Source organism: Metopolophium dirhodum, chromosome 5 (assembly GCF_019925205.1).
Source record: "Metopolophium dirhodum isolate CAU chromosome 5, ASM1992520v1, whole genome shotgun sequence".
Classification (NCBI taxonomy): domain Eukaryota; kingdom Metazoa; phylum Arthropoda; class Insecta; order Hemiptera; family Aphididae; genus Metopolophium; species Metopolophium dirhodum.
The window spans coordinates 17,626,567-17,748,462 of NC_083564.1; the positions used below are offsets into that span (position 1 = coordinate 17,626,567).

Here is a 121,896-nt window from a genome sequence, read left to right on the forward strand (position 1 = left end):
TACGGCATTAGTCCGGTAATCTTGAATTACCCACCAAAGTGTTTATCTTAAAGTTTTCTATTTTCAAATAATTACCAGTCACCAAAACGACTATAATATACCTACATAATATTAAATATAACTACCTATCCGATATTTAATTTCTTAATTTACTTAGCACTGAAATTGGTTGCATTAACTCTTGCAGGCACAGTAGCTGACAACAAAGGACAAATCACGAAAAAGCCGACCGACACCCAAAAGAAACTCCCAAGAGTCTCAAGATCAGGTAAATGAACACTATCTGTATGAACACTAAATAAATATATTTGTATGAGTGCCTTACCAGTTTTGTACGTATTCAATGAAATTATCTAATCATCTATAAATATTTAAAGGTCCTTGAAATTATAAAAGCCAATATTAAAAAGATGTTAAGACAAAATCAAATTCACTTTGAATTAGAAAAACGCGCAGGTACTTAAAGTATAAATTATAATTATTCTTTATTTATTACCTAATAAATACTATAACTAAATATTTTATAATACGGAAATTTAAAAAAACATTGATTTTCAGCAAAAAAATTAAAAAACTTATTTCTTTATTGACTAGTCTGTAATAACTAGGTAGTTTTTATTTTTATCTTAGTAACAAAAACTATAAACTATTTAATTTTACTAGATAGTTTAAAAATGAAGAAATTCAATAAATTTTTTTAGGATAAAGAGAAATTATAATCCAAGAATATCCAATTTTTTTAAATTAAATTTAATGAATTTAGCTGTGAAAAATATTTTATATTTTACTACAGTAGAAATTATTTAATATTAATTGGACGTGATACCGTTAGTATAACAATTAAAGCGAATTGACATCTTATAAAATCTAAAGGTAAGCTAATTATTTGGGCAACCTCATGGGCTTTTTAGTATATTTTAATTTTAAAGCGAGTTATGAGTATTTTAAAATTGTAAATTTTTTATACATCTTAAAATACTCATAACTCGCGTTAAAATTAAAATATAATAAAAAGCCCATGAGGTTGCTAGATAATAATCTTACCTTTAGATTTTATAAGAGGTAAATTTGCTCTAATTGTTATACTAACGGAGCTACACGTGTTCTGCTGAGCGTAAAATTTGCTGTGTTACGCACTTGTAAGACGGAGACAACACATGCGGGTATTACGTCCTCTATTATATTTATACAAGTTTATTCTTTTCTCGCTTTTATTTCATAAAGTAATGATTTTTTCAAAATTGTGTATACATGGTCTTTTTTAATTATACATTTTTAATTTGAAGAAATTCACAGTTGAAGAAATCCATGTGAGTTATAATGTTTAATGATTGACAGTGAATATTTAGTTTTTACTACTTTTTCCTTTTCATTCTAATTATAATATTAATTTTTTCTTCTATCCGATTAGTTAGTTTTATGTGAACTTAATTGTTTTGCATACTGCATAGTCTTAACTCAATGAAAATATTTGAATATTATTATATAAGATAAGGATTAAGCTATTGGTGTGTTAGTGACATGGCCGTTGGGACTTCCTTGCATTACTATTTTTATTATTATTAAAGTGCTCTAATAGACATTTAATTATATGATTGTAGTCAGTACTCACTACTGAATGTTCTGTTAACCAGTATTCGGGCAATACGTTTGTGCCAGCAGTGTGCGCCACATACTGTGCTAATTGTCTATTTTGTTAGTTGAAAAATTTGCTTCAAGTTCTCATAAGTTATAGTGTCTACATTAAGTCTTTACTCTCGTGTTACCTACAGGTTGAACACAACGTTATTCTATTGTCGCTGTAATGTATTTCGATCAAGTGAATTTGTCTGCAATATTACATCTTTAATAATTTATTTTACCCATCATCCCCTTACAATATTATTAACAGGTTTATAATTAGATTATTATAATAGTACCTATACTGCAAGGTAGCTCTAAAACTTTAGTTAATGTAAGGCATCAATAAATCATTGAAATAAAAAAATTCTTGGGACGGTCATGTTTTTGTTTTATTATAATTTATAGTGTCGTTATAACTTTTCTATTAAAATCTACCGATTCAATATTTATTTTATTGACTCTTAAAAATTATATTTTTAGGAAGTGTAACATAAATATTTTTGTTACAGATGAATTGCAACGTACAAATCAATTTGAGGAACGTTTTATGTGGTGGGAAAATTTAAAGGTTTGTTCTTTGTAGTGTTAAAAAAAAATACTTTTACCTAGTTGACATTATAATATTATACCTGCATTATTTTATTTTTATATAACTAGATAATGATTGGTTTGGGAACTAGTCTAGCAGATAATTTTTTTGGTAAGTTGTTTTGAAAATTTGACTCAAATATTATATTATAATTTATAATAAGAGAATGTTAATTCACTATTTTTTTTCTATATTTGGCTCATGTACATCAACAATTTTTTATTCAGTAAAACCATTATTGTATTTTAGATTCTGAGTGGAACGATAAATGTATTGATTTTACAATGATGTATTTTTTATTTTTTTTTATTTTTGTGTCTGTGTACACGATAAGTAGTCAAAATAATGATTGGATTTTCAACTTCAGTATCTTGTTCGATGGGAAAGTGAATATCGTTGGTGCATTGAAGTCAAAATTTAAATTTCTAATAGTTTTCAAAAACGCCGGGAAAAACAACATAAAGATTAAGGGAAAACGGGAATTTTTACGCAAAATCGGTTTTCCACCAAATCGATTTTGGTTTTTGGTGTAACTCTAAAACAAATGAACGTATACACCTAACATTTTCACTGGTCATTTATATTAGCATTTTCTATACACGATAACATTTTCAAAATATTTTGATTTGTTTTGAACTAATTAGGAACATTTTCAGTTTCCAATTTTGTTAGTCTTTTTTTATAAAGATGTCAATAAAAATTTATTTGTTGGATAAAAACGCTTGAAAATTTAATACAAGGCTCCTACTTTATTGTTACAATGATATTGGAAAACTATTAAAAATCCTTAGTCACAGTTTTTTTTTATAAGCATTTAAAGTTCAAAAATTGACAAAATATGGAAAAATCATGAAAATTAGCAAATAATTTTGAGTTGAGAATTCATAAAAATTGTTCTTTTCAAATCTAAGATTCGAAAATTCATACGTTTGTCTACCTTTATAAAAAACAAAAAAATGTCTATAAGCACTTCAAATCAAATTTTTATGAACGTTGAAGTTCATATTTTTACAATATTGGATATTCACTCGATTTCTCATGTAGCGGTTTTGTTATTTTATTGTTATTCAAAAACGAATAATTGTAGATACATAAACATTTTACTGAATGTTTATATTTTCATTTTCTATACACCACAACATTTTGATAATATTTTGACTCTTTTTGAGCTGACATTGTCAGTTTTCAATTTTTTTAGTTTTTTTTAATGCAAGGCTCCTGATTTAACACATTGACGGACAGTGTGGATTATAAGTAATTATAAAAAGCATGCCTAAATAAATCGATTTTATTAATCGATTTTATAAAAAAAAATAATCAATATTTTTTTAAAATTATATTTGCTTTATTTTGTCAGTGACCAATGTCACTTTATGATGTATATGGACAGTAAACTTGGTCTCTCATATACCATTGGTAAAAAAAACCACTGCTGTAGCAGTAGTGTCCATTTTTGGTCGGTTTTTGAGAACTGCTATAGCAGTACTATTACATATGAATTCAAAAGTGTCCCCTGACATCACCAAACAAACATACTGCTACAGCAGTAATTTTTTATGATTGTCCGTCAATGTGATATTATTAATAAAATATTATAAATACATAGACACAATTCTTTTTTACAAGCATTTAAAGTTCGTATTTTGATAAAATGTATCAAGTTTAAAATTTAATAACCATTTTGAGTTAAGAATTCATAAAAATTTTTCTTTTTAAATCTGAGATTTTAAAATGTAATACAAGATTCCTTATAAGATTATCTACCTTTATCAACAAAAAAAGATGTCTATAAGAAAGTCAAAATAAATTTTTACGAGCATTTGAAGTTCATATTTTCACAATATTGGATATTCACTCGATTTCTCATGTAGCGGTTTTGTTATTTTATTGTTATTCAAAAACGAATAACTGTAGAGTGTAGATACATGAAAATTTTACTGAATGTTTATGTTTTCATTTGCTATACAGTATACACCATAAAATTTTGAAAATATTTTGACTTTTTATGAGCTGCTTATGCACATTGTCAGTTTTCAATTTTTTTTGTTTTTTTTCCTATAAATATCAATAACATTTAATTTGTTGGGTAAAAAAGCGTGAAAATTTAATGCAAGGCTCCTGATATATTGTTACAATATCAGTTGAAAATTATTAAAAATACATAGGCACATTTTTTTTATAAGGATTTAGAGTTCGAATTTTGACAAAATATATCAAATTTAAAATTTAATAATTATTTTGTAGTTAAAAATTTATAAAATGTTCAAATTTTATAGCTAAGGATTGAAAATTTAAAACAAGGTTCCACGTAAATAGGTTATAATATATAAATTACTTTATTCACAATAATATCATCAAATATATTAGTAATACCATAGGCTGACTGACCGTTTTCGCTCAGAATCGTTTTTCTTATACAATGATATTATATCATTGAATTCAGATTTAACACCATCCATTACAGTGACCCACATGTAACCTACTGTACAGCAGAGCGACATCCACTTACCCACCTTTTTTTTAGGCTTTAATATTAAAGATAATTAATCCATTATTTAACTTAAGAGAACACTACACCCCACACGCATTGTCTCTGTCCTACAAATACAAAACACATTAAATTATAAGTGAGTTATATAAGCATTTAACATTTATCTGGGTTCATTTAGGATATTTCTATTATTCTGTGATAAATGAGCATTTTTAAATTTTATTAATTTACATACTCGACTTGAAATATTGCAAAAAATCCAACGTACAAACACATAATGAACATAGATACTTCATTGTGATATTATTAATGGTAAAAAAGTGAGATTATTCTGCTGGACTGAAAGTACACGATGTGCATGGGTCAAAGAGAGAAAACAAATAGTGTGCTTACATCCTCTCAAAAGAAATAGAAAATGATTCATTTATAATGTAAACAATTATACCCAAGTTGTTGGGGGAAAAAGTTATATTAATATTATTATTTTAACAATTAATTAAATAATATTATTAATTTCAGAATTCACCACATTTCTAAATGGTTGTTATATGGTTAGATGGTTATATGGTTATTACAAGAACTAATGTAATTCATGCTGTTTATGTATAGAAAAAGCGGATTCGTCATTTTACATTCTGAAAACATTAACTTAACAATAATTATAATTATTAATATAAATTGTGATGCATAATAAAATAATTTGTCAAAGAATTGCATTTTTAGACTTTAGTAGATTGTAATATTGCATTGTCCAATGGATTTTTTAAGCATGATCGCCCTAATTTTTCTGTTTAATACTACATTTATTCAAAATCAAAACTTTAAGTATACCTAAGACAATATATTTTCAAATTACTAATATTTGTCGTACTACATAAGAAGTTTCCTTACTATTTTTAAAATGAGAACTCATCCATTTTTACTGTGACTTGTTTGGTGAATGATTTTCTTAAAAATGTTGATTTAGATAAATGTTGAGTTATTAAAATGTTTATTCTATAATATATAATATTTGATGTACTTTTTATTATAGTTGGACCTTTTTTACAAACTATTTATATTAACAAAACAATAGCAATTAGTAATTACTAACATTTTCAAATCACTTAAGCCTTTTAGATTAATAATAGAGTCAATAGAGACAGTATACTTCCTAGTGTTTCTGCTATAATGATAACTTATGCTTTCCCTAAAGACCACATGGTCAGATTTTTATTAGATATTATGATTAAAATGAATAACCTCAAATATCATTATTATACCTTATATTGTAAATTAACTTTATTATGAATTCAATCATGTCCCATATTTATTATTGCTTGGTAGGCAGGTCATTGTCAAAATTATATTTACAGTCAAAATATCAAGTAAAAAAAAAAAAAAAACGCATCAAAATTATTAACTCAATTTAATTCAATTCATTTCAATTCAAAAAAAAAAAAAAAAAAAACATAATTACAAAATAAATACTTACTTACAAGAGGCTCCCCATGTAGTAACTTCAAAATATAATATTTCCCTAAATTATAAGACAATATTACTGTAACAAAATTGTAGGCCTTATTATTATTGTTATGATTTGGTATTATTAAACATAGGAAGTAAGTAAGGATGTAGCAGTTAGTAAACAAATTAGAAATGTAGTATTTATAAAACATTTAGAATTATGAAATGAAATGATTATTGTAAATTAGTGTAAACAGGTACAATCCCGAAACTGCGAGTAAGCACTTTTTATATAGGAGGGATTGTCCTACAGAAGTTTAGATATAAGGAACGTTAAGATTGTAAGACAGGCAGTGGAGAATGGAGATAGTGCCATTGACTGTACATGTTCAGAACGCAATAAACTTTATTAATTGAATATTTGAACGTGTGTTTGTTACTTTATTTACTAAATCTATATACAAACTCCACAAGTACGAGGCTACGGTCAACCGACTTGTAACATTGGTGGCAGCGGATCAAAAGAACCATTAATTCAAACGAGGCGCGTTCATTCAATCGGGGTGAGTTAAATTGTTATTGAACCAGTCAAGGTGCATAATTCCAGTCAACTACGGATCATTCCACTCAAGTACAGAGCATTTCATTCAACTACAGAGCATTTTCATTCGACTACAAGGCATTCCAGTCAACTACAGAGCATTCCAGTCAACTACAGAGCATTCCAGTCAATTACAGAGCATTCCAAACAAATTCAGCATTCAACTTTTTCAAGGCAACAGAGAAACAACTCCGATAATGTTAAATTTATTGGTATTGTAAGTTTGTTATTTTTATATATTGTATTGTAAGCATATCTATATTTTTCTATTTATATTTAATTAATGAGCAACGATAGTAGTAGTACTAGTAGCATAACACAGAGCGATAGTGAAGACAAAACATTTGTCCCAGATAGGTCATTTGATTCAGATGATAGTAGGGCAAGTCAAACGACATTAGGCAGGGATAGCGTTAGTAACCAAGTAGAAAATACAGTGCAGAATCAGAGTACTTTATTAGGACTTCAAAATCCTGACACCGGTAGAAACACATTACATTTGCCAATACAGCGTAGACGGTTAGGAGTACCAGCAGAATTAAGTTCAAACATTGTTAAGGAAGATATTTCTTTTGATAGTAGTACTGAATCATACAGTTTTGTACCAAATTTGAGTCAATCGAGTACTGAATTAGTAAATATGAGTGTAATTACTTCTTTAGAGGCAGCATTTCGAATATTACCAAAGTTTGACAAACAAGACTCTGAAGGCTTACATAATTTCATAAAGTCATCAGAATTTGCTTTTTCATGCATTAGTGAGGAGTTAAAACCCATAATATTAGGGGCAATAGTTGCAAATTTAACAGCAAAAGCAGCTCAAGTTGTCCGATTTAAAAAAATTAATTCATGGGAAGAATTGAAAACACAGTTAAAAAATTGTTTTGAACCACAACATACTTCCACACATTTGATGTTAGAATTGACCACAACTCGTCAGAAATATGATGAAGAAATTAGTACATTTTATAGCCGGTTAGAAAAGCTATTTCATTTGACGTTGAATGTTCAAACCAAAGATAAAACTGCAGCAGTGGCAGAAGTCATAGAGGGAATTTTAAAAACTCAAACATTAAGTATTTTCATTGAAGGATTAAGACAACCTATAAAAATGTTAGTAAAGGCAAGTCGTCCGAGTACAATAGAGGAAGCATTTGCGGTGGCTCAACAGGAGGAAACGTCATACAAATCAGATAAGGAAACACAATCAAAAATGCCGAAGCAAAATACAGCGAAAATTACATGTTTCAACTGTGGCAAAGTAGGTCACATGGCCAAGGTATGTAGGTCAAGATCAAATCATCAATTTATAAAACAGCCACAAGAGAATCAAAAGAACGGGGTTACGAATACTGGGCAAAATTCAAAACCAAACAATTGGTCAGCAAATATTCATCGGCAAACTGCAGAAAGTAATAGTGCGATTAATAACAAGGCAATTGTTTGTAAATATTGTAAGAAACTAGGTCATGAAATTGGAGTATGCAGGAAATTAAAATACAACAATGAGAAAAGAGCTAGTCAGGCAAATTTAAGTTCAATGTCAGAACCATCAACTTCGGGAAACGAGACAGGGTCGATTCAGAGCGGCGAACGATCGGTCCAGGAAATCAAAGCAACAGCCGTAACATTTCAAGAGCATTTAAATTAAAGGCTCAACTTTTTAAAGATCACATTATATGTCAGGCTACGGAATTCGTTAATCAGGAATCAAGATTTTTACTTGACACAGGGAGTGAAGTAAATATAGTAAAATTATTGTCATTAAAAGATGACGTAAAAGTTAACGAAAGAATTTTATATCGATTAAAAGGGATTAATGAATATTTTGTGAACACAATTGGGTCAGTAAATATAATGATAAATTTTGGAGAAGAAAAAAGACAAGTAAGGTTTCAAGTTGTTAATAATAATTTTCCAATACCTCATGATGGGATTTTAGGTAAGGAGTTTTTAGAGGATAACAAGATAGCAATTGATTATTCAAAAAATGAGATAACATCAACACTTAATGAAGACAATTTTACAGTGGTAAATCAAGACATTCCGCATGTAGATAATTTAGACATTGCAGTAGTACCACCGAGATCGGAAATGATCATTCCAGTAAAAATTACAGATAATCAAATAAAGGAAAATGATACAGTGATTATATATTCACAAGTATTGCAAAATCGAGTTCAATTTGGTAATGTAATTACTAAAGTGAAAAATCGGCAGGTGTTAACAAAAATTGTCAATCAAAATGAAAATTCTATTAAGTTACAGCCAGTAGATTTGAGTAATTTATTATATGAAAAATTTGAAGAAGCGAACATACAAGTGTGTACTAAAACTATAGGAAGTCGGAATAATGAAAATCGGTTACAGTTATTGGAGCAGTCATTAAGATTGCAGCATCTCAATAAGGAGGAGTACCAATCATTAAAAGATATATTTAATCAGTTATTCACGATATGCGACAGCAAACGCGAATAGTACAGTCAACAGTACATGATGTAGACCGAGCAATGGTGAAGATACAACAAACTGAAACAGCGATAATAAGTAATATAAACAAGTTGGAAAGTAAAGCAAACCAAGTAGGTAAATTGATTAATGAAATGGAAGTTAGACAAATAATGAATGAACAAACTGAGGAATTAAATGTTTTGTTAACACAACATTCATTCCAAACTCACAATCTAGTAGCAATAGTAAATACAGCACAAGTAGGTCATATGCATTCTAGCATTATTTCGGCGACAGATTTTTTAGCAGAGTTACAACAAGTGAGAATACAATTAGATTCGAGAGAGAACTTCGCTGAACAAGTCACAATACAGAATGTACATAAGTTAATGAAAATGAGTAACTTACAAGTAATAAGAGTAGCAGATACATTGATATTCATAATAGCCATTCCGATAGTCGATACAAGGGAATACCGCCTATACAAATCAATACCATTGCCTATAAAACAGAAAAAGTCAGTATATGCGTTAATTCAACCAACGAATAAATACTTGGCCATGTCAGAGGATAATGTGTATTCAATATACATAGATGACATAGAGTTAAGCAAATGCATACATATGCAAGAATATTATATTTGTTCGAACACTCAGACGCACTATATTCAAGAAACGGACAATTGTGAAGCGAAAATGCGAAATTATTTAGTAGTCAGGATAAAGATGTAATTCCAAAAGCATGTGAAATAAAAATTACACGTATTCAAAAATTAGTGATACATAAGTTAGATAACGAAAATGTTTGGTTGTACACGGCAGAACAACCAACGACAATCAACATTGATTGTGCGAGTGGAGAGCCAGTGTTGCAAACCTTGCAAAACACAGGTACAATCTCTCTCACGTATCCGTGTCGTGCGATAACAAAAGAGTATGAGCTAACCCCCACCAGATCAATAGTAACGAAAACATCGTATGATTTCATTCCGAGAGTGAACATAACGGCTAATATGAAACAATATCAAACTAATAGGATACAGGATGATTTTCCAAAAATAAATAATTCATATTATCCCGATTTTCATTCATTAGCAAATAACGCAAAACAATTAGATTTATTATTACAGTCACAAATAGATGATAGTATAGAATATGTAACTGTATCTAATATAACATACGTAACAGTAGGAATAGGTATAGGTATATTAGTGTTAATAATTGTAATAAGTAAGATAAGTTTTAAACTGTATAAACAAAATAAAGTGTCAATGAGTTATATAAAAGCATTGGTCAATACAAAATCAGTAGACGACATACAATGCGTAGAAATTAAGTAGATTTAAGATATAATTATATAATGATTTATGAATGTATAAAATATTTATTTTTATGAGGAAAAAAAGAATGTAATAAGAAAATTGACTCATGAGGACATGAGCTTTCATTCAACAAGGGGAGTGTTATGATTTGGTATTATTAAACATAGGAAGTAAGTAAGGATGTAGCAGTTAGTAAACAAATTAGAAATGTAGTATTTATAAAACATTTAGAATTATGAAATGAAATGATTATTGTAAATTAGTGTAAACAGGTACAATCCCGAAACTGCGAGTAAGCACTTTTTATATAGGAGGGATTGTCCTACAGAAGTTTAGATATAAGGAACGTTAAGATTGTAAGACAGGCAGTGGAGAATGGAGATAGTGCCATTGACTGTACATGTTCAGAACGCAATAAACTTTATTAATTGAATATTTGAACGTGTGTTTGTTACTTTATTTACTAAATCTATATACAAACTCCACAAGTACGAGGCTACGGTCAACCGACTTGTAACATTATTTAAATACTATTTTCCCTTTTATTATATACTAAACGACGACTATGCTGATGCTGGTAGTGAAGTGGAGACCACTGATGGGGTAGGTTATCCACCTCGGGCACATGTTAACTATTATATTAAAAATCTAATTTACATTATTATTCTTTATTCGTTATAAATTAACTGAGGTTATTTAAAATCTGTCTGAGGACTTTCTCTCCATTAATTATTACATACTATAAAATTTACTTTATTCTCTAGTACATTTAAATTAATTTTAGGGTTTCAGAAAAATTCTAAATTATCTTATGTAGTACCACTAGGCATTTACTCTTATTTTAAATATCATCATTATTAAATTTTGTTTCTTACAACACTTTATTTTTCATTAATTGTACTTGAGGAAGTAAACGTTCTGTCCTGACTTAGGAGTGCCTTTATTGTATAAGGAACCTTGAGTTGCTGTGGACCAGTATCGTTGCCTTTCTTTGAGAAGGAATATTATTTCATTTTTAATTAATGATTAATTTGTTCTTATTGAACTTTTATATAATTTAATTTTTTTAGTAGATCAAACAATATTCCTTAACGTTTAGAAAACCACCATTTTATTAAACTAGTCTTACTAGGAGATTCACTATAGTTTCTGATCATGACCCCAATAGCTTAATTAATTCTCTAAAACATATCAAAATCGATATTTCACCCCTTCACTGAAAGTAATCCAAACTCTATCAATGACTCTCTCCCTTTCAAAAATGAAAAAAGTATAGCCCTCAACAATATCTCTCTAAATGAACAACAACAAATACAGATGAATTCTCTCATACAAAATTATAATCATATTTTCCAAAACCATCCTGGCCTACATAAATTCTTCACATATAAGTTTAACGTCAAACCACACAAACCATATAAGATTAAACCCTACCCAGTCCCCTTCTCCAGGCGTCCTGCTGTACAACATGAGATTGACAAAATGTTATATTGGCAAATCATTGAAAGATCAGATTCCCCTTATAATAACCCCCTGGTAACGGTGATCAAAGCCGATGGTACAATTCGATTGTGTCTTGATGCTCGCAAACTCAACGCCATTATTCAACCCACCAGAGACGCGTCTCCCCCCATAGACGATATACTAGCAAAATTTAACAACAAAAACATATTCTCCCCCCTTGATTTCTCCTCCGGATATTGGCAGATCCCTCTTGACCCCTCCGTACGGCAATATACTAGTTTTCTATATGACGGGAGGTCTTACCTGTTTTGTGTAGTTCCTTTCGGCCTCAACGTGTCCAATGCCGCCTTCGGCAAAGGACTCGAAGTCGCCTTTAATAATTATTCAACTCTCTGTCCCTATCCCAATGATATTCATACGTATGTCGACGATATTCTGGTATCTTCAACTTCTTTCCAAAATCATATTACTACTCTAGATTGGGTTTTCCAAAAGATTTCCCAGACTGGTCTCACATTAAAGTTAAAAAAAATGCTATTTTAACAAACAACATATAAAATTTTTAGGCCATTTCATCTCCCCTTCTGGTATGATAATGGACCCAGACAAAGTAACAACAATTCAAAATTTTCCCAGCCCTCGAAATAAAAAGGATCTCCAATCGTTCTTTGGTTTTTGTAATTTCTACCGAAAATTTTCTCAAAATCATTCTTCCCTTCTAAATTCTCTCTCTTCTCTCATACATAAAGACACTCCCTGGAACTTCACTGAACAACACAAACAAGACTTCATTAAAATTAAAAATGCTTTTTCAAAACAAATTTCATTAACCCATCCCGATTTCAACATTCCATTCTGTATACAGACCGACGCATCGTATATAGGTCTTGGGGCTGAACTTTTCCAAATTGATAAAGAAGGACAGCGAAATACTTTATCCTTTGCCAGCCGGTCATTGTGTGGTGCCGAAAGGAACTATACAGTGACCGAGCTCGAATTACTTGGCATCCTTTTCGCTTGTCAAAAGTTCAAAATATACATCTTAGGACACCCCATTAATTTATATACTGATCACAAGAGCCTCACTTTTCTATTAACTTGTAAGTTCAAGAGTATCCGTCTCACTCGATGGACCCTTGCCTTACAGGAATACAATTTAAATATCATTCACTGCCCTGGAAAAAACAATCCCATCGACACTCTGTCGTGACATCCCTTAGGACGAGATGACCAGCCCCCAAAGGATCTTCCTGCCATACTGCATTATACTCTACCTCCCCCCATCCCCCCGGACATAATACCCATTTTTAGTAATATTTCAATTGAACAAACCAACGATAAAAAAATTCAAAAAATTATATCGATATTAAATTCCAATAGTACTTCTCCCTGGACCCAGTACTACACTCTCAAAAACAATATTCTATTCAATCGTAGGTTTAAATATGACACTAACTAGTCCCTATATATCCCTGGTCACCTGACCAAACAAATTATCTTATTATTTCATGAGTATTACGCTCACGTCGGTCCGCTTAAAACTGCCCAAAACATTAAAAATATTTGCTATTTCCCCTCGTTAAACAAAGTTGTGCGTTGTGTGGTCCAGCAATGTGAGCTGTGTCAACGGTGCAAACCTAAGACTACTCGCATCGCTGGTCCCATGCAGCCCATACTCTCTCAAAAACCCTTAGATAAACTGTTGGTTGATTTTTATGGGCCGCTCCCCACTGGGATGTTCCAGTTTGCTTACATCTTTGTCATAGTAGATAACTTTACCCGCTTTATTAAATTGTACCCCCTTCGACAAGCCAATTCAAAAATTTTTATTAAAAATTAACAACAGACTATTTCCTTACTTATGGTATACCCCAAAATATTGTATCAGACCACGGCAGACAGTTCATAAGCAAATACTGGCAAACGTCCCCCAAAAAATATAACATCCAAGTAAACCACACAAGCATATACCATCCCCAATCTAACCCTGCTGAGAGAGTCATGCGAGAGTTAGGTAGGATGTTTCGAACGTATTGTCACACTAAACATTCTAATTGGCCCCAGTATGTCCCATACATTGAATGAACCCTAAACAATGTACGTCACGAATCAACTCACCACACTCCCTCAGAGCTTTTTCTCCAGCAAACTCCGCACAACCCCCTCACTCAATTTATACATATTCCCAATAATGAATATCCCCTCACTTATCAGGAAAAATTAACTCTCGCTCATGAAATACAACTAAGCAAGGTTGAAGCTTGAAAGAGGCGACATGATAAAACATTAAAATTGCCCCTTTTTAAAGTCAACGACCTTGTTCTAGTAAATACACACAAACTCAGCAACCAAATTGATAAGAAAATATCTAAATTTTTCCTTCTGTACGATGGTCCATTTAAAATTAAAAAAATTAAGACTGTAAATGCCTACGAGTTTAGTCCACCCGGAGGATGATACACCCCGAGGTACACATAACATCATTCATTTAAAACCATACATATCTCCCACTACATAAATTCCAAAAAAAAAAATTCTCTTTTAAAATACAAGTAACACTCATTTATTTTTAACACTGGTGACCCAAATATTGTCCCTGGACTCCATTCTAAATGGGGGTTGTACGTGGGTTATACTCTTTTATTTAATACTTAGATCATATTTTGTATATTGTAAAAGCCAAAAGGTCACGATTCACGACTATTATAAGAGTGGTTTATGTCTATATATACATTGCGAATATAATATAATGTAGTATAGAATGCATTCACAGAGCCATGGCTTTCAACAACAATATGTTATGATGTTGAGTTGGTTTATGAGTTTGTAACTTAAGAGTTAAAAGGCAATGTTTAAATTTGTTATATTATAGATTTGTTAAACAACTTATAAATGATATGTAAATATGTTACATATCTTCTTTGTTTCATACCACAGCCAAACTTTTAAAAATGTTTACTTGGAATTTGACGACTATAAACTTTTAGAAATAATAAACATTTTATTTTTATTTTTCATGGAAATGAAATATTTCATGACATTTTCATGACATTTTTCATGAAATATTTCAAGAAAATAAATTTCATGAAATTTTAAAACCCTAGTCCAGAGTAACATACACAGTGCAAGACCGCCGTTGTTTTGTCTGTACACAATAGTTTTATTTTTATTTTTTTTGTCTTCTCCCTTCCACATTAAGTTCCCATAATGTGGTCGTACTTGCTACAGTTGTGACCCCAGTAAAGGCATAGACTGTCTCAGAGTTCCTTCTCCCTTCCCCTGTTAGGTTTCTATATTATTCATAGTTGACTGTCGGTACAATGTATCATCGCCCTGGTCTGTGCCTGTCAATTATAACTGGTAGGTATTTGTTGGCGCTGAAAATTATCAGCAGTGGTCAGATATGGTAATGAGCACGACGGCACGACTGCAGTTCTTATCGGTCAGTCCCACCTTCCACTCATCTCTTCCTCCTATCTTATTATTATTTGTGTATTATTATTGATTATTAGAATCATATTTATTGTCTTTGTTATGTATATTATCTAAATATTTCTTGTGTTTCTTCTTATTATCAACTGTTCCGGCCAACGCCCTTGTTGTCATAACTTTTATATTCTCTAGGTCTCGTCGTTCGAAAATGTTTTTATTATATTTTTTGTTCCACTATTGTAGCGTGTTTTTCGTTCTTTTCATTCTTATTGTCGGGTGTTAGTACTCTTTTGGTAAACACCAATAATTATTATTATTCTTATTTTTTTTGTGATAAATTTGTACAACCGTACTGTGTGGTCACTGTGACCAAAAAACACATTATTACTGCGATACTTCCAACGAGCCCGGACGCCGTTAGTGCAACGGCAGAACCATTATTATTAAAAATAAACGTCCACGTACCATACTTTACACCGTGAGTTCTTATATAATTTTATTATACTGTTGTCATCTGTGGGTGATCTGATCCGGCGGCGTGTACGTCCACTGTGCACCTCAACTTATCAATTGTCACCCACTCCCGCGTACGTCCGCCAGCACTCGCCGTAGTGTGTAGGAGGCCGCCCAGGCCTTCCGGATCCAATTCCAACGGATGTCTCTCCTTTGGGCTGGCTGTCCGGATCGCCGTCTGCAGCCCTTCAGTAGTTTTTTAAGTTAATATTAAGGGTTAGCCAACTCATGTGACCTCTGTGGTCATTGCACCACACCGAATCGACCACAGAGACCCCCCCCCCCCCCCCAATAACTAAACTCTATCATCCTGCTTCCCATCAACACCTCACCTCCCGCTCCTATTCGTTGTCGTCGTGTACATTAGGTTGCCTACCCAACGTATTACAAGTTGACATGAAATTTGTTGGAAAGTGTGCAGGTCCGAGACAATCATAGTCTCACTTTTCGTCTCGATTAATATTATCGAGTGGTCTTTCGGCACTGTGCTCGTCAACTCTCTTGGCGTGCACAGTATTATTATTATTAATTTTTTTTTGATTATTATTATAACGTGTTCACACAAACGTGCTGGTTTCCCTACTATTATAATTATAACGTGCATATCTATTATTATTATCATTTTGAGTTTAACATAAGTCAACAGTTAAATTTTAAATATAATTCCCCTGTCTTAAAATATAAACATCATATAACATTTTCCCAAAGTCATAATCACATAACAATCACCAAAATTCAGTAACCTCTCTTTACAACAAGTGGTTCTCGGTTCTGACTAGCATAACACCTTCAACAACTTGTTGGGGGGGTTATGTAACGTCACGGAATTTTGGGCCCCTTATAAATCATTTATAAATTATTACCAGTTACCGCGCAAAAAGAATTATCAATAACAACAGTAATATTATATATGTTCTCCCCCCGACCCCGCACTCAGCAGTGTTTGCACACTCGACCCGCAGCCGCTGGCGGCTGTTGTTGCTGTCACCGCCGTCGTAGTCGAAACCGGTATCGCACACAGTGCTTTCTGACCCCCAAGACAATTGTAAAACAATTCCCTCTCAAGCACGACACTGACCTGCCCCAATACAAATCAACAACAACGCCGGGCCATAGCCGATCTCCGTCACCATCATACAAATCATTTTCTTCTCTCCACGGCCTTTTGCTCGACTGGTCAACGTTTTTTTTCACAGCTCTTCGCTCGTCACTTGGACGTCTCCGCAAATAATTGTCACCAACCACGTTTTCACCGTCGACAAGAAATCAACCAACATACATTATCGGTGTGTAGCCGTTATTGTTTTGTTTGACACCCACGTCACGCCGTCATGATGGCCTAAGTCCACTCACGAGGGCCCGGGCGACGGGCGAGGCTGCCCAACCAACTTCAGTCAACATCGGAACACCAGTACACCACACGTCGTAATATGTCTAATTTTTTCCCCCTGTCCCCCCTCTTTCGTGCACGTAGGCCACAGATTATATAAAACTAACTTTATATAATCTGTGTGTTATCCAGTGAGGCGTCGCAAGACGCGGGTCCTTTTTTATCCATATTCCCTTCGGATGAAACATCCCGGCTGTAACAAGCCTCCACACACACATTTTCCCGGTAACCCTGTGAGGACACACCATGAATAATATGGTGTGCCACCTCCAGTGGGCTGGACAAAAATGTGCCGAAAATCCTTATTATTTATTTTGTAATTGCCATGTGCCCATGCACACTGTTATTTTATTGTAAAACCGAAATTATTATTATTATTATTATTATTATTTAAATGATTATTTCAATGCTAATGCCAAATACTATTCCCAATTATTATTCTCATGTAAAAAAAAATAAAACCTCATGATTACCCTAAACACTACCAAATTCTTACAAATGATATTATTATATCATTGAATTCAAATTTAACACCATCCATTACAGCGGCAAAAAAAGTCAATAATGTCGTTTGTACTATAATAAAAATAAAATATTGTCCGGCGATAACGTTCACCATGAACGCACGGTCATTACGCTCGCTCCTTTATCTGTTTTTCATACGCTAATATTATATTATTATACTCTGCCGTTACGTTTACGTAGTATGGCGGCCCAATCGTCTAATAATCGTGTCACAACTAAAACTAATCCAACTTCAAGCAAAAGAAATTTATCTTCTTCATCGCTTTCCCCCAAGCCAGAGGATAAGAAATCAAAAATATTCATAACTCCAAACCGGTACTCAGTTCTCACCACACTAAATGACTCTAACGAAAACACACAGCCAAACATGACTCAAACTCATACTCAAAATATCCCACCAAAACCACCTGCAGTTTATATCAAAGGCGTGAGTAATTTTTCCAGTTTCACCTCAAACTTGATTAAAATTATCAACACAACAGAATTTATCTGTAAAACCACACCTTCGTACCTGATCATCCATACTCATTTCTATGAGCATTACAGACTACTCATTAAATATCTAATTGAGAACAGCATCAGTTTTCATTCATACCAGCCGTATGATAAGCGTCCATTACGGGTGGTGATCCGCAATCTCCACCATTCTACCTCTACTGCAGATATAATTACTTCTCTTTCGGAATTGGGACACCAGGTTACCCACATTCATAACATTAAGCGCTCTTCCGATAAATCACCTCTACCTCTCTTTTTCGTCGACCTCAAAAAAGCCACCAACAACATGGATGTATACAAAATCGAGTATCTACTGCACTCCAAAATTGTTGTCGAAAAGCCCCACCCACGTAAAAGCCCACCGCAATGCCATCGCTGTCTGTCTTACGGGCACACTCAGAGTTATTGCAACCACATTCCACGATGCATCAGATGTGGCGAAGAACACAGATCTGACGTATGCACTATGTCACCAGAATCTCCGGCCAGGTGTGCTTTATGCCAAGGTAGTCACCCAGCAAATTACAAAGGCTGTCTCGTTTATAAAAAACTAAATTACAGACCACCTCGTCGTGAACATTTTATATCTACTCCCAAATCTCATACAAGCTTTCCTAAATCCACCTCAAATCCCAATACCGATAAACCATCATATGCTGAAGCTACTTCCTCCAATCATAACCATTCCCACTTATCTCCTAATACAGAAACTTTATTTACATCCTTTATTACCGAGTTCACTGCAATCATAAAACCCCTCCTGTCTCTGCTAACGGCTTTATTAAATAAAGGTAAATTGTAATTCCATATACCGTTATACGTCCACCATAATATATTGTATCATTTCATTTTATATTATTATCTAATTATCTAATTATCTAAATTATGCTAGAATAAGATACTATATATTGTAAACCTTATCTATATTATATATTGTAATAATTGTCGAACTATAATAGTTATATACTGGAAGTTCTAATAAAAAAAAAAAAAAAAAAAAAAAAATAAAATAAAATATTTAGTTGAATAAAATATATTTATCATTTTAGTTTACGAATTTACGATGTCAATTGTCGGAATATCTAAAATCGTAATGAAATCTAATATTAGAACTATTAGGTACTTATAGCGAGAGAACGCTGTTTATGGACCTTGTTTTTGTAATACCTAGTACCCATGTATTAATGATACTATTTTTAATATTATCACTATTTACTACATAATATATTGAGACGTTAAAACCGCCGGGGCACCGAGCATACCTACGATGTTGCCATGTTCATGTACCATTGTACTACCTACTGGCTACTGCGACTCTTGTTGTTCGATTATAATAATATTCAATATCGTTTAAACTTTTATCGTTATAATAATATCATAGTCTTGACAGACGAGTAGAGTTAGCTAGCAATTTTATTATTTTTAAATCATTATGTAAGATGTGGATTAGGCTGCACCGGACGGGCTGTTGTCGTTCGTTCATCCGTTCTGTCCAGTGAACGCGAAATTATTATATTACGAGTGCGAATCACCGTACATAATATTGTAGTGAAAATCTGTAGGCGCGAATCGCCATCAATTAATTTTGTATGATCTATAATTATTTGCGGTCGTGAATCGCCAGGGTTCTTTATATTATTATTGTAAGGCGCGAATCGCCATCGTTTTGTTTTTATTAAATAATCGGGTGCGAGTCGCCACCAATATTAGGTATTGTAATTTGAACTGTTGTTCCGATACTTTGTGTATGACTTGGATTATTATTATATAGGAAAGGTAGCAGCTGGCCAGCCGAGCACCTGAGTTTTTTATACAATATTTATTATTATTAAATTACAGCTCTAATTTGCGTATGGAAGCCGTATATTAGATTTCCTAATCATAAGGAGCCGTGAACCCAAAAAGGTTGAAAGCCACTGATATAAAGCGTTCGGGGAGCACACTAAGATCAGTCACTCTGGTGGCTCCAGGGGGGGGGGGGTATAGGGGCCCACAGTTCCCCAACCTGTATTTCTAAACAATTTTATACTTTTAAAAACAAAACTACAAAAAAAAACCATCGACATTTTCTGAAAATTATGACTGGTTCCCCCGCCTAACCATATCTCTGAAGCCACTCCTAGAGTTACTGCTCACTACACACACAGTCACACATCACTCACGTTGGATATAAAATATTTCCTAAATCTGACACCTTAAAAACGGTTTGCTTTCAACAGCCTTTAAAAGGCTTAAATAAATGTGTATTTGTGTATAACATTCTTTGTAAGCAATAGAACCACGAAAATAAAATATGATAGACAACGACAACGACTTATCGCCATAATATTAAATATAATAAAGCTATAATTTTATGTAAATAACTAATAAGCCGTTTCCTGAAAAATATAGTTTCGCTATAAAAATTAAGAAATTATAAATTATCTATAATTGTTGACGCCACAATCAACGTTTGCACCTGCACGCCGTGTCCACCACCAAAGGCCCGATAAGCTTATCTGTCGGCCGACCGGTCACGGCGGCGGTGACTCCGCGTACGCTTCTCCAGTACCGGTGTGGTTGCCCCAACGAGTGTGTCGCGGTCGGCTGCTCGTACAACCGTGATTTGTACGCATGTAATAGTGTAATACGCATGCAACCGTCGTCAGTCCGACTTTTCGCCGCACGACTGAAATTCGCTCGGTTTATGCATTATCGCCCGTCCGTCGTCGCAGTGCGAATACATTACCTAAGTGTTTTTACGGCTCATCATTGTCGCCCGTCCGCGAAAGCGCAGCGCGAGCCAGCCGTTCAAGTATTATAATAATATTATCATTGGCACACACGCACATACACGTGATATCACACCGTCGTCATAAACCAGCTGTTCCGCCGCGGTGCCATATCACCAGCGTCAGGTCGTACCGTGATAGTATCGTTATTATTGTTTATCTTATTATTATACCTATTATTGAATTGTCTATATTTTATATGTGCTGTAATTATTACGGTGGATCGTCTGTGAACGCCTGAGTTAAGGGTACTAACATAGGTTAAGGCGTCATTTGTATTATTATAATTATTATCGAATATTATTTACATATTATTATATATTTTATATCTTCATTCCTTTTATTTTAATTATCTCATTGATATTCCTATATTGTTGGTAATCTCCTGAGCAATAATAATATGTCGGGCGTACCAGCCGCAACAATAATATAAAAATGAATCGCAAAATGTGTTGGTCAGCGCATAACTCAACAACGCTTGGACCAATTTGGTCAATTATTTCTTTTAATGTTCGTTGAAGTACAAGGATGGTTTTTACAGCGAGAAAAATTCGAATAATTGCTGGGAAGACCCTAAAAACCGCCCTTTTCTTTTTAAAACCGCTCTTACTATAATATGGATAGTATAATATTGATCGTCTCCGTGGCAATGTAATCACTGATCGAGAACATCATATTCTATGGTGGTCGATTATTTGTGAGCTCTCTGTTAATGAACGATTAAAATTATAATGATTTGGTAGATGGACAATTTACAATGCGAATTCAATTAAATTAAATTCGTATATCGTGTTTTGTGCAGAGTGTTAAGTTACCTATAGGTGCGATTCCTTAGGACGCGTCTGTAGACGCATGGCCAATGCGGCTGCCGCAGTGCGTCCGAGATTTTAGACGCGCGGCCGATCACGGATTTCTTCGGATTTAAACGCAGCCGCAAGAGACGCACTGCTCATATTTTTCACACAAAATAAGATATTATTTATTATTATAATTTAATTATTTTTTTTGATTAGAAGCAAATTATTGTGACGAGCAATAAAGGTATTCCAATTATTACATTACCTCTACAATAGAAGTTTTCATGTTAACATGAATAATGTTTAAATGTACATATTATTATGTAATATCTTTGGAAATAAATTAGCCGTATAATATATTTTCAATTTTGAACAATATTATATTATTTTGTTGTCATGGAGATATTCGTTTGGATGTTTATTCATACGTCCGATTACACATTTTGAATCAGTTTATACTTCGCCACCATTAACTGTCGATTTATTTTAATTCTCTTTACATAAATATATTAATTATCAATTTATGGTACCATTGAGATATCCTTATTGTAATATTATTTTTCTAACCTTTGCGTAGGTATAAAAACGCAAAAAAAAATCAAAAACAAAAATTTATACATTTCACATAATTTCAAAAGAATTATGGGCCTTTCAGCACCAATATTCAAAACGCTGATGCATTAAATGCCATTGTGATGGACAATATTGAAGCTATATTGGAGAACATAGTTTACGGAAACTTTTTATATTTTGAGGATGTGATCGAAGAATACGATCGTGTACTTATTATATTTGTGGGGCCAATGATTTTCATCTTGGCCAAAAGTGCATTGTCTTGCGAAGCGGTGTCCATCGCAGAATTATCAAATAATGAAGATAACTCTGCGATGGTCCCCGAGGACGCGACGATGGAAGATGCGATTGAAGGAAGCGACGTCAACTCCGAAGAGCCTTCCTGGTTGGACGACCCAGCGCAAGAAGACGCCGTGTCGGACAAGTTTGAGACGGCGAAACGCGTTCCTCATCGACGAAGCAGGTTTTCTATTGCATGGAAGCGCGTGAAACGGGTTTTCTGCGCACTGTGCTGTTGCGGGCGACGAACCAGTCAATAGCCCCGTGCTTGGGCAGGACAGGACGACGGACAGGATGACGGCGACGCAAAGGAGGTGAGGGGATACGAGAAAGAGCACGGACGGTGCCCGGCGGTATGTCACCCGCGCACGTTCTCCGACCACCCACGGGCCACGGCGCGACGGGTTCGCGGGCGTAGTGCGCTCGGTAGTCGTTGACGCGCGAGACCCTCTGGCGGCTCGGCGAGCGCCCGGCTGCAGTTTCGGTCGCGTGGAACGATGGACGACGATGACGACGACACGGCGGCTACATAGTAGAAGTACCGGCGCTGGCAACGACGGTACCGACGATTACGGCGGCGAAGGCGACTCGTTACGGCGGCAGCGGTGCCGAAACCCGTCTGTCGCCAACGAGTCGTCGTCACCGTCAAATGTCAATCGTCACTAACCGCCGCTCGTCGCCGCGTCGTCCATCGCTCCCGCGGCCGACTCGGTCTGGCCTCGCCGGCTGGGCAAGGTCGTCACACGCGTCCGAGCAAACGCGCCCGCGATACCCGTCAACCCGCGGGACCGGTCGCGAGAACGTTGTAGAGGTGACCAGTAGCCAAAACTTTGCAAATCAGCACCGAATAGCCATCTCGTATCCCCTCCCCTCCTCGTTTATTGTGTCTCCTGACCGTCGTTTTTTTTTTTTTTTTTACTTTTTATATTTTAATGTTACATTTTTCAATTATTGTTACTTCGGTATTTTGTATATTTAATTCTTTGACCCCCCTTTTTTTTCGTGTAAATATAAATATTACTTTTTTTCTAAATTGTTCCCCTTTTTATAATATTACTTTTTTTCTAAATTTTTCCTCTTTTTATAATATTACTTTTTTTCTAAATTTTTCCTCTTTATAATATTACTTTTTTTCTAAATTGTTCCCCTTTTAATAATATTACTTTTTTTCTAAATTTTTCATCTTTTTATGATATTACTTATTTGTTCATATTATAATAATATATTATTATAATAATAACACGTGAACACAAAAAATTATTGTTTCTTATTATTTTTATATTGTTCAGTGTATACATCAATTGGTACAACTTACAGATTTAACGACAACAAATCGTTAAAACATATACTAATAACAAAAGACTCGTTGGTCGTTTATACAGAGTATATAATGATAATGAACATTGACTACAGACATGCAGTATAAACGTTACACGACTATTATAGGTATATTTATATTATGTTCCAAGAAATATTTAAACCACATAATATAGTCTGTGTTTAAACCTTCAAACACTAAACGCGACGGAAACTGTTACATAATTAATAAATCATAAAATAACACCGGCGGATACAACAAGGATAGGTATAATAATATAAACTGGACATTGTGCAAGGATGGTAGATATAGTAATATTATGTATTGTGTAAAACGTACGAACGTCGATATACCTAATCGAATAAATTGTCGAATAGTTTATACAAAATAATATTTAATACAAATCCAAAGTTATATTTTAGTATTTCACATGACTATTATAGCTGCAGCCTGTCGAAAAATATAACCAGATATCATAATAAGATATCATAACGGGACAGTCAACGTATTAAAATGCATAGGATCCCCCAAAATCGTAGTGGTCGCCTATATTATGAGAAATCCTTCAGAGTTGTCAAACCTATGATAAGGACCTATGATATGTTTGAAGGTAGGCGCAACCATATACTTTTTCGGGGGGACAAAATGTGCCACGGTTTTTAATAAAACTGTCCCGTATTCAGGCCTTTACGCCTTTACAAGTATGTATACGGTTGTCGCGTCCATATATCGCGTTCGCAGAGTAGTCAAGTGCCTACCATGATTACCCCGTGCCCACGATTATGTTTATATTTATATAATTATATATTATATAAATATATTATATTATAAATTATAATATACTATATAGGTACCTATATCATATGATCAACATTAAAAGAATAAAATATTATAAGAAAGGATTTCTGTTATAAATCACAAATAAATATATAATAATTGTTAGGTGTTTAATGTTTTGCGAATTATATATTAATAATTATATAAACCAAAACCGATGAACCGATTTGGTTCATTATTTTTTTTATAAATTAGTAGGTACAATATGTATTCCAAATGAGGTTTTTACGGGAAAAAATTGGAGAAGTTGTCCGGAAAATTGGAAAATTAGAGAAAAACTGAAAGGCCTCTTTTCAATGATATTTTTTAATAAATTGTTTTTTGTTAATAATTGGTTGCAGGTTACATATTTTTTATATATTTTTTTTTTATTAGAAATAAGGCTTTAACATCTTCATTCAATATTATTATTTTAAAATAATAATATTATAAATTTAGTATAAATTATAATATATATATATATTTTCTATCCCCATCCTTAGGTACCTATTGCTAAAAGGGAGCACAATTTACCTACTTTTACTTAATTTTTTGTTTATTTATAAATTTGCCACTATTAGGCCGGTAAACATTTTATATTACTATAATTAGTAGATTTATGGTTTTAGATTCTGAGTGGAGCGAAAGAATGTATTGGTTTTACAATGATGTGTGTTTTTTTTTGTCTATCAGCAGACATTTCGGATAGCTTCGATTTTTGATAGAAAAATGAACCTAGTTAGTACTTTTGGGAGGCAAAATTGAAAATTCCAAGTAGCATTAGAAAGCGTCGAGAAAAACTACCGAGAAATTACGAAAAACCGCTAAAATTGGGATTTTAATTTCTAACGATTATTGTTTGTCACCAATGGCAACGAATAAATAATAATAATATTATAGGACTACTCTAACCGATCAGAATCGTTTTTCGTATACAATGGATTATCAACGTATTCAAATATAACACGCTTACACATCCATTACAACTATCTACTGTACAGCAGGGCGGTACCCACTTGCCCCCCTTTTTTGTTTTGTTCCGTTCAATTTCTTCTGCAGCGTGCACCATATTTTACCACTAGCCTTCACTGCGTGCATATTAAATATTATAACTATATGTCTTATCCATGTGAATCTATGGTACGGTAGCAGAGTCACGAGTTTTCCTTTTTCCTTCTCTCTGCAACACTCTCGGAGCGCTGCACCGCAATCGGTCTACATTGTTGCTAAGTTATCATAATTATTATGTAGATATTGTGTAGCTGTGCAGCCAAAAGGCGAAGTCCACCAGTAGGGCCATCACACACTATCATAGAACATAGTTTTAGGGAAACTAATCTATCCTCGCTTTGAACTCGTCTGTATCTCACAGTTGGCGGCCTCCGTTCAAAGGACCACCGATGACCGCTGCAGCGACTCTCATAGGAATCGGTTTCATCTATCAACAAGTAAACAAGTGCAACGCGTCCATAGGAATCACACCTTTAAGAGCCCTTCAGTAGTTTTTCTACGTTTTAACAGTGAACAGTGTATTGTTAATTATTAATTTTATAGTGTATAATGAATACCTAAAATATTTTATACAGTGCAGTGTAGGACGTAGATATCATGTCACTTACTAATCTGCAGAAAAAGAAGACACTTATTAAACTTCTTCTTTTAGAAGAAATATATGATGAAGAATTACTTATGAAATTTATGTTAAAAAAAAACCAAAATGTCCATGAAATGTTTCAAACTAGAAAATTAACATTAAGGTAAATACCTAACACTTGTTTCAAAGATATTTGTTGATATTTGTAATGTTAATTATATTGTATTTACAATATGTAATTTAGTTAAACAGAATAATATAATTGATATGCATTTTTTTTAATACTCTAACCTTTAAAAATAATAATTAAATTTCAACTGATTTTATAGATACTGAATTTATTTATTTACTTAAAAAACATAAGAACATTATATTATCAACTAATAGAATATACATTATAAATAAATTTTGAAAAAAAACATCTCACTTTGCACTTAACGAAAAACAAATAAAAAACTTCACCGTTAAAAATATTTTAAAATAATATTATACTTTTCATTTTAAATAGATAAAATATTATAATTAATTAATAGATAACTAAAATTATTTTAAATGTAATGATAAAAACTAATTTTAACATTTCAAAATCAAAATTGCTTAGTCTTGAGTTAACTGACTAATAAGCATTAATTTGATTTTTACTGTTATACTTTATAACCAAAAACATATTAAATAATATAAATCATACAAAATTAAAAAACTAATAAAAATATAAAAACTGTTTAGATTTTATACATATATAATATAATGAGCTGATGACCTGACTTGTCGCCCTTAATTATTAGTATCTTCATAATGTTGTGTAAATGGTTGAGTCTAATTTATAGCTGAACTGCCTGAACTGTCAATATCAAATGAACTTTATGTAGAATTACTTTGCAATGAACTTGTGCATGAGTGTATGAATGTAAAGACTGAATGTCTCGTGGACTTGAAATGACTGTTTGTGGAAATATGTAAGTAGAAGAAGAAGAAGAAGATTGACGCTCTGGCTGAATATTTTGTATCTCTAATTCACTGACAATACAAAAAACATCTGTTTTGGCTTTAATTTTCAATTCTGGAGTAAATTGTTTGACAGTTGCAGCTATGCTTTCAAAAAATATATCTATTGGATCTCTTTCATTTGTTTCATATAACTTCTCCAATAACTGATTAGTGATTACGCTCATCGCTTCTTTTATTTAAAGTATCTATAATAATTTCATTTTTTTTAAGTCGTTTCGTTCTTAAGGATACTTTTGCTTTTTTAGCTATAACTCAGAAAAAGACGTGGATGGTAAATGTTCATAATCTGACTCGATCTGTGATAAAATAGAGTCATCTACTTGCGAATCATGTACTTGGCTACTTGTGACATCATTTTGTGTTGCATTTTGATCTTCGTTTGATATCACATTTGATAATCCCCTAAACAAAAATAATCGATTTTACTGATTTTAGATATTGTTGTAACACTAAAACGTAGACACATGAAATTGTCACTGAATGTTTATAGTGGCATTTTCTATACTTGATAATATTTTCAAAATATTTAAATAATTATTTTAGTTATTTATAGATATTTGAATTTTTCCGTTTTTTTATCCTATAAAATATGTCGATAAAATTTAACTATTGGGTCAAAAAACTTAAAAGTTTAATACAAGGTTCCCCATATTTTCATATAATAGCAGTTGGAAAATATTAAAAATACATGGGCACGTTTTTTTTTAGAAAAATTTTAAGTTGACATTTTGACAAAATTTATTTAATTGAAAATTATTCTAATAAATATATTCTAAATATATACAAATAAATAATTATTACTGTCTTTCATAAGTCGTTGTATCCAAGAAAGATAAAACATCGGCAAGCATCCATTTCGATGGTTTATCTTTGGCTGCTGATCCAGTCCCCAATTTTCTGTTTCTTTTTTTTTTTATTATAAGTATCTTTTATACTTCTCCAACGTTTTTTACAGTCTTCGGCTATAATAATTTTTAAAGTAAAAACAAAATCATTGTTATAACCAGTTCGTACATGATATTACCACGAGTTACAATAATTACAAGCTAATAAAGATTATATTATCATATAACAGAAGTTTTCCCATAAACATTCGACATATTATTTTTCGTTATAATTTAGTTACGTTATTTTTAATTCGCTTCTTTGACCGGTTACCTCGTAAAATGATAATAATGAACACGTAAATACAATCTAAAAACATACATATTTAAAAGGATATTTACTAGTTTATCAACGTTTAAATATAGAATCATAGTACTGGAATTATATTATTAACATTTATAAATTATTTACTATACAAAATTGAAACAACATGGGAAATACAGGCTTGTCGGAAATACTAAATTCTATATTTAAAAATATATTTTAATAATAATGATAATAATTTCAATAATATTATTTTAGTTTTAATTTTAATAAATTTACTAAGCCAATTAAAATCATTAATATTTATTATATTTTTAGGTTTATGGCAACTGGGGAGTCTTTGAGATCACTAGCGTTCTCATTTCGTATTTCACAAGGTTATATTTCTCGAATAATTCCTCTTGTAGTAAAAAGTTTAAGTTTACGATTAACACCTCTACTATTAGCTCCACCTACAAAAAATAATTTAATTCATATTGCAGAAGAATTCTGGACAAAATGGAATTTCCCTAATTGCACCGGAGCAATCGATGGAAAACACATACGAATATTTTGTCCAGGAAAATCAGGATCTTTATTTTTTAATTATAAAGATTTTTTCTCAGTTGTTCTGTTGGCTATTTTTGATGCCAATTGTAAATTCATATTGGTTGACATCGGTGCATATGGTAAAGAAGGGGATAGTGGGATATTTACGAAATCTAGTTTATATAAGCAAATACAAACAGGAGAATATTTTCCTCGTGATGCTAAGCTCCCCAACTGCGAAAAATCATAACCATATGTTCATGTTGGTGATGAGTAGGGCCGGATGTTGTTGCATTTGCAACTTTTTTTCTATTGTTCGGATTCGTTGCTAAGTAGGTTATAAATTTGTTTCAAACGAGTACCAATTAATATATAAAAATTTTAAGTGCAACTTTTTGCAATTTTTGACCTTTTTTCAATTTTATTGCAATTTTGTTGATTGTCGTCATTTTCAATACAATTTTATGTATTTTTTTGTGTTTTCACTTTTTTTTGTTAGATTATACAGGTTTAATCTATGGTTATGTCGGGCTTTGTTGGTTGTGACTCGTGACGGCTTATTTGACCGTCGTCGTCGGCGGTAACTGGAAAAACCATTTAATATAGTAGATATCGCGGTCATCACAGTTTGAGAACCTGAAGAAGTCGTTTATAGTACAGTGCAATAATTTTTAAGGTAAGGTAAAGTTTTTAAAAAAAAAAAATAAAAATAGTTTAAATAAAAAGTTTTAAATTTTGATAAAATTATTTGTAGGTTTCTGAAAAAATAAGAAGACCGGACAATTTACCAGATTTTTAATGACAACTGACTTGAATTTGAATCTTTTTTATTATCTACTCGTTTAAAACCTACCTAATAAAACTTTATAATATTACTTAATAAAATGACTTAATCCATTTCATAAAATAATTTGTTAATATATTTTTTTAATTTTTTTGGTACAAAATATTTTTTTATTGCAATTTTTAAGTGCAATTTTGGGTTTTTTTCACAGCAATAATGCAATCAATTTTATAACATTTTTAGTGCAACAACATCCGAGCCCTAGTGATGAGGCTTTTCGCTTGGAAACTCATATGATGAGACCATACACTAGAGGTAAAGCCAAAAAAGATTATAAAAAAAAATTTTTAATTATCGTTTATCAAGAGCACGAAGAACTTCGGAAAACGCTTTTGGGCTTTTAAGACAAGTATTTCGTATTTTTTACACTCCTATAGCCTTAAAATGTGAAACAATTGATCACTTGGTGTTATCAGCTTGTTGCCTACATAAACTTCTACGAAATAGATACATAGAATCAACAAATAATTATTATTACGAATTTGATAAAAACGAAGCTCCCCCTACAAAAAATATGATACCAATTGCTAGATCTGGAGGATTTGCTAACTATGAAGGATTTTTAGACAGGGATGAATTCACAACATTTTTCTGCAGTACACAAGGGTCAGTTCCGTGGCAAGATCATGAAACTCAAAAAATAGATTAAAATTTATCATGTACACTAAGTTTAGTTATTATTATATATTACTTGATATCATTAATTAATTATTTCTTCATGCTATAGTGTAATTATATTATGAAAATGCATTTAAATAAACGTACTTACTACTTTTTTTTAAATCAATTGAAATTTCTTTCCATACATTCTCTCTTATTTGAATATCTTTGTATGCTTGATGTTTTAAATCAAACAAGCAAGGGTGATTGCTGACCAACTCAACCAACATTACATCTTAATAATACAATCTAAATATAGTTAACAGTAATATTATATAGATAACAAAATTGTAATGGTATTTAACTTAATTAAAACATATAACAAACTGTAAAATGTAAATTAACAATATTAAACAAAATTACAATAGTTTTAACTTAATTTTAATATAATAAAAAATGTAGGTATTTTTGCGTTCATTAAAAGGTTAGCTGGTGAATTTAAAATATAATTATTGTTTGAAGGAATTGGATAAAATGGAGAGTTTCTAGAGATAGTATGGTGGGTATTTATTCTAAAACAAATTAGAGACAAATAGAATACAATAGTTTGTACTCCTAGGGAAACAACTAACAAACTAATTTAAACAAATGTATGCAAATTCAAATTAAAAAATTGTTTTATCTAATTTTGATTTGTAAAAATAGGTAATAAGTTTTAAAAATCTACCTATAACACCATGATTTAACACACTACAATATTTTATTATTTTACTATTTATTATGTATTTTATAGAACTTTATTTTAATATATAGGTTATTTTGTGAACCAATATGTGTTTGGGTGCAATCGCGATACTTATATTTGGGATAAAATAAGACTACCTGAATTCGGGCCGCAATCGTCATTCATCATCTCCGTTTAAAATAAGGTATCTCATATCTAATTAGGTAGCTGGCAGACAGGCCATATCCGCTTAGAATCGTTTATCGTATACAATGATATTAGGTAATAACTAATAGGTACTTACCCCTATATCATTTAAATTCAGATGTAACACCATCCATTAGTCATTACTAGAGATCCACTTTCAACCTACACTAACCTAACTTTACAGCAATAATATGTAAATAAACTTAAACTGAAGTCCAGTCTCTGCAAAAACATTTCTATACAGCCAATTTGATGGACAACTTTCACCGTTTTTAGAATATTGTTCTTTGAACAGATCAAACATTTTTTGAATGTTTAAATTGTGTGATAAATATAAACGACTTGTATTTTTTCTCGAATAATGGCTTTCAAAAGCAGAAAAACTTTGAATATGATCCAAAATTTTTACTGTTTCTTCTTGTTGGAAATTTTGGAATTTACCTTTACCAGATTTAGGTGAAATTCCTGTTTTAGATTTTTTATTTTAATTAATGATCACATCTAATCTTCCACGCCCTGTACCATACACATTCAACATTTTACCATTTACTTGTAGATTATACATGACAGTTATAAGCTTATTAAATGTAGTTATAGGTGCTGATTTTCTGACAAATGTTGTTGCCCTTTTCTTTTCTTCTATTTGTATGCCATCCATTAATGTTTGATCTTGTGCTCCTATGTTTCCCAATTTGTAGAACTCTTCAAATATTAATTTTTGTATATCTTCAAAACAAAGATCAAAACATTTCTTTTTACAACACAATATGATTGTCCTGAACATTTTTTTTGGCTTCTGTTTCCCATTTCTGTCTTCGTATTCTTGACCAAGATATTTACAACTACTCATAAAATTACGTTTACCTTTTTTGTATCGTTTATTCTTATTACATATAACATCACCAATTTCATCACCATCAGCATGTATATTTTGGTTGTTTGCTGTTGACTCATTGCTTTGTAATAATAAGCTGTTACTGCTGGGAATGTTTTCAATCACACCTGCTACTTGATATAATGTAGATGGTTGGTTAGTCGAATAAAATATTTTTTCTGTTGATATAAGATATTTAATTAGTTAATGATTGTATTGTTTAAAATCTCAAACCATATGTTAAAATTGTACATTACCTAGAGAGTCACTACATGATACCTCATCAAAACTTCTCTTCGGGCAATCTTTATTCGTAAAATATGACAGTTTTCTACACGCACTTATATTTACTTTAGTTTGAATATTTTTAGTAGAATCCACATTTTGAAATGACTCGGTTATTACCTCATTACTTTTGGTTAAATAATCTAAATTGGAAGTATAGTTTCTTTGTTTATAATATAACTTAAGTAAATTGTATGTACATTGTACTTGTGTACTATTTATATCTTAATTACCAAACGAATCGATGGATGCCTCTATACAGTCTGTACCACTATTGATACACACTTCTGTAGCTTTTTGCTTTATGTAGAATGGTTTATAGTTTTGGTCAGCATCTGAGTCATCAAATATTGATAATGATGAATTTGCTATCCATGTAAAAATTAAAAATAATTAATGTGGTATTTAGTATTCTTTTTATTAATATTAGAAAGGTAATATTTAATAACATACGGCTTGAAATTCGTAGATCTTGTATCATATGTGCTGATAATGTGTTTGGTATAGGACGTAAGTTGTAGGATTTTTCTGAAAAACATTGAAATTTTAATAGGCACATAGGTATCATATTTTTCAATAATATCTTATTGTATTAATGAAGTTATAGTAAATTAAAATATTGAGACATAACATTATGATAACATACCTATATTATATTCATCATCGGTGTTTTGGTAAGGACATTTCAATGGCAAATCTTTACTGCTAAATACATCAGTATTTACATTCCTGAAATCTGTATGAAAATACAAAAGAAGAGAAACTTAAAGACAATAAAAATATATTAAATCCTAATACCTACATTCAACAATTATATTGATAAATAAAATTATTATTCTACAAGTATAATATTGTTAACTTGTTATACTCTATATTAGTTTAATGAATTTAGAAAGACATTACACCAATAATGATAAATTTAAAATCAGAGAATAATATATTATTATTTTATTAGTATACATAAAATATTTTTAAATTAAAATTATAAAATAGATATTTTATACTAACACTCACCATTATTACTATAATTATACCATTATTATATTTTGATGTTTTCTGGTGAATACTATTGTTCTGTAATTTCAATAATTCTATAACAAAAATAATAAATTAATAGCATTTCATTTTAAACTGTTAAATTAAACTAATAAAAACATTAATATAATATGGTACACAAAACAATCTAGTAATAATTAAAAACATGATTTTTAATTTTAAGATAACACACCTACTTTCATTTGCATGAAAGCTTTGTGAACCTTTAGTTAAAGCTAAATTCAGTAACTTCTTACTTCTCGACATTTTATTTAAAAAAAATAATTTTATATATTTTAATAATTTTTATTATTTAATAATAGTTTTGTGATAACTATGAACAGTGAAAACCGAACCCAGTCTTATAAGTTATAACACAGAATATTTTAACATTACGTTAAATAATGATATTATTATATTATTTTTATAACAACTGATAATAATGAATAAATATAATTTTATTATCATCCCCACACGTAAGAATATTAATTTTTAACATGATTTAAGATGGTATATCTCAAATCGTGATTTTTAAACACACATGATATTAATAATTGGTTACCAATATAAATGAGTAAAAACAAAGCGACAGCGGGAAAATATTATTGTATAATTTATTAATCATGATATCGATAATAAAAATTACAAGTGTCAAACAATGATAAGTGCTATTAATAGAAATGGACAAATATAATCATCGAAAACCAGTACTTATCAGGTTTTGACCAAATAAAAAAAATACATCTATTTTGATAAGTGAAATATAATGCCACAAAATAGTTTTTCATCCTGTGAAAGATATCATTTATACTTTATAGTGTTGTTGCTATAACTTCTTTGATATTAGAGCTACAGATATCATATTTTGACACAATAAATTTTATTATAGAACTTAAACAACACTTATCATACATAATCTCAAAATCGCATTTTTGCATTTTGCACATATCATATTTTGGCTCTCAACCACAGAACTTATTAAACTTAACAAATTTATTTAGTCACGCAACAATTATCCACGTGCCGATTACCGAACTACCGAATTCCAAGTGACCGACGTATTCTTATTTCTTTTGAATTTTCTTTTTTTATTGTTTTCTTGACAAAAGTCGTTTGAACTTTTTACTTATTGTTGTAATAGCGTCATGGACGACGAGTGCATAAATTATAATTGCAAATCAAAACCTAATAGAAAGCTGTTCGACGCGCCAAAGGATGCGTGCAGTTATTACACCGTTCAGTACATGCCAAATCGCAAGGTGTGTAAGCCCTGTTTACAGAAAAGTATCCGATATTTTGACAGTGTCCGTAGGCGATTTAGAAACCAAGAATGTATACTCGACGACGAACATCCAAGAAAACGTAGAACTATTATTGAGTTGTCAGACTCTGATGACGATGATGCCGGAAACAATGCTACCAAGCCATCAACAGAAGACCCCGACCCGCAAATAGCTAAATTGTCTACAACAGTGATACGAATCTTGAAGGATACTGTGGAACCATTACTCTCTAAACAAGACGAACTGTGCGAAAGCTATTTGATTTCTAAAAAAGCCAAACTGGAAGAAAGAAATGAATTAATAAACAATTTAATGCGGGAGGCAGATGAGGGAATCTCAGAAATATACAAAGAATTATACAAGTTTGATAGTCAAAGGAAGTTTAAATTTGATGAAGAGATAAGTATGGTAGATGACTGTGCCCAATGTGGAGTTTGGGATAATGAAGTAGCCATTATAACAACTAAACAGTTACCTGGATTGCCAGATGATTTACCTGCAAGAGTCAAACTAATAAGACCCTTATTAAAACAGGGTGACATAGTGTATGGAATGAAACAGTCACTACTGCATCCGTGGGTTGAGGCGACTATTAAATTAGCAGTGAGTGAAACTAGTAGATATTTTAATATCATATTTGGCGATGGACAAGAAACAGTTTTGAATTATAAACATTTAGCGTACATAAATACTTCAAGGGACGCACAGTATCCAGTAGGTAGTAGAGTGATCGCCAAATTCCAAGATATGAACATTCAATTGACGGATAAATTCTATGTAGGAGTTATAGCAGAACCACCAAAACACCTCAACAATTTCAGGTATGTTTAATACATTTTAATAAATAATTTAGGTAGGTAGGTAATCTTTATATCTAGGTATAGAACATTTTTTCAACAATCATTTTCTCATTTAATTTTTGTTTTTGGAACAAAAAAGTAATTAGGTATGTATCTACCATTTACTTATAAAAATCCATTTGTTAAACTTGATGATGGCTAAACTCGAAAAAAAAGTTTTAAACCTATCTGGATTAGAACTTACCTTTTTCCAAATGTTTTAATAACTAAGTGAATTTATCCATCTGTTATCCAAGGACTAAGTTATGTACTCCATTATATAATTTTCATTTTAAAATTATAGAGATACCTACATACGAGTATTACATCAGTAAAAACTAAAAAGTTTTAAATAAAATATCTGTCCATGTATTTATAAGAAGTCATGAAATGTAGTCTCTGTTGTCCGGTTTTTATTATAAATAATATGTTTATACTATTCAATACTGGATATGTATCCATAATAATGTTGTGTCATTAAAAAAATTACCTAAGTTATAAACCTAAATTTAATAAAACTGGTATACTTGAAGAAAACAACAATTTACTGAAAAAAATGTTTTAAAGACATTAAACACATTCACCAATTGTTTTAAAAGAAACTTATAATATGTATTAGTTATTAATTTATTTTTATTTTTATTTGGTTTATCATATTGCCCAAATAAATTTGTTTTATTATTATTGGGACGATGGTAGGTAATCCCGTTATTTAAATAAAATAATATAATAACAACAATCTTACTTAATATCAAATAACGTCAAATTATCCTACCTATACTTAATACAATGAACGATAATTTGAATAAAAATTGTGTAATTTTTAAAAACAATTGTCATACTGTTTGAAAACAGACAAAGAGCAGCTTAACTATTTTCTCAAATAACTTACTATATATAATTATCACAGCTTATATTAGAACACTTTTTTGATTTGTCTTAGGTACCTTATATTCTTTGATGATGGATATACACAGTATGTATACCATAAGAATATTCGCCTTGTATGTGGTCAGTCACGAAATGTGAAGGACGATGTACATGAAAATGTTCGTGAATTCATCCATGTTTATTTCCAAAAATATCCAGAACGACCTATGGTGAAGTTTAATAAAAAACAAATAGTTTGCACAGAACTAAACAACATATGGGGTTCAGCCAAAGTGAAAAACCTAGATGCATCATTAGTACAGTTAAAATTCCTTGATACCAAAAACGGACACACAGAGTGGATGTATCGTGGCTCAAATAGGTTGGGCCCAATATTCAATCAATTAAGTAGTAACAATCAAAATAAGCCTGTACGTGGTTTGACTGATGTTTATAAGTTACTAAATCGGCCATATATTGAACTAGAAAACCTGACTGAAAATGATAAAACTATTAATATTGCTGACAGTGACAACATTCGAAACACTCAAGAAAATAGTGGTGTAATTAAATCAATTGAAATACCGGCAAACTGTCCAAAACCTAAACCTTACATTACCCATCAATGTTCTAATTTGTGTATAATATGGGTTCACTATGACTACAGTCAAACAAAATATATGAATGTTTTAAGCATTCCATTACATAATGGATTTATGAGGTCTATAATAACAGATAAAAAAATTAAATTAAAAAAAGTAATATATACCACTCCTTGCGGGTGTAATATAGATAATGAAGACAGAATGCATAAGTACTTAAAAGTGACAGGGTGTGATATTAGCCAAATGACTATAGATTTATTTAATTTTGATTGTATGGTGGATCCGCTGTCTTTGTTTAGCGTACCAAAAGTGTTTATTCGCATACCCGACATATCATACGATATGGAGCTTAAAACAATAAGCGTTGTAAACAGTTTGAATGCCTCGGTACCAAAACCCATAATGTATATAAAAAATCGCAAAACTACCCCTGACATTAATTTGAATACAGACTCAAAATTTTTATGTGGATGCGATTGTATTGATAATTGCGAAGACAAAGAAAAATGTTCCTGTTGGCAACTTACCAACGAGGGTCCAAAAAATTATCCCAATTATTTCAAAGACCATGATGACATTGGCTACAGTTTCAAACGGCTACACGAACGAGTAATCACTGGTATTTATGAATGTAATGCCAGTTGTAAATGTAATAAAACTTGTTTAAATCGAGTTGTTCAAGAACCACTGAAGACATCACTGCAATTGTTTTTAACTGAAAATAAAGGATGGGGGGTGAGAACGCTTGCTGATATTCCCAAAGGAAGTTTTGTTTGTACATATCTTGGGGTGGTTCGCACAGACGATGATACCGAAAATGATTTAAAAAATGATTGTTTAAACTGGGGCCAGTTTATGGCAGAATTGGATTTTATCGAGACAGTTGAAGAGGCCAAAGATGGATATGAAAGTTATGTAGTCCAGCCTGAAGACGAAAGTGAACATAATACTAGTTCATCTGATTATGAAGAGTTGTCTACTTCATCATCTGATGATGCATCTGATGATCCTAATTGGGCAATGCGGAATAAAATGAATAAAATGTTTGTATCTAAAATGTCGTTAAGGAATTTACAACATACAAATACAAAAATTGATGGTGAACATGAACTTTCCAAGTTAAATACTCAACAAAAAGATCAAAATGAAAGTAAATCTTTGCGAAGGTTCCTAGATAAAGACTGTGGCGCCTACACATTAGATTCTAAAATCAGTGGAAACATAGGTCGCTATTTTAATCATTCCTGTGACCCTAATATATTTATTCAAAATGTTTTTGTTGATACACATGACCTCAGATTTCCATGGGTGGCGTACTTTGCGCTATCAAATATTCCAGCAGGAACCGAACTAGCATGGGATTATAATTATACTGTAGGATGCGTGAAAAATAAAAAACTTCAGTGCTATTGCGGGGCAAGAAATTGCAGAGGTAGACTTTTGTAACTATTTGATTTGTTTATTTAAATAAAAGTATTATATAAAAAGTTTGAAAAATGTTACTTTGTGATTTTCTCTTTTAAAATTTTTTCTGTCTTCAATATTTTGTAGTACAACATAACTATATTTGCATCTTGCATACAATTATTTTCACATGTTATTATAAGACTTAACAATATGTTTTTAAGTAGGTGTACCAGTTGTCCTGTTAATAAACTACATTTTCCATGTCCCAATAACTTTTTATTCATAAAAATAATTGTAGGTATACGAAAAAAGATTCTGAGCGAAGATAGTCTGTCAGCCAATAATAGTACTAATTATATTTAATGATATTATTGTGATTAAAGTAATTTATTTTACTAATAGGCATTAGTACTATACTGGGTTAAATTAATTTAAAATGACATTGTGTTTACCGATAAAATATAATTATATACTTTAAAAATGTCAAGTACCCACAAATAATTTTTTTAAATTACAGCAAAATAACTAAATATTTTACTGACAGTTATAGAAAAAAACTCTTTATACTATTTACTCTTTATACTGTGATGCGACAAGATATTAGCTAAAAAATTATTTTACTTAGAACCTTTAAACAGTTGTTCAAGCGTTCAAGGTAATACGTCATACAATATTAGGACGACTTTCGTCTTTCGGTAAGTTGGTAAGTATAAAATAATTTAAAATCTTATATTTTATACTTTGACTTAACTGTACTAAATACAGTACCTATTTTCAATAATTATAATATATTACAAATACAATAATACTAAATGATATATATATGTACTTGCATAATATGATGCGTATAACGTATTACACTATTACCATTGGTTTAAAAACATACTATAAAAAAAAATAGCAAAAATAGTATTTATAATCAATGGGTGTAATATTATAAATTTTTAATACTCTGTGAATATTAAATATAATAACTATTATTAGATATAAATTATTATTTATTAATTAATATAATATTTAGTATTTTGGATTATTAATTCCTTTTTTTTTTAAAATTCATTTTACAAAATTTAATATATTTCAATCTGTGGTTTAGGAATAAAATTAAGTTAACGTGACAATAAAATAAATTAACTCATAAGTCATAAGTTACTAAATTAATTTACCTAACTCATAAATTATTTGTAATTATTTATGTGTTGTGAGTTTTGATGGTATTGTTAGATATAGATCATGTTTTCTATAATATTTAATACTGAAAAGTTTTATATAAGCTCATAATATGTTGATTTTGATAGTCAGCGTGAAATTTTTTTTTAATGTTGCCCAATGATAATTTTTTAATGTCCACTGCTTTAAAATATTAAGAACCGACTTTGAATGGGCTTCGTTCCAAATGCCAAACCAGGTGGTAAAAAAGGGATAAAATAGGTAACCGCTCTGATGTACAGTAGGTGTCGAGTACCTACACGAGTGTATTCCACGCCGTTGAGTAGGTATGCACATAGGCGCCATTTGGGTTAAATTATTTGTGGGGGTGCTGGATTTATGTCAACCACACTTTAATTGAATACCTAAAAAAATTTCTCAAGTGTCTCTCTGTCCTTATCCTATGTCATAAATGCTCACTCACTCATAGAACTGTAATGGAAATTTGTCGGTCAATCGCATGCTGAAACTATGTACCTAAATAAAATTATAGTTTTGATTTTTTACATGATTCTTCAACATTATTATGGTCTATATGTTGTATAACCTTTTAATTCATAATACTGTATACATATTATATTTATAATTAACTTATGTTTATAGTGTATTTGGAACTATTTCATTTGTAAAATATATATTTTAAAACTAAGTTCTATTTTACTCTATGTATTCTTGATATTCTTTTATCTGTACTATTTGCCTTACGGGCATAATCAACATTTATGATGAAAATAAATAAAAAATTATAAACATTTTAATAACTGAAAAATTACTTGTTCAAATTTAGAACCAGCTGGTATATTAAAATTTAAAAAAAAAATGTATACACTAAATAATTTACAGTAAAAAGGGGAGGGTTTCAATTAAAATTCATAAGTTTGTATCACTCCAGAGCATTCTTTAAGTAATACAAAACATCTCAAGAATTTGAAAATGTGGTCTTTACGTATATTATTTAAAAATAAAAAAGATAATACTCAGACTAAATGATATTCGTTCAGTTCAATGCCATACAATGTGAATAAGTGTTTTATAATATTGTTATAAGTCATTATATATAGACTATGTATATCATGATAGACTATTATAATAATAACAAAATATGTAGGTATGTTATTTTATGTTATTTTTTTTTCACCAAAGTCACAGTTTTTTTTTATAATTTTATTTGCATAGATCAAAATTCTTAATTAACAATAACAAAAATAAATAAATATTGATTATAAAAAAAAGTTTACATATTGTAATTAACATTATAAACACAACTGAGAAATTAACCAAAACAGTTATAAAAAAAAATGTCCACATTATCATGAAAATTAAAGTAGCACTCATTATGTTTTGTTATAGACGCTTTGATTTATGAAAGCCACACTTGGAATATTAGATCTCATGTCTAAAAAACATGAAGCCGCTTTAACATAATCCCAGCCATTTTCTTCTAAACATCTGTAAAAAATAGTTAATAAATAATATATTAAAATCACAATAAAGTTGACTGGTGGGCTAAACAATTTGGAAAACAGTTTTTAAGGTGAGTTTAATAATATTGTCATAAAATTATAAATATCAGATGAAAAAATGTTCCATTCTTCTCAAATCGTAACCAAAAAATAAGTAATAACAATAATTCCATTTTCAATAATATGATAAACAAGACCTAAACATAGATAATGACTTACTTTTCAGCCCATTCATTATTCATACCAGACTCATTTGAAAAACTCTTAATCATAGTCAACTTATGGGGATTTTCATTTGCATCAATGATCAAATGTACAGGCACTTCAGTTGACGATTGATTTATAGTGGTAAACGCTGTAGTCGAAACCGTTGTTGCGTTGAGCATAGAAAATGAAGCAGTTGATTGCTGCGGAAAATCAGGTTGGAAATTTACAGATGCTCCAGGCGCCATATGTTGGATCTGTGGAGTAGATGTCTGCATGTCCCCTAGACAAGAAGATGATGGCTGCTGTCGATTTATAGGAGCCTTCACTAGTGAAGGCTGATAAAATGAAAACATGGGTTGCTGTTGATGGAACGGCGATGATTCCGTTTCATCTATATCTTCTATAAACATTGTTAAATTTTGGTTACTGTTGCTATTTAAATTATTTCTTTTTGGTTTGAAAACATAGAATCGTTTTGAAGTCTCCTGTAATGCAAAATATTTCTATAGAAACATATACCTACTTAAAAGATGAAACAAAACAAAAATTCACTTACTACTAATAAATCTTCGGTGATTGTTGTTATAAACAACATATCACTAATTATACTCCAACCATTTCCGACCGGCACTATACAGAATGTTCTACAGAATGATCGGCATATATGCTTATAGTTGGTTTCTTTAAAGTCTTCAACAAAAACACCATTTAGGACAATCTGAACCAATATGGCCTAAAAAAAAAAAAAGTTATTTAAATAACAAGATAACATTTGTTTTTAATCCAATTATTTTTATGTTATATTACATTAAGTAAGGTATACTATTAATTTATTGTCATATTTTGATAATATCTGTTTAAAGGGCCTTGCCTGTGTATATATGAGGATGATGTCAGCGCACTGTTTGTTTTCTCTATCTGGCCTACGCGCAACATAGACAAAACGCATTTACGCAAAATCATTTTTTTTTTATGTTTTTGACTAATCTTAGAGTAAAACCACCTATTATAAAAACGACAGAGATTAATTGTTTTGAGGGTATTAATTTTCCTAACTATTGTCCCAATAACAATTTAAAGAACATTTAAATTTATAATTTTTTTTTTTTATTTTGAAAGTCAAATAATAATGAAATATAAAACCAATATGTCAATATGTCATACCCTCAAATTGTATCCTTCATCATTTTTGTAATAGATGATTTTACTCTAAGATAGCTCAAAAATCATAAAAAAACTATTTTAGGTGAAAGCATTTTATCTATGTTGTGCGTAGTTCTGAGAGAAAACAAATATTGCCCTGACATCCTCTTAAAATAAAATAAGATACTCACAGTTGCCAATGGAACATCAACTATGAATGAGCCAAGATCATGCTTGGTTTTAGGTAACTTTCCTAAAAAGTCTATTATGTTTTCCTTGCCTCTATGTAACAAACAATGTCTTGGTTGATTTTTTTGCTTAGACTTCAAAAAATTTCTACTTTCAGGTAGGTACAGCGATAAACTACCTTTATTACTAAAATTAAACACAATTACAATTAGTTAACTGAATTTTGTTTCTTGGTTATTCATATTATATACCTACTTTTTAGGTAGAAAACAACTGGATAATGTAAATGTGGCATTTTCACTGTAAGCTTCTGAAACCATTTGTCTAGACACTTGGTTATCGTATCGTTCATAGTATTGTGTGAGAAATGATTCTACCATAGTCATAACTGGATTTGGCAATTCAGGATTATGGCTTTTTGGTATTGGGTAACTATTGCCCAAGTTAACTGGCATTTTGAACTTGGATTCAACAATTGCACTGTACCGAGACGGCACTTCTGAGTTATCCTGAAAACAATTAAATATCATTGCATTACATCCTAAACATCATCTCAAATTAATAAATATAAACAGTATTTAAAACTTGAAACGTTTGTTCATCAAATATTTATTTATATTTTACCTGTTTTCAAGTACTAAATTAGATTATGGTAAGGTAATAAATCGAAATTCTAAATATTATTTTTAATGCAATCAAGTTGTAATATTTATTATTATTATAGCTACATCTTTCATCCAACAGACATAAGGAAAAACTTAATTTTTTGTTTAGCTAAATGCATAAACTATAATAAAATATATCACTATTCGACAATAAAACTACTATTACGCGTAAATAAAATACATGCTATTATAGTTATGTTATAATGTGTATAAGGTTCACGTTTTATCAATCATCAATTATGTCTCAATTTGAAATTTTTTATTTTAATATAACTGAATCAAACTTATGTTTATCATAGCCATTGCAAAACTCATGATGTAATTTTAATTTGAAATTTAAACCAGGTAAGATGATGTACTTACTTTAGAGTTATAGACATCTTACCTTAGAGGTTTAGGGTACACTAAAAATAATCATGATATTGTTAACGCTAGAACTAAACATCGGGCTTGATGTTCCTCGCTATCACTTAGTGTACAAATAGAATAAGATAAAATGGATGACACTTACCAACTTGTTTAGCATAGGAAAAAATTTTTGTATATCCCTAAAACATGTATAGTATGAATATATTAGGTTAAGTGGTGTTAAAATTGGAGCATAAAAAAATATGCATACCGCCTGTAACGCTCTTTGTCCTTTGTGTTACACACAGGATTTCTAGACAAGTTCAGCCCTTCAATAGTGTAACCTGAGAGACACTTTAGCACTTTTAAATCAGATAACTGCAATACAAATTATTTTAGAGTATATTGGTCTTTTAAACTAAAAATTAAGAACACATTACTTTGTTACTAGCCAAATTCAATACTTTCAGTTCAGGGAACAACCTACGTATCCATTTAAGACCTTCACCTAAGTATATGTGATTGTTTTCAAGACTCAAGCCATACAAGTCATGTTTGGTATGTTGAGCAGCTATGTTGAGCGCTGCCAAAAGAACTGCTGGTCGATTTAATGGTACAAACATTTGTTCATTGGTAAAAACTATAACAAAAATAAAAATGTATTTCCATATTTCTTTTAAACTATTATTAACTTAATATAAAATAAACTTTTACTTACGTGGACATGCATACAATTTTGACAAATCCAAACTCTTGTCACTAGGATTATAACGAGTCGCCATGGCCTTTACCATTTTCTCTTTTACTTCACTAGATACTGGTGTCAATGATGTAGGACCATGTGGAGGCAAATATGATGACACTTTTAAAGTTAACTAAATACAAATATTCATGTTAAAATAAATTAAAAAACTCTATCATATGTCTACAAATGCATAATGTCAACTTACTTTTTGATCATCTCTTTGTGTTATCTTATAACTAGCGTTGTGCAATACTTTAGCAACTTTATTATCATCAACAAGAAATCTTAATGCATTATCAAAATATTGCTTCTGTAAAATAAATATTAATTATATTAATAAATTCTAAAAGTAGGTATACAAATGGCATAGAAATAGCATACATTATATGGATAAAACACAACCGGTGTGATATAAGTTTTTATTATTTTTAAGACTTCATCACTATCTTCAACATTTGGCACCTTAAAACCAGAATAATTATAATTTAAACATGTACAATGGATATATTAAAGATTAGAACTTACAAATACTGAATACCATCCAGTACTACTTTCTTTTAAAGACCAAGATAAGTTTTTGTATTTACCACGACCACAAGGGCGATGATTTCTTCTAGGAAAAGATCTATTAAATGTCCACATTTATGGATATATTATTTAATTTTAGAAATGGTAACAACTAACAAAAATTGAATATATACCGTCGAATTTCACTTTTCGGTTGATCACAAGCCAAGTCATTTGTACCATCCCAACTTTTATGAAAATGATTATCTCCACGGTTGTTTGCTTTAAATGTCACCTTTTTATTAAAACCACGACGATCTGAGTATCGATCACCACCGCCTTCACTAGTACTAGGTCTTGAAGTTCGTTCATGTTCACAATCTGAAATTTTGAAATTTAATATTAACAGTGATGGAAAATAACTAAGGATTTTTATTAATTTGTTGTTTGTAGTACCTACCTATAAATTAAGATTACAAATTAATATTATTTAATATATTTTGTGGCTCGTACAAATACTGAGTATTTCTATTTCTTATTTGAATAATTCATTTATAGAAAAATGTAGCAATTTAAAATTGAATACCTATCTGAAGATTTGTACAAAATTCACATGCAAAAATTATCAGGACACTTTTTTTTTTTAATTCGTAGTTGGGTATACAGAAAACGATGATGTAGTAAGAATTTGGCGGTCGGACTTGGTTTCGAATCTATGGCCTTTGAAAGTTTATAATTTATTGTGATAATCGCGTCTTACATTATAGTCGGTAGCTTCGGTGCGCGGCAAGGTTTTTAGATTATAGGTTAGGTAAGTTAGGTTAGCTCCATAGATAATAAAAGAATGGATAGGCCATTCCTATATTAATGTACGTGGGGTTTACGTGCCGGAATGTGGATGAGAGACAGACTGCTCTAATATGGTGCTTCTCACTCTAGCAAGGGGTTTTATTATTATTTTATTATGAGGCCCCTTGTAACGTTCATGCACGTGTGATAAGATGTCATGGCCTATCCATTCTTTTATTATCTATGGTTAGCTCACGGCCTAAGATATCTTAGTCCGAGGGCAAGGTGTATTGATATATCAATACACCTTGTCCGTGGGTTAGCTATAATCTAAAAACCTTGGGTGAGTGGCGCGTAAAGACATGATAACACTGATCGATGGTATGCCGCTGGGTGGTATGATGTCGGGTAATAATAACCATGAGTATTTAGTTCTTTATAATGACTTACTAATACTATAGTATTTTAATAGTTTAGTATAGCATAGTAGCTATACAAAGTGTAACAGAAAGAACTGACCAAAATATTAAATTGATGCTACTTCAACGTATGACAAAAATTGATAAAATGATTTGATTAGTAAATAGTTAAAGAAATATACCCATGTTAGCAAATTTCCAAAAATAATATTTTTAAAAAAGTAATTGCGTTCTAAATTAATTTAATCAAAAAAAATATTGATTTTTTAAAAAATTCTAAAAAATAAACTACTTGACGTAGATGAATGTTTTTACCACCCAAACCCTTCTTATAATCAAATTCACAAATTGGTTATTTTAAATTTATTCAAAAAAATTTAAATCAATTTTGAAATTTTTATTTTCAGTATTAAAAAATTAATATATTTTTTTTTACACGTGTAACATAAATAGCTACAAATTAAATATTAAAAAAAAAATTAAAAATATTGATTAGAACAAAAGTTATTCCAAAAGACAGTTCTTTTTGTATACTATATAATGAGTCAGATTTACCGCTGCCAACGTTGTTGGTACAGATAATATATTATAATATATCTATAAGCCTCGCTCAGCTAGTCATGTATATTTTTCACAAAGATGCCTAACGTAAATTGTGTAGTTTTCGGGGGGGGGGGGGGGCTAAGGGTACTATGATAGCCCTCTCACAATTGACCGTGTTTATTTTAGCTTATATTATATTAAGAAAATGATTTTACAAAAACCCTATAGCCCCTCCCCCATACAAAATTCTTGGCTACGCCACTGCCTAACGTGTAACAACTGACATTGCCAGTTAAGCATGACAAGTCGCTGACGATACTTTCCGTCTCCGATCGGAAAACTCTAGATCCTAAATACACTCCTATACGGACCTCTCGTAACATTGCCAGTTCGAGCAGTAACACTTGTAATATTGCACTCGCTTCCATCGGTTGCAGGTTCCAGTCAGTGGCGTATCTACGGGGGAGGAGGGGGGGGGGTCATACCCCCATGAAGACCAAATTTTGTACACGATATAAAATTTATATAATAATATGAATATAATATGTGTATACTGAATGTCCGTTAAAAATTGTATATCCCCACTTGCAAAAATCCTAGATACGCTACTGTACAGTAGGTACCCAGTATATATTTTAATGTACATTATAGATGAGAATTCCTGTCCTATAGCCGTCGAGAAACGCGTAGTGAAACCGAAAAAAAAAGAAACGAATACGCACAATCCAATAATCATCATGTTTGAAATGTGGGTACGACATATGAATATATTATTTTAAGAAACAATATTTCGATATAATCGTGATTGAATGAAAACAGGAAGCACGTTAGTGGTAGATGATAAGTTGGCCTAACCAACTACAGTTAAGTTCAGTCGAGCTTTCCGAGCACCCAACCATCGATGCCAAGACACCATAAAAGCGTCGATTTGTATACAATATTATTTACCTACTCACCTAAATCTGCCATCGGTTTTGCGTCCTTCTGGCAATCTGCCAGACATGTTCAGTAGACGATAAGTCGTCTAAACGATTATGTTTGAATATTAAACAATCCAAAATGTAATAGGTACTATAAAGTTTCGTTTAAAGTGTTTGACTATAGTAATACGCACACTGCACAGAAATCACTAATCAGAAAACAGCAAAAAATTAAAACGTAAAATACGATCACAGAAATAAATCGGCCAACGGGATTTGATAAGGTGACTCCCCCAACCGTGGTTGATAAATGAGTATAACATAAAAAATATGGTTGCTCCCCAACGATGGACATCGGTAACACATCAATGCAGGGTTGCCACACTTTCAACTTTCATTGTCGTGCATTAATTATACATATATAAAATATACAATAGATTTTTCATTGGCCGCATAAAATCGGTGAGCGAAAAATGGAATTTTCCGTTATGAAGCGCTGTCCGGCTTACGTCGACCCTATAGTTGTTGGATACTTGAGTCGTTGGATGTCGAGTGTCGTCGACCATAGAGAAGAATAAAAGATATTATAACTTATAAGGATGTCGACGTTGTGTCGTTGTGATCGCTACATAATGATAGTATATTAGTATACTTGTTCCAACTTATAGGTAAGTATACATTAATTATCAATTTAAAAAATATAATAATATAATTACAGATTGATAATTTCCATCATGGTAACATACCTTACCATATGCTTGGATATATTATTACCGGTTTGATACCGGGTGGTGGTGTTATAGCCACTTTTTATCCGGCTCATAAGTCATAAGTAATCGAGCGATACTCAAATATAATATAGGGCTAGGGTTTACAATATGCAATATAAAATATAGATATTATAATAATATTGTATAGTACCTCAGTACCTGTGTGCTTATTAATAGACTGTGATGAAAATATTTAATAAATAAGTTTTAATAGGTACCTACAACCTACTTGACATTATTGACAATAGTGGTTAGGTTAGTGGCTCGTGGGTTTTTAATGAAGTAGTGCACATCCAAAAAAAAAATTTAACCAATATTATAGGTATATATTTATATAGATATATATATATATATATAGTAAATTGTATTAAATAATTGTTTACAAATTGTAGTTATTCACCAATTAGCTTTCATATTGTTTAAATTTTTAAACAGAAACACGATTGTTGTTTTGAATTTCCGATAATGATCGACTAACATTATTTATCAGCTGACAATCGGAGTATAATAAACGAATGAGAGTCACATTTTATATTATATGATAATACGCGTTTGTCATCGAATATCAAAACCAATTTTTCTGTGCCTAAACTAAACATTTCTTGTGGGCTTTGGTGTTAGTATAACATCGCACTGTCAGTAGGTACATTAAGAGGGCCGTATACATATAATAAAAATGGTAAATTGTACTGCAGAATGCAGGAGAGTGTTTTTAATATTTAATAGCTTACAGACTATAGTAGTTTGTAATAGTTATCTTCAGCCACATATAAGTATAACAAATTGTATTCGAAAATTTCTTGTAAGTTTGATTATATGTACTTTTAGATTCTGAGCGGAGCGATGACTGTATTGATTTTACAGTGATGTGTGTGTGTTTTTTTTTTGTATCTGTCATCACGGTTTGGGGCATTGAAACTGCTTCGACTTTCTTCAACAGTATCTTGTTTGATGGGAAAGTGAATCTAGTTGGTGCATTCGGAAGGTCAGAATTTGAAATTGTTTTCAAAAGCGCAGGGTAAGAACATAAAAATTAAGGAGAAACGATAATTTTTTGACAAACTCGATTTTGGTTTTTGGTGTAACTCTAAAACAAATGACCGTATAAACATGAAATGTTCACTGAATGTTAATATCAGTATTTTCTTTAAACCATAAAATATTTTGATTTGTATTGTACTGTTTACGGACATTTTCAGTTACCAAGTCTTTTAGTTTTTTTTCTATAAATTTAAAGTTCAAATCTTGACAAATTTCGTAAGAATGTCGAAAATGTGCAAATTATTTTGAAATATAATTTCTAAAAATGATGCTTTTTAAAAAGTAATACAAGATTTCTCATAAATTTGTCTAACTTTATCAAAAAAAAAAAAAATGTCTACAAGCAAATTAAATTAAATTTTTATGAGCGTTAGAAGTTCATATTATTACAACAATGGATATTCACTCGATTTCTCATCATGTAACGATTTTCTTATATTTTGTTGTAATTCAAAAATAAATTACTGTAAATACATGCAAATTTCATTGAATGTATATTATATCAATTCCTATACTCGATAAAATTTTTAAAATATTTTTAAATCGTTTTGAGCTGTTTACGGACAATTTAAAATTTTAATTTTAGACTCTGAGCGAAGCGATGAATGTATTGATTTTACAATGATGTGTGTTTTTTTTTATTGAGAATTCATAAAAATTTTTATTTTTAAATCTAAGATTTGAAAATGTAATATAAGATTACTCATAAGTTTGTCTACCTTTATCAAAAAAAAATGTCTACAAGAATCTTAAATTAAATTTTTATGTGCGTCTGAAATTTATGTTTTTACAACATTTGACATTCACTCAATTTCTCATGTAACAATTTTCTTATTTTATTGTAATTAAAAACGAATGACTGTAGATACTTGAAAATTTCACTGAATGTTTATATTAGCATTTTCTATACACCATAAAATTTTGAAAATATTTTGACTTTTTTTGAGCTGTTTACGGACATTGTCAGTTTTCAATTTTTTTAGTTTTTTTTTCTATAAATATCAATAAAAATTTTTATGTTGGGTAAAAAAGCGTGAAAATTTAATATAAGGCTCCTGGTATATTGTTCTAATAGCAGTTGAAAAATATTAAAAATACATAGGCACGATTTTTTTTTATAAGCATTTAAAGTTCAAATGTTGACAACATTTATCAAATTTATAATTTATTAATTATTTCGTAGTTAAAAATGTATAAAATGTTTAACTTTTATGGCTTAGGATTGAAAATTTAAAACAAGGCTCCACGTAAATAGGTTATATATAAATTACTTTATTCACAATAATATCATCAAATATACTTGGTAATATCATAGGCTGACTGACCGTTTTCACTCAGAATCGTTTTTCTTATACAATGATATTATATCATTGAATTCAAATTTAACACCATCCATTACGGTGACCCACTTGTAACCTACTGTACAGCAGAGCGACATCCACTTACCCACCTTTTTTTAATTTTTTTTCTATGAATATCAATAAATTTTTATTTGTTGGGCCAAAAAGTGTGAAAATTTAATACAAGGCTCCTGATATATTTTTACAATAACAGTTGATTATTTTTATTTATAAGCATTTTAAGTTCAAATGTTCTTTGATTAAATAACACAAGTTCACTTATATAATATATATTATGTAATGACTAGCTATTTCTGAGCTTGATTCTAACTTACATTTTAACCACTTATATCTTTGAATGCAATATACATTTATTTTTGAAATTGGTCAACATATTTATTGTTTAATTATTATAAATATATTATATATATATATATATATTAAATTATAAACCATAATATTAACTATATTTATATTGTGATTTGTTTTTCAGTGTAGTAATTTAATATAACGAAATCGAAAAACTGTTTTCATAACACAACTTAATATAGACGTGTAAAACAAAAGCACCTATACTATAACATCTATTAAGGAATAATTGTTTAGTTTTAAATAAAGATTAGACTTTTTGAAAATAAAATATTAAAACATATATGTCACAATCTATATTCCTGGAGTTATAAATTAAAATTATAAGCTTACTTATACAATATGAAAATACGGTTCAATTTGAACGTGATAATTCAATCTATTTTTTTTCTGTACAATTTTTCTGTAAAAAATTTAAAAATTTATCAACTAAGAGTGAACTTAGTACGTATAAATAATTATTTAGGTATAATAAATCAGTTCCGCACGGCAAGTCGTCTGTAGAACACGTCCGTTGACCGTCGTGCACGTACACTATCGCCCTTCGCTTATCGCGTCATTAAATCAATGAGTACCTACTAAGTCGAACCGTATTATTCAGTATAATTACTAACGTTTTCCGTATATTCCGCACGTTTAAACAAAAACACAACATAATCCTCAACCACCGTAGATAAATCAGCTGTAGGCCGCAACCTGCAACGTATCAACTGCTGCACCATGCAACGAAACAACTCAGAGACAAATAAATTCAAAAACAAAAAAATGAACTCCGTTAGTTATCACAAAAACTATCTCTCATAAGACGCATGACGTAACTTCTACACCTGCCACTCCAGATAATGACCAAGAATGGAATATTGTTGACAACAACAAACGCACAAGGTCACCTAATAACACTACTTCGCCTCGCACAAAAGAAACTAACGAGTTGCCAAATTTCTCCTCACTAAATCGTTATTCCCTACTCAACACCGACGAAGAAAACATGGATATAGAAATTAACACAGAAATCAAAGAGTCACCTCCACCACCAATTTTCTTAACATCTCCGATTAATTTCATCACTCTGTGTAAAAACTAAGAACAAATAACGAAAACCGAGGGCTTCCTTTGCAAGTCTAACTCAAAAAATATAAAAATAAACCTTCACTCAGCCAGTTCTTACCGTGCCGTTATAGCATTGTTCAACGAGAACAAACTTGAATACCACACGTACCAGACACACGAAGAAAAATCGTACAGAGTCGTTATTAGGAATCTGCATCATACAATCCCTACTGATTACATTAAAGATAAAATTGAAAAACATGGTTTTATGGTAAAAAAGTCACTAACATCCTACAATCTCAATCAAAAGAACCCCTTCCACTATTCTTTGTAGACCTAAACCCATCTCCAAACAACCAAGACATCTTCAAGATAAATAATATATGTTTCACTGAAGTCAAATTCGAAGCCCCACACATCAGATGAGATCTAGTCCAATGCCATCGATGTCAACAGTACGCCAGTACGGCCACACTAAATCATATTGCAATCATCTGCCTAAATGCGTCCAATGTGGTAAAAACCATACCTCGGACCAATGCTCCAAATCCAAGGACCTACCTGCAAAATGAGCACTTTGCAGCAAGGCCCACCCGGCAAACTACAGAGGATGCACTGTCCACAAAGACCTCCAACGTTTCCGTAAAAAACAACAACCGATCACCATCTCAAGACCGACTACAAAAAACTCCGACACACCTCAAGCCCAACCCAACAGCTAACCTCCTCCAGGAGCATCACATCTGGTCAACGCTCCCGAAAGTTCTCTAAATGAACCCAGCGACACCCAGCACTTATCATTCTCACAAGTGGTTAAAGGTAATAAATCAAATAAGTTAAAATCAAGCCACACAAACGACCCACCCTCCGATCAACTATTTACAAACCAACTTACAACTTCCATATCCGAGTTTAAAACTCTAATCTCTCCCCTCATAACACTTCTTAATCCCTTAATAACCCTTCTTACCTCACTAATAAATAAATTAAGTACCAACAATAGAAACTAACTTTAAACGTAGATTACTCACATGGAACGCAAACGGCATTACACCCCATAAACTTGGACTTCAGGCAGCCTTCAATATTCATAACATAGACATAGCAATGATTTCTAAATCTCACCTGACCCCGACAAAATCTATTAAAATTCTTGTATACAAAGTTTACAAAAGTAATCACCCTGACTTCACTGCCCACGCCGGCTCGGTGATCCTAGTTAAAAATAATTTAACTCACTCCCTTCTTCCTTTTATTAGTGAAACATATCTACAAGCAACAAACATCCAAGTTTCTGTCAAAAAACATTTTAATCCGTCTTTCTCCTCCATCTACTGCCCTCCGGGACCTACAATTAACCCTAACAATTTCATAAATGACTTCGAATCCCTAGGTAAGTACTTCATTGTCGCCGGAGACCTCAATGCCAAACACTCTTCTTCGGGTTGCCTGGCAACCAACCCAAGAGGCAGAATCCTTTATAACTCAACAAATAACTCCAACATAAAAATATTATCGCCCTCTAACCCCACATATTGGCCAACACACCAAAACCGTCACCCAGATATCCTTGATATCTTCATCGCAAGAATACCTGCACTACTAATATCTCCAACACAAACGATCTGTCATCTGACCACTCACCAATCATACTCGACCTCGAAATTCCCTGTTCAAACTCCTCCACAAATCCTCAAAATCTTGGAAAAATAGATTGGCTTACTTTCCAACAACTCATTGAAACTCGTACACTACTCAACCCTTCGCTAAAATCAAACGAAGACATTTATAGCACTATCCAAAAGCTCACTTTGGAAATCCAAGAATGCATTCACTTAGCAACAACACCAAGCACAATTCACCCCAATAACCTTCTTCCAAATCATATAAAATCTCTTCTTCGTGAAAAACGAAAAGCAAGATCCTGGTGGCAAGGGCACAAATGCCCCATCGACAAACACACTTACAACCAACTAAATAATAAACTAAGGGAAGCACTCCAACATCACAACTCCATCACTTATCAACAATATATTCAAAACCTAACAACTCATAACTCTTGTCTTTGGAAAACGACAAAAAAAAATCCTAAAAACTGTCTCAACTTCCTCTTCCCTCCGTAAAGAAGATAACTCATGGGTGGTCTCTGACATAGAAAAAGCAAACCTATTTGGCCAATATTTATCCCAAACCTTCACTCCAAATGACATAACTCTAAATCCCACTCAAAGCCATATTGTCACACATTTCTTAGAGTCTGCATTACCCGTCTAACTCCCAGCTAAACATACTAGTCCTGGTTAAATCGAATTTATTATAAAAAAACTCCATAACAGAAAAGTCCCCGGGTTTGACCGAATCACAAATCGTACTGCCAAAAACCTACCCAAAAAATGTATCATATTACTTTCTTATATATTTAACGCAATGCTGCGTTTATCCTATTTCCCCCTTACCTGGAAATTTTCAGAGATAATAATAAATCCAAAACCCAACAAACCTCCTGAAAAAGTAACTTCTTATCGCCCTAAAAGCTTACTCCCAACATTATCTAAAGTATTCGAAAAAATCCTATAAAGAGGCTTATACCACTAGCTATTACGGCAAAAATTATCCCAGACACTCAATTTGGATTCAGATCCAATCACTCTACCATTCACCAACTCCACAGGGTAGTAGACACTATCTCAGTTTATCTAGAGAAAAAACATTACTGCGCTGCCAGAAGGACGTCGCACAAGCGTTTGGTAGGGTATGGTTTGATGGCCTATACTCTTCAAACTTAAAAAAATTTTGCCTTCACCTTACTTCCTATTGCTTAAATTATATTTGAGCGATCGTACTTTCGTCGTACGCCAGAACTCAAGCCACTCAAACTACTTCAACATCTTAGCTGGAGTTCCCGAAGGCAGCGATATTGCTCCTTTTCTCTACAATATCTTTACGCACGACATCCCTAAAACTTCTTCTACTGAACTCGGTTCCTACGCGGATGATACGGCAATTGTGGCCTCCAATGAAAACCCAAACACAAATTGGTACAAATAATTGTACTTATTAGGTGTATGTATAGCATTTTCCCATCAACAATTATGTGCATAATATATTACCTACTCAATTATGAATCTATACACTGTTTGAATTGAATTTATTCAAAGAAAATTAATGATCTGACCATTTTTATTCCATATAATTAACAAAATTAGTCGCAGGAATGCCAATAGCCAATAACAATAGGTACCTGCTATACAGAATGATTGCTCCTGGTACTTGGTAGTATGAAATTATCTGGTATCTGAAAATGTTTGCTTTATTAATTTTTGAACAACACGATTATCAATTAATTGTATTGAGTTTATTTATCATAATATTTCGGAATTTTGAGGCAAATGGAAATATTTCAATTTTGCATTCGTGCATGTATATTTATGGCATTTCAGCGCATTTCTTTGTCCAGAATCCAGTTTAAAAATAATATAAATAATACATTTTTTTAATAACGCATGATTTGTATTTTAATATTTCAATATTAATGAATATTTAATTTGATTATAATACTACATTGTTTAAACAATATATTATATTTTATTACAATATTCAGCTCTGCACGAAGTGAAAATTATATTGTTTCAAGTGGTATAATTGCAGAGTAATGTTATGAAACTTTGTTTCAGGATAATTTAGGTATAGTTGTTTGCAGTGTTGAGTTTATCTAGATAAATATTCTTTTATCTTTTATCTTATCAAGATAAATAGAGATTATTAATTTACACAGTTATCTAAGATAAAAATCACCGTTATCTAGATGAATTTATCCAGATAATTGAATTTATTAAACGGCTTTTATTTATTATAATTTATAGGTAGACAATCAAGTAATTTATTAAGTAGGTAGTATTTACTAATAACCATCGACATTTTCGGTAACATACTATTAAGTTATTCTATATTGCTACAAGATAACGGAGAATGCCATAAACCAATATAAAAAAAAATACCAGATAATTTATCTAGATAAAAAAAAATTTAGATATCTTTATCGTTATCTAGATAAAATTATATTTATCTCTGCTCAACACTGGACTTATTTGCTCTGAAACAGGTTGTAATTATTTCCAAATAAAAATTAAGAAATCCTACTATACAAGTTATAATATAGGTGGTAAGTTAAAATGTAAATTATTGATGTACATTTTGATTTTTATTAGTATATAAACACGCACATTATTAATCATTATGTATAACTTTCACGTGTAATCAATTTTTCGCGATTTTCTCGGGACCCTATAATATTGTAGTTGGCCACAAAATGTCTCGTGTGCAAGAATCCTATAATATATGATCATCGGTTTCGAGATGACGGTGTTTCGTTCCTATAGGAAACGAGTGCATATTATAATAATATTATAGTTCAGCGTTTACATACGGTTTCAGAAAATTTGCAAATTTCCGAATACATGTGAAACCTTTATAATATTCTATAATACATATTACTCTGTCGGTTGGAAAATGTCGAATGAAGACGTGTATACGAGCTGTAGTGGCGACGATACATCGATCGAGTCGAATATGGTCAGCAAACCTCAGACTTCATCAGCATTGTCATCGGGGCTGTTGTCATGCACATCGCAAACGTCGTCTAGCCCGATTATGCAGAATTTCCTCAACTACGATTCGTCAAGCCTCACTTCGGATGACACGTAAGGTTCCACGTCATATCGTTTTATAGCCATGGCGCATATTGTTAATAATATACACTGGGGTTGTAAAGTATCATTAAAATTCAATAAAATAAACAGTATAGTGCTGTCTATAACGTCTTAAGCACTGTGTCGGTCAATAATGAGATTTGACCCTCGGCACAATCATTTCCTAACACCTTTAACAAACAAATTAAAATTAATTTCATTGAATTTTGCACAGCAATGACTTACAATAGCTTTACTTTCTATATAAAATCAAAATTTGTATGCAAAGACTTAGGAAATCAAAGTTTTGTCGTAGTACGTTAAAAAAAAGTGTAAATTCATCATGTATCGTAACGATTTTTCAGGCCAGGGTAAATACAGAGTATTGCATTACCCTATGGCCTATACTGTCATACCTAATGAAGTTAGACATTTTAATATTTTTTATAACTATTGCCTTTGCCTATTGGCGTTGGACTCCGATTTTGAAAAAAATACTTGGATTCCTTGGGTACCGACTACTTGCACTGCATTGTCTCACGCATACGTCAATGCGTATTGTATATAAGTATAATTGCATATACATTTTTACCCTCCCAAATTTTCGGTGTTATTTTTTTTTTTCCACAGGTACTATTCGTCGTTCACATATTTCGTTAGCCATTCTATTGGGCTCGGGTTCTTGTGCCTACCATACGCGTTTAAGCAGGTGGGCGTGATCACCGGCTTGGCATTGTGCTTTATCGCCGGATTGATGTTTACCTACACCTTTACTACCTTGGTGAGTACACAAATGTTTACACTAGAACTACCATGGAAAGCATGTAGATATTGTGTGACGACATGTGATGTGTGTGTGTGTGTGTGTGTATAAGGCGGAACGGCGGGGATGAACCTATTCTGTTTCTTTAAGTTTAGTTATCACATAATTCAAGTAACCAGCTAATAATTCAAAGGTATCGTATAAAATAAACACTCACATATAATATACTTCATAAAAGGGCGGAATACACTATAAGCTCGTTGACCTCATACTCGCCATTTTAAACTCGAAATTTAAACCGTTACTGTATTAGTACCTGCTCGATAATAAGGTTGCATAAGTCAAATACAATTATTTTAATCGAATGCGCGCATAATGTACCAACATATAGGTTATGTACCTACCTTCATTATAGCTACCCTCCATTATAATAATATTATAGCATCGTTTTTAATTGAAACTGCCTTAACAATATCGAACAAAAGATTCAATTTTACTGATTTTAGTTACCTAGTCAATCTATTATTTATACTTATTATAAACACGTGGAAAGATTTTCAGTCATTTTTTAAAACGATCATCTCCAATGTTTTAGGCATTTATACTACACATAAATAAGTATATAACCGTTGTATATAAATATATAATATGTGCACGTCTGTTTCGTTTATAAATCATCATGGATTGAATTGTTCCGAAGGTTTTCTTAAGAAGCCGAATAATGCCTTAAAAATTATATTGGTCTTTTAAGGGATGATATAGGTCTTCTGTCGAAAGTCAAAATATCTGATTTGAAATGTGTTTTATAGTGCCGTTTAAGATATAAACTATGTCAAATACACAGAGTGCCGATAGTGTCGTTTCAGAACTTGATCGAGTACAGCTTGGCATGTGGCCCGAGAGTAATCTGCAGATGGTTTTCAACGTTTTTAAGGTAAACAATATAATATAATGTATATTATAACAATGATAATTGTATTATTCGCCCGCTGAAAGTGATGTATGCATTGATTAACAGTTTGTAGCATAAATATATTATGTAAAACGTCACACAGACAAAGAACGTGACGCATATAAATATTATTATTAAGTATATTATATAGATAGGATTTTTACGAACGGTCCAGTTGTACTTACACCTGTTATACATTATTTTGTTTATGCACTGAAAGGTTTACGTTTATCGCTACGAACCTGACGTTGAATTTTGGGAAGAGTTGTCTGTACACGAAATTCGTGTCGTTGACAATTTACGAGGTACCTATACGTAATACTATTTGTGTCTATATTGTTACCGTAAATGTCATGAATTCAGACATTATTAACTAATGGCTAGTTAAATAATAATAATATAATGCCTGGGTAGATTAGTCATTATCAAAAATAAATTTAAAACTTTGACTTGATAAGTTAGACAAAATAATTGTACATGTCATGCATAAGTTTATCTGATAAAGAGTATCAATTTTTGACTATTAGGTTTTATAAACTTAGGTTTTAGGTCCGTTTACTTTTGGAGACAATATTATATTATAGTGTTATAGGATCTCAAGGATTCCATCTATAGGTATTTATCGTTCAGCTAAGCGGCTTTTTGCACTCCAAAATTACATATTATCATTAATTTACCGTTTATTGATAAATTATGTCGAAATAAATTTGAATATAGTAATAATTATATAAATTGTTCTGAAATAGTGAATTATTTTTTGCTAAAGGTATCTAATTATTTATTACAGCCCTGTTAATTTTGGTCACTTTGGTCATAGTCAATAATAATGATAATGACTGATCAATCCCAAACATTATTTTATTATTTACTTAAGTGCTTATGATATGACATTGTCTGCCTTCGTGTTAAGTAATCACTAAAATTATTATCCAATATAATAGCAATACCTATGAAAAACAATTGACTAGACTAGGTAGCCATTTTTATTTAATGTCTGAAGATCATAATTTACAATAACATATTATATAGGATGTAACAGAAAGACTTGACAAAAAAAAAACGCTTGCCAAGTCAGGGATCGGCATGTAAACTTTCTTGATTTTTAATTTTTAGAAATTTATTAACTGATATCACACTTAGGCGGTATAACAATTTGAATCCAGAAAAATGTCGGTGTGAACAGCCTCACAAAAAATTATTTTCATTTTCATTTAGTGATAGATCTCCGAATTGGAGACCGGATTTCGTTATTTGGGGTCTTATTAGATTCACATTGGTTAGGAGAACTGCAGTGAAGATTTTCAGAATTTTATCTTTAATAGTTAATTCACTACAGAACATTAAAAAAAAAGTTAAAACCAATTTTATTGGGTGTTTTTTGATGTTTTTCAGCTTTACAGCTTTTTAGTGAATTAACAATTGGAGATAAAGTTCTGAAAATCTTCACTGCACTTCTCCTAGCCAATGTGAATCTAACAAGACCCCAAACAACCAAATCCGTTCTCCAATTTCGGAAATCTACTTGATGATCCCTTTTTAATGAGTTATCAACCAACTTTCCAGCTATCATAATTTAGGATAAAACTTAAAAAATAGAAATTTTGGGACTGTTCACGCCGACGTTTTTAAGGATTCAAGTGGTTATACCACTTGGGTGTGATATCAAATCTCTCATTAATATTTTATATTAAAGCTAGCTAAATTACCCTCCTACTCATCATTACTGAGTTACATTTTTATTATTTTCCTATTTAACACAAATTCTTGAAAATATCAAAATTTAGACTTTTTTCATTTCAATTACCATTATACTTACTTGATTAAAAATCAAGAAAGTAAAATAGTTAAACAAAAATGATGAAAATTATACGGATTATAAATAATTTAAGAAATATGCTGCTTATATTTCAGGAAAATCCTAAAAAAGAATATTTTGAAAAAAGTTATGAAAACTCACATCACCGCACAGCTACGGTTTGGATTAGGCGACCAACACTAGTTTTATTTACTATGTTATCCACTTTATGTAATACACTAAATAATAATACTGTATTGCTGTTGGTAATCAATAAATAATATTATTATTATTATTATTACGTTTCAAATTAATTTGCTCTAAAATAATATTAATATTTTTAAAAACTGTAAAAAATAAACCACTTGACTTAAATTAACGTTTTTACTGTCAAAATGTATCCAACAATTAAATTTACAAATTGGTTATTTTAAATTTAAAAATGCTAATTTTGAAAAACAAAAAAATCAATTAGAAAAGGTTATTTTATTAGTCAGGTCTTTCTGTTACACTCTGTATAATATAATATACGTCATAATAATTCATACTTTGTAATACTTAAATGTTGCGAAAAACCAAAATAACCGGACACGTCGCTTTTATGTCTACTCCAGTTGCTCACCGAGATGGGATTTTCGGTGAATTATTTCAATGTTTCTCTGAGCTTCGACGTCGTGTGTCTGGTATTTTTGTTATTGCCAGATGGCAATTATTTGACACCGTTGAACTTCCTCAGCAATATCACGTGTACCGCTTTGCTGAGCATAATCTTTTACAATATATTCACGTCCGACATGAAAATCGGCATCGAGACGCTGATGTGTGGAAATTGGACGGACGTCTTTCAATTCTTTGGAATACTTTTGTTCACGTTCATACCTATAGTTCAAGTAAATAATATATTATATTAGCAAACATTTACTCATTAGTTATTATTATCATGACGAGATGAAACTTTTATGAATCAGTTTTCCGTATGCATTTCTTAGAAGTCATGTATGTATATGTAAATCGTAGTAGAGCACGATGTCAGTCAAAAATAGTAATTATTTAAAATAATTGTTGGTTATCGCAACACTTATTATTTATCTTTATTTTTTTATTTATGAGTTAAAAACATATTAGAATTTAATTGGTATTTCCTTGGTATATTCTGTATTTCATTTTCACGATTTATTTGTTTGATGTTATCGACTGTTTATTACATACCGTTACGCGTAAAAATAATTTTTCGTAATTATAATTATCGTTTTTAAACATATTAAAATTAAAAACTTTAAATAATATTTTCTTGAAAAATAAATTTTTTTTCTAAATAAGTATATAAATAAAATAAATGATATACCTACTATAAAATATTATCATTTTTACTAATTATTTTTAATTATATATTACATAGATAAAAATTTTTATCTACATAATATATATTTATTAATTATTAACTTTAAAATAAATTCCCCCGAAAATGTATGCTTATATTTAATTTGTGGCGTGGTATTCAAATTGGTTTAGGTGTTTAAAATCGAAGACGGGTCGATTAGAAAAAATGATGATATCGCCTGGCCGTTAAAACTGTTGAACACGTCAATGATCATACTTACAAATATGTACATTGCAATCGGCCTGTGTGGGTATTTGGACCAACAAGACGTACCAATATTTGGAGTTCCAGTATTAAAATTCATACCAGCTATCAGGTAACAAAATATACTATGCTATAATGTTGATAAAATTGGTATAATTATTATTATTTAGTGGGAGATACGTCATCGAGGCATAGTTCAAAAGGGTAAAAACACATCGGTATAATATCAACACTTACAATCTTACAAATTGTAGGCCATACCTATTGTTGCCATTTGGCATTTATATCCTTATAGGCAATAACTATTATAATAATATATTTATTCGTGTACATAGGTGCAGGACACTTGTCAAAACATGCGTCGCCGTAAATGTTACGATTTTTCACCGTGAACTGAATGTTGAGTCCACATTATTGTGGGTGTCTTCCATCAAGGTGAATAATGTGAAAAGCGATAGTAAAATAGGGCAACCACCGTCTGCCGCAAAATACTCACTGGTCATGATTGCGGGAATGACGGCATTTACAAAGATATTATTCACGTTTTGTTCGTTTTTTGGTAAGACCATCGTGTCAATATGCAGGGCCAAATTCAAGGGGGGGGGGGCTGGCTACAACTGCCCCAGGTGCCAGGATTTTGGGAACATTTTGTGTTCGGAAATTTGTTCCTTTGTGAATTATTAAAATTGTTTGAAATTATTTCAATAATAGTATTGTATACTAAAATATAATATTAATGTATTAGGTATACAGTTTGAAATTAAAACAACTGATGTACAACAGGGCGCAAAAGGTCTAATTGCGGCACTGTGACAATACGTCACAGACCACAGTATTATATTACAGTTTACTTAAATATCGCCAAAAATACCATCATCACCTTTGTCGATAAGTGTTGATCATTAGCCGGATAATATTATTATGTAATATTACAGGGTTCTTTTGAGAAGATCGCGTGTATTATAATCAAATCAATAGATCACTTAATTTTGCTTTACAAATCATATTATTGTAGTGTTCCAATATAGGATTAGAATTAAATAGTATAAAATACGAACAATTCTTTGCAAAAACAACGATTTATTTTTGACGTGGGTATTTGTTGTGTGAGTGGAAAAGTGTTAGTAATGAATAAAAAGTAATAAATTTAATTTCTCATATTAATTATAATAATTAAACAAGGTCAAATTTTAACCAAATTTATGATTTCCTTATTATTATATGAGTATTGTTTTTTAATTAAACGGAGGTGGTACATCGGCCGTACACACCAACACATGTATTAGATACCTACCACTATAATACGACATTTTTATTAAAATCATTAATAGACGAGGGATAGCAATAGTTTATTTTATATATAAAAAAATGTTTACTTGTTAAGTTTAAAAGTTAATTTAGAGAAAATAAACGACTTATTCATGAACCGCCATATAAGTATATAACTATTGGTTATATTCCGTTCTTTATGCTTAGGCTTATGTATTCTACATTAATTTTACCTAAATGGATTTTCCATAGTCTAGCACAGTGGTTCTTAACAGGTGTTTCGTGGACTAAGAATTATTAGTGTTCCGCCAAAATTTTAAAATCGGAGGAAAAATTATAAAGTTGTGAAATTTTTTTATTGACTTTATTATTATACTTAATTGACTAATTTGTAATTTGTATGTAAACTGTTTTGTTTTATATACATGTATTGTTTAATATATCATAAAATTTGAAAATGTACATAAATGCATTAATTAATGTAATTTTGTAAAATCTTGATACTAAATTATATTGTGAAAATAAGCACATTATGTTGTTATAAGTAAAAAGGGGAGATGTGATAATAGTGATAAGTAAAATATTATCACGAGCTTCTTATCATCAGACACATGCTAGTCACTAAAAGATAATATATTTTTTTGTATGTATTATATTTTGTATGTTGTAAGTGACACATAACTTGTATAATATGTAATTGATAAATTAAAATAAATAATAAATAATAAGTATAAGTTGATCAGGTAGTTACATTAATAATGAAACATACCTAAACAATAACACATCGAAGGTACAACTGTCTTCGGGACAGTTGCCACGAATAAGACAACGCTGCACAAAGATTTCTCGGGCCGATATAATATAATGCCAGCGCATAAACGAGCGTATATGGGGCGCACTCACAGAGAAAACGATGCACCCATGGGTCTGTGGTTATCGGTTCGCGGAAAGTGGTTTTCGCGGTAGAATCGAAAAGTTTGGGCCCGGTTGCGGCGGTGACGTTATAACTTCAGAATAACGGTTTTATAAAATATATAACCTAAAAACTTTGCGAAACGCAATTAACGGCTTACGTGCGCTTTTAAAACTCGCGGCCCGTCTTCTATCTGTGCCCGCCAACCCATGTTCCGCGAAAATCTTATAAAATATTATATGTTCCGTCATTCAAAAAAGGTTAAAAACCTTAACATAACAATATTATGATTTTTATTGTATATTATTAATTAATAATTACTATAAATTATAATACACATTATATTATACTGACTAACAATAAACGGGCATTGATTTTTCCGCAGTCACCATTACAGTAGCGTCACCGGCCACCAGCGGCTTCCAAGTGATAGTGGCCCTCGTAGGATACCTTGGTAACGCTTGCAATATGATGATATACCCATTCATTATCGAGGTGTGCGTGACGTATGCCCTCCATGGAATATCCACCAGACGATACGTGATTTTCAAGGACGTGTGCTTGGTGCTTCTGGGTTTGTTGTTGTTCGCGTGCGGTACGTCCATGCTCGTGGTGCGTATAATTCACGGCGTTGACTGACATGATAGTCGACATGATGGCCTTACCAAGAAACGAACAGAACGTGAATAATATCTTGGTATGCCGTAATTCCCGCAAACATGGCCGGCGAGTATTTGACGGTAGACGGTGGTTTCCCCATTTTAATATCGCTTTTCACTTTTTCCACCTCGATGGACGATGACCACAATAATGTGCACTCTCCATTCAATTATCGATGAAAAATCGTAACGTTCATGGCGGCACATGTCTTGACGATCGTCCGGGCACATAGGTACACGAATAAATATATTATTATAATCATTATTCATTTACCCTTTTTAAATTATGCCTTGATGACGTATCTCCTACTCAATCATAATAATTATATCAATTTTATAAACTATTATACAGAATATATTTTTGTTACCTGATAGTTTAAATGAATTTCAAAACTGGAATTCCAAATATTGGTACATCTTGCACATGTTGGTCCAAATACCCACACGGGCCGATTGCAATGTATATATTTGTCATTATAACCATTTATGTGTTCAGCAGTTTTTAAACGGCCAGGCGAAATCCTTCTAGGTATATATTTTATTTTATTTATATGCTAATTTTTCAAAAAAATATTATTTTAAGTTTTTAATTTTAATACGATAATTTTATTATAACTATACAAAAAATTATTTTTACGCGTAACGGTGTATGTAACGAACAGTCGATTACATCAAACAAATAAATCGTGAAAATTAAATACAGATTGTATACCAAGGAAATAACAACTAAAAAAGTTATGTTATCTAAGTTTTAATATCCATACTGAAAAAATCACGTGCAAGGCTTTGAAAATGCTTGGTTTTATCAACAAAATTACATCTGAATTCAGTATGGTGTGTAGTTTTTAAAAGCGCTTTATTATACTTTTGTTCGTTCCCATCTAGAATACGATGTAGTGATTTGAGACCCTCAGACTGTACGTGACTCTTTCCAAATTGAGCGTGTTCAGCGTACATTTTTGAAATATGCATCTTTTGCTCTGCATATTGACTGCACGATTATACACCAGTTCTAGGGAAATTACATTTAGAGGCGTTGAGTGCTATATAAGAACCAACGCAAACCTAGTTTTTTTTTATCGAAACTCATGAGTGGGGAAGTTGATGCTCCTGATAATGTTGGCGAGGATAAATTTTAGCCGCGTACACACTTGTAACATTTTCTGTAACACCGTTCCACCAGTTGTCGATAAATTTGGCCGCATCAAAGGATGTTACCCGCAAATGTTACAAGTGTGTACGCGGCTTAATGTTCCCGGTGCTAATTTGCGTAATTTTTCTCCTTTCCGTGTCCGATTCTTTGTGACAAATTATTTATATAACAAACCCATTTTGCGAAGGACGAAATTATTAGCAAATGGTATCCACCCATCACTTCTAAACAATTCTTTTTTTTGTATCAAAATGTTTTTTATTATATATTATTATCTTATTTAAGTGCTAGCGGTATGTGTATTATTACATTATTAATTATTAACGTTGTGTATTAAAATGTCAAGTGCTTGTCTCGTTTATTATCATAATAAATAAATTACTTCTAAGAAATACATACGGAAAACTCAACTGATTCATAAAACCGCTCCGTGTGTAACCAGCTTAAGAGTTTCAATACATGATAATAATAACTTATGCGCAAATGTTTGCTATTATAATATATTTACCTGAACTATAGGTATGAACAAAAGTATTCCAATGAATTGAAAAACGTCCGTCGAATTGCCACAGATCTGCAGCGTCTGGCTGCCGATGTTCACGTCCAACGTGAATATATATTGTAGACAATCAAGCTCAGCAAACCGATACACGCCATATTGCTGAGGAAGTCCAACCGTTCAATGTTGTCAAATAATTGCCGTTTGGCAATGACGAAAACACCCAAGCGCACGACGTCTAAGCTCAGAAGTAGTCATATTCGCCGAAAATCCAACTGGGGTGAGCAACTGGAGTAGCGACGTGTCCGGTTATTTTGGTTTTTCGTAACATTTAAGTGTTACAAAATTGAAACCTCTGTGCGGAGGTCAACAAAAATTATGTCCTTGGCCATCACGTTTACGGTCTGGTCGACATAGCTGCCCTGTGCGTGACCGCACCTTATTTGTTTTTTTTTCATTAAACTGCCAGAATATTATATTATAACGATAAAAATAAAGAAGCTGAAAATATCAAAGTTTTCCATATATTATAATATTATACGACTTGTGATGGATATTAAACCCACCCTGGAATGGCCCACCCTTAGTCTAAGAAACTTATACTAAGTACAAAGTACATTTATATGGTATTGTAGGCGCTTTAGATCCTTACAGTGTCTTGAAAGTAATGCTGTAGAATTGCAGTTCGATTAGTTTATATTGCGTTTCAGCTACATTATCTTGTGTTTGAAGGAAAACTCGATAATCTCATCCTGGACGGAGCTGCAGATCATCATATCCTGCAGGTGCCTAAAGAAGTCGGCTGTAGCTCATAAGCACTAAATATGACGCTTTTACTCAACCCAAAACCGCAAAAAAATTTAACAAATATAGTGTGTTTTATTAATAATGTAGTTATTAATATTAAGCTTTTAGGGATTATAAAATGAATTAAAAAAATTTAAATTTAAATTACATAATATTAGTTTTAAAAAGTAATAAATATAATATTATAATAAGTAGTTTAATATTAAATTTGAAATTTTAAATCCATGGTTTTCAAATAGTCCAATCTGGAAATTTTTTTCTATGTACAATTTCCATGCTTTTTTATTAGAGTTGACTTTCTAGCTACGTTTTGTGGTTTTTCGTCCATTTGATTGCATTTTTAAGTAAACTTCTGTCTGGTGATGTTTTAAAATTATAAATACTATTAAATAATGGGTGTGGGTTATAAAATTGATCTTTCAAATGACGGAGATATGATTCTGGACCATTGATAGTCCTACTCCTAGCTTGGTTCGTCCGAAGGTGGTTCAGCCCAGAAGTGTGGTAGATATCTGCTGTCATTTTCAATAAAATTTCCTAAAATATAATCAGAAAACTCTGATATCTGAAAATTGTCAGGACCAGTAGGAAATAGTTCATAAAACGTATCAGAAATTTCAGTAGAAGGTAAAAAAACCAATCCAAAGAAATATTTTAACCAATTTGAATGTCTAATTAATTTTTGTCGTATTCAGTTTTAAGTATCAATTTTCTAGTTTATCTCTATATCAAGCTTAGATGAAACCGGCAACATTTAATTTGTGCATTTATAAAAATACGCAAAACGCCATTATGAGCAGGTAATTCAAAATCCATGAGTATATTTTGTGGTTTTAATTCTTTAAAACATAATTATTTTATTAAACGCAACATTTTGGCATAAATATTAGTTGTTTTGGATAGCAACAGTCGACAGACAATACACTACTTGAACGTCAGAACGTACATAGGTAAATCATGTAATAGAACATTAATTGTATAAGGTTGCTTAAAATGAGCAGGACAAACATAAAATGTAGATGGCGTCGCCTAAAATAGTAAAACACAGTGTAACACAGTTTTTTTTTGTAGTTATTTTATGTTCAAATTTGGAAGAAATTACATATTATTAAATAACCAAGAATAACGGTTTTAGTTATTTTGTTATATTTTACCGGCTACCGTATAAAGAATAAGTAATAACAATATAAATATAATATAAAATATCCACACTGACAAACCGTCACCGCTCAGTATCGTTTTTTGTATACAATGATATAATAATATTTCAAATTTAATACCATCCACATATTACCCACTTGTAACCTACTGACTACTGTACATCAGAGCAACATCCACTTACCCACCTTTTTTTAGTTCTTTTAGATTCTGAGCGAAGCGATGAATGTATTGATTCTACAATGATGTGTGTTTTTTTTTTTATTTTTTTTTTTATTTTTTTTTTATTTTTGTGTCTGTCATCACCTTTTAGGACAGTAAAAGTGCTTGGATTTTCTTCAATAGTAACTTTTCTGATAGGAAAGTGAATCTAGTTGGTACTTTGAGGGGTCAAAAGTAAAAATTTCCCAGTAGTTTTCAAAAGCGACGTGAAAAACAAAAGAAAAATTAAGGAAAAACGGGAATTTTTACGCAAAATCTGTTTTCGAAAAAATCGATTTTGGTTTTTGGTGTAACTCTAAAACAAATGACCGTAGGGACATGAAATTTTGACTGAATGTTTATATTAGCATTTTCTATACACCATAAAATTTTGAAAATATTTTGACTCTTTTTGAGCTGTTTACGGCCATTGTCAGTTTTCAATTTTTTTAGTTTTTTTTTCTATAAATATCAATAAAATTTTATCTGTTGAGTAAAAAAGCTTGAAAATTTAATAGAAGGCTCCTAGGTTATTGTTTCAAAGGCAGATGAAAAAAATTAAAAATCCTTAGTCAAAGTTTTTAATTATAAGCATTTAAAGTTCAAATTTTGACAAAATACGGAAAAATCACGAAAAATAGCAAATTATTTTGATGAGAATTCATAAATTTTTCTTTTTAAATCTAAGATTTGAAAATGTAATATAAGATTACTCATAAGTTTGTCTACCTTTATCAAAAAAAAAATATCTAGAAGAAACTTAAATTAAATTTTTATGAGCGTCTGAAATTTATATTTTTACAACATTTGATATTTACTCGATTTCTCATGTAACAATTTTCTTATTTTATTGTAATTAAAAAACGAATGACTGTAGATACTTGAAAATTTCACTGAATGTTCATATTAGCATTTTCTATACACCATAAAATGTTGAAAATATTTTGACTCTTTTTGAGCTGTTTACGGACATTGTCAGTTTTCAATTTTTTTAGTTTTTTTTTCTATAAATATCAATAAATTTTTATTTGTCGGGTAAAAGAGCGTGAAAATTTAATATAAGGCTCCTGATATATCGTTCTAATAGCAGTTGAAAAATATTAAAAAAACATAGGCACAATTTTTTTTTATAAGCATTTAAAGTTCAAATTTTGACAACATTTATCAAATTTATAATTTATTAATTATTTTGTGGTTAAAAATGTATAAAATGTTTAACTTTTATGGCTAAAGATTGAAAATTTAAAACAAGGCTCCGAGTAAATAGGGTATATATAAATTACTTTATTCACAATAATATCATCAAATATACTTGGTAAAATCATAGGCTGACTGACCGTTTTCGCTCAGAATCGTTTTTCTTATACAATGATATTATATCATTGAATTCAAATTTAACACCATCCATTACAGTGACCCACTTGTAACCTACTGTACAGCAGAGCGACATCCACTTATCCACCTTTTTTTCTATAATAATAATAATTATTAAAAACAAATAAAATTTTATTTGTTGTGTAAATAAACATGAAAATATAATACAAAGCTTCTATAATATAATATTGTTACAATGACATTTGAAAAATATTAAAAATCCAGTCACAATTTCTTTTTATAACCATTTAAAGTTCAAATGTTGACAAAAGGCATAAAAATCACGAAAATTTGCAAATTATTTTTAATTAGAAATTCCTAAAATATTTTCTTTTTAAATCTAAGATTTTGAAATGTAATACAAGATTCCTTATAAGGTTAGGTCAGGTTAGGTTAAAATGTATTTACATTTTATTAAATGTAATAATTATTTTATAGTTACAAATTTGTAATTAATTGTTTGACATTTATAGCTAAGGATTGAACATTTAAAACAAGGTTCCACGCATCTTATAGGTTTTTTACTACCTATAAATTACTTTATTCACAATAATATCATTAAACATACTTTGTAATATCATAAGTTGACTGACTGACTGTCTTCGCTCAGAATCGTTTTTCCTATACAATGATATTAATATATATCATTGAATTCAAATTTAACACAATCCATTATAGTGACCCACTTGTAACCTACTGTACAGCAGAGCGACACCCACTTGCTCACATCTTTTGTTGTTGTCGGATATCTCCAATCTTTATTACAATAATATGCAAATATTATAGTAGTATTTTGGTAGGTATTAATGAAGTCTTTGTGTTTTATAGAGCATTATCGTAAGCATTATAATATGTACGGACAGAAGATACAACTCGATTACAATAAACATTTTATTTTCAATAATTGTAATATAATAATAATATATATGGCAATAAAATACAATTTTCGATTGTGATGTCATAATAGGAAATTTCATATACTACTAATACCTATATTATATTATTATTGGGACGCGTCATAATAAAATAATAATGTTCATATTTATTCATTACCACTAGACCAATTTTTACTAATTATTCTAAACTAAATTGACATATTTTTTTCTCGACATTTATCGTCTGCACGACGCACGTGCCTAATCTTAATACACATAATATATATTATAATACAATTATTAGCGTTTTCGTTCCAACTTAATGGTTTCAAAACGATCGAACAATAATATACGACACTATTGTACGAATAAATTATACTACAAGTCTACAACTATACACCAGTATTGACTATAATACGCTGCAGTAACACTATTCATCTATTTTATACACAGAAAATAATTATTTACAAAATATTATAATCTATGATCACAAAAAACTTGAAACATTCACCGTCTGGATAAATATATACAGAATCAATATATATGTATGTACGCGGTAATAAGCACGAGGGAAGTATATACAACACGACATAATATTATCATTTTATAATTATCAATAAAAGTATGTATGTCTTTATACTTAGATCATATTATACACAATGAATAGAGCTACACCTGACTAAATGTTTGAAGCCAACACAACAACAATGGTAGTGGAATTGAGGAAAATTCGCATTCGGTTGGTAAGTACATCCGTTATCACGCACAATTTGTGTCATCGCTGGTTTCTGGTTATGACTTGATAAACAGTGAAACTTCCATTAGACAACATTTTCTGTTTAAAGACATAATTGTATGAAGCAAACCAAATTTGAAATTTGGAAATTTATTTCCAAATTTATCTAAAGAAATTCTCTATGATACGAATTTTATTCGTTGCCCGCGCGACTTCGTGATATTATGAAAGCTTCACTGTACCCGTATAATAGTATGATAAATATGCGACGAGTATACTGACACACATTAGCGATAGCTGAAGTCAGTCCTCTGGCGACTCGTCGATAATGATGTCTTCAAACACGTGTAGTGCGCATTTATAATACATAGTGGCTCTGTCCGTTGTATATGATCTAAGGTCTTATAATATTATAATATGCGGACGATGTCGGCACAGAATAGATTACAATATTCTATTCTATTCTATGCAGGTGCCAGGACGCACAAAACAATATTAATAATACATATAATATTATTTGACTAGGCCTTTTTTTTCGTATATTTTAATATCATATATAGTGTATCGTTGCGGCAGATTGCAAAGGTCCGCGCACGGCTGCAGGTTGACGATGACAATCACGTCTTCAGCGCCTTCTTGGGAAAGCCTCTGGCGTAAGGTTTTTTCGCGTTCGTGTGCAGGTAATAAATACCACGAGCTCTGTGAACAAAAAATAAGAAAGTGTTGAAAAATTATTGTTGAAAATACGCGTATGGACAAACTAAAACGTAATAAGAACTCCAGTGGGATCCGAACCGGCGCTAGAAGATGCATTGTCGCCGTCCCCCCTCTTGACCAAGGTAAATTAAGTTTTTTAGTGAGATTAAATAAAAATAGTATGTATTTTGTGTTTTTGACTTTATTACGTCATGCTCATAAAAGTAATTTTGAATTTGATACTTATCACTATAACTAATATTAATGGGGGACATGGTAAGAACCTGCACGTGGCGTCCCCTGCATCGCGATATACGACTCCATACCAGGATCAATTATCGCGAATTAATCTTACCAATACCGGTGCTAGAATTCCTAGGCATTCAAAATCGAAAAGGCCCTTTGAAGGCCATCTCCGCCAGAGCCCCAGCACCGGACATGATAAGAAGAACTAATATTAATTATATTAAAACATAACTTTTCTAGATTTTCAGAAAACTGTTTGATGGCTATTTGCTTTACTTTTTGGGCTAAATCATTTTCAGTTGGCGACATTTTTAAGATTTTGAGATTTTTCGTACCATTTAAGAAGTGTTCTGGGGTAATACAAACTTCTGTTTTTCAAAGACAATCGCCCTTTCCTTTTTCTAAAAATGTTGACATAATAGTATCTTTTAAATTTCCATGAATCGAGATTCAAATCAATTCATTATTAAATTTTAAAATAGAGATGAGCATGCTTGGAGGATCAAAATTCAAACTCAAAATATTCGTTGCGCAAAAGGATACGATTGTAAAAATTAAAAAGATTTCGTTTGCTATGATATAAATGTGTAAGTGTCTACTTATATAATATACAAGCTGATTATTTTTAAAATAAACACTCATTTTCTTGAAAAGTATTTATGGTTTTGGAAATATTTATTGAGTGTTTTTTACTTTTATTATTCATTATCAAACCTTATTAAGGTTTTACTTTTTTGAATGATATCGCACATTCTAAATTTCACATCCTAGAGTAGAGGATCATAATAAATTAACTTAGTATATAATAAACTACTCGTTTAAATTCACAGAAAAATATTTTACTTTGAAATATTTATGACTTTCAAAAAGTGTAAGTTCGAAAAAAATTAAAACTGATATCGACAAAAAATAATAAATATAATATTTTTTTATTTAAAAAATGTTGTTTTGTATAATATTACTAAGCGAGTAGTGTAAAATAAAATATTTTATCCAAAAGCGTTATTATAGTTTTCGATAAAACGCGAGTGTTTTAAAAATTTCAAAAATCGCCTTTTTAAAATCCCGTTTAAAACGCGCTTACTTGTGTGTCACGTGTTCGCCCATCAAAACGTACTCAGACTCCGGCGGATCGCAAAGGCCCAAGTTGAAGTAAAATCGGTTAGCACAAGGTAACGACCAAAATCCGACGTTGGAGTTGATCGACTCGATGAAGTACGGTGTCACTTTGGTGTGATCGCACGACAGCGTCTCTGTAAACCATGCAATTCATCAGTATCGTATGGGTATGAATAAATGCATTATAAATGCTTCATACATAAATGCATAATACGCAATAAGACCTCCTAATAACGGACCCCCTTGTAAGACAGAAAAATCAGTTGGTACCGAGAGATTCCGTTATAAAGAGGGTTTACTGTATATTATTATATTATTACGTAGGTAGAAGGTGTATAATATTAATGTAAGAAATAATTTTCGGTGCAACCCAAACGGATCCCATATTTCCATCCATGATGATTCCCAAACGACTCCCGTCGAAAAAGGTTTCACAAACACGTAAATATTCCCAAACGGCTCCGGTATTCCACGACAAATATTCTTTATATAATTTACTTTACATAATATAAAAGTTTTTTTAAAAAAAAACCCCGATTCGTTTTCCACTTATGATTTATAATACCTTTTTTCATGCCAATTTTAGATTCTGAGTGAAGCGATGAAAGTATTGATTTTACAATGATGTGTTTTACATTTGACAAAATAGGTATAAAACATGGGTAACCCCAACCTTTTCCAACAAGTGAGATTTATTAAAAATTTTAAATATTAAATAATAATTATGTCTAGTGATCGACCACTATTTGTTTAGGTATAATATATTATTTATATTATTACACGCAGAATAATAATAAATTGTATAATATGTTCTTCTTTTATATTATATTTCTCCATCGGAGTATTATATATTTTTCTTCACTGATAAATAGATACTTTTAGGTATTTTTTTTTCTTTTTTTCTTTTGTATTTTTTTTAATTTTTTAATTTTTGTGTCTGTCATCACCTTTTAGGACAGTAAAAGTGCTTGGATTTTCTTCAATAGTAACTTTTCTGATAGGAATGTGAATCTAGTTGATACTTTGGGGGGCCAAAAGTCGTGAAACACAAAAGAAAGGAAAACGGGAATTTTTACGCAAAATCTGTTTTCTAGAAAATCGATTTTGGTTTTTGGTGTAACTCTACAACAAATGGCTGTAAGGAAATGAAATTTTGACTGAATATTTATATTAGCATTTTCTATACACCATACAATTTTGAAAATATTTTGACTTTTTTTGAGCTGTTTACGGATATTGTCAGTTTTCAATTTTTTTAGTTTTTTTTTTTATAAATATCAATAAAATTTTTATTGTTGGGTAAAAAGCGTGAAAATTTAATATAAGGCTCCTGATATATCGTTCTACTAGCAGTTGAAAAATATTAAAAATACATATGCACAATTTTTTTTTTATAAGCATTTAAAGTTCAAATTTTGACAACATTCATCAAATTTATAATTTATTAATTATTTCGTAGTTAAAAATGTATAAAATGTTTAACTTTTATGGCTTAGGATTGAAAATTTAAAACAAGGCTCCACGTAAATAGGTTATAATATATAAATTACTTTATTCACAATAATATCATAAAATATACTTGGTAATATCATAGGCTGACTGACCGTTTTCACTCAGAATCGTTTTTCTTATACAATGATATTATTTCATTGAATTCAAATTTAACACCATCTAGTTACTAGATAGTGATGATGTTATGTATTTTTAGTAGCTTATTAATTATATTAGGTATATATTTATTAATTTTATCTTTTTTTGTTTAAAGTTAATATGGTAAATGTATATGATCCGGTTAATCCATTTTCAAAGGATCGCTTAGAGTTCCAAAATCGAATTTTGAAAGGACGTTACAACCCTATATTAGATCTTTATCCACGGTCACTTCAAAACTAAAAAAAAAGGTCATTTCAGAAAAACTGGTATGATATTTTCAATTGGTTGGAGTATAGTGATGCTTCTGACACAGCATTTTGTTTCCCTTGTCGCTGCTTTAAAGGTAATGGAATAAATAGCAGCTACAATGAATCAGCATTTAGTAGTAATGGTTTTAAAGCGTGGTATCGAGCTATTGATGCATTTAAAAAACATCAATCATCTAAATGTCACTTAAACAGTGCAAAAGCATTAACTGATTTTATTAATTTGAAGTCAATTGACTGTGTGTTCGATAAGAATCGTCTAGAAGAAATTAGTAGAAAAGAAAAATATCGTTTAAAAAACAGAGAATTTATGAATCGTATCATTGATATTATAATTTTCTTAGGAAAGAGTGGTAGACCATTTCGTGGTCATGATGAAAAATCTGATAGTTGTAATCAAGGACTTTTTAAGGAATTAGTAATCTTATTGACAAAATATGATGTTGTTCTTCAAGCCCATTTACAAGAGGCTCCAAAAAATGCTTTGTACACAAGTAATAGAATACAGAATGATTTAATAACATCAATTAAAAATGTTATTTTACAAAATATAAAAAACAGCATTCAAAATTCGTTCATATCAATAATGTCTGATGAGACTACAGATGTTGAACATTTTGAGCAATTGTCAATTGTTTTTCGATATTTTGATGAAAAAAAAAATAGACCAGTTGAAACTTATGTTACTTTGAAACGAATGCAATCTGTTACAGCTCGGGCTATTTTTTACTGTCTTCATGATGTACTGATACTTATGGGAAAATATTGGCATTCAGTTTTATCAGTTTGTTTTTATGGTGCTTCTACTATGGCTGGTCAAATAGGAGGCGTGCAGACAAAATGTAAAGAACAAAATTTAAATATTAAATATATTCACTGTTCTGCTCACTGTCTAAACCTAGCACTTGTTGATTCGGTATGTGATAGGTCAAGAACAAATTGGTATTCAATTTTTTCGGTAAAATACAATTTACCTACAATTTTATTGAAAGTAGTGCAATGAGGCATACAATTTTGGAAAAAATTTCCAAAGACTTAGAAATTAAGTTACTTACATTAAAGTCATGTTCTATTACTCGATGGGCGTGTCGAGCAGAAGCAGTCAAATCAGTGCTTAATAACTATGAAGTTTTGCTTTTAGCCATAGAAGAAATTTGTGAAAGTAGTAGTGTTCCAGAAATGTGCGCAAAAGGAATGGGATTGAAGTATCAATTAAAAAGTTTTGACTTTATTTTTGGGCTGTATTTATTGAATCCTATATTAAATATAATATTAAAAACAAGTTCTTTATTACAGTCACCAAACATGGATCTTGTACTAGCAGTAAACAGTGTAAAATCTTTAGTGCAAAACTTGATGGCTATGAGGCTATAGTGACGAAGAGTTTATAAATATTTATCAACAATCAGTAGAACTGTGTAATAAAAATGGTGTACCAGTACCAGAAGTAATTAATAGAAAAGTGTCAACTCGTATAGACAAAGCAGCAAATTCTCAATTTTTTTTTAAAACAAAAAAAAATGAACTTAAAGTAACTGTGTACAACCAATTATTAGATGAACTCATTTCTGGCATCAACTCGAGGTTTAACCAAGAAATTGTGGAATTAGTTCAAGCTGTAGCAAGTATGATTCGTCTAGACTCTACGCCTGTAATGATTTCAATATTATCAAAATTTGCAAATGTCCCGGTAGAGATATTGGAATCTGAGATAAAATTATTAAAATATGTACAAGCTACTGATGGTAAACCAGATACTAATACTGATAATGAATCTATTCACGCATGGCTTGATTATGTGAAAATAAATAATTACATAAAATCATTTATTGGATTTTTCACCGTACTGAAATTATTCAGTGTAATACCAGTTACAAGTTGTTCCTGCGAACGGGTATTTTCAAAACTAACAAAAGTAAAAAATAAATTAAGGAATACTATGCAACAAGACCGACTTAATAGTTTATTATTAATGTTTACTGAATCAGAACTAACATCAAGTATTAACATTGACACGGTGATTGATGAATTTAAAATGATGGGAAATAGGAGAATTCATTTATGATTGTTTTTAAATTATAGTGAATACATAATTACACATTTATTCATTATATATACTTTATGTATTAATTTAATATCTATATAGAATTTTTGCTTATTAAGCCAAGCTTTTTTTTAAATGTTGGGTAGTGTGTTTTGTTCTTTTTATATATAACTATTAATTGTATTTATATCATTTGATTTTAAGAAATTTTAAGTTTTACTTTTAACTTCAAAAATATAGGGTCTAAAAATTAGCAATATAATATTTGATTCTATGTATAGATATAAATACTACCTACATAGTTTTTAATTTACAACAGAATCTACTATGTTGAAGTGTTAGAAAACAATTAGAGGCACTAATTGTATCCAGGCTCGACCGGAAGTTGAGGTCTGCGCACGCCTATGCTCGGTATTACCTATGATATGTTTATAAATTATAACTATATTACCAAATTAGATAATATTATACCAAATGGTGCTTAAACTTAATAACATTTTTAAATTTTTAATATAATTGGTCATGACTTCAGACTTTTTATATCATACCTATACTTATAATATACTTAATGTAGGTACTACAAATTGTGTCCACTTCCTACAGTCTAAAGTTTTACCCAACGTACAAAGTGTCCGCGTTTCGCACTTTTAATGTTCGACCGTACAAAGTGACCTAGAAACGCTATCATAATAAGCCTATGAACAGTGGTGATTATTTTAATTACTATAATGACTCGATTACGCGTTTTATATCACTCATATTATATAAAGTTATTATTATCGATTATATTATAGTCATTAAACTGTGTTATAAACTTATAACTTATATTATATAATAAATATAAAAAAAATGTTTTTGCCTAAATTATAAACAGGAAATATACGTGTATGGTAAATAAATAGTTAGGTACTATATATTATTAATTTAAACGCGGACGTTATTCTCTATCCGAGCAGAAATATTTCCTAGTCACCAATGTATTTTACTTTAAATTAAACCCGTGTCGATTGGCTTTCATTGTCGTTGTTGGAAATCGATTTATTAATATCCGCGTGAATAATTATTTGACTATAAGTTATGATTTTTATACCTGTAAGTGTTTGAGTTTAAATCGTTAAAATTAGTAGGTTGTAGTAGTAATATGGTATGGCATCGTGTCGGACAAGTATTTAGTCGACTATGGTGCACAGCGGAAACGTCGATGAAGGACGACAACGATCAATAATAGTTACCTACCACTGAATAATTATAAGTGTCTTTTCGGCAAGGCTGGGCAAGTCAATTTATCATTTATATATAACTGGTTAGAATATTGCTGATGGCTCGCTTTAACGATTGAGTCCACGGTGTTCAATATTATGGCGTAAAAACACGTACATAGAAAAAAATTACGAATTTACTAGTTCGAGTCCAGCCTCGGAGTTTCAGCAGAGTCTTCAATCTATATGACGTTTGTGTATACATAATAATATAATATTATATCAGAAATACCTATATAAAGATATAATTTTATATTTATGTGCAAATTATGCATTTTATACAGGTACGTATTAGTTGTCGTATTGTTCTAAATAATGTGTTGTCCTCGTCACCTGTTGATCAGGAAGGTATATTTGACTGCAAACACACATGGTATATGAGTAGTAAGTACCTATTATACTGTTGCAGCATTTAGAACAAAACGACGACTGAACACAAAATGCATAATTTGCATAAATATAAAATTGTTTCCGCATATTTACGTCACAAACATCGATTGAAGATTCTGCTGAAACTGCACTGAACATATATTTATGTATGGCGTATTATTTGCAGTAAACGGTCAAAATATATACAACTTCCTGATAAATAGGTAACGAGGACAACACACATTACCAAGGCTGGTTAGGTTAACGAGTTAATAACTAAAATCGAGTTTAATTAAGTAACTATAAATTACATTAGGTTAATTTTTTTTTGGGAGGGGGAGTAGTATAGATAGCTATTAACAGGTACTGGACAAGACTGGGTTGTACACTTTCGATGAACTTTTTGTTCTTTTAACACATCGATATTCTATTATTGTACTAACCTTATAGTGATGTGTCTACCAATCGGGGAAATACCTTAAAAAAAAGTCGATTTAACAAGTACGAGTATAGAACGAAAGAGTACCTACTTTGCATTTTAAATAATTAATATAATAAGTATTATTATTTAAAATGTCTTCTCTACACTGACCACTGGCATTTAAGCGTGCCTATAACTTAAATTATATTTGTGTATGGTACATTTACGGGACTATCCAAAAGTCATCTCCTATATTCTCCAACTCTCCCGTGATATTTTAGAATCTATAGGGTGTAAAATATTTGTCATTTACGACTATATATAATTATAACTAAACGTTGAAACACAGGGTGATTCTTTTATCATTGAACACTCATTATTTCAAGAAGTGTAAATGTTTTTGAAAATATTATTTTACATAGTTTCAAGTCGTTTACAAAACAACGTTTTTATTAAAAAATTATATTTTAAAATATTTGTTCTCCTTATAATTTTTTAAGTTTCTCATTTTTTTGAATGATTACTTATAGAGTTTTAATTTCATATTCCAAAGCAGAAAAAACATAAAAATCGAATTTAGGGCGAGTAGTTTATGAGTTCTAAGTATTTAAAGTTTAAATGGGCGGAGTAGTGGACAAACATTTCGCGGGGTAACCCCGTACCACTCCTCTCCGCTAATCAAAACTTTAAACACATACTGGCTACGTATAACTCATAAACTCCTAGCCCTAAATTCAATTTTTATGTTTCGAAATACTTAGACAAATATTCTGTTTTGGAGTATGAAATTAAAACTATGAAATCATTCAAAAAAGTAAAAAACTTAAACAATTATAATGATAAAAAATATAGTTTTTGATGAAATAATGAGTGTTGAATGTTAAAAGAATCACCCTATGTATGATATACGAACGAAAAATCATAATATTCCCGATAAATTCCCGGTCTTGGGAATTTGCGCGGTACTCACGAATGATGCTGTCGCTGGCGCAGCCGGGCTGCGAAGTGCCGCCGTTCACGTAGAAGTCAGCGTGTCCGCTGGGGCCCCACTGACCCAGGATGCCCGCCGCCGTGTGTATGATGTCCACGAAATGAGCGTCCGTGGGATCGAGGTCCCTGGATCGGTTGTTGCTCATGTAGAATATGATCGTCGGGTCCAAGCCGGTGATCCGTCCGATTTTTCCCGAGTTGATGAAATTGGACGCCAGGCCTGCGATGTGAGCGCCCACGCTGTACCTACGGCGCGCATGAATTAAAATTAATAATTAATTATTATTATTGTATAATTTATTTATTCGAAATACCCACGCCCGGAGGCAATCAGTATATAGAATAATTAAATACTTATATTAGTTTGACAAAAAACATACATGGATAAAGCGTCATAGCATTAAATACAACAATATTAAGATAATAATATGTCAATGTATATGTGTGTTTCATATCGTCGCAGACATTTTTTTTTTTCGGTCATCTCTGTAATAGTCGTCTAAAATAGTTTACTATAATTATTATAGACCTGCAGTGGTCACACGACCGGTGGCCCACACGACTATTCCATTATTTTTTAAATTGAGACTGAAAGATTTCAATTTTGACGCGACACGGCCCACGATACTTTTTTAATTTTTGAATGCAGGCACAGAGTCCAAAAATGTCCGTCTATTACAGCAGACCTATGGGTAATCATCTTTTTAAAATGTTCGTTTTTTTATCCAGACTCGTGACACATTAAATAGTAAATAGTCAATATTTCAAAAATTACCTATGAATGTTTTTGAAAATATTTTTCTAACATAATTTTAAGTCATTACAAAACAACACACATGTTTGAAAAAACATTATATATTATGTAAGTAGGTATATACCATTATACCTATGTACCTATTACGCAATAAAATGTTGGAAGATTACTCTACATGTCTAAAATATTACTAATGAATAATTAACTACTCTTATATATTACAAGTAAATGCACATATTGAAAATTTAAAAAGTAAAAATCTTATAAAATACTAAAATAATTATTTCAGAAATGTTATTATGTAATGATTTAAAATTATCGAATAGAAATACTTTCAAAATATTTTAAACTCCTCAAGAAAATAAGTGTTTACCTTTAAAATAAGAACCTCAGTCGGGCACTCCTCCCCACAAACACTAGCACTTTGTTAAGAGGACGCTACTTCGTATGTGTTGTCTCCGTCTTACAAATGTACAACATAGCAAAAACTGTTTTGCGCGGGAAAGAACTGAGAAGACTACAACCATAACTAAGAAACGAGATTTTCACCACATAAAAAGGAGATATCTGGCTGTGCAACGTTGTTTTTATTTTTTTGATATCACTTATATGAAAAAAGTTCTTACTGTTTCAAAAACCATTATTGTTTGTGTTTTTCAAACTTGAAAAACTTTTTTCATATAAGTGATATCAAAAAAATAAAAACAACGTTGCATAGCCAAAGTTCTCCTTTTTACGTTGTGAAAATATCGTTTCTTAATTATGATTGTAGCCTTCTCGGTTCTTTCCCGCGCAAAACAGTTTTTTGCTATGTTGTACATTTGTAAGACGGAGACAACGCATGCGGGTAGAGCGTTATCTTAATACACATTTGAATTCAGCTTTTTAATTTACCAATTAAGTAACAAGTAAATAAAAATTAATAATATTATGAATAGTCATAATTTATATTATATGATATTTAAATTTTAAATATTTTATGGTAAAAAATGAAATATCGGAAATACATTTTCTGATTGGACCTCTACAAAAAGATATTATTAAAATATTTTTATTATAGATTATATTGATTGCGTTTCTGATTCACCCTGTAAATTATTCGTGAAATTAATGAATTTTTAAGATTTCAATTTTATTGAATCCATTCACGACACGCGTCAACGAGTCATTGCATGAAAAGTTCTTACTATATAAATTAATAATAATAACCAAAATTATAGACGATAGTGGTGTATGTTGAATGCAATGTATAACGTTTCATCGGTACTAAAACTAAATCCAGAGAAAGGTTGAGTTTCTATCAATAGGTAACACATTGCTTAAAATAAATCTGAATATGTGATTCTTTATATGAAACCTGTTTTGTATTGGTCAAACGTACAATAAAATATAACAATAATTGTTCATTTCAAAAGAAGTCACCGAATAGCACGTCGTACAGACAAGCGTAAAATTATATGCGTGAAACAATATTTAAGCCTTGTGCGACCATCAGGCTTGTCCATACCCACTCAATTCATTGAAATCCATCAACGTATTTAAGGGGGAGGGGGGCAAGTGTACCTTGTTGCCCAGGGCAGCAAATTTTTCAGTCCATTTAGGGGACGGTAAATTTATATTGACATATTATTATTTTTGTGCAGTATTATTGTATCAAAAAAAAAAAAAAAATAAAAAAATGTATTAATTTAATTATTGTTATTATTATAACCTTGTATAAGGTCAACAACTATGAACCAAGAAAGACATTCTGTGTTGGCATTATTGAAAATTAAATCAGAAATAACCAGTAAAATAGATTTTGAAGAAATGGTAATTTTATTTACAAATATCCGTTCTAGGAGAAAGTTTTAAATGTACCTATCTAGATTATTATTAATAAAATTAATATCATAAAAAAATGAAATAATAATAAATAATACATTTTTTTTCAGCTTATATTTTATTTTTATAATAGTTGGTATATAATTATAATATTTAATGCCAAGTATATGTAATCATAACTACTCAATTATTTCAATAACAATTTTTTACATTAAGAAAAAAACCATTTAATGCTAATAAAGAAATGTTTGTACATATTACATTTTGTTACTTTTTTTATGATCATGATTCATAATACAGTAGTATTAATAGTTAATACTATATTTTCCGACAAATTTACGAAAACTGCAATACCTAAACATTTAGTTATAATAAATATATGTTTTTTTATACAATTAATACATAATGATAATATGTCAATATAAATTTACCACCCCTAAATTGAGTAAACAATTTGCCAACCTGCCACCCCGCTATTCCCCTTAAATACATGTTTGGTAGTATTGTACCTATAAGTACTGTGATCTTTGGAGGTCTTGCCTAATACAAGAAACGGCTTTTGTGGCTTTTAAATAAATTTGAAAATATATTATGTTACCATACGTATGCCTACAATATAACTATTATTATTACTGTGATTTGGTATAATAAATGTGGTATAATGTTTCATATTGATTATTGTTAAAACGTAAATTTGGTTTAAAAAAATTATAATTTTGCAATACCGTCATCATTATATTGGGCACGAATATTATGATTTAAAATACGGTTTGCTGTTTACCAAAATAAAGTATAATATAATAATAATGATGACTACGTGTGTCTTTACGCAGAAAGACTTAACGTGCAAGAAACTGAGAATTATTAATTACGACAAATTGAGTATATAATATGTATGTAAAAAATAATGTGCGCTTTAGATTAACTATCCATTCTGATACAACAATCCGTTATTGTTACACGTCCATTATAATATGCTAATATGGTTTTAAAATATATTGTTTTTACGTTTTATTTTGTAATAGATTACCTACAACAACAGAACGTCCCGCGGTGGGGCCAGCGATTCCATTCCAAAACCTAATCGGATGTTCCGGTTTTCGAATACAACACAACTTTGGACGTCGGACGGTGTGTCGGTGAAAGGAGATAATTAAGTGGATTTTTACTATATTTCGAATACCTATTATCTTGTAGACAAATGATATTCACGTGGTTCTTACATCTAAATTTAAAAAGAACGTTGTATTATTTCTCATCCTAAATTAGCTGTGGAAAACAAAACAAACCACACACAAGGTAACTTTACGCAAGACACTCAACATTTCTAAAGCAATTTTTTTTCCACATTATTTGTAGTTATCAAAAATGACAATTATGAAAAAACTTTTGTTTTCACTACTTTTAATTGTTATGATTTATTAGTTTTTATTTTTTTTGAATGACGACAAACAATTTTTATTTCATAGTTGGGTGAAGAATATTTTTCAGATTTTCGAATTTTAAATAGACATAAATACCTATCTATAGTTATAATAGCATTTAAAGTTATGATGAGCCACTACTCCGCTCATCTAAGCTTTTAATATTTATAATTAATTAAATGCTCGTTCTGAATTCGGTTTCTAAAATACTCGTAAAAAATATTCTGTCACTTGTAAAATGGTTAAAAAATCATAACGATATAGCAAAAAATACATTTTTTTTTTAAATTGTCGCAATTCAATGACTTAAAACTTCGTAAGAGAAATATTTGAAATAAAACGTTTTAGAAATGATGAGTAACTTACGTTAAGCCGACCTGCACCTATATAACATATTATTCCTAAGTTTAATCGACTCTGCGCGACCACGCGTCACGTGATAATCATTATAAATTATAATACTGAGTGTAATGATATACCTTTAAAATATATTTTTTGTACGATGGAACGACAGTTTGACTTGTTCGTTAGGTATAGGTAGGATTATTACGTTGTATATGGTCGCATATTATTATTTCCCGAAAAGTGGTTATTTTTTACTTATACTCGCGCACCGTCCAATTTTATTTGACGAAAAAGATATTATACAGGAAAGCGGCGATTCTTGACATATCTCAAGTGCGAGGATATTTTATACATACGTATATTCTACAACCCTCGCTTTTTTTCCCCGTTGATAGGTTCCTACACGAGAAGTAATTTTTGGACGTGCTATGTTGTATGTTTTGCAGATGGCCATTATTATAAAACTTGTCCCGAGAGGGAATCAAACTATTATATTTTTTTAGTTATGGACAATTTAATTTTTTTTAACAAAACCGAACCTACTGCACATTTGCATTTGTATCTTCAAAACTCTTCAACTTTTTATCATAATTTTTTTTAAAACTATTTTTGGTGTGCTACCAATCAACAGCAACAAATTGTTTTTATTAAATTTAAAAAAGTAAAAATTAACTATCGACAATTTGTATTTTTTAAAGCAATAACCAGACGCCGGCTGGTCACTTACCGCCGGGACACATTGTAGAAAGTATTATACCTGTCTACACATATTTGCACATAAACACAGCAGCCAAGGGAGAAGCGGAAGGGTATCACTCCCCCCACCATGTAGAACCACCTCAGATACAGGGCGCAGTCGTTGTGATTTTCCACACACATGATAACGCAAGAAAACGGAAAACTCGGTGGATGGTGCGCACCCTGTATGCATTATCGTGTAACTATATTGACTATGGCGAACTATATACGTTACCCCATCATGTGTAGCTTGTCGGGCGGAACTCCTCGGGGATGATCGGCCAGGTAGTTGGCCAGTTGAGCGATGCACATGGCGCAGAATCTAGGCGCCCATTCCACTTGGTTCAGACAAGGAATTTGCGCCAAACTGGAGTAGTCCACTATGATTATATTGTAGTTTCCTCGAGTGAAATAAGCTGCAACACACGACAAAATTGTTAAGAAAAAAACAAAAAAACTCAAGGACGTGGACGAGATTTACAGATTGACATGTAATTGAAATGTAAGTACGAGGATTTTACAGCTTGACTCATCGAGCATAATAGTATGCTCCTTTAATACCTACTTAGATGATATGTATTTATTAAAGTTCTGCAGATTTTCGTGATAAAAACTGTTCAAACGAGTTCTTACCTATCACCATTTTTTACAGTAAATTGTTAAGCACGCGTCTTTTTTGAAAACTTTGATGCATCTAAATCAAAATTTAAATGTCGGTTATTAAACTTTATGTACTGAGAATATAATCTTCGATAATGGTTTACCATATAAATTAAAAGTAATATTCATTTTAGTACTAGGTGGATACCTACTTGTTATCCTCAGACAATTTTTACAAGCATATAAAATGCTTATTATTTATTAATATGAATTATGATAATAATTTTAAAATAATCATATATTTTGGGATTGTTATAGCAATATGCTTACCTACTAGTCGGTACATAAAGTCTAATAGTCTAGAATTTTGATTTAAGTATTTTCACCAAAAAAAAAAAAAAAAATAATAATCTGATTAACATTATACACAGTAAAAAAATTGTAGTTCTCATTTGAATAAAACAATTTTGCGTTGACATGGGTCAAATCTGGTCAATCTTTAAATGTCATAAAAATTTAAGTATTTAAAATTTAAAATGTGGTACTCAATTATACTTAAGAATTCCAAAAAACATGAATTTGAATAAATGAATTGCCGAAGAAAAAAAACGTTGAAAAAAGAATGTTTTTGGCGAATCACTCTGTATAATATCTTAGTTTTTAAATTCATAAATATTCCAATAATTAATATACACTCATCGAATTTCTCAATATAATATAATAATATAATCAAATAAAAAGTATATTTTACAGTCGATAAAAAAAATAAAAATAAATTCAAATGAAATGAATCATGGCGAGTATATTATTACAATATTAATTTCACTAACTAGTTTTCGTATACCTTAAGTACCTATTGGACGATTCAACGGATGTATATTTTATTTATTGAAATAATAAAATGTATCGATTTTAAATTAAATATGGAACCTCTGTATAGTGATAACTTTAATCGTCAATTGAATGTAACATAACATCGTAGGATATTCATAACGTCGGGCGATAGTAAACTCTTCCAATTTTTAAAACTACTAAACTCTCCCAGGCTTACATTACGTTTACCTGAAGGAAGTCTGGAAATAATATGTAAGCTCTCCCTAGTTGTTTTAAAATAATAACTCCAAAAATTATTGATTATAGTGACCAAAAAAATTGACACCTTGAGATATTTAAAATCTGTATATATTCATATACAGTCATAAAAATCAAATTAAAACGTCGATTTAATTTGAAATTGATTTAAATTATTATTTTTTTCATCAATTATTTTACTAATAATTTAAATAATTTAATTTTTGAAATGAGATTAAGCGTATAATAAATTTACAAAAATTCGTTATGTTCATATTATTATAAACATAACATTGTAATGCGCGTAAATGAAGTTATCACAAAATCAGGAGAGCTGTTTACATTTACCCTTCGGGTAGTACTCGAGTAGACCCGGGAGAGTTTACAAAATGTACCCACCACCCGAGACACCCATCATGGTAGTCCATGAAGTATAGATCCGGGAGAGTTAACCATCGGAAGAGTTTACAATCACCCATAAGGTCGCTGCGGACTTACCGTTCCGGAGATCGGTACTCGGTGACAGATTTCGGCCGCCTTGGAATCCGTGTATGATAATCTTGACCGGATGTTTAGGGTTGAAATGTGACGTGTACAGCGATTCCGGGTCGGTCACGTCCATCAAGTCGGGATTGTTCTGCGTGAGCCTGAAACAACGAGCGGTCAAATGATAATATTATTATTATTATGGTTATTTCGGCGTAAACGAAAGTCTGCATAAAACGAGAGAAAGTATAATAATAAAATATAATATATTATCGTAATACGACCTACGCGTGCTACGCTGTGTATTTATTTATATATATATGCATAGTCATAATCGCACGACGACCATCGTAATGAATCATTGCTGTTATTATTCTGAGGGTTTTACTTTTTTTCAAACAGTGTTTATTCGGAATTCCGTGAGTTGAAATGATATAGTTTGGAAGGCATGATGGGGTAAAGGGGTACATGTTGTAAATATAAATAAATATGAAATAATAGATGGACAACCGATATTACCTCCAACGTCAAGCAAGACATACACGACAATAAATAAAACGTGTTTTGAATATTTTTCGTAGGTAAATGGGATGATTTTTTAAAAAGAAATCAGCGATCAACAGATATACGGACGGTCGTTTTAATAAATGTGTTTCTCAAATTTCGTCTGCGTCACTAACTAGAAAAGTAAATCACAACATCTGTTTTCTAGAAAATCGATTTTGGGTTTTGGTGTAACTCTAAAATAAATGGCCGTAGAGACATGAAATTTTGACTGAATGTTTATATTAGCATTTTCTATACACCATAAAATTTTGAAAATATTTTGACTTTTTTTTAGCTGTTTACGGATATTGTCAGTTTTCAATTTTTTTAGTTTTTTTTTCTATAAATATCAATAAAAATTTTTATGTTGGGTAAAAAAGCGTGAAAATTTAATATAAGGCTCCTGGTATATTGTTCTAATAGCAGTTGAAAAATATTAAAAATACATAGGCACGATTTTTTTTTATAAGCATTTAAAGTTCAAATGTTGACAACATTTATCAAATTTATAATTTATTAATTATTTCGTAGTTAAAAATGTATAAAATGTTTAACTTTTATGGCTTAGGATTGAAAATTTAAAACAAGGCTCCACGTAAATAGGTTATATATAAATTAATTTATTCACAATAATATCATCAAATATACTTGGTAATATCATAGGCTGACTGACCGTTTTCACTCAGAATCGTTTTTCTTATACAATGATATTATATCATTGAATTCAAATTTAACACCATCCATTACGGTGACCCACTTGTAACCTACTGTACAGCAGAGCGACATCCACTCACCCACCTTTTTTTGTTGATAGTTACATTTTATTATTATTATTATTATTATTATTATTATTATTATTATTAAACGATATTCAACAACATATTTTAGATGATACAATAATAAACAATGTTGATTATAATTTTAAGTGATTATTTATTAGTATAAACTTAAATATAAAAAGTTTGAGATTTTAAAATTGTATTTGTTTTCTGAATTTAACTTTGTCTCATTTTACCACATTATATTATGTGTAATATTTTCCTTCTTACATCTATGAGTTCACATTTTAAATCATACCAAATAAGCTGATATATAGTTTGAATGAATTTGACGTTGTAAATTTAACTTGTGTCAAATTAACCGTATATACTATACAGGAATCGATTATTGATTCAATATATTTAAGGAGCGTTTCTAGGATTTTGCTTTTTGGGGGAGGGGGAGGCTGATAGTTTGTTGTATAGGGCAGACTTAACTAGGATCAATTTAGTAGGTATGCTATTGGTGTGAATGTATACAACTTTTGACTTTTGCAGATACCTGTACCATACAAGATAAAAATAACAATACATTTAATACATACAAGTAGTCACGTCTTATACGTAAACAGAACACTTGTAAGTATTTTTAAATTTGTAATCATCTGTACCCCCCTCCCTCAGACTTATGGTTATTCCACTGCAATACCTTTTTGGATCAGTCGGACTAATAGTTAACGGAGAAATAACAGCTTCGATTAATACAACATGATATTCAAGATGGTTTATCTTCCATATAGTGGTAATTAACTTAAAGTAGTAAAGGACAAATAAAAATGATAAAGCCCAGTTCCTCAATATTATTAGCTGGGACTAACTCGTTATCATTCAGATAGTACTTGTGTGTACCGTTTTTTTAAAAAAAAGATAGTAATTAGGAAAATAAATTTAAGCATAAATAAATAATTTGTTATATTACTGCAATGTGGTCATAAAACCGATTGAGATCGTTTTGACGCAGTTCCGCATCACGTGGCCTATATTAACAATCCGAAGCATCTTAATAAAATTGTTTGTACTTACTTATATTACGGAAAATATAAAAAATCGAAAGAAAAAAATCTCGTCGTCCGTCAGGTTTCGATATAAAAATAATTCACACACATGGCAGAAAGAAAATATGTAATCAATAACTATATACTATACTGTATAACTGTATAACTAGGTATGTCGTATAATTTTTTTCCCAATTAATAGGTACTTTTTAATTAATTTTTTTTAATATTCGTACACGGTTTGTCAGCAATGACATTACGTCAGCTGTCAGTTACAACCTGCAGTCTTGTTAAGAATACTTTTCAAATGTATTCAGAATACGTATTTAAATACTTGGTGTAATTTGTATTTAAAATACGTATTCAAATACTTTGTTTTAAAAGTATTTAAATATAAATACAAATACCTTTTAAAAGTTTTCAAAATACTTACGCAAATACTTTTTTATAAGTTCAATAAATGAAGAATTAATAATCAATAATTCAATCAATTCATGATCAGGTCGACTAACCACTAGTCTCTACTACCCACGCCATGAAGTACTATTGTTGAATAGTTTCTTTAATCAAGCAAATCAAACCCTCTGATGTATCCCTCCGTCTATTGTGCTTATTGTAAAATTGTTTTATACAGATTGTACAATTTAAAATAAATATGAAAAAAAAAAGTTTAATAAAATTAATACCAATATCTTATATTCAAATTATAAACTACTACCACGGTACTATCCCAATAAATAAGAAGAAAGACTATATTTTAAAGATTCAAGATAAATACCAATCCAACCAGTGTTGATCAGTGTCTTGTATGCCATGGTATAATATGGGAGTGAGGAGCCGATGGGGGGGTTCAGTGTTTAGTCATTCTGTTATCTGCTTGTATTTTGGCGAAACCTTATTTATAAATTATCAGAAGTTAGAAACATTTTTAAATAATATTTTAGAAACAAAATTTAAAATAGTAGGTACATTCCAAAATATTAGTAATTGGAATTTGGAGTAGACCACGAGAATTAAAAAAAGTATTTAGTATTCTAGAATAAAAATACAAATAAAAAGTATTTTTTAAGTATTTAAAATACATTGGTCGAAAAGTATTTGAAATACAAAAACAGTATAAGTACAAGTATTCGAATATTTAACAAGACTGTCTACCTGCATGTTACAGCCTGTAGAATTATTATTTAGCATTTTAACTATAGTATACCTGGTGTACAAGTAAAACTGGATCTTCGGATGAGGGCACGTGAACGGAGGTTCGACGCACGACGAAGAATTGAACAGCTCTTTGACCGAGACCGGCGGAGTCGGCGTGGTCTGTTTCTGGACGGCGTCCTGCTGCTGTTGTTTGGTCGGGCGGCCGATGGCGTTCGCCGCAGGACCTCCGTTGGCGGAGGCTACAGGTATGGCGCGCCCCTTCGGCAGTGGCGTCTGGAGTCTCGCTGCAGGGGTGTTTCTACCCTGACACAGTATTTCGCCTGAAACGCGGAAACGTTAAGTTACGTACTTGCGATGTATAATATTTAGGGTGGATAATGCTTATTGTAGGCGTTCGCACATTTGTCTCTTTTGATGTAATATTATGACGCGGTAGTAAAAGTTGCAGTGAATTATGGAAATATATTTCGTAACCTTCACGATACAATAACGTAACATATTATACAAAAGATGACATTTAAGCATGCTCACCCTAATATTTGTGTGCTTATTATATCAAATTCTGATTTTAGAATTTTTAAATACACTTGAAGACTATATTTTCAAACACTTGAGGTTTTTTGTACCACTAAAGGATCATGATCCTGCGACAATACAAACTTCTGTTTTTCAAATAGGAACATCAAATAGGAATATCTAAATAAAACTTTGAACCAGTAGTTTTTGAATTATGTAACTTTGTGTACGAAGGATAATATATATGAATATGGTAATGGATTAAATAGATATGGGGGCTTAGAAGATTTGAAAATGTTAGTAATGAGGTACTAGAGATCTATTAATATAAATAATTTGTAAAAATGGTCCAAGTATAATTAATTCTATAATACTACATACAATATTATATAATATAATTTATATTTTTGTAAAGACATTTTGAAAAATTATTATACCAAGTATAAACATTTTTTAACTCATAAACTGCGTAGGTACCTGGTACCTATTACTCGTAAGAATTTTAATTTAGATACAACAATATTTTTAAGAACATCATCCTAAAAAAATTGCAGTAAAAGAAGGGCGGCTTCTCATTAAAAAAAATAGAAGTTTGTATCACCACAGGACACTACTTAAGAGGGACAAAAATATCGGGTTTTTGAATCATGGTATTTATACTCTTTAATAGTAACTACATACTTAAAAATCCTAAAATTCATAATTTGAATAAAAGCATTTGATTTAAGTGGAAAATGAGGGAGGTTTTCATTTTACTGACAACAGTGTTATAGGGTGAATTCTATAATGTAATAAATCATTTTTTATTTGTATTTTACAGTTGTACATCATTATTTTTAATACGGCGACCGTAATTGCCCGGTTTATAGAGGTTTCACTGTATACCTATATAATTTTTCATTTGAATTATATATATACATTATTATTTTATATATTAGCGTTAAAATATTTTATGTTTTTAATAGTTTAACACGTATTATTGTTTATTTATTTGATATTTTGCACCATATTTTTACGTTTTATAAGGAATAAGTATATATTATTATATTTAAATTTATTACTGCATAATTTTAGTGCATTAAAGTCTATATTATTTATGGTTATGAGAAACGACTACTTATTTTTCCGTTGGCGGTATTGTCGTTTGAACATTTAAGGAGTGAGGATGAGATTTGTTGATTTCTATTTTTTAGACTATCTTCCTCCCCCCCCCCCCTCCCATCTATTCTACAGCAGACATATATGGACCCGTATTTTCATCCCCAGTCCCCACCATAACTAAAATATATATCGAACACTCATCGTTGCCTATGATAGTCGTGCACAATAATTATACAGCTGCACTGCTGCAGTTGTAGGCACTGCACAGACTAAATCCTATAATAAGATATATCGTTAAAATATATATGTTTTTTAATTATATAATTAGTGATATAATATGATATTATGTTTAAGTAGGTATTAACACCGCAGTCGACCCGAACGACCGCACGCACGTACCGATTGCGACGAACGTGAACAGGTATAGCAATGTTTGGTAACTCGTGATTGTATGGCCGGCCATGGCTCTTTCATGTTCATGCTTGGTGTCAGATCATTCTGGAAAATAAAAAAAGACGAAGTGATATTAATGATTGTAATATTTTTAATTGATGCGTGAATTAGGTAACAAAACAACAATATTGTCTCGCGGTCCGAGATAAAATGTCATTATAATAATATTACAAATAGGTTACTGTTTGTTATACTATTGTCACGTATTTATAACATTATAGGGTATCCCACAAAGTATGCACTTTTTGGTGGTATTTCTAAATTTCTTGTTGGCGCCACTATTCTTGGGTAGGATATCGTTTTTCAATCGTTAAGTCGGAGATGTGGCTGAATTATGTGATTAAATAGAAATAAATGAATTTTCATTAAAAATTGTACAAATTTATTTATTTTTTAAAAAATTACATACTGTATGGGGACACCCTGTACACATGGCGTCGACAAAGTTGCTATTTTATTTCTTTTCTACGCGTATGACGACGATTTACCCAATTCCATTCGGTGCATAAAAATAACGTTAATTGTCGAGGTCGTATTTTTAGAAAGCTCATATATACAAATCATTAAAAATGTAACTTAAAATTCAGGTTGCAAAAAGATTTAATCGACATTCAATATTTTAATAATGTAAACGAATGTACCTACTTGGTACACCTAACCTATATACACTGCAACATACCTTTGCACGCGTACCTAAATAAAATAGATACAGTTCAAATAGTACAATATTATTGTAGAATGTTGATTGAACATACAATATTTAAGAATAAGCGCGATCGTATTTTGTAATATTATAAACGCAATTTATTATAATAATATGATGGACTAAAATTGTTCGTATAAAATTATTTAGACGTTTCCACATTGATCATAAATAGATAGAAAAAAATAAAAATTTTAGTTTAAACCGAAACGAATTAGAGGTCGTAAGCTGGTCGTAGTTCAAATTACATTTTTACTATATGTATCATAATATCGAATTCGAAAGTTTTGAAATCGATGGCATTAACCATTAATTCTAAATCACGTTTCCGGCGTTGTCTGTTGTTATTATTTTTTATTAAATTAAATTTCAATGGGCTTATTGTTCACGTTCCGAGCACAAAAGTTCGTGAGACAATCATATGCGCATGAGCATGTGCAGTTTATCAGCGAACTTCACAATAAATTGTCATTATAATATATGAATACGTATGCACACACACACACATATATATTATATATATAGAAGTATCTGACAAAACAAACGACACTGTAATATAATTTAATTAATATATGTTATGGGAAATTTGGTCCTGCCCGGGAAATTTTAATCGCGAATAGGTACGAACAAATTATTTTTCTTGCAATATTTTGTGTCGTGACATTTATGTTAATTATAATTATAATTTTATTATATTATGAATATTTTAAAACAATACATTATAATAATAATATTGTAATTATAAATCTAATATTAATGACACAAAGCCATACGAAATAAAACAATATAAGTTATTGTTCGATATTATATTAAAAACAGGTATTTAGAATCTTACCATTACATATTAATTATTTGTACATTGTACACGATTTACCTATACTATAGAACGACACTTAGAATCGCAAAGTCTGTCTGTCCTACACTTGCATTTATTTGTTTTGCATAACTATAATCATTATTATAATTGCTTTAAAATAATCTGAATATAATTAAATTATAATCAATAATATATTATATTAATTGTTCCCATAAATATTGTATAATATTATAATTCATTACCTATATAGTATGGGTAATGCTAAATTTAATACGAAATATTGCACAAAAAATAATTTATTTGTATTCGTGATTCGATTCGATTTCAGGACGAAATTTCACAAATTTCCAAATTTCAATGCAAGTACCCGGTATCCACGCCGCCCGTAACATATTATATCGGGTTCAAGGTGGCGCTTACTATAATGTATACACTCTTTTCGTCGCGACAAGTTCGTCTGTTTTTGGAAAGTCTAAGAAATTGTAACCCTCGGTCGCCCGTGCCATGCGTTTATTAGGTATTATATAGGTACCTATATAATTGTACGATAATATGCTTCAGCAATAATAAGCGCGCGCACACGTCATATTATTATTATTGTGGCCGTGCTCGAGTGTTCTACTGTCCAACCGGTATTAGGTATTATACCGCGGTAACCGGCTCGCCGCAGTGATGTAATTGCAGAAACCCGGGCGTACAACCGGGTCAAGGTTGCAGTTATAATAATATTATATTATTTTTTTACTTTAGCGTTTCTTCATTACGATTTCGAGATGATTGCTAAAAAATGTTGCCGATTCACATCGCGGTGGACGGCGAAGATCAATCCCGTCGAGAGTCGACCGTCATCTTCGTGCAACCGCGACGATAATAAACACAAATTATAATATAGGTAGGTGCCCATACAGTATACACACACATAATATACATATATAGGTACTAACCTATACCTACCTATTATAGTATTATTATTATCGTGGCTACTTAGCTAATTTTACTGGACCATAAAACATAATAATAATATATGTATACAGCTCGACCACAAAAGAAAGATAATGACATTGTGCATGTATAATATTTCCAACGGGTGTTTAAAGCTGCTGCAACGACCTTGCAAATAATGCAACACACATTATGAGACTCGCGGGGTGAATAGTACAGGGTGTAACAGTATGACCTCGACAAATGAAATAACTTTTCATAATATTTAAGCATTTTTATTTTTATACATATAATTTATAGACACTCACGCTACAAGTAGGTACAGCATACAATTTTATATTGTATACTTTTTATTACTTAAAATTTTAAATTTAATTATATTTTTTTTTGAAAATAATCAAAATAGCCAATTTGTAAAACTAATTTTTAGAAAAATGTTGATTTAAGTCAAGTGGTTTATTTTTTTTAATTTTTACAAACATCAAACATTTTTTGAATAATTTGAAACGTAATAATACTTTATTCTTTTTGGAATAAGGTATTATATTTCTCAAATTATTTACTATACATATAATTTACATAATATTTTTTTTCATATATTTAACTATAGTCTCAATTTTTTGTCTATATTTGTCAGGTCTTTCTGTTACATCCTGTATATTTGAGACGTGATAATATTATTATATTGTGTGATTCGTTGAAAACGCCACAACCTTCAGATTCAGTGTAATGTATAGTGACAGGAAATGCGATTAGTCTTGGAATTTTGTAAAAGCTCCAACAAGTAATGATATTATATTACGTAGGTATTATAGGTATACCTCCTAAAGGTACACTTAGTCATAATATAGGGGAAAAAACGCAAAATTGTTCAAGTTTGAAATGTATTATTCATTAGTGGGATAATATATCATACGAATACCACGATACGATACAATCATCGGCATCCTTCAGACTTAATTAAAAATAATTGTCCTTACTTAGTTTATTCCGCATTTTTATTTTAAAAAGATAATCGATATAGTAGTGTTTAGCAATTCAAATTTAAATTTTACCATAGTATTATAAACAAAATAATAGCTCATCAGGTAATATTTTGCAAATAATAAATTTAAATCTGTACATTTATCTGACAAGCTAATAAGCAATATATGTTTCATTAAAATGTCGACGTTAAAAACATGTTTATAATTTAATATAATACTTACCCGTTTGTATATAATATTAGGTACAGCAGAAAAACATAATCGTTGTGTTTAAAATTAAAATATTTTAACGTGGACAGAGACATTCATATGGGTATGATAAAAATTATCAAACGGCATAAACGAAAAATTTACGAACAATTTGCAAGAAATACAGGGACCTTGGCATACATTTACTCCAATTTGTTTTTCAATAATATTTCATATATTTGCGTGTGTGTTATATAATGAATTTATTATAATAATATGTACTCGCACATTTTATACATGGAAGTATGGAATGAATGATATTTTTAGGTAGACCACAAAGTAAAAACAAAATAAATAATTATTGTTACTTCTATTTAACTACGATTTGTTGTGTACAATAGTTATTAATGTAGCAGTTACTAGAAAACATAATATAGGTACTTTAATAGTCAAATTACATGGATAAGATCACTGGAGTGTACAAGACATATATTTCTATGACAAAAATAACATCTTTGAGCTGATAACCTTAAAAACAAAGGAAAGAAAGAAGCCAATATATTATTGGTATATATTATTTTATATATTGGACTTTTAAAATTATTAAAATATGTCTATTAATATCGGTGATAAGAAATTTCTAGAAATAATAATAATATGTAAAAACAATAGACATTTTAGCTCCATATACATATATTTTGTTTTTTTGTTGTTAAATACCAACAATTAAAAATAGCCAATTCGTAAATCTAATTTTTAGACAAATTTTGATGGTAAAATGTTTATTTTTTAATTTTTTTTTAAAATATCAATAATTTTTTGGATTAAACTAATAATATGAAACGCTTTCACTTTTTTAAAAATAATCTTATTGGGTATTTCCTGATATAAGTATATTTCTTATATTAATTTTTAGCCATAATATAATTTTCATAATTTTTGTTAGACGTTTCATACTATTATCAATTTTGTATTTTTATTTGACAGGTGTTATTCAGTTAAATCCTGTATATATAGTAGTCGGAGTAAGTAATATTATAAAGATCAAGAAAAAAAAGAATTAATAACCAAGAGAATCTAATCCGGATTCAAGTGAGTGTTTTTATATCAACTGTTAATAATATTCGTATATATTATAATTTATAATGATATCACACTTTATAGTAACTATATAGTGCATTATCCATTGTTCTCTGCAGTTATTTTCTAATCTCACGAAAATTAATTCGTTTTTACGGAAGACTGAACTGTGCTGTATATTTCTCGTATGTGATCTCGACACCACAAGTGAAATTTTGGTAGGCACTTTGAAGACGTATATTATGCATAATAATAGTATTATAGTATTATATTACATAACGCCATCGTCGTAATAATAATAATATTATGTACATATCACTGATCTATTGTAATAGAACATGACACGGTTAAAAGTACTTTTGTGTTAATCAACACATTCGTGGCAATTTGTTATATGAAAAATCCGATGAGATTATTATTATATTATATGGATATTGTGTATACGTTTATAAAAATATTATCGTCATGGGCTCAATTATTATGGTACCTGCGATTTTTAGTAATTTTTAGTAATATAATTTGACTGTTACCAAAGACATTTTTAATAAATTCAACAGGTGGTAGGATACAACTAGCGGACCATTCTAATGATTATGATCAAAAGATATTTTATTCTTAAGAGGAAGCCACAACATGATTTTCGTTTGAGAAAAAGAATCGTTTAGGTATGGTGTGATACTTCTGTATAATGAACACTATGTAGTATACACATTTAAGACGAATGAATAAAAAATAAAATACTCTATTATTTTCTATAATCTATACTAACGTAGTTGGGATATCGATAAGATATTACAAATTAGGTGAGTTTGTGAGATTAATGTACTTATGTATTCCACATTGTATAAATTATCGACTTAGGCATAATATACGAGTTTATAAGTAGGTATAGGTATAATAACAGTGACATTATAAATAATATACACAAATAATGTAATAAAATGTATATAACATCAGGTGGTAGGATAATATACTAGATTACTAGAGGACCGCCGTTCTAATGGTTTTTTTTTTTTTTTTGAGTAGTAGGAGTTTTCATCAATAGGGAAATTCATAGTTCTAACTTTAAAACATTTTTCATAAATTTTAGTTAAGTTAAGGTACCTATATTGTTACTACAGTTTTGTATATCGCCTAGTTTATAAATAGGAATCAGGTACTAGGTATACACTTTTTGAATAATAATGGATATTTACCCGTTGACAGAGACCAAACAATGTATTCTTAAGAGGTTATCACACGCTAACGATTTTCGTTATACAAAAATAATCTTAACGTGTATGTAATACGTCTGTATAATTTCCTATTATGAAGACACAAATTAAATACGAATTTCATTCCCGTATAGATACACGTTTAACAGTAATAAATAAGAAATAATATGTACACAATAGCGGCCGTCATTTGGTGACCGCTGATCTATAATATAATCTATTATTTACGTAGTTTGAATTTCAATTGTAACAAATCGCGTGGGTGAGATGTATTTAATAATTATTATTAAATACAATATTATAATGTGATATTATTTATATAACATAATCAACTATCAAAGAAATGTTTAATAAATTCAACAGGTGGTAGGATGTAGGTACTATAGGACCGCCGCTGCGCCCTTCTAATGGTTTTGGTCAAACGATATATTCATAAGAGGACGTCACACACCGACGATTTTCGTTTGACAAAAATAATCGTAACGAGTGAGTAATAATTCTGTATAATGTCCTTATACGAAGACACAAATTGAATACGAATTTCGTTAGATTAGCACCTACGCATTTGATACGCTATTATAAATTGTATACAAACGTAGTTGGAATTGCGACGGAGAGATTTAATTGGCGTTGTAATCGTTTCCTATTACGCATATACCTGCAATTTATTATTATTATTAACACTTATCCATCGGTATTGTGAATAGGTTTTTTTTTAAAAAATCGATAAAATTACATTTTTTTTTATAAAACATTCAGTGAAACTTCCTTATACAACGAACTTCCATTTAACAACATTCTCAGTTCAACGAAATATTTTTGAGAACCAATTAATTATATTTTAACGAATTTCTCTATAGGTAATCCGATTTTTTTCCGTTGCCCATGAGACTTTGTAATACGGAAGTTTCACTATACCTAAGTAACATCAATAGGTATATAATTTTCAAAATTTCGTTATTTTCAGAAATCAAGAGATTATTATTACCTATACTTGCAGGCTACCAGCTATTGCGTACTTTAAATTAAACTATAATCTATTAATTCTAAGTATAAATTAAAATCAAACATATAAGTTATAAACTACATTTACATAATATTGAACGTACTCGCAATATCCATTAGGTATTGATTTTGATACATTTGTATGTAATATTGATTTATCAGTTATCAAATTTGAGAAACAAACACGAACGAAGCTCTATTGAACAATTTCGAGCACACACTTACAATTCTCCAATTTATTTTTATATAATTTCCCCTCGTGGTTATGTGGGAACTATAATAGAGCAGTAAGTAAAGTATAGTTACTAAGCTTTATAATAGTTGTATAAATATAATAAATCGATGTCAATACGATGAGATTAAATCCATCTAAATAAATATCCACCACCAAATAAAGTTTAAATCTCTAAATGACAGATTATATGAAACAAATAGCTGCGTAAAACATTTGAAATTGTTTTGAAGTCTGTGAAGAAGCCTCGAAAACAAGAAAAATAACGCATTGATATTGTACTTTACTTGGTTTGTCGGTTAGCTCAAAATCTATAACGACTTCTGAGTAGACTGCAGTTGTATTATGTAGTGTATAGGTCCGATGCGTTAAAACGTATCAAAGACTTAAAATCATCGTATTTCTTATAGTTAATTAGAGTTTGAGATAACTTCTCGCACGGATTACAAAAAAGTGATATTCAAAAAATTTGAGAGTTTTGAGTCTTTCAGACAAAGCAGTACAAATTGGCTGCTTATTGGGAAGTGGATGGGATTTGTAACAATTATTGAAATCAAATAAGAGCATAGTTTAGAGCAGATGTATTCAAACTGTGCGTCACTGGAGTTAGCAAAGAGAGCCGCGTCAAGGAACCACAAACCAAAACCTGGGTAATATAAGTATAATTAATATAAATACTATTTAAAATCATTATACCAATTACGGAAACGATACCGAAACACGCGCGACCATTTGATTACCTAGAGTTCATTTCTAGTACCTATTAAAATCATTATTGCTATGATCATTTATGCCTCTAAACTCTAGAGCATTTTTTTGCTAATTTTAATTGCATATATTCCGGACATTTTTAATGCATCAAGTCCCGAACCTTACAGTCATATACGATTATTATGTTCGGGCGTAGTGAAGCCGAGCCAAGTGAATTTTTTTTTAATATAATTTTTATCTTTTAAACGGCACAATCTCTGTGACTATATAATATCTCTGATATACCTACACCAGCTGCACGATAAGAGTGGCGTAAAAAAAGAAATTGGTTCGCCCGTACGAAAAAAATCGGTCGTTATACCTACCTACATTCGCTTTGCTACAGAACGCCCACGAAATGGTATATAACATACACAATAATATTATAATACCTACCAATTGACAATTGGTACGATAACCGCAACGTTTGGTATATACCAGCTGGGTACACGATTTAAAATATTTATCCGATTATCGCAAAAATCTAATTGGAGTTAGGTTAGGTTATTTCGAAACGAATTTAGATATAAGCGTATAGGCTCTCGCCTCTCGGCCTCGAGCAGGATTTTTTTGCCACATTTTTACAGTATAATATGTTCTGTATTTTTTTGTTACGTCTACTTTTTTCCCGAAATTATTATAATATTTTTGAATAAAATTAAATATTTAATGTAATAGCAGAATTTTTCGCAAGGTGTGCAACTGTACACCATTCACACGACCTGCGCGCGGCTATACACGTTGAGACAAAGACTGATGTTACCGCGGTTTAAGATGAAATTAATGAAATCGATAAAAAAAATAGTTTTCATTAAGAGGACGCTATACCCATGTATTTGTTATCTCCGTCTTGCACACGTACGACATGATAATTCTGTTAATATTGTGCTGTTAGTTTTGATATCAGAGTGAATAATATTGACCTATCGTCAATATTTTTAGATAAGAACATTATCTGTAATCAAACGTTGGCGATTTTATGACATTTTAATGTTCAAGCGAGATATGAGTGCGTTTTTGATTTGTGATATTTCACCACATACCCATATTATAATGTTTGAAACATCGAAAAAATCGCCGACAAATAATGTTCCTACCAATGAGTTTGATAACAGGTCAATTCACTCTAATATCAAAACTAATAGCACACTATTGAAACTAGTGAACGAATATTTTCTATGTCGTATACGTTTATAAGACGGAGACAACAAACGCATCGGTAGCGTCCTCCTTAAGGGTGTCGGTGCTGATTTTTCCAATTTTCCGAAATTCTCTACAATTTGAAAATTATATTTTATATTTTAATTACTACCTTAATTATAATACTTTTCTACTAATCTACAGCTCGATACCTATTTAGGGGGGGGGGGGTCAATACGGTGTATTTACAGGGACTTCACAGGAAAAACTCTCACGCCCTGAAGAACAGTCGGATTTTGTTAATTTTTTTTATTTAAAAGAAGAGAACATTTTTCAGGTCGGATTAAAGTCTGAATATTTATTTTACTTTAAATAGTGGTAGAAAAATACGTTTTAAAAAAAACAAATATTGTGCATTATTCAAATGCATATTTTAGCTTTTATGATTGTAATTTTGAAAACGGGCTTTAATCCGACCTGAAAAATGTTCTCTTTTATCAAATAAAAAAAAAATTAATAAAATCCGACCATTCTATAGGGCGTGAGTGTTGTTCCTGTAAGACATGTTTTTATACTAAAGAAAGCACCGGCTCCAACGCCCCTAAGGAAACATCGCATGTTCTCCTGTCTTACTAACGCATGATTACAATTTTGAAATGCTCAATGTTTTAGTAAAATATCGCCAAAAAAAAATCTTCGCCGGTGCCCAGGATAGTAAATCTATAATAGTGTCTATAATAATCTTTCAACTCTATTATTGGTCAATATTATTAAAAATGACACTAGTGAAATGCGTTCTTTTGAAAGTAAAATTTGCCACGCTAGACGGAGAGACAACGCAGCGAGCATACGACTTCTTCTCAAGTATAATATGGAAATTACGAATTACTGGAAAATGTATTTAGAATAGTCGGACTAGTCGTTGTTAGGATATAGAGCTTTAATTTATGCACTGAAAATGTACTAAATATGCATCCAATCTATGTGCTTAAAAACAGATATATGTAATATGTATACGCTTGAAAACAAAAGTTTTTTTTTATTCGTTGAGTTGCATGTTTTTACATTGAAAATTCCAGTAATTTTGTTTTAAATTATACGAGCTTCGAAACATAAAATATACTTTCAAATTCATGATTATAGTAGGCATTTTTTTTTTTATTTGTCAGATATTTCTGTTACACCCTACGTAAATGACATTATGATGAACGGTTTTAATTTTAGCAAAATTTCTAAAATCACATATCGTTTGGGCGAGTTTATAATATAATATTATGTCGTTTGATTGAAATTTATATGAATATGACTAAGGAATTTCCCATTTTCAGAGATTTAGGACTTTCTCTGCAGTTAGTTTTAACTAGTAGGGTTAAAATTCTTCTTGGACACGATTCATTCAAATGTAATATTACATAATATTGCAGTGTTCATAATATGATGTAAATCGTAAAAAAGCTAAAAGCCAAATAAATCGTAAGTAAACACAAACAATTTTCTTGACTTTAGAAGTTTGAAGATAGGTTAAAATACTCAATGTCAAAGCTCACAACAAAAAAAATAATCTTTTAAACCCAAATTTACCATATATTATGTTGCACGCGGGTCAGAGCTGCAGGGGAATATACAATAATAATGTATGAGCTGACATCGTGTTAAATAATAATATATTATTATATTTAATTTCACCCAAACGATCGGTTAGGTTAGGTTAGGTCGAATCTGCGAGTCTGTCGAGTGGCAAATGTCACCGGCACGTGGACTGTTTGGGCGAATTGCGTACCGTTCTGTAGTGTTTGGGTGAATGTGTTTATTCTACCGAAAATACCGTTCGTTTGAATAAGTATAAATTATAGACATATATTTATAGGTAAATTATAATTTATATATATTGTAATGTACATAATTATATTATTATAGAGTTAAACGAATTAAAACAATAAAGTATGAATCACAAACAATGTATAAAATTATTAATAATGAACTCTAACTTCAAAAATATATTGGTGTAGTTATAAATAGGTACCTATATTATTTAGTAGCGTATAGTACGGAAAAAAAATTAATAAAATAAAATCAAAGTCCATAATATATATATTATATCACTGACGCGGGTAAAAATAATTTCAAACGCCCAAACGGTATGAAATAATAATATTATTATGAAAGCCGTCCAAATTTTTTGGTGAAAAATCACACTCACCCAAACGACCACCTGCGATGTCACGTCCTCATATAATATGATAGTACTAATTCAGAGTCGCGGGTCATCGAGTAAAGTCAACACGTCAGACGCATAATAATAACTACTGTGGATATCACACTAACACGAAAATAATTCGATAACAATTCATTATGACAATACGACAACACAGCGGCGTGTGCGTGGAAAAATTTTCGGTGTACTCACGTGCGAATTTTCCGGATTTTCCGTGTCTGTAAGGCGCGCGACGTACTCTGTCTCCGTCCGTGACCACCGCAGCAGCTGAGGCGCACGCGACCAGCGGGTAACTGAACGACTGTCGACTGTTGTTGGTAGAAGTCGCGCGCGAGCGGTCCGAGTGAAAGTGAACGGAGGCGGCGGCGGCGTCTTAAATTTTTATTTTCCTACTGTCTCGTCCGAGCGCACCACGGTTCTGGCCGGTACGTCCACTTTAATACTATTATATATTACTATTATTACTATTATTACTATTATTACTATTATTATTATTATTATTATTATTATTATTATTATTATTATTATTAATATTGTTGTTGTACACCGCGGTCGTCGCTCATCGTCTTCTCGTAACGATAATCATCGTAATATGTCTCTAAAGTAATATACAATAATAATATATATTGTTAATTATTATTACGATAATTGACAAACAATTTACACATAGCAATCTACTCTTCTCGTAGGTTTTTATTTTTCTTCTTCTTCTTCTTCTCCTCCTCCTCCTCATCCCGTGGAAGTCACCGTCCCGTTTTTGGTTTTTCTTTTTACGGTTCGCAAAAATGTAAGTGGTGGACACAACGTGGTCGCCAACGTTGTAATCGGTGCGAGTTCCGCTCAATATCACATTTGTGCACGTCGTTTTGATTTTATTAGCCGGTCGAATTTCCACAAGACTTTGGGTAAATGCAATACTGCAATACTTGAGCTCATTGGCGCAACTAGGGGGGGGGGGCTGAATAAGATTTATCCCCCCCCCACAAATATGCCTTATTGATTTAGATATATGCCCCCTATAGGTGATTTAAATAAATAGTTTTGTTAGCACCCCAGAATTTGAACCCTAGTTGCGCCTATGCAGTTGAGCTATTGCGTAGGTATTTATAGAACTTACATTTTAAGATTATAAGCTCTGATTTTTTCAAGTAAAAATTATTGATGGTATTTTGTAGACTCGGCTCGAATAAAATATTCCGATGTTCCAACATCAGTTAATTAGGTATTACTACTTTATAATATTTTAGATAACCATTTGTTCATTTAGCATCAAACAAAAGACATCGAGAGGAATGATAACCGACAAAAAGATATCATTCAATCAATATCTATGAAATATCTATGATATAATATAAGACACATATTTTTATTATTAAAATAATTGATCGAATGGTTTCAGAGGACAAACATTTTTTGAGTCCGAGTGTCCCTGTCCTTAAAATAATTATTCCAATTCCAACACCGTTTGAATGTGTGGTCAGCGATTCCGAATATTTTTATTTCGTCGTTTATTATATTGCTCATAACTAGAGATAGGATTTTGTTGGTTTTGGATTTTTTCCTTTTAATCCTTTATAACGGTAACCTGCAAGGTACAATTTTTTTACACGCATTATTGATTCAGAATATTTAAATTTTATTTTATTGCATTTTTGGGCATTTGTAGCTATAAGATTATTTTTTGTTTTTTTAACGACATTTTTCATACCACCGGTTAGTAATTTTAGATTTCAATAATATGTTTACATTTTATTAAAACATTTGTATTGTTGACTATTGTTATTTAAGGTTTTATTGTTGTGATTAGATTTACCGCGTACAGCTATGATTTTTACAGACATAGTTTTTTTTTTTTTAGGGTTAAGGCTTTAACTATTAGGTTATTAGTCTGTGGTACTGTAGGGCAGGGTACTGTAGATTTGTTTACACGTGTGTGTTTGTTTTTGGCAGAATTTTTAATTTGGGCACCTGTAGGTATCTGCCATTCCCTGATGGGGGATGGCGGCACTTGTTCTCCGGACACCGTGACTTGCCCGAAGAAAAATGCCAGCCGCGGTCACTCCGTCCCCCAATATTATATTTATATTATACTGTATCTATAAGTCAATTTTTATCGTATTTTTTTTAAAAATAACAATTATATTTTTAATAATTTTGATAGATGTTTTTGGTACTTTTTTAGGTCATTGACATGCTATCTCTACTTATAACTTTATAAGCATTCGTAATAACATGTATGGTACATAGTTATAATATGTTTATCATCAAGGCCCCGCGATTGTTTTAAAGCCTTCGCTATGGTAATAATTTGCGTACCTATACCAACTACATTAAATATTTTTTACTGTCGTAGAAATAGTAAATAAATAGTATAATAAAGTCAGTATATTCACCTTACATAACTTTCATAACCTACTGGTTTAGAAGTCGTAAAATTATTTCTCTTACTCACTCGATTTATTTTTAAAATAAATTTTTACACGCACAATGCTGTCTGCGTGAATATACAGAGCGATTCGCCAAGCATGCTCACCCCCCTCCCTTTTACCTATAATAATGCATTCTTATTGAAATTTAGAGTTTTGGAATTTTTAATTATTAATCAACTATACTAAATAATTTTTAATTTAATTCGGTATGTTTACAAATGACATATACTATTTTTATGTCAATATTAATATTAAGTGCTCTGTAGGGATGATGCAAACCGTATTTATGTATATTAAACTTTGTGTCTTAACTGCTAAGATGAATAACTGTCCATGATTACAGGTTTCGAATATATGGAGGCTATAATAATATGACGGTTTGAAAATGTTATAGTAAATATTAAATAAAATCAATGCTACTATATAGTGTCTATACTAGCATATTCTTAAATAATTATTTCTAAAAGTTGTCCGAGTATTAAACACAAGACTAATTAATATTATATCTATTTTATATTATGCTGTAAGGCCCTTGCAGCCACATCAAAAACAATTTCTTCGTATATGTCTTCAAAAACGAGAATTAGTGGGCTCTACCAATCTAAACTTTAAAAATCTTAATGTTCTTTCAGTGAAACTTTTGTATAAAAAAAAATATCAATTATGTGAACAGTAAAACACTTGGGTGACTGGGTTGATCATACACAAATTGTAAACATAGTATAAGCATAATATGACGCTACTTATGTTTTTGCAAAAAGTCTTTCAGTCAGAGATTCGTTAATTATCTTGGGCCTACACATTATAATTCCTTAACTGTTAATATAAAAAAAGATACTTTTAAAAATGGTATAAAAATTAAGATATCTATTATCTGATATGATCTGAAATGGATTTTTGAAACTTATGGTCAAAACTGAATTTAAATCCTAGTTTGTTTATGTTATATACTTATTTATCATTTTAGATTCGGAGCGGAGCGAGGAAGCTAGCGGTTTTACAATATGGTGTTTATTATTTTTATCATGTATACAACATTTTTACCAGAAGGAGTACTTCGATTTATAGTATCTTTTTTTTTAGAAAATTGGATCAAAGTTGTACTTTAGAGAGGTCATTTTTTGATTTTCTCAATAGTTATTTAATGCCACGGGAAAAACCACCGACAATTTACGAAAAACCGCTAAAAATGGTATTATAATATCAATGCAACTTACAGGCTATAATAAATAATAACAATATAAAATATTTAGACTGACAAACCGTCTCCGCTCAGAATCGTTTTTCTTATACAATGATATTATATCATTGAATTCAATTTTAGTACAATCCATTATAGTGACCCACTTGGAACCTACTGTACAGCAGAGCGACAACCACTTACCCGCCTTTGTTAAATTTCATTTGTTCTAATCGATATTTTGTTATTTTGTTCTATTCATAATTTAATTTGTAAATAACTTTGAACTATTGTTAACAATGTTATAGTATTATAATTGTAATTACGTTGTAACTCTGTGCCTCCGCCACAAGCCTAGCTTAAAGGAGATATTTCATAATTTCACTCTTATTTATGTTATTAAAAATTGTTTACGTGTTATGAAAGAAAAATAAATTTTATTTTAAAACATTATCGACGACTATTACTCGTTTGAAATTCGATTCTAATAAAGGTACGTATTTATAAAATATTTAACAAAAATCGTCAGAAGTACCTGCAGCTATATATTATATATTTCCACAGAACACTTCTTAAATCAGCCCAGTATATATAAAATATATCCTGACCAACTTATCGACATACTGCCAAAACCAAGGTAGCTATAGTGCCTATAGAGACTAAACATTTTCATGGTACCTTCTACCGCCATTTAAAGGTGCCTTAAGGGAAGTACTTTCCAAAATTTGCATTATGAAAAAGTGTTCACAGGTTATGTTCATAACTGTCGGTATTCGTGAAGTTTATATTCATAAACATTACGAGATGATTGTTCATCATTATTATATTTTTATATTTTCTACCAATCGAATAAGTTAATTTTTCTTACCTATTACGAAAAATACTTAAAACAAAATTGTTTTCTAGATTAAAACCAGTTATGAAATTCAAATTTAAATCATAAAAATCACGTATATATTATGATTATAAATTTAAATTTTTTAATTTTTAAATTAATAAATAATTGTATTAACTTTAACATAGTGTTATGATCATTGTTTAGGTAATTAACATATCGTACGTCATCTTGTTATGGAATTTTTCGCGTTTTCTATAAGTTGTAAATGAATTTTTTAGGACATTTTTATAAGTTTATTAGGGCATCGACACCCAGGACCAAGTTATTACCATAAGGTATAATAATTATTATTGACCTATATTTTATATTTGCAGGTCAAAACAACCCTAAATAACTCTGTTGAAAATATGCGCAGCTTACATTTAACGGAGTTTAAGATTAAAAAATCCATGGACAATTAATTGTCACGGGCAACACCGTGCAGGATCATCTGTAGACACATAGTATATGAATGTAAAATGAAAGTACAGTCAAAACCGTCGTTTTTAAGTACACATACAAATTCCAAAAATCAAAATATGAATTAAGGAATTATGTTTTTGGACAAGAAAGTCTGAACCATGAAGATCGCCGCAGCGTGGCTTGGTGCAGTTGCAGTATAGGATCATGTATGTTCGTAATAATTTAGACAGATCATGCAGGTCTCTATTTTGGAGGTTCAACTCTCTTCATACAGCGAATTTAATCGTCACTGTTCTTCAATTATGATTTATGACCCAAGGTCGCGACATAAACTAGTCAGTGAGACGTCTGTTTGGTTATGTAACACTCGACGTTTGTAATATTATTTCTGGCTGAAAATCATTTTGGCCTAGTTATACTATATATTTTATGAAATCGATCGACGTCAGTAAAGGATATAAATGTCCGCAGGTGCAGGTGATGTGATAATAATAGGTTAATCCTCTTTTAGTCGGCACCTCGTACCTATAATCTATATAATCTATAATCTATATATTATAGAAATCAAAATTATTTGATGAAAAACATGTGGTTATTTTTCATTTCAATTTATTAGTAATCACTAATCAGTATTATGCCTGCTTCAGTGTTATTTTATCGATAATCACAATACGGCTCGGCATAACCGTTTTTAATTACTCGACGACGTGGGAGGCAGCATTATTTTTTTTTTATTTTTCTCTTATTGGAGAGTGTTTGTATTGTAGTTCATTTGTCGGTTTGACCTCAGTCCACATTTTCGTTTCGAAAATATTGTCGTCGTTCGGCGACATAAATCATAAATATTATTGCAGGTTCATTTGAACTAATGACTCTTCGGACCGTTTGTTTGTTGATAATTTTAATTGGAGTGACTTCGAGGGTCCATCATGTCTCGCACTGTATCAAACTAATAGTCACTATATATAGAAATTTGGTTGGCTAAACCAGTTTAAAATTATCCCACATTATCCATAATTTAAGATTAAGTTCTGAAAATCTTCACTGCACTTCTACTAACCAATGTGAGTCTAACAAGACCCCAAACAACGAAATTCGCTCTCCGGTTTCGGAGATCTATCTCACTAAATGAAAATGAAAATGATTTTTTGTGGGACTGTTCACACCGACATTTTTCTGGATTCAAATTGGATATGTTCTTTTGTACTTTTGTCAGTTTTATTTTTTGTGTACCTACTCTATTATATTAATTTTTTATTTGCTTATTAAAAATATAAATTAGGTACCTACCTACACTATATTTTATTGACTTTTGAAAAAAAACATGTCTAACAGACAATTTGAAAGTGGTGCATCTAAAAGGTGGAGAAAAATGTTCAAAACAATGAATTAAAAAAAATATAAAGGATTGATGAATAATTTTGAATTCAATTAAGATAATTGTACCCGATTATCAGATTTGTGTCCTTTTTATTTTAGGACAGTATAGAGAATATAGATACAGCCAATATCATATTAATAGTATTTATTCTTAATTTATATTATACTAGAAGAAGCATATATTAATGATTAATACATCATATCTAAGCGTGGTATAATATAGGTATGAGAACAGTGAGTGAATGTATAATTTCATAATAAATTTACCTATTAAATTATGGTATTTAAATTTTGTGTTTTTAGTTTGTTTAATATATCAACACTACAACACATATCAAATAAATAAATAAATAAGTGTCGAGGAAATTTTTTTAAGGGGCCTCTAATTGGTAGTTGCCTCCTGAGACTAGTGAGACTTAGATCTAGCACTGATTTCTAGTATATCTATAATGACAATATAGATATCGATTAACTACGACAGTAATGCCGGTTGAAGTGGGGAAGTAGAGAAGGGGGACTCCCCGGGGCCCTGGAATTTGGGGCTACTAATTTTTTTTAATAGTGCAGACAGTGTCAACAGTTAATGCTTATTATTATTAGGGTTAGGATCTATAATATGCAATAAAAAAAGTGGTTGTGGCTCTGCTGTACAGAAGCTTACAAATGGGTCACTGTAATGGATGGTGTTAAATTTGAATTCAATGATATAATATCATTGAATTCAAATTTAATCATTGTATGAGAAAAACGTATCAGAGCGAAAATGGTTAGTCATCCTATGATATTACTAAGTATATATTTTGATGATATTATTGTGAATAAAGTAATTTATACACAACCTATTTACGTGGAAGCTTGTTTTAAATTTTCAATCTCTAGCTATAAAAGTTGAACATTTTATACATTTTTAACTACAAAATAATTATTAAATTTGATAAATGTTGTCAAAATTTGAACCTAAAATGCTTTAAAAACAAATGGGGCCTATGTATTTTTAATATTTTTCAACTGCTATTGTAACAATATATCAGGCGCCTTGCATTAAATGTTTACGCTTTTTTACCTAACAAATAAAATTGTATTGACATTTATAGAAAAAAAAACTAAAAAAATTGAAAACTGACAATGTCGGTAAACAGCTCAAAAAGAGTCAAAATGTCCTAAAAGGTGATGACACAAACAAAAAAAAAAAACACACATCATTGTAAAATCAACACATTTATTGTTCCACTCAGAATCTAAAATGGTAAAATATACAACTAAAAATGCGAAAAAAATATAATATGAGTACAACTGCTGTCTGCTTGGTCAAAAATACTATAAAATGTTGTTTTTCCATCGGTTTTAAAAACCACGGATCGTTTGTATTTTTACAAAATAAATTCAAATCACAGACAACTGCACTTCTAATGCACTCTGCACAATAGATGACAACTACTGGGTATGTCAAAACACACACCAATTTTACTGCAAGTAGCGTAGCTATGTAGAATAATCTTAAATATTAAACCTAATTTACTGTTGCAGTTGTTAGTACGAGTACGATTTTAAGAATTGTTACCAGAATCACATCGAAATATTATAATATAAATGCAGACAATTATTTATTATATTTTATCACTGCGCTTGTTGCACAAGTGTGCACAACTATTCCCCGATTATAAGTTGTACGTACACGTGGCAAGCAATGATTGACGTATACTAATGGTGTTTTCATTAAATATATTTATAAGCTAACGTACATTACGATTGCTGAAGTGCTTGAATATTGGTAGTGGTCAGTGGAAACTCTCTGTGCTTTCCCCCGATGACACGTTCTTTTTACAAAATCATTTTAACATAGGTAAATACTCACATTATTTTGGTCAATTTTATTTCAAAAATATTCTCGAAAAAGACATTCAAATTCGATCTGATGAATTAAATTCAACATAATATCATTAGCGTTATGGTACTGTACAACAGCACCTGTAGAGTTTTAATTAACTGTAATATTTAAATAATACAAGTTAACAGTTTAATTAGTTTTATTACACAATCTGTAAATATATTATTTTTACAATAAGCGTAAGTGTTGTAATAGATTAATAAAAAGTGACTGAAGACTTGAGCGAAGAATCCATCCAGTGATGGGACTTCTTGGAGTTGTGGATGGGTTTTATTCAGTCAGGAGGTCCCGACACCATTTTCGTTTTAAACGTCTTCCAGGGTCACCTGGAATGCTTAATGTAATTTACATGTATTTTCCTATTATTATTAATATGTACTTATTTTTCTATACTTTGGGCCTCGGCCCGTTTTGTAATAAAATAATAATAAATCTTTAACTAATAGGTACATTTCAATTATTTTTAATTTGAATACATATTATATTATCTGTTTTTCAAAATTATTTGTTTTAATCGTTTATATAATTACTATGGTCGTTATACTGACACACCACCACCTCATACAATATGTACGGCATTATATATTTTGTTTGAGATTGATGGTTGTAGTTGAGCTCAGACATTTTGAGGGACGCTAATTTGTCTTCGAAATTCCTCCTCCTTATTTATTTGTCCAGTTCGAGCACTGATGACATTAGGTATATTATGTACCTACCTATTGTAATTACCAATTGGTCACCGTCGTATGTATTTAACAATAACATCCTTGAGGACCTAACCATTAAAGTCGGATGTACAACTAAATGTGATGTTGAACTATACTTTCACAACGATAGTCTTAAATTAAATTAATGTAAACACTGTTTTTCTACATACTATTATAACGACCTCATAATATTATATTATTATTCGTGAGTATAAGTACCTATATTTAACGTACTTTTGTTGCGTAATTAATTCGGATAATGTGAACATAATTACCAATTAGTAATTACTATACTGCGTTCGCAAGGTGATCATCGTCGCGATTCAGAAGTTTTCCGATACTTAAATAAGTACCTATAAATAAATAGTTTTAAGCGAGAGACGTATACGATTTGGCGAAAATAAAATTGTTTGTATTATAAATTATAATAGTACAATTATTAGTGAATTCAATATTTAGTCGTCGACCTCAGCGAAGGCTATACGTAAATATAATAATATCCGTTCACATGGTTTATAACATATTATAATATTATTTTTAAGTCAACGCATTATGATGTTGTATGCACTGCAAATCGTAATTTCTGCCATTAAGGTGATGTCTGTGCAAAAAAAAATTGTATTAATAGAGGTCGATGCATAAGTTATATCTAATTATTTCTCACCCGATATCGTATACGACTTTGTACATAAATATTTGTACAAATATATCTTCTTACTTCTTATAGTAATTATATACCGGATGTTCAACATTACAGTTAAAAATTATACATTTAAATTGCAATATTCAATTTTAAGTAATCAATATCAAGCATAAAATATAATAGATGAAAAACATAATCAATCAGTGGCGGATGGCGGATCCATTATCCAAGGGCGCCAAAGGAAAACATTACATAATTACTAAGTAGCCTTTCTATAGGCAAACGCCTTAGTTTAATAATAAATACTTAGCTACATTAATATTTAAGATTATAGTTTTTAAATCATTACTTTATCCAATATTATTTATATCGCACATTGAGTGTATAATTTATTTTATTTCTTAAAAACAAAACATTTTAACTTGTATAAGTACCTAATAATATCTACAGTAACACGCAATTATCATAGTAGGTAGGTACCTACAATTATAAAGGTGCAAATTTTCAATCATATGATGTACAAAAGTATGATTTCGAAATGGGGGTGGGGGGCATAGGCGTAGCCAGATCTTTTGTCAGGGTATGCAAGAAGCGCCCTGTGTACCAAAGCAAGCGGTGGGGGGCACCTTCAGTAAAATTCACACTCATAAAGTCATAAGGAAACACTTATATATATAACAATTTTATTAATATACAATAAGGTAAAAAGTTATCAGAAAACGATTTTATGAAAAAATAAGTTACTCAGGTGCAATATGTTTAAACCTAACATCAAGGCTGGGCAAGTTAATGATTTTTTTTAACTGAGTTAAGTTAAGTTAATATGCGCCAATAACAAAAGTTAAAAGTTAATTTAACTATAGGTTAACTCAGTTAAGTTAAAAGTCAATACACACTTTTTGTTAACTTTTTATAAAGTTAAAAAAAAAGTTAATTTGTTTATACAATGCTAGCGTACTTAATATTTTTCCAACTTACTTCTTAAAATGAAAAATTAACTCGTTAATTTCACGTTAATTAAGAAAGAAATTTAGTAAGTCAACAGTTAAATTAATGAAAAGCCAAAAGTAACTAGTTAAGTTAAAAAGTTAAAATTAAATTAACTTTTTAACTTAACTTTAACATTTTAACTCGTTAATGCCCAGTCTTGCCTAACATAACAATCTGATACACAATTTTCAAACTATTTCAGGAATTTGTTTCCCGGAGGAACCGTGTATTTTGATCCAGTTATATTTTACCACCCGTTACATGGATGATCAACGTTTATTATGTAAAATTTAAACACCACCGACACTCCATTGACCATTGGTAACTAAAAGGTTTTCTAAAAAGCTATTCTGTGATGTCCCGTGTCCGCCATTTAGAGGTGCCCGTTAGGATAAGGCTCACTGTACATGAAAAAAAAAAAATTGAAAAATTGTGAAACTTGAACATTGTGGTGCCAGAAAAGAGCACCTAATAGTTGATATGTTTTTATTATTAATTATAATCTGGTATAGTTTTGAACGGACCAAAATCTCGATTAAATTCGAATAGGGACTCAGCGTTGGCGCAGGAGTAGTGATTAAATTGATGAAGGCTGCCGCATGTGATGATTAGACGGGAAATAAGGAATAATTATAATATTATGAAATAATTCAAATTAATTTTTACCGAAAAAAGTAAGCATTCAACAATTGTAAGTATACCGTGGCTGTTCGAGCCACGAGAAAATGAAGTTTCAAATTGTAATTACACAATATTTGAGAAATTAAGAACAATAAATATAACTACAACGACGCTGGAGAATGTCTTGCACTGCAGATTATTAGAAGGTTATTTAATGGTTAATTTTAATATGTAAATTTCATTATATTTCTACGGTATAATGATTTTATTTTTAATAATTGCCTAATGATAAAAATCTAATGCTGCAGTAATTAGGTATCTATAGTTAATTATGTCCTTGTATTATACTTATACTTCATCAGTGAATTTATTATAATAGTTCTCGAACCTGCGAGTTTGAACAAAAAAAAAACGTAAACAGACCGTTTTAATATTTTAGAGTTTTCTTATAACCTAGTCGTGGAAAAAACAATATTATTGTTTGATATAACAAATAGTATACTATACTATCCTTGAATTACCTACATATATGACTAAATAATTATATACTTTATATAATATTATAATGCAAAGAATTATAAAATAAAGATGTAGGTATTAAAACTTACATTGTGGTAATAGATTTCGTTGAACACAGCTGTATAGATAATGCGTAGGTAAAGATCCTATTGAAACGATCAAGAACTCTAAAAAAAATTGTTGCTGTGTCAAAAGCTGTAACCAAAATCATTATCATGTATACCTTCATTCTACAAATTACAATATAATGTATACACTTATATGCAACCATACCATTCTGTAATTTTGTTAGGACTTAGGATTTTGTTTGTTTCGGAGGAATGATTTTTTAAAACCTTCCCAAATTGATTGATCTGTACAACAGCTCTTCCGGTCTAAATAACACTAATTCAATGTACAAGGTTATTACCACACAGATTATTATCAATTTAGATACATAGATACAGCATGAATCACTAACGAGACTGGTCAGTGGCGCAACCAGGATTTAATAAGGGTCCAAAAAAATGTATTTAATTACTGTTCTTCTGTTACTTTCCTGAGAATTCATACATTCATTTTATTGCTCAAAAAACACAATTGTTTAATATACAAGATATCAATATGTTTTGATGACAATGTCTGGGAACCTTTAAAAAAATAAAAAATACTGTGATATTATCCAGAGGAGGGGGACTGGTATCATCTGAGCCACAGATAATTAGGTGCAGCGTATATCGATGGCTAAGAAATCAAAAGTTGTAAGTCCAATTTTTCTCAAAACCGTTCTATAAGTCTATTGGGTTAATCTGGGTCGTCTTTTTAAATCGGTAAAACATTATAAGTCAATATCATAATTAAAACATGTTTTATTTACGCTTTAATGTTTGTGTTTTTAAGATAGGTTTGTTTGCGCACACATATAATAAGTCTTAAATTAATGAGACATACAATAAATATTTTAACATGATCTAAATGTCAAGTGGACAAATATAACAAGTCTGGACTTGTTACTTTTGTCAAAAACCATTCATTCAATTTTGTACTTGCAATGTTTAAGATAATATTGAATTTGTTAATCTATTTATAAAAATGAATATTATGGACGTATTATTTTTTAGAAAAACACTTTTTAATCAATACCATTTTAATCACTGATAATACGCCGATAAGTCATCATAAATATTATTATCATTTGTGTGATAATCCTGTCATGTTGTATTGTACCTAGTTGTGTCTATAGACTTATGAATTTCATATTTTATTTTAATTGGTTAATAGTCAATACAATTTATTAGTAAACATATTTCAACTTTGGTTTGATACTTTACAGTATTATTTTTTTTTTCGTATACATTTCATTTGTATTTGTTATTATTACACCTGTACTGGAGAATTCATAAAATAAAATAATTTTATTTTTAGAATTTGTCGATAAATTATATTGAATACAAATTAAAACTATGATTATATATGGCATAATATATATTTATATTTCTTACTTTTAAAAATGTAATATCTTTAATTAGCATAAAACAACATTACAGAACGGGTTTTATTTGACTAAAAATTTGATGAAAAGTGCTACTTTTTTATATTTCACATTGAATAAAAAATTCCAATATTTTTTCTTTTTTTAACCTTTTTACAACAACTGTATAAACATATTTAATTTTATATAACAGCAAAATTTGTCTTAAGTATATTTTAACTATTTATATCATTAATTAATTAGAGTTTATATTAAATTGACAACTTTTAATATGTCCATCAAAACATTGTATGTCCACGGTAAAAAATATTATAATTGCCATTTATAACAAGTCCCATTAAAATTTAAAAAAACATTATAATTACGTTAAAACAAATGTTAAGACCTAAAAGTAATAATTTATGTATTCTATAGAATATTTTACAGATAAATAAGTTGCAAACTTAAGACAAAAACAAAAATCTACAACACAAATTATTTGGTGTAGAATAATTTAAAACCTTAAAACTGCTCTCCTGTAAATTTTAGTTTTCGTAACATATAACTTTTGGCTTCTTAGACATCGATATTATCTACCGGTGAACTGAGTCTGAAAAACTTAAACGTGTTCGGTAAAGCAAGTCTAATAGTAATAAATATAATAACATTTTTCGAAAAATAATTATCCATCTTTTATCTATCTATATTATATGTATCTATTGACTATTTCTATAAAAATGAATGTACATTGTGTGGGGCTTAAAGACTTGGAAACTACAATTGTCACAATATTTTTCACACGTTATATTCATTGAGGCCCATGGAAATAAAATAATAATTGAACTATTTGAATAGACTAGACGACCATCCGAACATGCGTCCAATGGGATTGTTTTTTATAAATAATTGAAAACAATATTTAATTAATTCTTTGTTATTCAGATGTACAATATAAGGCAATTTCCGTATGTCTGTAGCTCATATAGAATCAAAAACTACTCGACTGATTTTTATAGCACTTTCAGAGATAGTTTTCGAGATATCAGAAACTTAGTTATTTAGTTATTTTATTCGGGCATACCCCTCTAAGAGATGGCATGCAATTCGGATTCACCGTGGTACACCGATGCAAATTTTCCCGCGTCAAGTACACTGCTTAAATCAATATAGCGCCCCATTTTATGTACGTTAATTTGTTCCGGGACGATGGTTGGCTTTACAGCTAGTTATACGAGTATATAGGACATATAGGTAGGTATTACGTATAAATAATAAGTTTGAAGAGTATTTTTTAATTTGATTTTTCTAAGCCTAAATGGAAGTAATCAGTGTTTTTTTTTGAAGATATTACGGCAACCTGCGAGGGAAAAAATACAGTCGTTTTTTAAATTACGTTTTTGAAACATGATATAATTATATTGATTCGGATGGTCTATTTCTTCATAACGTTTGGGTCGAGTCTAACGCGATAATAAACAGAGCAGTAAATGTAACTGCGATTCATATTTGATTTGAAACATATTCTATAGTTTTATTGATGTACTTAAAGAGAATCAAACAGGTGAAATATGTATCAATAAAGGTTATTAAAAAGAACTTACAATTCATATGTATGAATTTTACTACATTTTCAAATACTTAGTACCATTTTAAGTGTGTCGTCATAGCCTATAGGCATACTAATTTCTTTTTTACAATTTTCAATAAAAAAATTATGGTTTTCATTATTAATTTGAACACTCCTTAAATTGCATAACAACTCTATAAGGATTGGAATATATTTTGTACTTACTATATGTACTTGTAGTTGAGTATACTTGAAAATTCCCAAAATCAGAATTCGAACAAAACCTTTATTAATTGTTATTGGAAAATTAGGATGATAGGGGGGCATGTTTGGATCACTCTGTATATGAACAGGTAGCATTAATAAAAATAACCCGTGTTTATATGTTTATACATGATAATAATTGCAGATTAATATTACTAGTTATACTCGTGTAGTCGTGTCCAATTTACAAAGTGCCTTACCTATATACTTCTGTGCCACGCGAAACTAAGTCCAGTCTTATGGCCCACACCATTCTACGGCCTACGGTTACAATTACCATCTGCACAGGACGCTTTGTAGGTAATTGTTTATTACACTGTGGTACTCGGGTTTCTTGTTTAGTTCTTTGACTGCCTTTTAACTTATTTTGTACACATCGCCATGTAAATAAAATATAATTAAAAACACATTCGACTTACAGAGGGTTAAACTATATAATCTATACTAATATTATAAAGAGGAAATATTTGATTGTTTGTATTTAATAGGCTCCGAAACTACTGAACCGATTTAAATGAAATTTTGTACATAGATAGTTTAGACACTGAGAAAAAACATAGGCTACTTTTTAATACTAAAAAAGGGCTGTAAGGGACTGAAAGGGGGTTTAAGGGGCTATACTGGTTCGAATTGAAAAATTATTTTTATGTTGGATAGTCCATTCATCGAGGAAGGCTATAGGCTATATAACATCACGCTACGATCAATTAATAGAAGTGCTCACTCAAACAGGGATTTTGAGATTTACGATGGAAATATTTATTTATAAATAGTTGCTATTGATGGTTATAGGAGAAATAATTAATTGAAATAGTATTTATTTATTATTGGTTGCTATTGGTTAATCGGGCAGATCAGGTACAAGCATGCATCAAATCGAATTTTCACACATTACCTACCAGGGTGGCTGAGTAGCACTCACTGCATTGAGTTACACCAAAAAGGAGTTGAAAAATCACAATTTGTTTAAGAGTTGTCATTTTTTACGGGCCACAAGGTGCGCAGGATGAGCTTAGCCTATATTATATATCGGAATTTAGTACGGTTGGGTTAGGTTAGGATTATGTATTAATTGATTATATTAATCCACCGTATTATATCTTAAGTTTAAATAGTATAACTTTGATACTTTAGAGTTAAATCATACACTTACGTACAAACCGCACTCGGTCCGCGATCTACCGCAGGTAGATTGCCTACTTGATAATATACTGCTGCGAATCAGAATTTTTATTCCAGGCAACAGAAAAGTTAAGATAAATTTTGAACACCGTACACCAAATATTAAATAACGAATTGAACAAAGTTTGAGTCATATAAATTGGTACATTTAACGGGCAACGAAGTGCACAGGATCAGCTAGTATAATATATAGTATATATATATTTACTTTTGGATCTGAGGACCGTTACCTACCACGGCGGTACGGAACAAATTGAATGAACACTGAAAATGATGTTATCACGTAATAATAATCAAAATTGAAAATATTTTACAGTAATTAGCCACTTTGTTTGGTGTTCAACTATTTTATAATAATTTACCCATCACACAATTTAATTACTCATTTAATTTATCTCACTTGTTTTTGCCAGTAATACAAATATTACCTAATCTCAATAAATACTGTAACATAACAATTATATACGCATGAGTTATATATAAGTGTTTATATGTAACTGCAGGGCTAGGCATATAGGTATTTTATGACTTAAAATAATGTTGTTTACAGGGAGCAAATACGTTATATCTAAATAAGTACGTGAATATTGTATACCTAATTTATTTCTATTATATTTGTTTATTTATTGTATAATTTATTTTTTAGATTTATTGACAATTTCCGGCCCGATCAAGATCAACACATTTTTAACATCAATATGATCGGGGGTGGGGGTT

The 121,896-nt window shown here is 30.6% G+C and overlaps 6 protein-coding genes and 1 long non-coding RNA gene across 8 annotated transcripts; 4 read left to right on the forward strand and 3 right to left on the reverse strand.

The window, feature by feature from the left end:
* The first annotated feature begins 9,233 nt into the window (after window positions 1–9,233).
* Window positions 9,234–9,950, forward strand: LOC132945502 (uncharacterized). The gene has a single exon (XM_061015273.1). The coding sequence runs from the start codon at window positions 9,261–9,263 to the stop codon at window positions 9,930–9,932; it is 672 nt and encodes a 223-aa protein (XP_060871256.1). The 5' UTR covers window positions 9,234–9,260; the 3' UTR covers window positions 9,933–9,950.
* Window positions 9,951–34,697: 24,747 nt separating this feature from the next.
* On the forward strand, window positions 34,698–38,790 carry LOC132944943 (histone-lysine N-methyltransferase SETDB1-B-like). Its single transcript, XM_061014513.1, has 2 exons — window positions 34,698–35,850; window positions 36,812–38,790. Exons 1-2 carry the CDS (start codon window positions 34,892–34,894, stop codon window positions 38,787–38,789), a joined length of 2,937 nt encoding a protein of 978 aa, XP_060870496.1. The 5' UTR covers window positions 34,698–34,891; the 3' UTR covers window position 38,790.
* A 2,341-nt stretch (window positions 38,791–41,131) lies between these two features.
* LOC132945121 (nuclear RNA export factor 1) lies at window positions 41,132–48,146 on the reverse strand. Its single transcript, XM_061014771.1, has 14 exons — window positions 47,934–48,146; window positions 45,421–45,607; window positions 45,245–45,344; window positions 45,101–45,181; window positions 44,925–45,029; window positions 44,693–44,849; window positions 44,415–44,614; window positions 44,246–44,352; window positions 44,138–44,174; window positions 43,217–43,470; window positions 42,964–43,147; window positions 42,186–42,362; window positions 41,642–42,114; window positions 41,132–41,408 (listed from the first exon to the last, which is right to left on the reverse strand). The coding sequence occupies exons 1-14, from the start codon at window positions 47,944–47,946 to the stop codon at window positions 41,294–41,296; spliced, it is 2,190 nt and encodes a 729-aa protein (XP_060870754.1). The 5' UTR covers window positions 47,947–48,146; the 3' UTR covers window positions 41,132–41,293.
* Window positions 48,147–56,976: 8,830 nt separating this feature from the next.
* Window positions 56,977–58,856, forward strand: LOC132944888 (uncharacterized). Its single transcript, XM_061014421.1, has 3 exons — window positions 56,977–57,167; window positions 57,786–57,936; window positions 58,728–58,856. The coding sequence occupies exons 1-3, from the start codon at window positions 56,977–56,979 to the stop codon at window positions 58,854–58,856; spliced, it is 471 nt and encodes a 156-aa protein (XP_060870404.1).
* Window positions 58,857–61,291: 2,435 nt separating this feature from the next.
* On the forward strand, window positions 61,292–65,071 carry LOC132944325 (uncharacterized). The gene is made up of 4 exons (XM_061013607.1): window positions 61,292–61,555; window positions 62,178–62,362; window positions 62,586–62,809; window positions 64,818–65,071. The coding sequence occupies exons 1-4, from the start codon at window positions 61,292–61,294 to the stop codon at window positions 65,069–65,071; spliced, it is 927 nt and encodes a 308-aa protein (XP_060869590.1).
* A 6,089-nt stretch (window positions 65,072–71,160) lies between these two features.
* LOC132944887 (inactive pancreatic lipase-related protein 1-like) lies at window positions 71,161–105,469 on the reverse strand. Of its 2 annotated transcripts, none has more exons than XM_061014419.1 (8): window positions 105,252–105,469; window positions 93,733–93,831; window positions 91,766–92,036; window positions 88,212–88,360; window positions 86,278–86,458; window positions 80,938–81,203; window positions 73,921–74,089; window positions 71,161–72,593 (listed from the first exon to the last, which is right to left on the reverse strand). In XM_061014419.1, exons 2-8 carry the CDS (start codon window positions 93,794–93,796, stop codon window positions 72,512–72,514), a joined length of 1,182 nt encoding a protein of 393 aa, XP_060870402.1. In that variant the 5' UTR covers window positions 93,797–93,831; window positions 105,252–105,469; the 3' UTR covers window positions 71,161–72,511. The 2 variants fall into 2 exon arrangements, with proteins under 2 accessions (XP_060870402.1, XP_060870403.1); XM_061014420.1 differs by lacking the exon at window positions 105,252–105,469 and adding an exon at window positions 105,045–105,185.
* An 11,339-nt stretch (window positions 105,470–116,808) lies between these two features.
* LOC132944309 (uncharacterized) lies at window positions 116,809–121,443 on the reverse strand. Its single transcript, XR_009664441.1, has 4 exons — window positions 121,151–121,443; window positions 120,198–120,358; window positions 116,990–117,100; window positions 116,809–116,911 (listed from the first exon to the last, which is right to left on the reverse strand). It is a non-coding gene; the product is annotated as an uncharacterized LOC132944309 (long non-coding RNA).
* Between the last annotated feature and the right edge of the window lie 453 nt (window positions 121,444–121,896).

Excerpts from the sequence above, each read along its gene's own strand:
- LOC132945502 (XM_061015273.1), top strand. The coding sequence starts at position 9,261 with ATGGTGAAGATACAACAAACTGAAACAGCGATAATAAGTAATATAAAC.
- LOC132944943 (XM_061014513.1), top strand. The coding sequence starts at position 34,892 with ATGGACGACGAGTGCATAAATTATAATTGCAAATCAAAACCTAATAGA. Across the intron at positions 35,851-36,811 it reads AAACACCTCAACAATTTCAG|GTACCTTATATTCTTTGATG; the intron begins GTATGTTTAATA and ends GATTTGTCTTAG.
- LOC132945121 (XM_061014771.1), bottom strand. Across the intron at positions 45,182-45,244 it reads CTGGATGGTATTCAGTATTT|GTGCCAAATGTTGAAGATAG; the intron begins GTAAGTTCTAAT and ends TCTGGTTTTAAG. Across the intron at positions 43,471-44,137 it reads TTCCTATGCTAAACAAGTTG|GATAACTCAGAAGTGCCGTC; the intron begins GTAAGTGTCATC and ends AATTGTTTTCAG.
- LOC132944888 (XM_061014421.1), top strand. The coding sequence starts at position 56,977 with ATGTCGAATGAAGACGTGTATACGAGCTGTAGTGGCGACGATACATCG. Across the intron at positions 57,168-57,785 it reads AGCCTCACTTCGGATGACAC|GTACTATTCGTCGTTCACAT; the intron begins GTAAGGTTCCAC and ends TTTTTTCCACAG. Across the intron at positions 57,937-58,727 it reads CCTACACCTTTACTACCTTG|TGCCGTTTAAGATATAAACT; the intron begins GTGAGTACACAA and ends TGTGTTTTATAG.
- LOC132944325 (XM_061013607.1), top strand. The coding sequence starts at position 61,292 with ATGGGATTTTCGGTGAATTATTTCAATGTTTCTCTGAGCTTCGACGTC. Across the intron at positions 62,363-62,585 it reads AAATTCATACCAGCTATCAG|GTGCAGGACACTTGTCAAAA; the intron begins GTAACAAAATAT and ends TCGTGTACATAG. Across the intron at positions 62,810-64,817 it reads CACGTTTTGTTCGTTTTTTG|TCACCATTACAGTAGCGTCA; the intron begins GTAAGACCATCG and ends ATTTTTCCGCAG.
- LOC132944887 (XM_061014419.1), bottom strand. The coding sequence starts at position 93,796 with ATGGCCGGCCATACAATCACGAGTTACCAAACATTGCTATACCTGTTC. Across the intron at positions 88,361-91,765 it reads CAGTTTTACTTGTACACCAG|GCTCACGCAGAACAATCCCG; the intron begins GTATACTATAGT and ends TCGTTGTTTCAG. Across the intron at positions 74,090-80,937 it reads CGCCAGCGACAGCATCATTC|AGACGCTGTCGTGCGATCAC; the intron begins GTGAGTACCGCG and ends CATGGTTTACAG.